Source organism: Ascaphus truei, unplaced genomic scaffold (assembly GCF_040206685.1).
Source record: "Ascaphus truei isolate aAscTru1 unplaced genomic scaffold, aAscTru1.hap1 HAP1_SCAFFOLD_477, whole genome shotgun sequence".
Classification (NCBI taxonomy): Eukaryota; Metazoa; Chordata; class Amphibia; order Anura; family Ascaphidae; genus Ascaphus; species Ascaphus truei.
In genome coordinates, this window is record NW_027456808.1 from 10,960 (window position 1) to 141,706 (window position 130,747).

Genomic DNA, 130,747 nt, shown 5'->3' on the forward strand with positions numbered 1-130,747 from the left:
TTCTGTGTGTGAGATCCCCCCCTCCCCCCACGTTCTGTGTGTGAGATCCCCCCCTCCCCCCGAGTTCTGTGTGTGAGATCCCCCCTCCCCCCGCGTTCTGTGTGTGAGATTCCCCCCTCCCCCCGTGTTCTGTGTGTGAGACCCCCCCTCCCCCCGCGTTCTGTGTGTGAGATCCCCCCCTCCCCCCGCGTTGTGTGTGTGAGATCACCCCTCCCCCCGCGTTGTGTGTGTGAGATCCCCCCTCCCCCCGCGTTCTGTGTGTGAGATCCCTCCCCCCGCGTTCTGTGTGTGAGATCCCCCCCTCCCTCGCGTTCTGTGTGTGAGATCCCCCCCGCGTTCTGTATGTGAGATCCCCCCCCGCGTTCTGTGTGTGACATCCCACCCCCTCCCCCCGCGTTCTGTGTGTGAGATCCCCCCCTCCCCCCGCGTTCTGTGTGTGAGATCCCCCCCTCCCCCGGGTTCTGTGTGTGAGATCCCCCTTCCCCCCGCGTTCTGTGTGTGAGATCCCCCCCTCCCCCGCGTTCTCTGTGAGATCCCCCTCCCCCCGCGTTCTGTGTGTGAGATCCCCCCCCTCCCCCCGTGTTCTGTGTGTGAGATCCCCTCCCTCCCCACCCGTTCTGTGTGTGAGATCCCCCCTCCCCCCGCGTTCTGTGTGTGAGATCCCCCTCTCCCCCCGCGTTCTGTGTGTGATCCCCCCCTCCCGATGCGTTCTGTTTGTGATCCCCCCTCCCCCCGCATTCTGTGTGTGAGATCCCACCCCTCCACCCGCGTTCTGTGTGTGAGAGCCCCCCCTCCCCCTGCGTTCTGTGTGTGTGATCCCCCCCTCCCCCGCGTTCTGTGTGAGATCCCCCCCTCTCCCCACGTTCTGTGTGTGAGATCCCCTCCCTCTCCCCACGTTCTGTGTGTGAGATCCCTCCCTCCCCCCGCGTTCTGTGTGTGAGATCCCCCCTCCCCCGCGTTCTGTGTGTGAGATCCCCTGCCTCCCCCCGCGTTCTGTGTGTGAGATCCTCCCTCCCCCGCGTTCTGTGTGTGAGATCCCCCCTCCCCCGCGTTCTGTGTGTGAGATCCCCCCTCTCCCGCGTTCTGTGTGTGAGATCCCCTGCCTCCCCCCGCGTTCTGTGTGTGAGATCCTCCCTCCCCCGCGTTCTGTGTGTGAGATCCCCCCTCCCCCGCGTTCTGTGTGTGAGATCCCCCCTCTCCCTCGTTCTGTGTGTGAGATCCCCCCCTCCCCCCGCGTTCTGTGTGTAAGATCCCCCCTCCCCCACGTTCTGTGTGTGAGATCCCCCCCTCCCCCGCGTTCTGTGTGTGAGATCCTCCCCCCGCGTTCTGTGTGTGAGATCCCCCCTCCCCCCGCATTCCCCCGCGTTCTGTGTGTGAGATCCCCACTCCCCCCGCGTTCTGTGTGTGAGATCCCCCCTCCCCTCACGTTCTGTGTGTGAGATCCCCCCCTCCCCCCGCGTTCTGTGTGTGAGATCCCCCCCTCCCCCCGCGTTCTGTGTGTGAGATCCCCCCTCCCCTCACGTTCTGTGTGTGAGATCCCCCCCTCCCCCCGCGTTCTGTGTGTGAGATCCCCCCCTCCCCCCGCGTTCTGTGTGTGAGATCCCCCCTCCCCCCGCGTTCTGTGTGTGAGATCCTCCCCCTCCCCCCACTTTCTGTGTGTGAGATCCCCCCTACCCTCGCGTTCTGTGTGAGATCCCCCCTCCCCCCGCGTTCTGTGTATGAGATCCCCCCCACCCCCCGCGTTCTGTGTGTGAGATCCCCCCCTCCCCCCACATTCTGTGTGTGAGATCCCCCCTAAACCGCGTTCTGTGTGTGAGATTCTCCCCTCCCCCTCGTTCTGTGTGTGAGATCCCCCCCCTCCCCCCGCGTTCTGTGTGTGAGATCCCCCCTCCCCCATGTTCTGTGTGTGAGATCCCCCCCTCCCCCCGTGTTCTGTGTGTGATATCCCCCCTCCCCCTGCGTTGTGTGTGTGAGATCCCCCCTCCCCCCGCGTTCTGTGTGTGAGATCACCCCTCCCCCCGCGTTCTGTGTGTGAGATCCCCCCTCCCCCCGCGTTCTGTGTGAGAGATCCCCACCCCCTCCCCCGCGTTTTCTGTGTGAGATCCCCCCCATGTTCTGTGTGTGAGATCCCCCCCTCCCATCGCGTTCTGTGTGTGAGATCCCCCCCTCCCCCCGCGTTCTGTGTGTGAGATCCCCCCCTCCCCGAGCGTTCTGTGTGTGAGATCCCCCCACCTCCCCCGCGTTCTGTGTGTGATATCCCCCCCTCCCCCCGCGTTCTGTGTGTGAGATCCCACCTCCCCCCGTGTTCTGTGTGTGAGATCCCCCCCTCCCCCCGCGGTCTGTGTGTGAGATCCCCCCTCCCCCCGCGTTCTGTGTGTGAGATCCTCCCTCCTCCCCCGCGTTCTGTGTGTGAGATCCCCCCCCCCGCGTTCTGTGTGTTAGATCCCCCCCTCCCCCGCGCTCTGTGTGTGAGATCCCCCCTCCCCCCGCAGTCTGTGTGTGAGATCCCCCCCTCCCCCCGCGTTCTGTGTGTGAGATCCCCCCCTCCCCCGCGTTCTGTGTGTGAGATCCCCCCCTCCCCCCACGTTCTGTGTGTGAGATCCCCCCCTCCCCCCGCGTTGTGTGTGAGATCCCCCCCTCCCCCCGCGTTCTGTGTGTGATATCCCCCCCTCCCCCCGCGTTCTGTGTGTGAGATCCCCCCCTCCCCCGCGTTCTGTGTGTGAGATCCCCCCTCCCCCGCGTTCTGTGTGTGAGATCCCCCCTCCCCGAGCGTTCTGTGTGTGAGATTCCCCCCTCCCCCCGTGCTCTCTGTGTGAGTTCCCCCCTCCCCCGCGTTCTGTGTGTGAGATCCCCCCTCCCCCCGCGTTCTGTGTGGGAGATCCCCCCTCCTCCCCCGCGTTCTGTGTGTGAGATCCCCCCTCGCCCCGCGTTCTGTGTGTGAGATCCCCCCCTCCCCCGCGCTCTGTGTGTGAGATCCCCCCCTCCCCCCGCGTTGTGTGTGTGAGATCCCCCCTCCCCCCGCGTTCTGTGTGTGAGATCCCCCTTCCCCCGCGTTCTGTGTGTGAGATCCCCCCTCCCCCCACGTTCTGTGTGTGAGATCCCCCCCCTCCCCCCGCGTTCTGTGTGTAATATACCCCCCCGCGTTCTGTGTGTGAGATCCCCCCCACCCGCATTCTGTGTGTGAGATCCCCCCCTTCCCCCGCGTTCTGTGTGTGAGATCCCCCCCTCCCCCCGCATTCTGTGTGTGAGATCCCCCGCGTTCTGTGTGTGAGATCCCCCCGCGTTCTGTGTGAGATCCCCCAGCGTTCTGTGTGTGAGATCTCCCAGCGTTCTGTGTGTGAGATCCCCCAGCGTTCTGTGTATGAGATCCCCCATTGTTCTGTGTGTGAGATCCCCCAACGTTCTGTGTGTGAGATCCCCCAGCGTTCTGTGTGTGAGATCCCCCAGCGTTCTGTGTGTGAGATCCCCCAGCGTTCTGTGTGTGAGATCCCCCCGCGTTCTGTGTGTGAGATCCCCCCGCGTTCTGTGTGTGAGATCCCCCAGCGTTCTGTGTGTGAGTTCCCCCCGCGTTCTTTGTGTGAGATCCCCAGCGTTCTGTGTGTGAGCTCCGCCCATGTTCTGTGTGTGAGATCCCCCAGCGTTCTGTGTGTGAGATCTCCCCCTCCCTCCACGTTCTGTGTGTGAGATCCCCCCTCCCCTAACGTTCTGTGTGTGAGATCCCCACCTCCCTCGCGTCCTGTATGTGAGGTCCCCCCCCTCCCCCCGCATTCTGTGTGTGAGATCCCCCACTCCCCCCGCGTTCTGTGTGTGAGATCCCCCCTCCCCCCGCGTTCTGTGTGTGAGATCCCCCCCTCCCCCCGCGTTCTGTGTGTGAGATCCTCCCCCTCCCCCCACGTTCTGTGTGTGAGAACCCCCCCTACCCTCGCGTTCTGTGTGAGATCCCCCCTCCCCCCGCGTTCTGTGTATGAGATCCCCCCACCCCCCGCGTTCTGTGTGTGAGATCCCCCCTCCCCGAGCGTTCTGTGTGTGAGATTCCCCCCTCCCCCCGTGCTCTCTGTGTGAGTTCCCCCCTCCCCCGCGTTCTGTGTGTGAGATCCCCCCTCCCCCCGCGTTCTGTGTGGGAGATCCCCCCTCCTCCCCCGCGTTCTGTGTGTGAGATCCCCCCTCGCCCCGCGTTCTGTGTGTGAGATCCCCCCCTCCCCCGCGCTCTGTGTGTGAGATCCCCCCCTCCCCCCGCGTTGTGTGTGTGAGATCCCCCCTCCCCCCGCGTTCTGTGTGTGAGATCCCCCTTCCCCCGCGTTCTGTGTGTGAGATCCCCCCTCCCCCCACGTTCTGTGTGTGAGATCCCCCCCCTCCCCCCGCGTTCTGTGTGTAATATACCCCCCCGCGTTCTGTGTGTGAGATCCCCCCCTTCCCCCGCGTTCTGTGTGTGAGATCCCCCCCTCCCCCCGCATTCTGTGTGTGAGATCCCCCGCGTTCTGTGTGTGAGATCCCCCCGCGTTCTGTGTGAGATCCCCCAGCGTTCTGTGTGTGAGATCTCCCAGCGTTCTGTGTGTGAGATCCCCCAGCGTTCTGTGTATGAGATCCCCCATTGTTCTGTGTGTGAGATCCCCCAACGTTCTGTGTGTGAGATCCCCCAGCGTTCTGTGTGTGAGATCCCCCAGCGTTCTGTGTGTGAGATCCCCCAGCGTTCTGTGTGTGAGATCCCCCCGCGTTCTGTGTGTGAGATCCCCCCGCGTTCTGTGTGTGAGATCCCCCAGCGTTCTGTGTGTGAGTTCCCCCCGCGTTCTTTGTGTGAGATCCCCAGCGTTCTGTGTGTGAGCTCCGCCCATGTTCTGTGTGTGAGATCCCCCAGCGTTCTGTGTGTGAGATCTCCCCCTCCCTCCACGTTCTGTGTGTGAGATCCCCCCTCCCCTAACGTTCTGTGTGTGAGATCCCCACCTCCCTCGCGTCCTGTATGTGAGGTCCCCCCCCTCCCCCCGCATTCTGTGTGTGAGATCCCCCACTCCCCCCGCGTTCTGTGTGTGAGATCCCCCCTCCCCCCGCGTTCTGTGTGTGAGATCCCCCCCTCCCCCCGCGTTCTGTGTGTGAGATCCTCCCCCTCCCCCCACGTTCTGTGTGTGAGAACCCCCCCTACCCTCGCGTTCTGTGTGAGATCCCCCCTCCCCCCGCGTTCTGTGTATGAGATCCCCCCACCCCCCGCGTTCTGTGTGTGAGATCCCCCCTCCCCCCACATTCTGTGTGTGAGATCCCCTCTAACCCGCGTTCTGTGTGTGAGATTCTCCCCTCCCCCTCGTTCTGTGTGTGAGATCCCCCCTCCCCCCGCGTTCTGTGTGTGAGATCCCCCCTCCCCCGTGTTCTGTGTGTGAGATCCCCCCCCCGCGTTCTGTGTGTGAGATCCCCCCTCCCCCCGCGTTCTGTGTGTGAGATCCCCCCTCCCCCCGCTTTCTGTGTGTGAGATCCCCCCCTCCCCCCACGTTCTGTGTGTGAGATCCCCCCCTCCCCCACGTTCTGTGTGTGAGATCCCCCCCTCCCCCCGCGTTCTGTGTGTGATATCCCCCCTCCCCCTGCGTTCTGTGTGTGAGATCCCCCCTCCCCCCGCGTTCTGTGTGTGAGATCCCCCCTCCCCCGCGTTCTGTGTGTGAGATCCCCCCACCTCCCCCGCGTTCTGTGTGTGATATCCCCCCCTCCCCCCGCGTTCTGTGTGTGAGATCCCACCTCCCCCCGCGTTCTGTGTGTGAGATCCCCCCTCCCCCCGCGTTCTGTGTGTGAGATCCCCCCTCCTCCCCCGCGTTCTGTGTGTGAGATCCCCCCTCCCCCCGCGTTCTGTGTGTTAGATCCCCCCCTCCCCCGCGCTCTGTGTGTGAGATCCCCCCCTCCCCCCGCAGTCTGTGTGTGAGATCCCCCCCTCCCCCCGCGTTCTGTGTGTGAGATCCCCCCCTCCCCTGCGTTCTGTGTGTGAGATCCCCCCTCCCCCCACGTTCTGTGTGTGAGATCCCCCCTCCCCACGCGTTGTGTGTGAGATCCCCCCCTCCCCACGCGTTCTGTGTGTGAGATCCCCCCCTCCCCCCGCGTTCTGTGTGTGAGATCCCCCCCTCCCCCGCGTTCTGTGTGTGAGATCCCCCCTCCCCCCGCGTTCTGTGTGTGAGATCCCCCCTCCCTGAGCATTCTGTGTGTGAGATTCCCCCCTCCCCCCGTGCTCTCTGTGTGAGTTCCCCCCTCCCCCGCGTTCTGTGTGTGAGATCCCCCCCTCCCCCCGCGTTCTGTGTGGGAGATCCCCCCCTCCTCCCCCGCGTTCTGTGTGTGAGATCCCCCCTCGCCCTGCGTTCTGTGTGTGAGATCCCCCCCTCCCCCGCGCTCTGTGTGTGAGATCCCCCCCTCCCCCCGCGTTCTGTGTGTGAGATCCCCCCCTCCCCCCGCGTTCTGTGTGTGAGATCCCCCCTCCCCCCACGTTCTGTGTGTTAGATCCCCCCCTCCCCCCACGTTCTGTGTGTGAGATCCCCCCCCACGTTCTGTGTGTGAGATCCCCCCCCCCGCGTTCTGTGTGTGAGATCCCCCCCTTCCCCCGCGTTCTGTGTGTGAGATCCCCCCCTCCCCCCGCATTCTGTGTGTGAGATCCCCCGCGTTCTGTGTGTGAGATCCCCCAGCGTTCTGTGTGTGAGATCTCCCATTGTTCTGTGTGTGAGATCCGCCCGCGTTCTGTGTGTGAGATCCCCCAGCGTTCTGTGTGTGAGATCCCCCATTGTTCTGTGTGTGAGATCCGCCCGCGTTCTGTGTGTGAGATCCCCCAGCGTTCTGTGTGTGAGATCCACCCGCGTTCTGTGTGTGAGATCCCCCAACGTTCTGTGTGTGAGATCCCCCAGCGTTCTGTGTGTGAGATCCGCCCGCGTTCTGTGTGTGAGATCCCCCAACGTTCTGTGTGTGAGATCCCCCAGCGTTCTGTGTGTGAGATCCGCCCGCGTTGTGTTTGAGATCCCCCAGCGTTCTGTGTGTGAGATCCGCCCGCGTTCTGTGTGTGAGATCCGCCCGCGTTCTGTGTGTGAGATCCGCCCGCGTTCTGTGTGTGAGATCCCCCAGCGTTCTGTGTGTGAGATCCCCCAGCGTTCTGTGTGTGAGATCCCCCAGCGTTCTGTGTGTGAGATCCCCCAGCGTTCTGTGTGTGAGATCCGCCCGCGTTCTGTGTGTGAGATCCCCCAGCGTTCTGTGTGTGAGATCCCCCAGCGTTCTGTGTGTGAGATCCCCCAGCGTTCTGTGTGTGAGATCCACCCGCGTTCTGTGTGTGAGATCCCCCAGCGTTCTGTGTGTGAGATCCCCCAGCGTTCTGTGTGTGAGATCCGCCCGCGTTCTGTGTGTGAGATCCGCCCGCGTTCTGTGTGTGAGATCCGCCCGCGTTCTGTGTGTGAGATCCCCCAGCGTTCTGTGTGTGAGATCCCCCCGCGTTCTGTGTGTGAGATCCGCCCGCGTTCTGTGTGTGAGATCCCCCAGCGTTCTGTGTGTGAGATCCACCCGCGTTCTGTGTGTGAGATCCCCCAGCGTTCTGTGTGTGAGATCCGCCCGCGTTCTGTGTGTGAGATCCCCCAGCGTTCTGTGTGTGAGATCCGCCCGCGTTCTGTGTGTGAGATCCCCCAGCGTTCTGTGTGTGAGATCCCCCAGCGTTCTGTGTGTGAGATCCCCCCTCCCCCCACGTTCTGTGTGTGAGATCCCCCCTCCCCACGCGTTGTGTGTGAGATCCCCCCCTCCCCCGCGTTCTGTGTGTGAGATCCCCCCTCCCCCCGCGTTCTGTGTGTGAGATCCCCCCTCCCTGAGCATTCTGTGTGTGAGATTCCCCCCTCCCCCCGTGCTCTCTGTGTGAGTTCCCCCCTCCCCCGCGTTCTGTGTGTGAGATCCCCCCCTCCCCCCGCGTTCTGTGTGGGAGATCCCCCCTCCTCCCCCGCGTTCTGTGTGTGAGATCCCCCCTCGCCCTGCGTTCTGTGTGTGAGATCCCCCCCTCCCCCGTGCTCTGTGTGTGAGATCCCCCCCTCCCCCCGCGTTCTGTGTGTGAGATCCCCCCTCCCCCCGCGTTCTGTGTGTGAGATCCCCCTTCCCCCGAGTTCTGTGTGTGAGATCCCCCCTCCCCCCACGTTCTGTGTGTTAGATCCCCCCCTCCCCCCACGTTCTGTGTGTGAGATCCCCCCCACGTTCTGTGTGTGAGATCCCCCCCCCGCGTTCTGTGTGTGAGATCCCCCCCTTCCCCCGCGTTCTGTGTGTGAGATCCCCCCCTCCTCCGCATTCTGTGTGTGAGATCCCCCGCGTTCTGTGTGTGAGATCCCCCAGCGTTCTGTGTGTGAGATCTCCCAGCGTTCTGTGTGTGAGATCCCCCAGCGTTCTGTGTGTGAGATCCCCCATTGTTCTGTGTGTGAGATCCGCCCGCGTTCTGTGTGTGAGATCCCCCAGCGTTCTGTGTGTGAGATCCCCCAACGTTCTGTGTGTGAGATCCGCCCGCGTTCTGTGTGTGAGATCCACCCACGTTCTGTGTGTGAGATCCCCCCGCGTTCTGTGTGTGAGATCCGCCCGCGTTCTGTGTGAGATCCCCCAGCGTTCTGTGTGTGAGATCCCCCAGCGTTCTGTGTGTGAGATCCCCCAGCGTTCTGTGTGTGAGATCCCCCAGCGTTCTGTGTGTGAGATCCCCCAGCGTTCTGTGTGTGAGATCCGCCCGCGTTCTGTGTGTGAGATCCGCCCGCGTTGTGTTTGAGATCCCCCAGCGTTCTGTGTGTGAGATCTCCCAGCGTTCTGTGTGAGATCCCCCAGCGTTCTGTGTGTGAGATCCGCCCACGTTCTGTGTGTGAGATCCGCCCGCGTTCTGTGTGTGAGATCCGCCCGCGTTCTGTGTGTGAGATCCCCCAGCGTTCTGTGTGTGAGATCCCCCAGCGTTCTGTGTGTGAGATCCCCCGCGTTCTGTGTGAGATCCCCCAGCGTTCTGTGTGTGAGATCCCCCAGCGTTCTGTGTGTGAGATCCCCCCGCGTTCTGTGTGTGAGATCCCCCAGCGTTCTGTGTGTGAGATCCGCCCGCGTTCTGTGTGTGAGATCCCCCAGCGTTCTGTGTGTGAGATCCCCCAGCGTTCTGTGTGTGAGATCCCCAGCGTTCTGTGTGTGAGATCCCCCAGCGTTCTGTGTGTGAGATCCGCCCGCGTTCTGTGTGTGAGATCCCCCAGCGTTCTGTGTGTGAGATCCCCCAGCGTTCTGTGTGTGAGATCCCCCAGCGTTCTGTGTGTGAGATCCCCCAGCGTTCTGTGTGTGAGATCCCCCAGCGTTCTGTGTGTGAGATCCGCCCGCGTTCTGTGTGTGAGATCCGCCCGCGTTCTGTGTGTGAGATCCGCCCGCGTTCTGTGTGTGAGATCCGCCCGCGTTCTGTGTGTGAGATCCCCCAGCGTTCTGTGTGTGAGATCCACCCGCGTTCTGTGTGTGAGATCCCCCAGCGTTCTGTGTGTGAGATCCCCCAGCGTTCTGTGTGTGAGATCCACCCGCGTTCTGTGTGTGAGATCCCCCAGCGTTCTGTGTGTGAGATCCCCCAGCGTTCTGTGTGTGAGATCCGCCCGCGTTCTGTGTGTGAGATCCCCCCGCGTTCTGTGTGTGAGATCCCCCAGCGTTCTGTGTGTGAGATCCGCCCGCGTTCTGTGTGTGAGATCCCCCCCTCCCCACGCGTTCTGTGTGTGAGATCCCCCCCTCCCCCCGCGTTCTGTGTGTGAGATCCCCCCCTCCCCCGCGTTCTGTGTGTGAGATCCCCCCTCCCCCCGCGTTCTGTGTGTGAGATCCCCCCTCCCTGAGCATTCTGTGTGTGAGATTCCCCCCTCCCCCCGTGCTCTCTGTGTGAGTTCCCCCCTCCCCCGCGTTCTGTGTGTGAGATCCCCCCCTCCCCCCGCGTTCTGTGTGGGAGATCCCCCCCTCCTCCCCCGCGTTCTGTGTGTGAGATCCCCCCTCGCCCTGCGTTCTGTGTGTGAGATCCCCCCCTCCCCCGCGCTCTGTGTGTGAGATCCCCCCCTCCCCCCGCGTTCTGTGTGTGAGATCCCCCCCTCCCCCCGCGTTCTGTGTGTGAGATCCCCCTTCCCCCGAGTTCTGTGTGTGAGATCCCCCCTCCCCCCACGTTCTGTGTGTTAGATCCCCCCCTCCCCCCACGTTCTGTGTGTGAGATCCCCCCCCACGTTCTGTGTGTGAGATCCCCCCCCCCGCGTTCTGTGTGTGAGATCCCCCCCTTCCCCCGCGTTCTGTGTGTGAGATCCCCCCTCCCCCCGCATTCTGTGTGTGAGATCCCCCGCGTTCTGTGTGTGAGATCCCCCAGCGTTCTGTGTGTGAGATCTCCCAGCGTTCTGTGTGTGAGATCCCCCAGCGTTCTGTGTGTGAGATCCCCCATTGTTCTGTGTGTGAGATCCGCCCGCGTTCTGTGTGTGAGATCCCCCAGCGTTCTGTGTGTGAGATCCACCCGCGTTCTGTGTGTGAGATCCCCCAACGTTCTGTGTGTGAGATCCCCCAGCGTTCTGTGTGTGAGATCCGCCCGCGTTCTGTGTGTGAGATCCCCCAACGTTCTGTGTGTGAGATCCCCCAGCGTTCTGTGTGTGAGATCCGCCCGCGTTGTGTTTGAGATCCGCCCACGTTCTGTGTGTGAGATCCCCCAGCGTTCTGTGTGTGAGATCCGCCCGCGTTCTGTGTGTGAGATCCCCCCTCCCCCCACGTTCTGTGTGTGAGATCCCCCAGCGTTCTGTGTGTGAGATCCGCCCGCGTTCTGTGTGTGAGATCCGCCCGCGTTCTGTGTGTGAGATCCCCCAGCGTTCTGTGTGTGAGATCCCCCAGCGTTCTGTGTGTGAGATCCGCCCGCGTTCTGTGTGTGAGATCCCCCAGCGTTCTGTGTGTGAGATCCCCCAGCGTTCTGTGTGTGAGATCCGCCCGCGTTCTGTGTGTGAGATCCCCCAGCGTTCTGTGTGTGAGATCCCCCAGCGTTCTGTGTGTGAGATCCGCCCGCGTTCTGTGTGTGAGATCCGCCCGCGTTCTGTGTGTGAGATCCCCCAGCGTTCTGTGTGTGAGATCCCCCAGCATTCTGTGTGTGAGATCCGCCCGCGTTCTGTGTGTGAGATCCCCCAGCGTTCTGTGTGTGAGATCCCCCAGCATTCTGTGTGTGAGATCCCCCAGCGTTCTGTGTGTGAGATCCGCCCGCGTTCTGTGTGTGAGATCCCCCAGCGTTCTGTGTGTGAGATCCACCCGCGTTCTGTGTGTGAGATCCCCCAGCGTTCTGTGTGTGAGATCCGCCCGCGTTCTGTGTGTGAGATCCCCCAGCGTTCTGTGTGTGAGATCCGCCCGCGTTCTGTGTGTGAGATCCCCCAGCGTTCTGTGTGTGAGATCCCCCAGCGTTCTGTGTGTGAGATCCCCCCTCCCCCCACGTTCTGTGTGTGAGATCCCCCCTCCCCACGCGTTGTGTGTGAGATCCCCCCCTCCCCACGCGTTCTGTGTGTGAGATCCCCCCCTCCCCCCGCGTTCTGTGTGTGAGATCCCCCCCTCCCCCGCGTTCTGTGTGTGAGATCCCCCCTCCCCCCGCGTTCTGTGTGTGAGATCCCCCCTCCCTGAGCATTCTGTGTGTGAGATTCCCCCCTCCCCCCGTGCTCTCTGTGTGAGTTCCCCCCTCCCCCGCGTTCTGTGTGTGAGATCCCCCCCTCCCCCCGCGTTCTGTGTGGGAGATCCCCCCTCCTCCCCCGCGTTCTGTGTGTGAGATCCCCCCTCGCCCTGCGTTCTGTGTGTGAGATCCCCCCCTCCCCCGTGCTCTGTGTGTGAGATCCCCCCCTCCCCCCGCGTTCTGTGTGTGAGATCCCCCCTCCCCCCGCGTTCTGTGTGTGAGATCCCCCTTCCCCCGAGTTCTGTGTGTGAGATCCCCCCTCCCCCCACGTTCTGTGTGTTAGATCCCCCCCTCCCCCCACGTTCTGTGTGTGAGATCCCCCCCCACGTTCTGTGTGTGAGATCCCCCCCCCGCGTTCTGTGTGTGAGATCCCCCCCTTCCCCCGCGTTCTGTGTGTGAGATCCCCCCCTCCCCCCGCATTCTGTGTGTGAGATCCCCCGCGTTCTGTGTGTGAGATCCCCCAGCGTTCTGTGTGTGAGATCTCCCAGCGTTCTGTGTGTGAGATCCCCCAGCGTTCTGTGTGTGAGATCCCCCATTGTTCTGTGTGTGAGATCCGCCCGCGTTCTGTGTGTGAGATCCCCCAGCGTTCTGTGTGTGAGATCCCCCAACGTTCTGTGTGTGAGATCCGCCCGCGTTCTGTGTGTGAGATCCACCCACGTTCTGTGTGTGAGATCCCCCCGCGTTCTGTGTGTGAGATCCGCCCGCGTTCTGTGTGAGATCCCCCAGCGTTCTGTGTGTGAGATCCCCCAGCGTTCTGTGTGTGAGATCCCCCAGCGTTCTGTGTGTGAGATCCCCCAGCGTTCTGTGTGTGAGATCCCCCAGCGTTCTGTGTGTGAGATCCCCCAGCGTTCTGTGTGTGAGATCCGCCCGCGTTCTGTGTGTGAGATCCGCCCGCGTTGTGTTTGAGATCCCCCAGCGTTCTGTGTGTGAGATCCCCCAGCGTTCTGTGTGAGATCCCCCAGCGTTCTGTGTGTGAGATCCGCCCACGTTCTGTGTGTGAGATCCGCCCGCGTTCTGTGTGTGAGATCCGCCCGCGTTCTGTGTGTGAGATCCCCCAGCGTTCTGTGTGTGAGATCCCCCAGCGTTCTGTGTGTGAGATCCCCCGCGTTCTGTGTGAGATCCCCCAGCGTTCTGTGTGTGAGATCCCCCAGCGTTCTGTGTGTGAGATCCCCCCGCGTTCTGTGTGTGAGATCCCCCAGCGTTCTGTGTGTGAGATCCGCCCGCGTTCTGTGTGTGAGATCCCCCAGCGTTCTGTGTGTGAGATCCCCCAGCGTTCTGTGTGTGAGATCCCCCCGCGTTCTGTGTGTGAGATCCCCCAGCGTTCTGTGTGTGAGATCCGCCCGCGTTCTGTGTGTGAGATCCCCCAGCGTTCTGTGTGTGAGATCCCCCAGCGTTCTGTGTGTGAGATCCCCCAGCGTTCTGTGTGTGAGATCCCCCAGCGTTCTGTGTGTGAGATCCCCCAGCGTTCTGTGTGTGAGATCCCCCAGCGTTCTGTGTGTGAGATCCGCCCGCGTTCTGTGTGTGAGATCCCCCAGCATTCTGTGTGTGAGATCCCCCCGCGTTCTGTGTGTGAGATCCCCCAGCGTTCTGTGTGTGAGATCCGCCCGCGTTCTGTGTGTGAGATCCGCCCGCGTTCTGTGTGTGAGATCCGCCCGCGTTCTGTGTGTGAGATCCCCCAGCGTTCTGTGTGTGAGATCCACCCGCGTTCTGTGTGTGAGATCCCCCAGCGTTCTGTGTGTGAGATCCCCCAGCGTTCTGTGTGTGAGATCCACCCGCGTTCTGTGTGTGAGATCCCCCAGCGTTCTGTGTGTGAGATCCCCCAGCGTTCTGTGTGTGAGATCCCCCAGCGTTCTGTGTGTGAGATCCCCCAGCGTTCTGTGTGTGAGATCCCCCAGCGTTCTGTGTGTGAGATCCACCCGCGTTCTGTGTGTGAGATCCCCCAGCGTTCTGTGTGTGAGATCCGCCCGCGTTCTGTGTGTGAGATCCCCCAGCGTTCTGTGTGTGAGATCCCCCAGCGTTCTGTGTGTGAGATCCGCCCGCGTTCTGTGTGTGAGATCCCCCCGCGTTCTGTGTGTGAGATCCCCCATTGTTCTGTGTGTGAGATCCCCCAGCGTTCTGTGTGTGAGATCCCCCAGCGTTCTGTGTGTGAGATCCGCCCGCGTTCTGTGTGTGAGATCCCCCAGCGTTCTGTGTGTGAGATCCCCCAGCGTTCTGTGTGTGAGATCCCCCAGCGTTCTGTGTGTGAGATCCCCCAGCGTTCTGTGTGTGAGATCCCCCAGCGTTCTGTGTGTGAGATCCCCCAGCGTTCTGTGTGTGAGATCCCCCAGCGTTCTGTGTGTGAGATCCCCCAGCGTTCTGTGTGTGAGATCCCCCAGCGTTCTGTGTGTGAGATCCCCCAGCGTTCTGTGTGTGAGATCCGCCCGCGTTCTGTGTGTGAGATCCCCCAGCGTTCTGTGTGTGAGATCCCCCAGCGTTCTGTGTGTGAGATCCGCCCGCGTTGTGTTTGAGATCCCCCAGCGTTCTGTGTGTGAGATCCGCCCGCGTTCTGTGTGTGAGATCCGCCCGCGTTCTGTGTGTGAGATCCCCCAGCGTTCTGTGTGTGAGATCCACCCGCGTTCTGTGTGTGAGATCCCCCAGCGTTCTGTGTGTGAGATCTCCCAGCGTTCTGTGTGTGAGATCCCCCGCGTTCTGTGTGTGAGATCTCCCAGCGTTCTGTGTGTGAGATCCCCAGCGTTCTGTGTGTGAGATCCCCCAGCGTTCTGTGTGTGAGATCCCCCAGCGTTCTGTGTGTGAGATCCCCCATTGTTCTGTGTGTGAGATCCCCCAACGTTCTGTGTGTGAGATCCGCCCGCGTTCTGTGTGTGAGATCCCCCAGCGTTCTGTGTGTGAGATCCCCCCGCGTTCTGTGTGTGAGATCCCCCAGCGTTCTGTGTGTGAGATCCGCCCGCGTTCTGTGTGTGAGATCCGCCCGCGTTCTGTGTGTGAGATCCCCCCGCGTTCTGTGTGTGAGATCCGCCCGCGTTCTGTGTGTGAGATCCGCCCGCGTTCTGTGTGTGAGATCCACCCGCGTTCTGTGTGTGAGATCCACCCGCGTTCTGTGTGTGAGATCCGCCCGCGTTCTGTGTGTGAGATCCGCCTCTCCTCCCGCGCTGATGCACAGACAGACACAGCCACTGACCTGCACAGACACACACAGACAGACCAGCACTGACACAGCCACTGACCTGCACAGACACACACTCACACAGGCAGACCAGCACTGACACAGCCACTGACCTGCACAGACACACACAGACAGACCAGCACAGACACAGCCACTGACCTGCACAGACACACACTCACACAGGCAGACCAGCACAGACACAGCCACTGACCTGCACAGACACACACTCACACAGGCAGACCAGCACAGACACAGACACTGACCTGCACAGACACACACTCACACAGGCAGACCAGCACAGACACAGACACTGACCTGCACAGACACACCCTCACACAGACAGACCAGCACAGACACAGCCACTGACCTGCACAGACACACACTCACACAGGCAGACCAGCACAGACACAGACACTGACCTGCACAGACACACACTCACACAGACAGACCAGCACAGACACAGCCACTGACCTGCACAGACACACACTCACACAGACAGACCAGCACAGACACAGCCACTGACCTGCACAGACACACACTCACACAGACAGACCAGCACAGACACAGACACTGACCTGCACAGACACACACTCACACAGACAGACCAGCACAGACACAGCCACTGACCTGCACAGACACACACTCACACAGACAGACCAGCACTGACACAGCCACTGACCTGCACAGACACACACTCACACAGACAGACCAGCACAGACACAGCCACTGACCTGCACAGACACACACTCACACAGACAGACCAGCACTGACACAGCCACTGACCTGCACAGACACACACAGACAGACCAGCACAGACACAGCCACTGACCTGCACAGACACACACTCACACAGACAGACCAGCACAGACACAGACACTGACCTGCACAGACACACACTCACACAGACAGACCAGCACAGACACAGCCACTGACCTGCACAGACACACACTCACACAGACAGACCAGCACTGACACAGCCACTGACCTGCACAGACACACACTCACACAGACAGACCAGCACAGACACAGCCACTGACCTGCACAGACACACACTCACACAGACAGACCAGCACTGACACAGCCACTGACCTGCACAGACACACACAGACAGACCAGCACAGACACAGCCACTGACCTGCACAGACACACACTCACACAGACAGACCAGCACAGACACAGACACTGACCTGCACAGACACACAGGCAGACCAGCACAGCCACAGCCACTGACCTGCACAGACACACACTCACACAGACAGACCAGCACTGACACAGCCACTGACCTGCACAGACACACAGGCAGACCAGCACAGCCACAGCCACTGACCTGCACAGACACACACTCACACAGGCACTGACCTGCACAGACACAGCCACTGACCAGCACAGACACAGACACTGACCTGCACAGACACACACTCACACAGGCAGACCAGCACAGACACAGCCACTGACCTGCACAGACACACAGGCAGACCAGCACAGCCACAGCCACTGACCTGCACAGACACACACTCACACAGACAGACCAGCACAGACACAGCCACTGACCTGCACAGACACACACTCACACAAGCAGACCAGCACAGACACAGCCACTGACCTGCACAGACACACACAGGCAGACCAGCACAGCCACAGCCACTGACCTGCACAGACACACAGACAGACCAGCACAGACACAGCCACTGACCTGCACAGACACACACTCACACAGGCAGACCAGCACAGACACAGCCACTGACCTGCACAGACACACAGGCAGACCAGCACAGCCACAGCCACTGACCTGCACAGACACACACTCACACAGGCACTGACCTGCACAGACACAGCCACTGACCAGCACAGACACAGCCACTGACCTGCACAGACACACACTCACACAGGCAGACCAGCACAGACACAGCCACTGACCTGCACAGACACACAGGCAGACCAGCACAGCCACAGCCACTGACCTGCACAGACACACACTCACACAGACAGACCAGCACAGACACAGACACTGACCTGCACAGACACACAGACAGACCAGCACAGACACAGCCACTGACCTGCACAGACACACACTCACACAGGCAGACCAGCACAGACACAGCCACTGACCTGCACAGACACACAGGCAGACCAGCACAGCCACAGCCACTGACCTGCACAGACACACACTCACACAGACAGACCAGCACAGACACAGCCACTGACCTGCACAGACACACAGACAGACCAGCACAGACACAGCCACTGACCTGCCCAGACACACACTCACACAGACAGACCAGCACAGACACAGCCACTGACCTGCACAGACACACACTCACACAAGCAGACCAGCACAGACACAGCCACTGACCTGCACAGACACACACAGGCAGACCAGCACAGCCACAGCCACTGACATACTGACCTGCACAGACACACACTCACACAGGCAGACCAGCACAGACACAGACACTGACCTGCACAGACACACACTCACACAGGCAGACCAGCACAGACACAGCCACTGACCTGCACAGACACACACTCACACAGGCAGACCAGCACAGACACAGACACTGACCTGCACAGACACACACTCACACAGGCAGACCAGCACAGACACAGACACTGACCTGAACAGACACACACTCACACAGACAGACCAGCACAGACACAGCCACTGACCTGCACAGACACACACTCACACAGGCAGACCAGCACAGACACAGACACTGACCTGCACAGACACACACTCACACAGGCAGACCAGCACAGACACAGACACTGACCTGCACAGACACACACTCACACAGGCAGACCAGCACAGACACAGCCACTGACCTGCACAGACACACACTCACACAGGCAGACCAGCACAGACACAGACACTGACCTGCACAGACACACACAGACAGACCAGCACAGACACAGCCACTGACCTGCACAGACACACACTCACACAGACAGACCAGCACAGACACAGACACTGACCTGCACAGACACACAGGCAGACCAGCACTGACACAGCCACTGACCTGCACAGACACACACTCACACAGACAGACCAGCACAGACACAGCCACTGACCTGCACAGACACACAGACAGACCAGCACAGACACAGCCACTGACCTGCACAGACACACACTCACACAGACAGACCAGCACAGACACAGCCACTGACCTGCACAGACACACACTCACAGAGACAGACCAGCACAGACACAGACACTGACCTGCACAGACACACACGCACACAGGCAGACCAGCACAGACACAGCCACTGACCTGCACAGACACACACTCACACAGACAGACCAGCACAGACACAGACACTGACCTGCACAGACACACACACACACAGACAGACCAGCACAGACACAGCCACTGACCAGCACAGACACACACAGACAGACCAGCACAGACACAGCCACTGACCTGCCCAGACACACACTCACACAAGCAGACCAGCACAGACACAGCCACTGACCTGCACAGACACACACAGACAGACCAGCACAGACACAGACACAGACCTGCCCAGACACACACTCACACAAGCAGACCAGCACAGACACAGACACTGACCTGCACAGACACACACACACAGACAGACCAGCACAGACACAGCCACTGACCTGCACAGACACACAGACAGACCAGCACAGACACAGCCACTGACCTGCCCAGACACACACTCACACAAGCAGACCAGCACAGACACAGACACTGACCTGCACAGACACACACTCACACAGACAGACCAGCACAGCCACAGCCACTGACCTGCACAGACACACACTCACACAGGCAGACCAGCACAGACACAGACACTGACCTGCACAGACACACACTCACACAGACAGACCAGCACAGACACAGACACTGACCTGCAGAGACACACACAGACAGACAGACCAGCACAGACACAGCCACTGACCTGCACAGACACACACAGACAGACACAGCCACTGACCTGCACAGACACACACTCACACAGGCAGACCAGCACAGACACAGCCACTGACCTGCACAGACACACACAGACAGACACAGCCACTGATCTGCACAGACACAAAGACTAACCAACACGCACACGCTCTGAGGAGGAGTGGGGGGGGGAGGGGGGTCTGTGTGAGTGCAGGGATTTCTGCACAGGGCCAATAGTCCTGTCTGCAGGGATTTCTTCAACACACACACACACACAGTAACGCTCTCCCTGCCTCCTGCAGTAACGCTCTCCCTGCCTGCCTCCTGCAGTAACCCTCTCCCTGCCTGCCTCCTGCAGTAACGCTCTCTCTGCCTGCCTCCTGCAGTAACGCTCTCCCTGCCTGCCTCCTGCAGTAACCCTCTCCCTGCCTGCCTCCTGCAGTAACGCTCTCCCTGCCTGCCTCCTGCAGTAACGCTCTCCCTGCCTGCCTCCTGCAGTAACCCTCTCCCTGCCTGCCTCCTGCAGTAACGCTCTCCCTGCCTGCCTCCTGCAGTAACGCTCTCCCTGCCTGCCTCCTGCAGTAACGCTCTCCCTGCCTGCCTCCTGCATTAACGCTCTCCCTGCCTGCCTCCTGCAGTAACCCTCTCCCTGCCTGCCTCCTGCAGTAACTCTCTCCCTGTCTGCCTCCTGCAGTAACGCTCTCCCTGCCTGCCTCCTGCAGTAACCCTCTCCCTGCCTGCCTCCTGCAGTAACTCTCTCCCTGCCTGCCTCCTGCAGTAACCCTCTGCCTGCCTGCCTCCTGCAGTAATGCTCTCCCTGCCTGCCTCCTGCAGTAACCCTCTCCCTGCCTGCCTCCTGCAGTAACTCTCTCCCTGCCTGCCTCCTGCAGTAACGCGCTCCCTGCCTGCCTCCTGCAGTAACGCTCTCCCTGCCTGCCTCCTGCAGTAACGCTCTCCCTGCCTGCCTCCTGCAGTAACGCTCTCCCTGCCTGCCTCCTGCAGTAACGCGCTCCCTGCCTGCCTCCTGCAGTAACGCTCTCCCTGCCTCCTGCAGTAACGCTCTCCCTGCCTGTCTCCTGCAGTAACGCTCTCCCTGCCTGTCTCCTGCTGTAACGCTCTCCCTGCCTACCTCCTGCAGTAACGCTCTCCCTGCCTACCTCCTGCAGTAATGCTCTCCCTGCCTGCCTCCTGCAGTAACGCTCTCCCTGCCTGCCTCCTGCAGTAACGCTCTCCCTGCCTGCCTCCTGCAGTAACGCTCTCCCTGCCTGCCTCCTGCAGTAACGCTCTCCCTGCCTGCCTCCTGCAGTAACGCGCTCCCTGCCTGTCTCCTGCAGTAACGCTCTCCCTGCCTGTCTCCTGCAGTAACACTCTCCCTGCCTCCTGCAGTAACACTCTCCCTGTCTGCCTCCTGCAGTAACGCTCTCCCTGCCTGTCTCCTGCAGTAACGCTCTCCCTGCCTGCCTCCTGCAGTAACGCGCTCCCTGCCTGCCTCCTGCAGTAACGCTCTCCCTGCCTGCCTCCTGCAGTAACGCTCTCCCTGCCTCCTGCAGTAACGCGCTCCCTGCCTGCCTCCTGCAGTAACGCTCTCCCTGCCTGCCTCCTGCAGTAACGCTCTCCCTGCCTCCTGCAGTAACGCTCTCCCTGCCTGCCTCCTGCAGTAACGCTCTCCCTGCCTGCCTCCTGCAGTAACGCTCTCCCTGTCTCTCCTCACAGCGGCGATCCTTGACGATCAGACGGTGTGCGGCCGCGGCGAGAGGTTGGCACTTGCGCTCGCTCGTGAACATATCAACAGCCACACGCAAGGTGCAGCGAGCGGGCGCGTGGAGGTGGAGATCTTCGAGCTGCAGAGAGACAGTCAGTACGAGACCACCGATACAAGTGAGTGCTCGAGAGACCCCCTGAGTCCAGACTGGGTCAGGCAGTCCTGGGTTTGTATAGATATACTGCTGCGCGATGCTCTGCGTGTTATAGATATACTGCTGCGCGATGCTCTGCGTGTTATATATATACTGCTGCGCGATGCTCTGCGTGTTATAGGTATACTGCTGCGCGATGCTCTGCGTGTTATAGATATACTGCTGCGCGATGCTCTGCGTGTTATAGATATACTGCTGTGCGATGCTCTGCGTGTTATAGATATACTGCTGTGCGATGCTCTGCGTGTTATAGATATACTGCTGCGCGATGCTCTGCGTGTTATAGATATACTGCTGTGTGATGCTCTGCGTGTTATAGATATACTGCTGTGCGATGCTCTGCGTGTTATAGATATACTGCTGTGCGATGCTCTGCGTGTTATAGATATACTGCTGTGCGATGCTCTGCGTGTTATAGATATACTGCTGTGTGATGCTCTGCGTGTTATAGATATACTGCTGCGCGATGCTCTGCGTGTTATAGATATACTGCTGCGCGATGCTCTGCGTGTTATAGATATACTGCTGCGCGATGCTCTGCGTGTTATAGATATACTGCTGTGCGATGCTCTGCGTGTTATAGATATACTGCTGTGCGATGCTCTGCGTGTTATAGATATACTGCTGCGCGATGCTCTGCGTGTTATAGATATACTGCTGCGCGATGCTCTGCGTGTTATAGGTATACTGCTGCGCGATGCTCTGCATGTTATAGGTATACTGCTGCGCGATGCTCTGCGTGTTATAGGTATACTGCTGCGCGATGCTCTGCGTGTTATAGATATACTGCTGCGCGATGCTCTGCGTGTTATAGGTATACTGCTGCGCGATGCTCTGCGTGTTATAGATATACTGCTGCGCGATGCTCTGCGTGTTATAGATATACTGCTGCGCGATGCTCTGCGTGTTATAGGTATACTGCTGCGCGATGCTCTGCGTGTTATAGATATACTGCTGCGCGATGCTCTGCGTGTTATAGGTATACTGCTGCGCGATGCTCTGCGTGTTATAGGTATACTGCTGCGCGATGCTCTGCGTGTTATAGATATACTGCTGCGCGATGCTCTGCGTGTTATAGATATACTGCTGCGCGATGCTCTGCGTGTTATAGATATACTGCTGTGCGATGCTCTGCGTGTTATAGATATACTGCTGCGCGATGCTCTGCGTGTTATAGATATACTGCTGCGTGATACTCTGCGTGTTATAGATATACTGCTGTGCGATGCTCTGCGTGTTATAGATATACTGCTGTGTGATACTCTGCGTGTTATAGATATACTGCTGTGCGATGCTCTGCGTGTTATAGATATACTGCTGCGCGATGTTCTGCGTGTTATAGATATACTGCTGTGCGATGCTCTGCGTGTTATAGTTATACTGCTGCGCGATGCTCTGCGTGTTATAGATATACTGCTGTGCGATGCTCTGCGTGTTATAGATATACTGCTGCGCGATGCTCTGCGTGTTATAGATATACTGCTGTGCGATGCACTGCGTGTTATAGATATACTGCTGCGCGATGCTCTGCGTGTTATAGATATACTGCTGTGCGATGCACTGCGTGTTATAGATATACTGCTGCGCGATGCTCTGCGTGTTATAGATATACTGCTGTGCGATGCTCTGCGTGTTATAGATATACTGCTGTGCGATGCTCTGCGTGTTATAGATATACTGCTGCGCGATGCTCTGCGTGTTATAGATATACTGCTGCGCGATGCTCTGCGTGTTATAGATATACTGCTGCGCGATGCTCTGCGTGTTATAGATATACTGCTGTGCGATGCTCTGCGTGTTATAGATATACTGCTGCGCGATGCTCTGCGTGTTATAGATATACTGCTGCGCGATGCTCTGCGTGTTATAGATATACTGCTGTGCTATATGTATCGGGACTCCCTTTCCTGATTGATTTAATGACAGTTGGTACTATATAGAGGTGCAGAGGGTATAGTGCTATATGAAGGTTACTCACCCCCCCCTTTCTTGCAGTGTGTCAGATATTACCTAAGGGGGTTGTCTCTATTCTCGGACCCTCAAACAGCCCGGCCTCGGCGTCTACGGTCAGCCACATCTGTGGGGAGAAGGAGGTAAGAGGCCTGTGTTTCCTCCGTCCTGTGTATAGTGTGTCCTCCGTCCTGTGTATATTGTGTTCTCCGTCCTGTATATAGTGTGTCCTCCGTCCTGTGTATAGTGTGTCCTCCATCCTGTGTATAGTGTGTCCTCCGTCCTGTATATAGTGTGTTCTCCGTCCTGTATATAGTGTGTTCTCCTTCCTGTATATAGTGTGTTCTCCGTCCTGTATATAGTGTGTTCTCCTTCCTGTATATAGTGTGTTCTCCGTCCTGTATATAGTGTGTTCTCCGTCCTGTATATAGTGTGTTCTCCTTTCTGTATATAGTGTGTTCTCCGTCCTGTATATAGTGTGTTCTCCTTTCTGTATATAGTGTGTCCTCCGTCCTGTATATAGTGTGTTCTCCGTCCTGTATGTAGTGTGTCCTCCGTCCTGTATATAGTGTGTCCTCCGTCCTGTGTATAGTGTGTCCTCCGTCCTGTATATAGTGTGTTCTCCGTCCTGTATATAGTGTGTTCTCCGTCCTGTATATAGTGTGTTCTCCTTCCTGTATATAGTGTATTCTCCGTCCTGTATATAGTGTGTTCTCCTTCCTGTATGTAGTGTGTTCTCCGTCCTGCATATAGTGTGTTCTCCGTCCTGTATATAGTGTGTTCTCCTTCCTGTATATAGTGTGTTCTCCGTCCTGTATATAGTGTGTTCTCCGTCCTGTATATAGTGTGTTCTCCTTCCTGTATATAGTGTGTTCTCTGTCCTGTATATAGTGTGTTCTCCATCCTGTATATAGTGTGTTCTCCGTCCTGTATATAGTGTGTTCTCCATCCTGTATATAGTGTGTTCTCCATCCTGTATATAGTGTGTTCTCCTTCCTGTATATAGTGTATTCTCCGTCCTGTATGTAGTGTGTCCTCCGTCCTGTATATAGTGTGTTCTCCATCCTGTGTATAGTGTGTTCTCCGTCCTGTATATAGTGTATTCTCCGTCCTGTATATAGTGTGTTCTCCGTCCTGTATATAGTGTGTTCTCCTTTCTGTATATAGTGTGTTCTCCGTCCTGTATATAGTGTGTTCTCCATCCTGTATATAGTGTGTTCTCCTTTCTGTATATAGTGTATTCTCCGTCCTGTATATAGTGTGTTCTCCGTCCTGTATATAGTGTGTTCTCCTTCCTGTATATAGTGTGTTCTCCGTCCTGTATATAGTGTGTTCTCCTTCCTGTATATAGTGTGTTCTCCGTCCTGTATATAGTGTGTTCTCCGTCCTGTAATATAGTGTGTTCTCCGTCCTGTATATAGTGTGTTCTCCGTCCTGTATATAGTGTGTTCTCCGTCCTGTATATAGTGTGTTCTCCGTCCTGTATATAGTGTGTTCTCCGTCCTGTATATAGTGTGTTCTCCTTCCTGTATATAGTGTGTTCTCTGTCCTGTATATAGTGTGTTCTCCATCCTGTATATAGTGTGTTCTCCGTCCTGTATATAGTGTGTTCTCCATCCTGTATATAGTGTGTTCTCCATCCTGTATATAGTGTGTTCTCCTTCCTGTATATAGTGTATTCTCCGTCCTGTATGTAGTGTGTCCTCCGTCCTGTATATAGTGTGTTCTCCGTCCTGTATATAGTGTGTTCTCCTTCCTGTATATAGTGTATTCTCCGTCCTGTATATAGTGTGTTCTCCGTCCTGTATATAGTGTGTTCTCCGTCCTGTATATAGTGTATTCTCCGTCCTGTATATAGTGTGTTCTCCGTCCTGTATATAGTGTGTTCTCCTTCCTGTATATAGTGTGTTCTCCGTCTTGTATATAGTGTGTTCTCCTTCCTTTATATAGTGTATTCTCCGTCCTGTATATAGTGTATTCTCCGTCCTGTATATAGTGACCGGAAGGTATTTACTAAGTGCACCAACACTGGTCAACAGGCGCTGATCCCGCCTTTGGGAACACACTTTGGGGACACTGGGTGGAGTGGCCAAAGGACTGAGCCTATATACATATCCTTAGTTATATGGACACGGTGTGGGGGCACGCGGTGACGGGACAGAGACATTTCTCCTTATGAGAGTGGCCGAGCCACAGGTGTTATATTGCAAGTAGTGGTTAGGATACCTCGTGTGTTATATGTGTGTTATTGCTTTGCCTACAAGAGAAGGTTCTATCAATGCTTAGCAGTAAACAGTTACAATCGGACGTGTGTCGCTATTGTTCTTGCCCAGGGGAATCTTACTCACTGGGGATCCTGGGTAAGTGGAGGCGCTGCCAGTACTATAACTATTACCCCAGGCTCCCAGCTAGTGGAGGCCCAGATCTCCCTGAGCCAGCAGGTGTGTGCAGTACCCGTAGTCACTCTAGATGAAAAAAAGGGGTTAACCGGCGCCAAAGAGGGTAAATACCAGTCCTGTTGTGACAGTCCAAATACAGTCCTTGGGATGATGAATGGTGATGATTCTCACCTCAGCAGTGCATATGTGAAAAAAGAGAAAGAGAAAGAAAAATAATAGTGCAGTAAATCAACACAGGGGGGGGGGGGTAATCACAGATACTGACAAAAAAACAACAAACAAGACATACAAACATATAACACTAGCACGGCCTAAATATTAATAAAAAGCATATTTATTGATGTGGAAATGTGCATAAACCGCATCCGGAGGGGAAAAATTGCAACCCTACTCACAAAATGCTGGAAAGGTACAGGCAGATCTGCTGTATGCAGCTGGGCTCTCAAGATGGCGACCGGAGCACTTGTGCTGGCGTCCACACGTGACTAGGAAGCCAGGCAGATGACTCAGATGACGAGGCCTCTGGGCGGACGTGATGTCACCCCCGTTGTGTATTCTCCACCGGCTCACAGGACTCCAGTCCTCCAGTCCTCATCAACAGCCGCAATGTCGCCGTACCTCGGTTCAAAACACTTGTTGGAGACTGCAGAGTTTCTCCTTTGGAACTGCAGACTTCACCACACTGAAACACTCTAAAAACTTGAAACTTCCCGACGCGTTTCGTACGCATGCGCGTACTTCTTCAAGGGATGTACTTGAAGAAGTACGCGCATGCGTACGAAACGCGTCGGGAAGTTTCAAGTTTTTAGAGTGTTTCAGTGTGGTGAAGTCTGCAGTTCCAAAGGAGAAACTCTGCAGTCTCCAACAAGTGTTTTGAACCGAGGTACGGCGATATTGCGGCTGTTGATGAGGACTGGAGGACTGGAGTCCTGTGAGCCGGTGGAGAATACACAACGGGGGTGACGTCACGTCCGCCCAGAGAGCTCGTCATCTGAGTCATCTGCCTGGCTTCCTAGTCACGTGTGGACGCCAGCACAAGTGCTCCGGTCGCCATCTTGAGAGCCCAGCTGCATACAGCAGATCTGCCTGTACCTTTCCAGCATTTTGTGAGTAGGGTTGCAATTTTACCCCTCCGGATGCGGTTTATGCACATTTCCACATCAATAAATATGCTTTTTATTAATATTTAGGCCGTGCTAGTGTTATATGTTTGTATGTCTTGTTTGTTGTTTTTTTGTCAGTATCTGTGATTACCCCCCCCTGTGTTGATTTACTGCACTATTATTTTTCTTTCTCTTTCTCTTTTTTCACATATGCACTGCTGAGGTGAGAATCATCACCATTCATCATCCCAAGGACTGTATTTGGACTGTCACAACAGGACTGGTATTTACCCTCTTTGGCGCCGGTTAACCCCTTTTTTTCATCTGTTTCCCTGACTGGTTGTACCACCAGTCTTTCACCTGGCTGCCTGAACATTTATTCATTAGTATTCCTAGCGCTGTTTTGCACCTATTCCTTTTTTCTGCGTAGTCACTCTAGAGCGTAGGAAAGAGGGCTACATTTGGAGGCGCTGCTGAGATCTCAGACCTGGGGTGCACTATATATTTTTTTTCTCAATTGCGTCTCTATTTTCACCATGTTTGTGCCCTCGCAGACCGAGGTGTGTAAGTGGGCCCGACGACACCAGGTCCCACTGGCCTGCGCCATTGCCATTGGAAATGTCCCTGCCGCCACCTCCCTGGTAACTGGCTGATCAAGTAAGGAAACTTCCGTTCCTGGCCACGGCCCGAGTGGTAGATCACAATTATGACAGGGAGCACACCGGGCGTAAAGTACTATTCGCTACAGAACGGGACATATGCCCAGAAGCCATTCCCTCTATACTAATCCTGCCTGAAGCGCCGGGCATCCATTGCTCGCTAGTACAGGCGGGTGTAGCCGAACCCTTCGCTGCGTCCACGCCACAGAAAGAGTACCCTGGTCCATCTAGAACCGCCACGGCCAACCCCTGTTGGAAGTCTGAACCCTCGGTGACCCGCCGCCATGGGCCTAGGCGTATCTTTCACCCCCTCCACCATTCGGCCCTCGCTAAGTAGAAGCAGTATGTCTAGACTGGATGCATATGCCCCTGCCGGGAATATCACGCCTAATAATGTGTCCCTCCCTGTGCTAGCAGAGGCCATACATCAATCCACCCAGTCGCATCAGTACCGGAAGCTAAAGGCGTTTTCTGGAGACAAGCCCGTCCCCCTGGGAGAAGAGTCGGCTTTGAAGAATGGTTGGATCATGCTGAACAGGTACTCCCTGAATGGTCCTGCACTGATGCCGTGCGGAGGCAGCACATAATCGAATGCCTACGACCGTCCGCTTCCCACATGGTGCATTGTTACCGGGATGACCACCCTGATGCAGACACGCATGGCATCATTCACGCCCTCACCAAAGCCTATGGGATTCCGGTGGATGCGTTTGCGCTGATGGCCAAGTTCCACGCCCTGACCCAGAAAGAGGGGGAAATGGTGTCTGAATTTCTTAGGCGTCTACATTTGGACCTCTGGACCCTGGTAAGAAGGAAAGTAGTACAAAAGGCGGATGCAGATGGACTGCGAACCACGCAACTGCTAAGGGGCCTCCTTCCGCTACATCCAGTGTCCGTAAGAGTCAGCGGGTGCCTGGTGCCGGGACAAGCCCTGTCGTTTGATGACCTGATGGACCGAGTACAGGCACGAGATTGTATTGCTGGGGCGAGACCTGACCGCGGCCAAAAAGACGGGGGTGTCCTCCAAGGAAGCCAAGAAATCAGAGGCAAAAGCTGGGAGCGGGATCCCAGATAAAGAAGAGTCTGAGGCTGCCCGTGGAAGTCCCACCTCGGAACGATCTTGCCCAGCCTTCCGGAGTGGTCCTTTCAGAAGTAACATCCAGTGCTACGGCTGCGGCAGGCTGGGTCATATCTCGTCGCAATGCCCTGGCAAATGCAGAACGGCAACCCGACCGGCCAAGTCCATGCTGTGTACTCCTCAAGCCAGTGAAGCACCTGGCCCATCTCCAGTGAGTAGCCGCATTGGGCCGGTGGCCATCGTCAAGGTTGTTATTGAAGATATCTACAGTATGCATCAGCCCTACTGGATACCGGGTCCCAAGTAACCATTGTGTATCGACCCTTCTACGATCAGCATCTGCATAGGCTGCCGCTACTGTCCGCAGACCCCCTGAAGTTGAGAGGGCTAAGCCATGAAGACTACCCTATCGATGGAGTGGTAAGAGTGCACCTGGACATCCCCCAGCTGAATACCGGAAAGCATCACCCCGTGGAGGTGGAAGCGCTAGTGTGCCTGGAACCCCAGGACCATCCCAGCTCCCCTATAATCATGGGGTCCAATACGGACATTGTACAAGCCGTGATCCGTATGTACTTGCAGGAAGCGGGTGAGCTACCGTTGCTGGCTCTAACGGCCTGCCCAGTGTTAGAAGAGGCCTGCGGCCGGATTGCGGCCAAAGAAGAGCACGGGGTGCTGTATAATATGGAGCATGGACTGACAGAGATTCCGCCAGGAGAAGGAAGAATGATGACTGCAGCGTGTCACTACCCTGCGAGATGTCCGTAGGATCGACTAGTCTCTTTGGAAAGTACCATACAGTACTTGATAACCAGCGGCTCGGCTACAAGGTGATGGCCTCTGTAAAGAAGTGGGCGGGTAAAATTCCGCACCGAACTCGGGTATACGTGAGAAACCTTTCCCTTTACCCCATGCCCATTGATCACAGGCAGCAGCTGGGCCGAATCTATCCGGTGACCCCTGAGGGAAAGGCAGAAGGTAGACGCCCGGCCGCCACTGTTCATGCGGCGGCCCCAAAGTTGGCGTTTGATTTCGGAGATTCGCCTCTGCCAGAGGATTGGAAGAAAAGACTGCAGACGAAGTTGGAAACCCGCCGGGAGGTGTTTTCTACAAGCGATATGGATGTGGGGTGCATTCGCAGTGCCCGGCATACCATCCGATTGAGCGACACGACGCCGTTCCGTGAGTGGTCTCGACGCATCGCACCCTGAGATGTGGAAGAGGTGAGGAGGCTGTTAAACGAAATGGAGGAGGCCGGTATCATCCAAGGATCACGCAGTCCATATGCCTCACCTATTGTAGTAGTGCGCAAGAAGAATGGGACCGTATGACTATGCGTGGACTATAGGACCTTGAACAATCGTACTGTACCCGATCAGTATACCCTTCCGCGAATTGAAGACCTCCTGAATGCGCTATCCGGGAATAAGTGGTTCAGCATGTTGGACCTGAGGTCTGGGTATTACCAGGTGCCCATGGATTCGGACAATCAAGAGAAAACAGCTTTCATCTGTCCTTTAGGGTTCAATGAGTTCACCCGTATGCCTCAAGGGATATGCGGGGCGCCAGCCACTTTCCAGCGTCTGATGGAAAAGACCATTGGGGATATGAATCCTCGGGAATGCCTGGTGTACCTGGACGACATCATAGTGTTCGGGAAGACGCTGGAGAAGCATGAAGAACGGCTGTTGAATGTGCTGGATCGACTCAGCAACGAGGGACTTAAGCTGTCCATGGACAAATGCCGGTTCTGCCGCATGTCCGTGACTTATGTGGGCCATATTGTATCGGCAGAAGGGATATCTACGGATCCTGGGAAGATAGAGGCTGTGGTGAATTGGCCGAGACCCGACAACGTCCAGGAATTGAAGTCATTTCTGGGGTTCTGCGGGTACTACCGAAGATTCGTGGAGGGCTACTCGAGTAAGGCCAAAATCCTTAACAATCTTCTAAAAATATACCCTGAAGACACCGGGAGGAAAGCCACCTCAGCTCAAGCACCATTTGTGGATAAGTGGACCCCTGCATGCGAACAGGCCTTTCTAGCCTTGAAGACCAATTTAACCCAAGCCCCGGTGTTGGCGTATGCGGACCCTGACCGAGAATACGTCCTGCATGTGGATGCAAGCTTTAACGGCTTGGGGGCAGTGTTGCATCAGAAACATGACACTGGACTCCGCCCGGTGGCGTATGCTAGTCGAAGTCTGACCCCAAGCGAACAGAACTACCCAGTTCACAAATTGGAGTTCCTAGCCCTCAAGTGGGCTATCGTGGATAAGTTACATGACTACCTGTATGGCGTGCAGTTTGAGGTTAGAACGGATAATAACCCGATGACATACGTCAATACGTCGGCTAAACTGCATGCGGCAGGCCACCGTTGGCTAGCGGCACTGGCAAACTATCGATTCAATCTCAAGTACAAACCAGGGCCTACCAACATAGGGGCAGACACTCTATCTAGAAGACCGGGGCCCCACCCTACTACCGACGAGGAAGTGTGGGAAGAAATCCCGGGGCCTGGTATACGGGCGCTGTGTTCTCTAGCTGCCGTGGTTGATGATCGAGTAGCATTCTCGGAGTTAAGAATAGCAGATTCACTAGGGTGTCAGTCCAGAGCAGTTCCTAGGATGTACCGACATCCAGCTGGGATGAATATCAGTGAAAATAAGATTATTGCCTGGAAGGAATTGGTGCAATATCAGATTCAAGATCCAGTGGTTGAATTAGCTCGCCAAGCCTTGCAGCAAGAGAACCCCTCCCTGCTTAGACGAGCTCCCAGAGAACTGGTGGCCCTATTAATGAAGGAGCTTGAAAAATTTGAACTAGACAACTGTCTATTGTATCGGGTCATACCGTATCACAACCATCACGACCGGCGGCAGTTATTCTTGCCCAAGATTCTACAAAACATGGTACTCCGGGCATTACACGACGATCATGGTCACCTGGGCATTGACAAAACGTTCCGGCTACTTCGTGATCGATTCTATTGGCCCAAAATGAAATAATCTGTAGAGATACATTGTAGGCAGTGCACTCGTTGTATACAGAGGAAGACACTCCCCACCCGGGCGGCCCCCATGGCCCATCTGAAAAGCTCAGGCCCCATGGATCTGGTGTGTATGGATTTCTTGTGCATCAAGCCCGACACACCGGGTATCGGGAATGTACTGGTGATTACGGACCACTATACAAGATATGCTCAAGCTTTTCCTACCAAGAACCAACGGGCGGTGACAGTGGCTAAAGTGCTGTGGGAGAAATACTTCATTCATTATGGACTCCCGAATCGATTGCATTATGATCAAGGCAGGGACTTCGAGAGTAACCTCATACGAGAACTGCTGAAGTTGCTGAATATCACCAAGTCCCGGACTACCCCGTATCATCCGGAAGGGGACGCTTTACCCGAACGTTTCAAACAAACTCTACTCGACATGTTGGACACCCTGAAGGGCTCTCAGAAGACGGAGTGGAGTAAGCACGTAGAGATGTTAGTGCATGCTTACAACTGTATTCGACACGAGTCCACAGGTTATACTCCGTACTTCCTAATGTTTGGACGAGAAGCTAGGCTGCCAGTGGATGTGCGACTACGGATATCTTCCGATGGGGTATCCAATATGACTCACTTTCGATATGTGCAGAGATTACAAGACAGCTTACAGCAGGCATACAAACTGGCCAAGAAGGCAGCGGCGCAACTAAATGCGAGTAATAAGAGGCGCTATGATCACAAAGTGCGCCATAAGGAAATCCGCCCGGGGGACGCGGTTCTCCTTCGCAATTTCTGTATTCCTGGGAAGCACAAAGTGGCTGACCGTTGGAGAGAGGGTGTGTATGAAGTGGAGTCGCAGATGCCTGGCCTCCCGGTATACCGCATCAAAGAATCCAATGGCCGGGTAAAGGTATGGCATAGAAACCACCTCCTCCCCATACCTCAAGTAGGGGACAACGAATTGGAAGAGCCCACTGTTTCACTCGATGGAGAAGCTGATAATACAGAGGATGGCCCAGAGACTGTAGTAAATGCCACCTCTGAGGATCCTATGGAAGGAACCTCTCAAAGGGGCCTTTCGACCGCGGGGGCATCTCCCGAAGGAGCTACGGGTAAAGGGCCCCTTGGTCCAACGACAGACACGCTGACTCCAATGAGCCAGCCGCTAGATCCACAGAGCCCATGCTTTGTGCCCCAAGAAGACTGTAAAGACACTTTGAGCCCCTCAAGGGCAGAGTTTGACTTGCCCAATGAGACCTGTTACTCTCCAGAGGGAGTAACCGAAGAGCACCTTCGCAGAAGCCAAAGAACTGGTCAACCTCCAATGAGGATGGCGTACGATCAATTTGGGGCACCCCATTATGAGGCTCAGCAGTGGGCTCGCCATAAAGTGAGATCTATGATTGGCATGTTCAGTGAAATGTATAACCTCATGTAGAGTATACTGGATAGGGTGTATTTCGCCGGTATACAGTTTTAATTGCACAATATGTATGGTTACGTTCCCAAGCGGGGACGTTGGATTCTGCGAGGGGGAGAATGTAGGGATGTCTCAGGTTGCTTCTACCTTTGCTGCAGCGTGTATCTGGAGGAGGTGTTTGGAAGGTTACGCCGCGGCCCGGTAGCACAGGGCGCCGCCATGTTGTTGCGCAATAGTCAGGAGTGACTGTCAGAGCGGAGAGAGTTCGCGCATGCGCAGTACAAAGCGCGCGAACAGGCGGCCAATGAGAAGAGGCTCAGCAAGTAAACTACAACCCCCACGAGCCTCAGCACCTGATGCCAGGGAGCAAATAGGAGGGCAGGATTTGCGAGAGGCAGGAAAGGGAAGCGTGGGGGAGAGACCGCGCTATCAGAGGGCACCGGAGGAGCAAGGGGAGAGGTAGTGTGTGTGCAGGGGGTCAGTGACCCACCTGCGTAGGCAGATTCCCCCTCAGGCCCCCGTGTATTCCCTGAGTCACCATAGCTTGTGGTGCTGCAGGGACGCCCTATAGTGGTAGCGACACCTAACCTTACTGCATAGACAGACAGGGACACAGTGTCGCGGAGCTGCGGTTGGTGACAAACTGCTGTGCATCATCCACAACTTGTGAGAGACTGCGCTGGATCGGCGGTCCTTTGTGAAGTTGTTGCCGGTCACCACAGTGACCAGAAGGTATTTACTAAGTGCACCAACACCGGTCAACAGGCGCTGATCCCGCCTTAGGGAACACTCTTTGGGGACACTAAGTGGAGTGGCCAAAGGACTGAGCCTATATACATATCTTTAGCTATATGGACACGGTGTGGGGGAACGCGGTGACGGGACAGAGACATTTCTCCTTATGAGAGTGGCCGAGCCACAGGTGTTATATTGCAAGTAGTGGTTAAGGATACATCGTGTGCTATATGTGTGTTATTGCTTTGCCTACAAGAGAAGGTTCTATCAATACTTAGCAGTAAACAGTTACAATCTGATGCGTGTCGCTATTGTTCTTGCCCAGGGGAATCTTACTCATTGGGGATCCTGGGTAAGTGGAGGCGCTGCCGATATTATTATTGTTACCCCAGGCTCCCAGTTAGCGGAGGCTCAGATCTCCTGGAGCCGCAGGTGTGTGCAGTACCCGTAGTCACTCTAGAGCGTAGGAAAGAGGGCTACAAGTGTTGAACCCTTGTTGCATACTGATAACCTTTTCACTCTCTCCCCTTTTCTCCCCTCTCTCTCGCTCTCCCCCCTCCCTCTCTCCCGCACCCCCCCTCTCTCTCTCCGCCCGCCCCTGCCAGATTCCTCACATTAAGGTGGGCCCAGAAGAATCCCCCAAGCTGCAGTACCTGCGATTTGCGTCCGTCAGTCTGTACCCCAGTAACGAGGACATCAGCCTGGCGGTGTCCCACATCCTGAAATCCTTCCATAACCCGTCTACCAGCCTCATCTGTGCCAAGGCCGAGTGTAAGAGGAACAGTGTACCCCAACATACCGCCGTGTACCCCAACATACCGCCGTGTACCCCAACATACCGCCGTGTACCCCAACATACCACTGTGTACCCCAACATACCGCTGTGTACCCGAACATACCGCCGTGTACCCCAACATACCGCCATATCCTTCCATAACCCGTCTACCAGCCTCATATATGCCAAGGCCGAGTGTAAGAGGAACAGTGTACCCCAACATACCGCCGTGTACCCCAACATACCGCCGTGTACCCCAACATACCGCCGTGTACCCCAACATACCACTGTGTACCCCAACATACCGCTGTGTACCCCAACATACCGCCGTGTACCCCAACATACCGCCGTGTACCCCAACATACCGCTGTGTACCCCAACATACCGCCGTGTACCCCAACATACCGCCGTGTACCCCAACATACCGCCGTGTACCCCAACATACCGCCGTGTACCCCAACATACCGCTGTGTACCCGAACATACCGCCGTGTACCCCAACATACCGCTGTGTACCCCAACATACCGCCATATCCTTCCATAACCCGTCTACCAGCCTCATCTGTGCCAAGGCCGAGTGTAAGAGGAACAGTGTACCCCAACATACCGCCGTGTACCCCAACATACCGCCGTGTACCCCAACATACCGCCGTGTACCCCAACATACCACTGTGTACCCCAACATACCGCCGTGTACCCCAACATACCGCCGTGTACCCCAACATACCGCCGTGTACCCCAACATACCGCTGTGTACCCCAACATACCGCCATATCCTTCCATAACCCGTCTACCAGCCTCATATATGCCAAGGCCAAGTGTAAGAGGAACAGTGTACCCCAACATACCGCCGTGTACCCCAACATACCGCCGTGTACCCCAACATACCGCCGTGTACCCCAACATACCACTGTGTACCCCAACATACCGCCGTGTACCCCAACATACCGCCGTGTACCCCAACATACCGCCGTGTACCCCAACATACCACTGTGTACCCCAACATACCGCCGTGTACCCCAACATACCGCCGTGTACCCCAACATACCGCCGTGTACCCCAACATACCGCTGTGTACCCCAACATACCGCCATATCCTTCCATAACCCGTCTACCAGCCTCATATATGCCAAGGCCAAGTGTAAGAGGAACAGTGTACCCCAACATACCGCTGTGTACCCCAACATACCGCCGTGTACCCCAACATACCGCCGTGTACCCCAACATACCACTGTGTACCCCAACATACCGCCGTGTACCCCAACATACCGCCGTGTACCCCAACATACCGTCGTGTACCCCAACATACAGCTGTGTACCCCAACATACCGCCGTGTACCCCAACATACCGCCATATCCTTCCATAACCCGTCTACCGGCCTCATCTGTGCCAAGGCCGAGTGTAAGAGTAACAGTGTCACCTATATCACCCGCCGCGTACCCCAACATACCACTGTGTACCCCAACATACCACTGTGTACCCCAACATACCACTGTGTACCCCAACATACCACTGTGTACCCCAACATACCGCCGTGTACCCCAACATACCACTGTGTACCCCAACATACCGCTGTGTACCCCAACATACCGCCGTGTACCCCAACATACCGCTGTGTACCCCAACACACCGCCGTGTACCCCAACACACCGCCATATCCTTCCATAACCCGTCTACCGGCCTCATCTGTGCCAAGGCCGAGTGTAAGAGGAACAGTGTACCCCAACATACCGCCGTGTACCCCAACATACCGCCGTGTACCCCAACATACCGCCGCGTACCCCAACATACCGCTGTGTACCCCAACACACCGCCATATCCTTCCATAACCCGTCTACCGGCCTCATCTGTGCCAAGGCCGAGTGTAAGAGGAACAGTGTACCCCAACATACCGCCGTGTACCCCAACATACCGCCGTGTACCCCAACATACCGCCGTGTACCCCAACATACCACTGTGTACCCCAACATACCGCCGTGTACCCCAACATACCGCCGCGTACCCCAACATACCGCCGTGTACCCCAACATACCGCCGTGTACCCCAACATACCGCCGTGTACCCCAACATACCGCCGTGTACCCCAACATACCACTGTGTACCCCAACATACCGCCGTGTACCCCAACATACCACTGTGTACCCCAACATACCGCTGTGTACCCCAACATACCGCCGTGTACCCCAACATACCGCTGTGTACCCCAACACACCGCCGTGTACCCCAACACACCGCCATATCCTTCCATAACCCGTCTACCGGCCTCATCTGTGCCAAGGCCGAGTGTAAGAGGAACAGTGTACCCCAACATACCGCCGCGTACCCCAACATACCGCCGTGTACCCCAACACACCGCCATATCCTTCCATAACCCGTCTACCGGCCTCATCTGTGCCAAGGCCGAGTGTAAGAGTAACAGTGTCACCTATATCACCTGCCGCGTACCCCAACATACCACTGTGTACCCCAACATACCACTGTGTACCCCAACATACCACTGTGTACCCCAACATACCACTGTGTACCCCAACATACCGCCGTGTACCCCAACATACCACTGTGTACCCCAACATACCGCTGTGTACCCCAACATACCGCCGTGTACCCCAACATACCGCTGTGTACCCCAACACACCGCCGTGTACCCCAACACACCGCCATATCCTTCCATAACCCGTCTACCGGCCTCATCTGTGCCAAGGCCGAGTGTAAGAGGAACAGTGTACCCCAACATACCGCCGCGTACCCCAACATACCGCTGTGTACCCCAACACACCGCCATATCCTTCCATAACCCGTCTACCGGCCTCATCTGTGCCAAGGCCGAGTGTAAGAGGAACAGTGTACCCCAACATACCGCCGTGTACCCCAACATACCGCCGTGTACCCCAACATACCGCCGTGTACCCCAACATACCACTGTGTACCCCAACATACCGCCGTGTACCCCAACATACCGCCGCGTACCCCAACATACCGCCGTGTACCCCAACATACCGCCGTGTACCCCAACATACCGCCGTGTACCCCAACATACCGCCGTGTACCCCAACATACCACTGTGTACCCCAACATACCGCCGTGTACCCCAACATACCGCCGTGTACCCCAACATACCGCCGTGTACCCCAACATACCGCTGTGTACCCCAACATACCGCCATATCCTTCCATAACCCGTCTACCAGCCTCATATATGCCAAGGCCAAGTGTAAGAGGAACAGTGTACCCCAACATACCGCTGTGTACCCCAACATACCGCCGTGTACCCCAACATACCGCCGTGTACCCCAACATACCACTGTGTACCCCAACATACCGCCGTGTACCCCAACATACCGCCGTGTACCCCAACATACCGCCGTGTACCCCAACATACAGCTGTGTACCCCAACATACCGCCGTGTACCCCAACATACCGCCATATCCTTCCATAACCCGTCTACCAGCCTCATCTGTGCCAAGGCCGAGTGTAAGAGGAACAGTGTACCCCAACATACCGCCGTGTACCCCAACATACCACTGTGTACCCCAACATACCACTGTGTACCCCAACACACCGCCATATCCTTCCATAACCCATCTACCAGCCTCATCTGTGCCAAGGCCGAGTGTAAGAGGAAAAGTGTACCCCAACATACCGCCGTGTACCCCAACACACCGCCGTGTACCCCAACACACCGCCATATCCTTCCATAACCCGTCTACCGGCCTCATCTGTGCCAAGGCCGAGTGTAAGAGGAACAGTGTCACCTATATCACCCGCCGCGTACCCCAACATACCGCCGTGTACCCCAACATACCACCGCGTACCCCAACATACCGCTGTGTACCCCGACATACCGCCATATCCTTCCATAACCCGTCTACCAGCCTCATCTGTGCCAAGGCCGAGTGTAAGAGGAACAGTGTACCCCAACATACCACTGTGTACCCCAACATACCGCCGTGTACCCCAACATACCGCCGTGTACCCCAACATACCGCCGTGTACCCCAACATACCGCCGTGTACCCCAACATACCGCTGTGTACCCCGACATACCGCCATATCCTTCCATAACCCGTCTACCGGCCTCATCTGTGCCAAGGCCGAGTGTAAGAGGAACAGTGTACCCCAGCATACCGCTGTGTACCCCAACATACCACTGTGTACCCCAACACACCGCCATATCCTTCCATAACCCATCTACCAGCCTCATCTGTGCCAAGGCCGAGTGTAAGAGGAAAAGTGTACCCCAACATACCGCCGTGTACCCCAACATACCGCTGTGTACCCCAACACACCGCCGTGTACCCCAACACACCGCCATATCCTTCCATAACCCGTCTACCGGCCTCATCTGTGCCAAGGCCGAGTGTAAGAGGAACAGTGTCATCTATCTATATCACCCGCCGCGTATCCCAATGCACCGCTGTGTACCCCAACATACTGCCGCGTACCCCAACACACCGCCGGTTACCCCAACACACTGCCTTGTACCCCAACACACCGCCGGTTACCCCAACACACTGCCTTGTACCCCAACACACCGCTGCGTACCCCAACACACTGCCCTGTACCCCAACATACTGCCGCATACCCCAACACACTGCCGCATACCCCAACACACCGCCACGTACCCCAACACACCGCCGCGTACCCCAACACACCGCCGCGTACCCCAACACACTGCCGCGTACCCCAACACACCGCCGCGTACCCCAACACACTGCCGCGTACCCCAACACACTGCCATGTACCCCAACACACTGCCATATACTGCACTACATGACAGGGTGGGAGACAGGAGATCCGGTGTGGGAGATAGGAGATCCGGTGTGGGAGACAGGAGATCCGGTGTGGGAGACAGGAGATCTGGTGTGGGAGACAGGAGATCCGGTGTGGGAGACAGGAGATCCGGTGTGGGAGACAGGAGATCCGGTGTGGGAGACAGGAGATCTGGTGTGGGAGACAGGAGATCCGGTGTGGGAGACAGGAGATCGGTGTGGGAGACAGGAGATCCGGTGTGGGAGACAGGAGATCCGGTGTGGGAGACAGGAGATCGGTGTGGGAGACAGGAGATCGGTGTGGGAGACAGGAGATCCGGTGTGGGAGACAGGAGATCCGGTGTGGGAGACAGGAGATCGGTGTGGGAGACAGGAGATCGGTGTGGGATGGAAGGGAAGATTCCAGCGTTGAGATTCCATTTAATGGAGACACGGGAGTTCTTTAGTTTTACAGAACTTGCGAAACCTCACAGGTCTCTTCTTCCCATGTACAGAGCTTCCCAACCTCACAGGTCTCTTCTTCACATGTACAGACCTTTCCAACTTCACAGGTCTCTTCTTCCCATGTACAGAGCTTCCCAACCCCACAGGTCTCTTCTTCCCATGTACAGAGCTTCCCAACCTCACAGGTCTCTTCTTCCCATGTACAGAGCTTCCCAACCTCACAGGTCTCTTCTTCCCATGTACAGAGCTTCCCAACCTCACAGGTCTCTTCTTCACATGTACAGAGTTTCCCAAATCTCACAGGTCTCTTCTTCACATGTACAGAGCTTCCCAAACCTCACAGGTCTCTTCTTCCCATGTACAGAGCTTCCCAACCTCACAGGTCTCTTCTTCACATGTACAGAGCTTCCCAAACCTCACAGGTCTCTTCTTCACATGTACAGAGCTCCCCAAACCTCACAGGTCTCTTCTTCCCATATACACAGCTTCCCAACCTCACAGGTCTCTTCTTCCCATGTACAGAGTTTCCCAAACCTCACAGGTCTCTTCTTCCCATGTACAGAGCTTCCCAACCTCACAGGTCTCTTCTTCCCATGTACAGAGCTTCCCAAACCTCACAGGTCTCTTCTTCCCATGTACAGAGCTTCCCAACCTCACAGGTCTCTTCTTCACATGTACAGAGCTTCCCAACCTCACAGGTCTCTTCTTCCCATGTACAGAGCTTTCCAAGTTCTAAATAGGAATGAGGCCCAGGCCGTGCAGTTAGTGCCACTCAGGAGGTTATTGTACAAAATAAAGGAAACTTTGTTAATTTGGCACCTGGATCGGTTGCATAATCTGCAGAAGTGAGTGATCGGTACTGGGCAGGTGGAGGTAGGAGTAGTGATAGTTACTGGCAGGTGGAGGTAGGAGTAGTGATTATTACTGGGCAGGTGGAGGTAGGAGTAGTGATTATTACTGGCAGGTGGAGGTAGGGAGTAGTGATCGGTACTGGGCAGGTGGAGGTAGGAGTAGTGATCGGTACTGGGCAGGTGGAGGTAGGAGTAGTGATTATTACTGGGCAGGTGGAGGTAGGAGAAGTGATCGGTACTGGGCAGGTGGAGGTAGGGAGTAGTGATTATTACTGGGCAGGTGGAGGTAGGAGTAGTGATTATTACTGGCAGGTGGAGGTAGGAGAAGTGATCGGTACTGGGCAGGTGGAGGTAGGGAGTAGTGATTATTACTGGGCAGGTGGAGGTAGGAGTAGTGATTATTACTGGCAGGTGGAGGTAGGAGTAGTGATTATTACTGGCAGGTGGAGGTAGGAGTAGTGATTATTACTGGCAGGTGGAGGTAGGAGTAGTGATTATTACTGGGCAGATGGAGATAGGAGTAGTGATCGGTACTGGACAGGTGGAGGTAGGAGTAGTGATTATTACTGGCAGGTGGAGGTAGGAGTAGTGATTATTACTGGCAGGTGGAGGTAGGAGTAGTGATTATTACTGGCAGGTGGAGGTAGGAGTAGTGATTATTACTGGCAGGTGGAGGTAGGAGTAGTGATTATTACTGGGCAGGTGGAGATAGGAGTAGTGATCGGTACTGGGCAGGTGGAGGTAGGAGTAGTGATTATTACTGGCAGGTGGAGGTAGGAGAAGTGATCGGTACTGGGCAGGTGGAGGTAGGGAGTAGTGATTATTACTGGGCAGGTGGAGGTAGGAGTAGTGATTATTACTGGCAGGTGGAGGTAGGAGTAGTGATTATTACTGGCAGGTGGAGGTAGGAGTAGTGATTATTACTGGCAGGTGGAGGTAGGAGTAGTGATTATTACTGGGCAGATGGAGATAGGAGTAGTGATCGGTACTGGGCAGGTGGAGGTAGGAGTAGTGATTATTACTGGCAGGTGGAGTTAGGAATAGTGATTATTACTGGCAGGTGGAGGTAGGAGTAGTGATTATTACTGGCAGGTGGAGGTAGGAGTAGTGATTATTACTGGCAGGTGGAGGTAGGAGTAGTGATTATTACTGGGCAGATGGAGATAGGAGTAGTGATCGGTACTGGGCAGGTGGAGGTAGGAGTAGTGATTATTACTGGCAGGTGGAGTTAGGAATAGTGATTATTACTGGCAGGTGGAGGTAGGAGTAGTGATTATTACTGGCAGGTGGAGGTAGGAGTAGTGATTATTACTGGCAGGTGGAGGTAGGAGTAGTGATTATTACTGGGCAGATGGAGATAGGAGTAGTGATCGGTACTGGGCAGGTGGAGGTAGGAGTAGTGATTATTACTGGCAGGTGGAGTTAGGAATAGTGATTATTACTGGCAGGTGGAGGTAGGAGTAGTGATTATTACTGGCAGGTGGAGGTAGGGAGTAGTGATCGTTACTGGCAGGTGGAGGTAGGAGTAGTGATTATTACTGGCAGGTGGAGGTAGGGAGTAGTTATTATTACTGGCAGGTGGAGGTAGGAGTAGTGATTATTACTGGCAGGTGGAGGTAGGAGTAGTGATTATTACTGGCGGGTGGAGGTAGGAGTAGTGATTATTACTGGCAGGTGGAGATAGGAGTAGTGATTATTACTGGCAGGTGGATGTAGGGAGTAGTGATTATTACTGGCAGGTGGATGTAGGAGTAGTGATCGTTACTGGCAGGTGGAGGTAGGAGTAGTGATTATTACTGGCAGGTGGAGGTAGGAGTAGTGATCGGTACTGGCAGGTGGAGGTAGGAGTAGTGATTATTACTGGCAGGTGGAGTTAGGAGTAGTGATCGTTACTGGCAGGTGGAGTTAGGAGTAGTGATTATTACTGGCAGGTGGAGGTAGGAGTAGTGATTATTACTGGCAGGTGGAGGTAGGAGTAGTGATTATTACTGGCAGGTGGAGGTAGGAGTAGTGATCATTACTAGCAGGTGGAGTTAGGAGTAGTGATCGGTACTGGCAGGTGGAGGTAGGAGTAGTGATTATTACTGGCAGGTGGAGGTAGGAGTAGTGATTATTACTGGGCAGGTGGAGGTAGGAGTAGTGATTATTACTGGCAGGTGGAGGTAGGAGTAGTGATTATTACTGGGCAGGTGGAGGTAGGAGTAGTGATTATTACTGACAGGTGGAGTTAGGAGTAGTGATTATTACTGGGCAGGTGGAGGTAGGAGTAGTGATTATTACTGGCAGGCGGAGGTAGGGAGTAGTGATTATTACTGGCAGGTGGAGGTAGGAGTAGTGATTATTACTGGCAGGTGGAGTTAGGAGTAGTGATTATTACTGACAGATGGAGGTAGGAGTAGTGATTATTACTGGCAGGTGGAGGTAGGAGTAGTGATTATTACTGGGCAGGTGGAGTTAGGAGTAGTGATTATACTGGCAGGTGGAGGTAGGGAGTAGTGATTATTACTGGCATGTGGAGGTAGGAGTAGTGATTATTACTGGCAGGTGGAGGTAGGAGTAGTGATTATTACTGGCAGGTGGAGGTAGGAGTAGTGATTATTACTGGCAGGTGGAGGTAGGAGTAGTGATCATTACTAGCAGGTGGAGTTAGGAGTAGTGATCGTTACTGGCAGGCGGAGTTAGGAGTAGTGATTATTACTGGCAGGTGGAGGTAGGAGTAGTGATTATTACTGGCAGGTGGAGGTAGGAGTAGTGATTATTACTGGCAGGTGGAGTTAGGAGTAGTGATTATTACTGGTAGGTGGAGTTAGAAGTAGTGATTATTACTGGCAGGTGGAGGTAGGAGTAGTAATTATTACTGGCAGGTGGAGGTAGTAGTAGTGATTATTACTGGCAGGTGGAGTTAGGAGTAATGATCATTACTGGCAGGTGGAGGTAGGAGTAGTGATTGTTACTGTCAGGTGGAGGTAGGAGTAGTGATTATGACTGGCAGGTGAAGTTAGGAGTAGTGATTATTACTGGCAGGTGGAGTTAGGAGTAGTGATTATTACTGGCAGGTGGAGGTAGGAGTAGTGATTATTACTGGCAGGTGGAGGTAGGGAGTAGTGATTATACTGGAAGGTGGTGGTAGGAGTAGTGATTATTACTGGCAGGTGGAGGTAGGCGTAGTGATTATTACTGGCAGTTGGAGGTAGGGAGTAGTGATTATTACTGGCAGGTGGAGGTAGGGAGTAGTGATTATTACTGGCAGGTGGAGGTAGGAGTAGTGATTATTACTGGCAGGTGAAGTTAGGAGTAGTGATTATTACTGGCAGGTGGAGTTAGGAGTAGTGATTATTACTGGCAGGTTGGGGTAGGGAGTAGTGATTATACTGGAAGGTGGTGGTAGGAGTAGTGATTATTACTGGCAGGTGGAGGTAGGCGTAGTGATTATTACTGGCAGTTGGAGGTAGGGAGTAGTGATTATTACTGGCAGGTGGAGGTAGGGAGTAGTGATTATTACTGGCAGTTGGAGGTAGGAGTAGTGATTATTACTGGCAGGTGGAGTTAGGAGTAGTGATCGGTACTGGCAGGTGGAGGTAGGAGTAGTGATTATTACTGGCAGGTGGAGGTAGGAGTAGTGATTATTACTGGGCAGGTGGAGGTAGGAGTAGTGATTATTACTGGCAGGTGGAGGTAGGAGTAGTGATTATTACTGGGCAGGTGGAGGTAGGAGTAGTGATTATTACTGACAGGTGGAGTTAGGAGTAGTGATTATTACTGGGCAGGTGGAGGTAGGAGTAGTGATTATTACTGGCAGGCGGAGGTAGGGAGTAGTGATTATTACTGGCAGGTGGAGGTAGGAGTAGTGATTATTACTGGCAGGTGGAGTTAGGAGTAGTGATTATTACTGACAGATGGAGGTAGGAGTAGTGATTATTACTGGCAGGTGGAGGTAGGAGTAGTGATTATTACTGGGCAGGTGGAGTTAGGAGTAGTGATTATACTGGCAGGTGGAGGTAGGAGTAGTGATTATTACTGGCAGGTGGAGGTAGGGAGTAGTGATTATTACAGGCAGGTGGAGGTAGGAGTAGTGATTATTACTGGCAGGTGGAGGTATGGAGTAGTGATTATTACTGGCAGGTGGAGGTATGAGTAGTGATTATTACTGGCAGGTGGAGGTAGGAGTAGTAATTATTACTGGTAGGTGGAGGTAGGGAGTAGTGATTATTACTGTCAGGTGGAGGTAGGAGTAGTGATTATTACTGGCAGGTGGAGGTAGGAGTAGTGATTATTACTGGCAGGTGGAGGTAGGGAGTAGTGATTATTACTGGCATGTGGAGGTAGGAGTAGTGATTATTACTGGCAGGTGGAGGTAGGAGTAGTGATTATTACTGGCAGGTGGAGGTAGGAGTAGTGATTATTACTGGCAGGTGGAGGTAGGAGTAGTGATCATTACTAGCAGGTGGAGTTAGGAGTAGTGATCGTTACTGGCAGGCGGAGTTAGGAGTAGTGATTATTACTGGCAGGTGGAGGTAGGAGTAGTGATTATTACTGGCAGGTGGAGGTAGGAGTAGTGATTATTACTGGCAGGTGGAGGTAGGGAGTAGTGATTATTACAGGCAGGTGGAGGTAGGAGTAGTGATTATTACTGGCAGGTGGAGGTATGGAGTAGTGATTATTACTGGCAGGTGGAGGTATGAGTAGTGATTATTACTGGCAGGTGGAGGTAGGAGTAGTAATTATTACTGGTAGGTGGAGGTAGGGAGTAGTGATTATTACTGTCAGGTGGAGGTAGGAGTAGTGATTATTACTGGCAGGTGGAGGTAGGAGTAGTGATTATTACTGGCAGGTGGAGGTAGGGAGTAGTGATTATTACTGGCATGTGGAGGTAGGAGTAGTGATTATTACTGGCAGGTGGAGGTAGGAGTAGTGATTATTACTGGCAGGTGGAGGTAGGAGTAGTGATTATTACTGGCAGGTGGAGGTAGGAGTAGTGATCATTACTAGCAGGTGGAGTTAGGAGTAGTGATCGTTACTGGCAGGCGGAGTTAGGAGTAGTGATTATTACTGGCAGGTGGAGGTAGGAGTAGTGATTATTACTGGCAGGTGGAGGTAGGAGTAGTGATTATTACTGGCAGGTGGAGTTAGGAGTAGTGATTATTACTGGTAGGTGGAGTTAGAAGTAGTGATTATTACTGGCAGGTGGAGGTAGGAGTAGTAATTATTACTGGCAGGTGGAGGTAGTAGTAGTGATTATTACTGGCAGGTGGAGTTAGGAGTAATGATCATTACTGGCAGGTGGAGGTAGGAGTAGTGATTGTTACTGTCAGGTGGAGGTAGGAGTAGTGATTATGACTGGCAGGTGAAGTTAGGAGTAGTGATTATTACTGGCAGGTGGAGTTAGGAGTAGTGATTATTACTGGCAGGTGGAGGTAGGAGTAGTGATTATTACTGGCAGGTGGAGGTAGGGAGTAGTGATTATACTGGAAGGTGGTGGTAGGAGTAGTGATTATTACTGGCAGGTGGAGGTAGGCGTAGTGATTATTACTGGCAGTTGGAGGTAGGGAGTAGTGATTATTACTGGCAGGTGGAGGTAGGGAGTAGTGATTATTACTGGCAGGTGGAGGTAGGAGTAGTGATTATTACTGGCAGGTGAAGTTAGGAGTAGTGATTATTACTGGCAGGTGGAGTTAGGAGTAGTGATTATTACTGGCAGGTGGAGGTAGGGAGTAGTGATTATACTGGAAGGTGGTGGTAGGAGTAGTGATTATTACTGGCAGGTGGAGGTAGGCGTAGTGATTATTACTGGCAGTTGGAGGTAGGGAGTAGTGATTATTACTGGCAGGTGGAGGTAGGGAGTAGTGATTATTACTGGCAGTTGGAGGTAGGAGTAGTGATTATTACTGGCAGGTGGAGGTAGGAGTAGTGATTATTACTGGCAGGTGAAGTTAGGAGTAGTGATTGTTACCGGCAGGTGGAGTTAGGAGTAGTGATTATTACTGGCAGGTGGAGGTAGGAGTAGTGATTATTACTGGCAGGTGGAGGTAGGGAGTAGTGATTATTACTGACAGGTGGATGTAGGGAGTAGTGATTATTACTGGCAGGTGGAGGTAGGAGTAGTGATTATTACTGGCAGGTGGAGTTAGGAGTAGTGATCGTTACTGGCAGGTGGAGTTAGGAGTAGTGATTATTACTGGCAGGTGGAGTTAGGAGTAGTGATTGTTACTGGCAGGTGGGGTTAGGAGTAGTGATTATTACTGGCAGGTGGAGTTAGGAGTAGTGATCGTTACTGGCAGGTGGAGTTAGGAGTAGTGATTATTACTGGCAGGTGGAGTTAGGAGTAGTGATTGTTACTGGGCAGGTGGAGGTAGGAGTAGTGATTATTACTGGCAGGTGGAGGTAGGAGTAGTGATTATTACGGGTAGGTGGAGGTAGGAGTAGTGATCATTACTGGCAGGTGGAGTTAGGAGTAGTGATTATTACTGGCAGGTGGAGTTAGGAGTAGTGATTATTACTGGCAGGTGGAGGTGGGAGTAGTGATCGTACTGGGCAGGTGGAGGTAGGAGTAGTGATTATTACTGGCAGGTGGAGGTAGGAGTAGTGATCGGTACTGGGCAGGTGGAGGTAGGAGTAGTGATTATTACTGGCAGGTGGAGTTAGGAGTAGTTATCGTTACTGGGCAGGTGGAGGTAGGAGTAGTGATTGTTACCGGCAGGTGGAGTTAGGAGTAGTGATTATTACTGGCAGGTGGAGGTGGGAGTAGTGATCGTACTGGGCAGGTGGAGGTAGGAGTAGTGATTATTACTGGCAGGTGGAGTTAGGAGTAGTGATCGGTACTGGGCAGGTGGAGGTAGGAGTAGTGATCGTTACTGGCAGGTGGAGGTAGGAGTAGTGATTATTACTGGCAGGTGGAGGTAGGGAGTAGTGATTATTGCTGACAGGTGGAGGTAGGGAGTAGTGATTATTACTGGCAGGTGGAGGTAGGAGTAGTGATTATTACTGGCAGGTGAAGTTAGGAGTAGTGATCGTTACTGGCAGGTGGAGTTAGGAGTAGTGATTATTACTGGCTGGTGGAGTTAGGAGTAGTGATTGTTACTGGGCAGGTGGAGGTAGGAGTAGTGATTATTACTGCCAGGTGGAGTTAGGAGTAGTGATCATTACTGGCAGGTGGAGTTAGGAGTAGTGATTATTACTGGCCGGTGGAGTTAGGAGTAGTGATTATTACTGGCAGGTGGAGGTTGGAGTAGTGATCGTACTGGGCAGGTGGAGGTAGGAGTAGTGATTATTACTGGCAGGTGGAGTTAGGAGTAGTGATCGGTACTGGGCAGGTGGAGGTAGGAGTAGTGATCGTTACTGGCAGGTGGAGGTAGGAGTAGTGATTATTACTGGCAGGTGGAGTTAGGAGTAGTGATTATTACTGGCACTTGGAGGTGGGAGTAGTGATCGGTACTGGGCAGGTGGAGGTAGGAGTAGTGATTATTACTGGCAGGTGGAGGTGGGAGTAGTGATCGGTACTGGACAGGTGGAGGTAGGAGTAGTGATCGGTACTGGGCAGGTGGAGGTAGGAGTAGTGATTATTACTGGCAGGGGGAGGTAGGAGTAGTGATCGTTACTGGCAGGTGGAGGTAGGAGTAGTGAATATTACTGGCAGGTTGAGTTAGGAGTATTGATTACTAGTGTTGTACCGGGTCCTATATTTTTCTAAAACCGGGTAACGGTACCCGGGCAAAATTAATCATTTTACCTGGACGGTACCTGGTATGGAAGGCACTTACCGGCAGGGTGAGGAAGACCACTGCGGAGGGAGAGGAGGGCCGCGGTGACATCTGGGAGCAGCAACAGACGTCCTGGTGGCGGTGTCAGCAGCCGAAGTCCTTGTTCAGCCGGCGGGAGCAGCAGGAACTGAGCACACAGCTGATGCCTGTGGGAGCCGGGGAACCATGTGACCGGAGCAGGAGCGTTCCTATTGGACAGCCGGGGAGCACCCGGCTCAACAATGACTTCGGCTGCTGCCACCGCCACCAGGATGCCTGCTTCTGGTCCCAGATGTCACCGCGGTCTTCCCCACCGGTCTTCCTCACCTGCCGTCGCCGGCTGCAGGTAAGTGTTGAACTATTTTCAGGTGCACTGAAATTACCCGGCGCCGGTTCTGACCCGGTGCCGGACCCCGGCTGCTGGGTCCAGGTAATTTCCGGGTACTCGGTACATCACTAGTTGGAAGTGTAAGTGGGGGTTGGGACAGTGGTCCCTACTCTTTGTCTTGTTTATTCAGGACTTCTTGGTGGCAAAGAGAGCAAAGTCTCCATCTTTAAATTGGGCGAGGCTATGAAATCAGAGCCGGGTTCGTTGGGTATTTGGGTGGCTGTAATAAGTGTGCTACTTACAAACCCTCTCTCCCCCCTCCCCCTTTCTACCTCTCCTTGCACCCCGAAGGTTTGCTGCGGCTGGAGGAGCTCATCCGCCAGTTCCTCATCTCCAAGGACACGCTCTCCGTGCGGATGTTGGACGAGTCCAATGACCCAACCCCCCTGCTGAAGGAGATCCGGGATGATAAGGTGTCGACCATCATCATCGATGCCAACGCCACCATGTCCCACCTCATCCTAAAGAAGGTCTGCACCAGAGGGACCAACGAGGCTCCGTGGGAGAGGGGGCACTCTGGGTGGGGGAGTTAGGGGAGAGGACGACGGGCAACCCTGGGGGGCAGAGGGGGGGAGAAGGGATAGATGGTGCACTGGGAGGGAGGAGAGGAGAGGATGGGCACCTCGGGTGGGGAAAGGTAGAAGATGCTCTGTGGGGAGGGAGAAAGGGGACACCACTGAGGGAGGGGATTGATGGGGCACTGCATGGGGGGTAGAGGAGGCACGGGGGAGGGAAAGGAGGGAGCACTGCATGGGGATGGGGCACTGCAGGGGGTAGATGAGGCACGGGGGAGGGAAAGGAGGGAGCACTGCATGGGGATGGGGCACTGCATGGGGGTAGAGGAGGCACAGGGGCAGGAAATGAGGGAGCACTGCATGGGGATGGGGCACTGCAGGGGGTAGAGGAGGCACGGGAGGGAAAGGAGGGAGCACTGCATGGGGATGGGGCACTGCAGGGGGTAGAGGAGGCACGGGAGGGAAAGGAGGGAGCACTGCATGGGGATGGGGCACTGCAGGGGGTAGAGGTGGTGTGTGGGAGGGAAAGGAGGGAGCACTGCATGGGGATGGGGCACTGCAGGGGGTAGAGGAGGCACGGGAGGGAAAGGAGGGAGCACTGCATGGGGATGGGGCACTGCAGGGGGTAGAGGAGGCACGGGAGGGAAAGGAGGGAGCACTGCATGGGGATGGGGCACTGCAGGGGGTAGAGGTGGTGTGTGGGAGGGAAAGGAGGGAGCACTGCATGGGGATGGGGCACTGCAGGGGGTAGAGGAGGTACAGGGGAGGGAAAGGAGGGAGCACTGCATGGGGATGGGGCACTGCAGGGGGTAGAGGAGGCACAGGGGAGGGAAAGGAGGGAGCACTGCATGGGGATGGGGCACTGCAGGGGGTAGAGGAGGCACAGGGAGGGAAAGGAGGGAGCACTGCATGGGGATGGGGCACTGCAGGGGGTAGAGGAGGCACAGGGGAGGGAAAGGAGGGAGCACTGCATGGGGATGGGGCACTGCAGGGGGTAGAGGAGGCACAGGGGAGGGAAAGGAGGGAGCACTGCATGGGGATGGGGCACTGTAGGGGGTAGAGGAGGCACAGGGGAGGGAAAGGAGGGAGCACTGCATGGGGATGGGGCACTGTGGGAATGGAGGGGTGAGGAGGAATCCCAGGGGTTGGGGAGCCTATACGTTCACTCTCTCCCCTCCCTCTCTCTCTTATATTTAATCTCTCCCCTTTTCTCCCCATCACTCTACCCTATCTCTGTCTCCCCTGTCTCTCTCCCCTGTCTCTCTCCCCTGTTTCCCTCCCCATCTCTCTGCCCTACCTCTCTGTCTCCTTCCCTTTCTCAATCCCCTACCCTCTGTTTCTCCCTCCCTCTCTATCTCCCCATACTCTATGCCCCTTTCTCTCCTCTGTCATCACTCCACCTCCCCCTTTTTTGTCTTGATTCCTCCCCGTTTGTCTCTTTGCCCGTCTCTCCCCCCCCCCCTTCTCTCCACCCCATCTCTCTGTTTCTCAGGCGTCAGAGCTCGGGATGACCTCTGCACATTACAAATATATACTGACTACAATGGTGAGACCCGGAGGGAGTAATGTTAGAGGATGAGAGGGGAGAGAGAGGATATAGATGAGTGGGAAGCAGAAGTTAGAGGAAAGGTGGAGGAAAGCAGAGAAAAGATAAAAAGAGGGGGAGTTAAGGACAAAAAGTGAGGATAGAGATGAGTGAAACGTACAAAGGACTCACGGCCATCCCTTAAGGTTGGAGGAAAGGAAATTTCACCAGCAACAAAGGAAAGGGTTCCTTACAGTAAGGGCAGTTAAAATGTGGAATTCATTACCCATGGAGACTGTGATGGCAGATACAATAGATTTGTTCAAAAAAAGGTTGGACATCTTTTTAGATGGGAAAGGTATACAGGGATATACCAAATAAGTATACATGGGGAGGATGTTGATCCAGGGATTAATCCGATTGCCAATTCTTAGAGTCAGGAAGGAATTAATTTTTCCCCTTAATGGGGTTTTTTGTTTGCCTTCCTCTGGATCAATAAGTAAGTATAGATATAGGATAAAGTATCTGTTGTCTAAATTTAGCATAGGTTGAACTTGATGGACGGAAGTCTTTTTTCAACCTCATCTACTATGTAACTATGAAACGCAAGCGGGTGTCAGGTATGAAGAGAGTGAGGATAGAAAGGAGTGAAACGCGAGTGGGTGAGACAGAGACATGAAGAGTGAGGATTGAAAGGAGTGAAACGCGAGTGGGTGAGACAGAGGCATGAAGAGTGAGGATTGAAAGGAGTGAAACGCAAGTGGGTGAGACAGAGACATGAAGAGTGAGGATTGAAAGGAGTGAAACGCGAGTGGGTGAGACAGAGACATGAAGAGTGAGGATTGAAAGGAGTGAAACGCGAGTGGGTGAGACAGACATGAAGAGTGAGGATTGAAAGGAAGGAAACGCGAGTGGGTCAGACAGATGTACAGGTATGAAGAGAGTGAAAATGTGTCAGGAATATGGAAATTTGGCATTCTCTGTGGGACCCAGCTGAACCTCCTCTGTATCTGCCCCAGGACTTCCCCCTGCTGCCCCTGGATGGGGTAGTTAGTGATCACTCCAACATCCTGGGATTTTCCATGTATAACAGCAGCCACCCCTTCTACCTCGAGTTCCTGCGGAGCCTGAACATGTCATGGAGAGAAAACTGTGAGGTCAACAGATACCCGGGTCCAGCGGTGAGTGTCACACGGGGGGGACATACCCAGGCCAGCGGTGAGTGTCACACGGGGGGGACATACCCAGGCCAGCAGTGAGTGTCACACGGGGGGGGACATACCAAGGGCCAGCGGTGAGTGTCACATGGGGGGGACATAGCCGGGCCAGCGGTGACTGTCACATGGGGGGGACATACCGGGGCCAGCGGTGAGTGTCACATGGGGGGGACACATACCAGGGGCCAGTGGTGTCACAAGGAGGGGACCCGACATGGGGCCAGCGGTAAGTGTCACACGGGGGCGAGAGGAGGATGTGGGGCCAGCGTGAGTGTCAGTGTGGGGGACGAGGGGATAACAGTGAGTGTTCCAGGGGTGGTCTCCTCCTCCCCCTCACCTTTCCTCACTCCTTTACCGTTTTGCCCTCTCCAACCATCCCCTTATCTCCCCTATCAATCATTACCTCTCCCCTGTCCTGTCCCCTACTACCACTTCCCCATTAACATCTTCTCACCACTTCCCTCTCTCACCCCCCACGTTCTCCTCAGCTCCCTCCCTCTGCCTCAAATCTCCTCTCCCCCTCGCCTTGCTCCTCCCCCCTCACATCTCCTCTCTCCCCCCTCACATCTCCTCCCTCACATCTCCTCTCCCCCCTCACATCTCCTCTCTCCCCCCTCACATCTCCTCTCTCCCCCCTCACATCTCCTCTCTCCCCCCTCACATCTCCTCTCTCCCCCTCAGATCTCCTGTCTCCCCACTCACATCTCATCTCTCTCCCCTCACATCTCCTCTCTCCCCCCTCACATCTCCTCTCTCCCCCCTCACATCTCCTCTCTCCCCCCTCACATCTCCTCTCTCCCCCCTCACATCTCCTCTCTCTCCGCCCCTCACATCTCCTCTCTCTCCCCCCCTCACATCTCCTCTCTCTCCCCCCTCACATCTCCTCTCTCTAGCCCCTCACATCTCCTCTCTCTCCCCCCCTCACATCTCCCCTCTCCCCCCTCACATCTCCTCTCTCTCCGCCCCTCACATCTCCTCTCTCTCCCCCCCTCACATCTCCTCTCTCTCCCCCCTCACATCTCCTCTCTCTCCCCCCTCACATCTCCTCTCTCTCCCCCCCTCACATCTCCTCTCTCTCCCCTCCTCACATCTCCTCTCTCTCCCCCCTCACATCTCCTCTCTCTCCCCCCTCACATCTCCTCTCTCCCCCCTCACATCTCCTCTCTCCCCCTCAGATCTCCTGTCTCCCCACTCACATCTCCTCTCTCCCCTCACATCTCCTCTCTCCCCCCTCACATCTCCTCTCTCCCCCCTCACATCTCATCTCTCCCCCATCACATCTCTCTCTCCCCCCTCACATCTCCTCTCTCTCCCCCCCCTCACATCTCCTCTCTCTCCCCCCTCACATCTCCTCTCTCTCCCCCTCACATCTCCTCTCTCTCCCCCCTCACATCTCCTCTCTCTCCCCCCTCACATCTCCTCTCTCCCCCCTCACATCTCCTCTCTCTCCCCCCCTCACATCTCCTCTCTCCTCCCTCACATCTCCTCTCTCTCCCCCTCCCCCAGCTGTCGGCTGCGCTGATGTTTGATGGCGTTCACGTTGTGGTTAGCGCTGTGCGGGAATTAAACCGCAGCCAGGAAATTGGGGTGAAGCAGTTGTCCTGCAGCACATCGCAAATCTGGCAACACGGCACCAGCCTCATGAACTACCTGCGCATGGTGAGGGGACCAACCTTGCACCCCCCAAAACACGGCGCCCCTAATACTTTGCAACCCAGTAATCCTGTCAGTGAAAGGGTTAGACAACTGTTTCCAGCCTCCATCAATTCATTTGTTTCCTCCCCCCCACTCTCCCACCCCTTTCCCTGAACCCTCCCACCCCTCCTGCCCCTTCCCTCCCTTTCTCCCCTGCCAGGTAGAGTATGACGGACTCACGGGGCGGGTGGAATTCAACAGCAAAGGGCAGAGAACCAACTACACGCTGCGGATCCTGGAGAAGGCGAGACAGGGTCACCGAGAGGTGAGAGCGGGTGGAAGGGACGAGGGTCAGAGAGGAACAGTGGGGACAGGGCTTCCGACAGGGGAGGGAGAGCAGGGACCAGTGTCCTGGGCCGGGCAGTGGGACCTGGCTGGTGGATACCAGAAGTTTCCTTTAATGGGGGGCGGGAGGGGTGAGGTTGTGTGGTTGGGGAGAGGTCACGTGGTTGGGTATAGTTGAGAAGAGGTCGGAGGGTTTGGGTATAGTGAATGAGATAATTCTGTGTGGTTGGGTTGTCCCGGGAGACCAGCACTTTTAACCTTAATACCCGGACCCTTTGAGCAAAGCGAAGAGGTAAAATAAATTGTGATTTATTTACAGAATTAACACACACACATTAGTTTACAATTACAACGAAAATACACGTGCTGGAACGGGGTAAAACGAAATATCTTGTTTCCAAAACGAGATGTTGCAAAACCAAAGTCTCTAGGAGCAATTTCCCAGGAGCGGGAGTTACTCGCGAAAAGAGCCTGAAACAGTCCTCGCTCAGCAGCGCAACTTGCCGCGGCTGTTTTACTCTGTCAGAGCTGCTTCTTTCGTTCTGTTCCCGTAGTACTGGATCTTGGAACCTCGGTTCTTACGAACTCTTGAAGCTTCGCTGAGTCTTAGGTGACTCTGTTACATGATGACTCTCAGGTGACTCTGTTACAGCATGATGACTCTCATTCCCGATGGGCTGCACGGGTTCTTATAGGGTTAACATTCCTATACCTAACTAGTGCCGCCTATCTCTCCGTGGGAATACTTCCGTCCCCCTATCACGGAGTTGCCCATACTTTGCAAACCTGGCAGAGGGGCTTCTCATTCTGCTATGGGCATGTGCAAACTTTGCACCTTTGCCGCTTAGCATATGAGACCCTGCCCCTCTTACCTGGTGCCGCTCAGTCTGGGCAGGGTGACATCTTGCCAGGATGCCTTATTGAAGTTTTTCTTCCTTGACCCCTCCTTGCTAACATGGTTTAACACCTCCATATCCTGGATGGCCTTTGAAACTTGCCAGGATGGCTTATTGACGTCTTCGTCCTATACCCCTCCTTGCAAACAAATGGTTTAACACCTCCATATCCTGGTTTGCCTTTGAAGCTCAGAGGGTGGAGTAGCCACTCCCATGTCTCCCATGCAAATGGATTTTTACCCACACTGAACATTACTGTAACTTAAAAACATATAACTCTCGCCATCTTATACCTGGTGAGAGATGTATTGGGGTTTGGGCATATACCGGGGACCTTTGAATGTAATTCAATTCCCTGCCCAGTCTTACTATTCTGGTCTATGCTGAAGCAGGGATTCGTCCGCTGGTTAACACTCCTGGAATAGTAAGATACACGCATACAGTTTTATTCTCAAAAACAGTGTTTCTGCCATGATTGGGTTGCAGAGCTGACAATTCACAATTCCCCAACCTGGCTCAGGGGCCCCCAACCAGGTTTAATACCTTTATTAGTGGCCTGAGTACCCACCCACCCCACATGGGTGTAGTGGGAAAGGTCTGTGTGGTTGGGTATAGTGGGTGAGAGGTTAATATGGTTGGGTATAATAGAGGTTGGTGTGGTTGGGTATAGTGGGTGAAAGAGATTGGTATGATTGGGTGCATTGGGTACATTGAGTGAGAGGTTGGTGTGGTTGGCTATAGTGGGTGAGTGAGGTTGGTGTGGTTGGGTATAGTGTTGGATAAAGTGAGTGAGTGAGGTTGGTGTGGTTGGGTATAGTGGGTGAGTGAGGTTGGTATGGTTGGGTATAATAGGAAGAGGCTGGTGTGTTTGGGTATAGTGAGTGAGAGAGGTCAGTGTGGTTGGATATAGTGAGTGAGGTCAGTCTGGTTAGTATAGTGGGTGAGTGAGGTCGGTGAGGTTGGGTATAGTGGATGAGTGAGGTCAGTGTGGTTGGGTATAGTGGGTGAGTGAGGTCGGTGTAGTTGGGTATAGTGGGTGAGTGAGGTCGGTGTGGTTGGGTATAGTGGGTGAGTGAGGTCGGTGTGGTTGGGTATAGTGGGTGAGTGAGGTTGGTGTGGTTGGGTATAGGGGGTGAGTGAGGTCAGTGTGGTTGGGTATAGTGGGTGAGTGAGGTCGGTGGAGTTGGGTATAGTGGGTGAGTGAGATCGGTGTGGTTGAGCATAGTGGGTGAGTGAGGTTGGTGTGGTTGAGTATAGTGGGTGAAAGTGGTCGGTGTGGTTGAGTATAGTGGGTGAGAGAGTTCAGTGTTGTTGGGTATAGTGAGTGAGAGAGGTCGGTGTGTTTGGGTATAGTGAGTGAGAGAGGTCGGTGTGTTTGGGTATAGTGAGTGAGAGAGGTCGGTGTGGTTGAGTATAGTGGGTGAGAGAGTTCAGTGTTGTTGGGTATAGTGAGTGAGAGAGGTCGGTGTGTTTGGGTATAGTGAGTGAGAGAGGTCGGTGTGTTTGGATATAATGAGTGAGAGAGGTCGGTGTTTGGGTATAGTGAGTGAGAGAGGTCGGTGTGTTTGGCTATAGTAAGTGAGAGAGGTCGGTGTGTTTGGGTATAGTGGGTGAGAGAGGTCGGAGTGTTTGGGTATAGTGGGTGAGAGAGGTCGGTGTGTTTGGGTATAGTGAGTGAGAGAGGTCGGTGTGTTTGGATATAGTAAGTGAGAGAGGTTGGTGTGTTTGGGTATAGTGGGTGAGGCTGGTGTGTTTACTTTAGTAAGAAAGAGGTGGGTGATATTGTTTTGGAACAAGGGAGGTGTGGGATATGACAGTATTAGAGAGGTGGTGGATATGACAGTATTGGGGAGGTGGTGATTATGACAGTATTGGGGAGGTGGTGATTATGACAGTATTGGGGAGGTGGCGGCTATGACAGTATTAGGGAGGTGGTGGCTATGACAGTATTGGGGAGGTGGTGGCTATGACAGTATTGGGGAGGTGGTGTGTATGACAGTATTGGGGAGGTGGTGGGTATGACAGTATTGGGGAGGTGGTGGATATGACAGTATTGGGGAAGTGATGGCTATGACAGTATTGGGGAGGTGGTGGCTATGACAGTATTGGGGAAGTGATGGCTATGACAGTATTGGGGAGGTGGTGGCTATGACAGTATTGGGGAGGTGGTGGATATGACAGTATTGGGGAGGTGGTAGGTATGACAGTATTGGGGAGGTGGTGGCTATGACAGTATTGGGGAGGTGGTGGGTATGACAGTATTGGGGAGGTGGTGTGTATGACAGTATTGGGGAGGTGGTGGGTATGACAGTATTGAGGAGGTGGTGGGTATGACAGTATTGGGGAGGTGGTGGGTATGACAGTATTGGGGAGGTGGTGGGTATGACAGTATTGGGGAGCTGGTGGGTATGACAGTATTGGGGAGGTGGTGGGTATGACAGTATTGGGGAGGTGGTGGGTATGACAGTATTGAGGAGGTGGTGGGTATGACAGTATTGGGGAGGTGGTGGGTATGACAGTATTGAGGCGGTGGTGGGTATGACAGTATTGGGGAGGTGGTGGGTATGACAGTATTGGGGAGGTGGTGGATATGACAGTATTGGGGAGGTGGTGGATATGACAGTATTGGGGAGGTGGTGGCTATGACAGTATTGGGGAGGTGGCGGCTATGACAGTATTGGGGAGGTGGTGTGTATGACAGTATTGGGGAGGTGGTGGGTATGACAGCATTGGGGAGGTGGTGGGTATGACAGTATTGGGGAGGTGGTGTGTATGACAGTATTGGGGAGGTGGTGGGTATGACAGCATTGGGGAGGTGGTGGGTATGACAGTATTGGGGAGGTGGTGGGTATGACAGCATTGGGGAGGTGGTGTGTATGACAGTATTGGGGAGGTGGTGGGTATGACAGCATTGGGGAGGTGGTGTGTATGACAGTATTGGGGAGGTGGTGGGTATGACAGTATTGGGGAGGTGGTGGATATGACAGTATTGGGGAGGTGGTGGATATGACAGTATTGGGGAGGTGGTGGCAATGACAGTATTGGGGAGGTGGTGGATATGACAGTATTGGGGATGTGGTTGCTATGACAGTATTGGGGAGGTGGTGGATATGACAGTATTGGGGAGGTGGTTGCTATGACAGTATTGGGGAGGTGGCGGCTATGACAGTATTGGGGAGGTGGTGGCTATGACAGTATTGGGGAGGTGGTGTGTATGACAGTATTGGGGAGGTGGTGGGTATGACAGCATTGGGGAGGTGGTGGGTATGACAGTATTGGGGAGGTGGTGGGTATGACAGTATTGAGGAGGTGGTGGGTATGACAGTATTGGGGAGGTGGTGGGTATGACAGTATTGAGGAGGTGGTGGCTATGACAGTATTGGGGAGGTGGTGGATATGACAGTATTGGGGAGGTGGTGATTATGACAGTATTGGGGAGGTGGTGGCTATGACAGTATTGGGGAGGTGGTGGATATGACAGTATTGGGGAGGTGGTGGCTATGACAGTATTGGGGAGGTGGTGGCTATGACAGTATTGGGGAGGTGGTGGATATGACAGTATTGGGGAGGTGGTAGGTATGACAGTATTGGGGAGGTGGTGGCTATGACAGTATTGGGGAGGTGGTGGGTATGACAGTATTGGGGAGGTGGTGTGTATGACAGTATTGGGGAGGTGGTGGGTATGACAGTATTGAGGAGGTGGTGGGTATGACAGTATTGGGGAGGTGGTGGGTATGACAGTATTGGGGAGGTGGTGGGTATGACAGTATTGGGGAGGTGGTGGGTATGACAGTAATGGGGAGCTGGTGGGTATGACAGTATTGGGGAGGTGGTGGGTATGACAGTATTGGGGAGGTGGTGGGTATGACAGTATTGAGGAGGTGGTGGGTATGACAGTATTGGGGAGGTGGTGGGTATGACAGTATTGAGGAGGTGGTGGCTATGACAGTATTGGGGAGGTGGTGGATATGACAGTATTGGGGAGGTGGTAGGTATGACAGTATTGGGGAGGTGGTGTGTATGACAGTATTGGGGAGGTGGTGGGTATGACAGTATTGGGGAGGTGGTGATTATGACAGTATTGGGGAGGTGGTGATTATGACAGTATTGGGGAGGTGGCGGCTATGACAGTATTAGGGAGGTGGTGGCTATGACAGTATTGGGGAGGTGGTGGCTATGACAGTATTGGGGAGGTGGTGTGTATGACAGTATTGGGGAGGTGGTGGGTATGACAGTATTGGGGAGGTGGTGGATATGACAGTATTGGGGAAGTGATGGCTATGACAGTATTGGGGAGGTGGTGGCTATGACAGTATTGGGGAAGTGATGGCTATGACAGTATTGGGGAGGTGGTGGCTATGACAGTATTGGGGAGGTGGTGGATATGACAGTATTGGGGAGGTGGTAGGTATGACAGTATTGGGGAGGTGGTGGCTATGACAGTATTGGGGAGGTGGTGGGTATGACAGTATTGGGGAGGTGGTGTGTATGACAGTATTGGGGAGGTGGTGGGTATGACAGTATTGAGGAGGTGGTGGGTATGACAGTATTGGGGAGGTGGTGGGTATGACAGTATTGGGGAGGTGGTTGGTATGACAGTATTGGGGAGCTGGTGGGTATGACAGTATTGGGGAGGTGGTGGGTATGACAGTATTGGGGAGGTGGTGGGTATGACAGTATTGAGGAGGTGGTGGGTATGACAGTATTGGGGAGGTGGTGGGTATGACAGTATTGAGGCGGTGGTGGGTATGACAGTATTGGGGAGGTGGTGGGTATGACAGTATTTGGGAGGTGGTGGATATGACAGTATTGGGGAGGTGGTGGATATGACAGTATTGGGGAGGTGGTGGCTATGACAGTATTGGGGAGGTGGTGGATATGACAGTATTGGGGAGGTGGTGGATATGACAGTATTGGGGAGGTGGTGGATATGACAGTATTGGGGAGGTGGTAGGTATGACAGTATTGGGGAGGTGGTGTGTATGACAGTATTGGGGAGGTGGTGGGTATGACAGCATTGGGGAGGTGGTGGGTATGACAGTATTGGGGAGGTGGTGGGTATGACAGCATTGGGGAGGTGGTGTGTATGACAGTATTGGGGAGGTGGTGGGTATGACAGCATTGGGGAGGTGGTGTGTATGACAGTATTGGGGAGGTGGTGGGTATGACAGTATTGGGGAGGTGGTGGATATGACAGTATTGGGGAGGTGGTGGATATGACAGTATTGGGGAGGTGGTGGCAATGACAGTATTGGGGAGGTGGTGGGTATGACAGTATTGGGGAGGTGGTGGGTATGACAGTATTGAGGAGGTGGTGGGTATGACAGTATTGGGGAGGTGGTGGGTATGACAGTATTGAGGAGGTGGTGGCTATGACAGTATTGGGGAGGTGGTGGATATGACAGTATTGGGGAGGTGGTGATTATGACAGTATTGGGGAGGTGGTGGCTATGACAGTATTGGGGAGGTGGTGGATATGACAGTATTGGAGAGGTGGTGGCTATGACAGTATTGGGGAGGTGGTGGCTATGACAGTATTGGGGAGGTGGTGGATATGACAGTATTGGGGAGGTGGTAGGTATGACAGTATTGGGGAGGTGGTGGCTATGACAGTATTGGGGAGGTGGTGGGTATGACAGTATTGGGGAGGTGGTGTGTATGACAGTATTGGGGAGGTGGTGGGTATGACAGTATTGAGGAGGTGGTGGGTATGACAGTATTGGGGAGGTGGTGGGTATGACAGTATTGGGGAGGTGGTGGGTATGACAGTAATGGGGAGCTGGTGGGTATGACAGTATTGGGGAGGTGGTGGGTATTACAGTATTGGGGAGGTGGTGGGTATGACAGTATTGAGGAGGTGGTGGGTATGACAGTATTGGGGAGGTGGTGGGTATGACAGTATTGAGGAGGTGGTGGCTATGACAGTATTGGGGAGGTGGTGGATATGACAGTATTGGGGAGGTGGTAGGTATGACAGTATTGGGGAGGTGGTAGGTATGACAGTATTGGGGAGGTGGTGGATATGACAGTATTGGGGAGGTGGCGGCTATGACAGTATTGGGGAGGTGGTGGCTATGACAGTATTGGGGAGGTGGTGTGTATGACAGTATTGGGGAGGTGGTGGATATGACAGTATTGGGGAGGTGGTGGGTATGACAGCATTGGGGAGGTGGTGGGTATGACAGTATTGAGGAGGTGGTGGCTATGACAGTATTGGGGAGGTGGTGGATATGACAGTATTGGGGAGGTGGTTGCTATGACAGTATTGGGGAGGTGGTTGCTATGACAGTATTTGGGAGGGGTGGGTATGACTGTATTGGGGAGGTGGTGGATATGACAGTATTGGGGAGGTGGTGACTATGACAGTATTGGTGAGGTGGTGTGTATGACAGTATTGGGGGGGTGGTGACTATGACAGTATTGGGGAGGTGGTGGCTATGACAGTATTGAGGAGGTGGTGGGTATGACAGTATTGGGGAGGTGGTGGGTATGACAGTATTGAGGAGGTGGTGGCTATGACAGTATTGGGGAGGTGGTGGATATGACAGTATTGGGGAGGTGGTGTGTATGACAGTATTGGGGAGGTGGTGGGTATGACAGCATTGAGGAGGTGGTGGCTATGACAGTATTGGGGAGGTGGTGGATATGACAGTATTGGGGAGGTGGTGTGTATGACAGTATTGGGGAGGTGGTGGGTATGACAGCATTGGGGAGGTGGTGGGTATGACAGTATTGGGGAGGTGGTGGGTATGACAGTATTGAGGAGGTGGTGGGTATAACAGTATTGGGGAGGTGGTGGGTATGACAGTATTGAGGAGGTGGTGGCTATGACAGTATTGGGGAGGTGGTGGATATGACAGTATTGGGGAGGTGGTGATTATGACAGTATTGGGGAGGTGGTGGCTATGACAGTATTGGGGAGGTGGTGGATATGACAGTATTGGGGAGGTGGTGGCTATGACAGTATTGGGGAGGTGGTGGCTATGACAGTATTGGGGAGGTGGTGGATATGACAGTATTGGGGAGGTGGTAGGTATGACAGTATTGGGGAGGTGGTGGCTATGACAGTATTGGGGAGGTGGTGGGTATGACAGTATTGGGGAGGTGGTGTGTATGACAGTATTGGGGAGGTGGTGGGTATGACAGTATTGAGGAGGTGGTGGGTATGACAGTATTGGGGAGGTGGTGGGTATGACAGTATTGGGGAGGTGGTGGGTATGACAGTATTGGGGAGGTGGTGGGTATGACAGTATTGAGGAGGTGGTGGGTATGACAGTATTGGGGAGGTGGTGGGTATGACAGTATTGAGGAGGTGGTGGCTATGACAGTATTGGGGAGGTGGTGGATATGACAGTATTGGGGAGGTGGTAGGTATGACAGTATTGGGGAGGTGGTAGGTATGACAGTATTGGGGAGGTGGTGGATATGACAGTATTGGGGAGGTGGCGGCTATGACAGTATTGGGGAGGTGGTGGCTATGACAGTATTGGGGAGGTGGTGTGTATGACAGTATTGGGGAGGTGGTGGATATGACAGTATTGGGGAGGTGGTGGGTATGACAGCATTGGGGAGGTGGTGGGTATGACAGTATTGGGGAGGTGGTGGGTATGACAGTATTGAGGAGGTGGTGGCTATGACAGTATTGGGGAGGTGGTGGATATGACAGTATTGGGGAGGTGGTTGCTATGACAGTATTGGGGAGGTGGTTGCTATGACAGTATTGGGGAGGTGGTGGATATGACAGTATTGGGGAGGTGGTGGCTATGACAGTATTGGGGAGGTGGTGGCTATGACAGTATTGGGGAGGTGGTGGCTATGACAGTATTGGGGAGGTGGTGGATATGACAGTATTGGGGAGGTGGGAGATATGACAGTATTGGGGAGGTGGTGGCTATGACAGTATTGGGTAGGTGGTGGATATGACAGTATTGGGGAGGTGGTGGGTATGACAGTATTGGGGAGGTGGTGGATTTGACAGTATTGGGGAGGTGGTGGCTATGACAGTATTGGGGAGGTGGTGGGTATGACAGTATTGGGGAGGTGGTGGATATGACAGTATTGGGGAGGTGGTGGCTATGACAGTATTTGGGAGGTGGTGACTATGACAGTTTTGGGAAGGTGGTTGATATGACAGTATTGGGGAGGTGGTGGGTATGACAGTATTGGGGAGGTGGTGGATTTGACAGTATTGGGGAGGTGGTGGCTATGACAGTATTGGGGAGGTGGTGGATATGACAGTATTGGGGAGGTGGTGGGTATGACAGTATTGGGGAGGTGGTGGATTTGACAGTATTGGGGAGGTGGTGGATATGACAGTATTGGGGAGGTGGTGGGTATGACAGTATTGGGGAGGTGGTGTGTATGACAGTATTGGGGAGGTGGTGGATTTGACAGTATTGGGGAGGTGGTGGCTATGACAGTATTGGGGAGGTGGTGGGTATGACAGTATTGGGGAGGTGGTAGGTATGACAGTATTGGGGAGGTGGTGGGTATGACAGTATTGGGGAGGTGGTGACTATGACAGTATTGGGGAGGTGGTGGGTATGACAGTATTGGGGAGGTGGTGGATTTGACAGTATTGGGGAGGTGGTGGCTATGACAGTATTGGGGAGGTGCTGGGTATGACAGTATTGGGGAGGTGGTGGATATGACAGTATTGGGGAGGTGGTGGCTATGACAGTATTGGGGAGGTGGTGACTATGACAGTATTGGGGAGGTGGTGGCTATGACAGTATTGGGGAGGTGGTGACTATGACAGTATTGGGGAGGTGGTGGCTATGACAGTATTGGGGAGGTGGTGGATATGACAGTATTGGGGAGGTGGTGTGTATGACAGTATTGGGGAGGTGGTGACTATGACAGTTTTGGGGAGGTGATGGCTACGGCAGTATTGGGGAGGTGGTGACTATGACAGTATTGGGGAGGTGGTGTGTATGAAAGTATTGGGGAGGTGGTGCGTATGACAGTATTGGGGAGGTGGTGGCTACGGCAGTATTGGGGAGGTGGTGGGTATGACAGTATTGAGGAGGTGATGACTATGACAGTATTGGGGAGGTGGTGGATATGACAGTATTGGGGAGGTGGTGTGTATGAAAGTATTGGGGAGGTGGTGCGTATGACAGTATTGGGGAGGTGGTGGCTATGACAGTATTGGGGAGGTGGTGGATATGACAGTATTCGGGAGGTGGTGGATATGACAGTATTGGGGAGGTGGTGGCTATGACAGTATTGGGGAGGTGGTGGATATGACAGTATTGAGGAGGTGGTGGATATGACATTATTGGGGAGGTGGTGACTATGACAGTATTGGGGAGGTGGTGTGTATGACAGTATTGGGGAGGTGGTGGCTATGACAGTATTGGGGATGTGGTGACTGACAGTATTGGGGAGGTGGTGGATTTGACAGTATTGGGGAGGTGGTGGCTATGACAGTATTGGGGAGGTGGTGGATATGACAGTATTGGGGAGGTGGTGGCTATGACAGTATTGGGGAGGTGGTGGATATGACAGTATTGGGGAGGTGGTGGATATGACAGTATTGGGGAGGTGGTGGCTATGACAGTATTGGGGAGGTGGTGGATATGACAGTATTGGGGAGGTGGTGGATATGACAGTATTGGGGAGGTGGTGGATATGACAGTATTGGGGAGGTGGTGGATATGACAGTATTGGGGAGGTGGTGGGTATGACAGTATTGGGGAGGTGGTGGATTTGACAGTATTGGGGAGGTGGTGGCTATGACAGTATTGGGGAGGTGGTGGGTATGACAGTATTGGGGAGGTGGTGGATATGACAGTATTGGGGAGGTGGTGGCTATGACAGTATTGGGGAGGTGGTGACTATGACAGTATTGGGAAGGTGGTGGCTATGACAGTATTGGGGAGGTGGTGACTATGACAGTATTGGGGAGGTGGTGGCTATGACAGTATTGGGGAGGTGGTGGATATGACAGTATTGGGGAGGTGGTGTGTATGACAGTATTGGGGAGGTGGTGACTATGACAGTTTTGGGGAGGTGATGGCTACGGCAGTATTGGGGAGGTGGTGACTATGACAGTATTGGGGAGGTGGTGTGTATGAAAGTATTGGGGAGGTGGTGCGTATGACAGTATTGGGGAGGTGGTGGCTACGGCAGTATTGGGGAGGTGGTGGGTATGACAGTATTGAGGAGGTGATGACTATGACAGTATTGGGGAGGTGGTGGATATGACAGTATTGGGGAGGTGGTGTGTATGAAAGTATTGGGGAGGTGGTGCGTATGACAGTATTGGGGAGGTGGTGGCTATGACAGTATTGGGGAGGTGGTGGATATGACAGTATTCGGGAGGTGGTGGATATGACAGTATTGGGGAGGTGGTGGCTATGACAGTATTGGGGAGGTGGTGGATATGACAGTATTGAGGAGGTGGTGGATATGACATTATTGGGGAGGTGGTGACTATGACAGTATTGGGGAGGTGGTGTGTATGACAGTATTGGGGAGGTGGTGGCTATGACAGTATTGGGGATGTGGTGACTGACAGTATTGGGGAGGTGGTGGCTATGACAGTATTGGGGAGGTGGTGGATATGACAGTATTGAGGAGGTGGTGGATATGACAGTATTGGTGAGATGGTGGCTATGACAGTATTGGGGAGGTGGTGGATATGACAGTATTGGGGAGGTGGTGGATATGACAGTATTGGGGAGGTGGTGGCTATGACAGTATTGGGGAGGTGGTGGATATGACAGTATTGGGGAGGTGGTGGATATGACAGTATTGGGGAGGTGGTGGGTATGACAGTATTGGGGAGGGGGTGGCTATGACAGTATTGGGGAGGTGGTGGATATGACAGTATTGGGGAGGTGGGAGATATGACAGTATTGGGGAGGTGGTGGCTATGACAGTATTGGGTAGGTGGTGGATATGACAGTATTGGGGAGGTGGTGGGTATGACAGTATTGGGGAGGTGGTGGATTTGACAGTATTGGGGAGGTGGTGGCTATGACAGTATTGGGGAGGTGGTGGGTATGACAGTATTGGGGAGGTGGTGGATATGACAGTATTGGGGAGGTGGTGGCTATGACAGTATTTGGGAGGTGGTGACTATGACAGTTTTGGGAAGGTGGTTGATATGACAGTATTGGGGAGGTGGTGGGTATGACAGTATTGGGGAGGTGGTGGATTTGACAGTATTGGGGAGGTGGTGGCTATGACAGTATTGGGGAGGTGGTGGATATGACAGTATTGGGGAGGTGGTGGGTATGACAGTATTGGGGAGGTGGTGGATTTGACAGTATTGGGGAGGTGGTGGATATGACAGTATTGGGGAGGTGGTGGGTATGACAGTATTGGGGAGGTGGTGTGTATGACAGTATTGGGGAGGTGGTGGATTTGACAGTATTGGGGAGGTGGTGGCTATGACAGTATTGGGGAGGTGGTGGGTATGACAGTATTGGGGAGGTGGTAGGTATGACAGTATTGGGGAGGTGGTGGGTATGACAGTATTGGGGAGGTGGTGACTATGACAGTATTGGGGAGGTGGTGGGTATGACAGTATTGGGGAGGTGGTGGATTTGACAGTATTGGGGAGGTGGTGGCTATGACAGTATTGGGGAGGTGCTGGGTATGACAGTATTGGGGAGGTGGTGGATATGACAGTATTGGGGAGGTGGTGGCTATGACAGTATTGGGGAGGTGGTGACTATGACAGTATTGGGGAGGTGGTGGCTATGACAGTATTGGGGAGGTGGTGACTATGACAGTATTGGGGAGGTGGTGGCTATGACAGTATTGGGGAGGTGGTGGATATGACAGTATTGGGGAGGTGGTGTGTATGACAGTATTGGGGAGGTGGTGACTATGACAGTTTTGGGGAGGTGATGGCTACGGCAGTATTGGGGAGGTGGTGACTATGACAGTATTGGGGAGGTGGTGTGTATGAAAGTATTGGGGAGGTGGTGCGTATGACAGTATTGGGGAGGTGGTGGCTACGGCAGTATTGGGGAGGTGGTGGGTATGACAGTATTGAGGAGGTGATGACTATGACAGTATTGGGGAGGTGGTGGATATGACAGTATTGGGGAGGTGGTGTGTATGAAAGTATTGGGGAGGTGGTGCGTATGACAGTATTGGGGAGGTGGTGGCTATGACAGTATTGGGGAGGTGGTGGATATGACAGTATTCGGGAGGTGGTGGATATGACAGTATTGGGGAGGTGGTGGCTATGACAGTATTGGGGAGGTGGTGGATATGACAGTATTGAGGAGGTGGTGGATATGACATTATTGGGGAGGTGGTGACTATGACAGTATTGGGGAGGTGGTGTGTATGACAGTATTGGGGAGGTGGTGGCTATGACAGTATTGGGGATGTGGTGACTGACAGTATTGGGGAGGTGGTGGATTTGACAGTATTGGGGAGGTGGTGGCTATGACAGTATTGGGGAGGTGGTGGATATGACAGTATTGGGGAGGTGGTGGCTATGACAGTATTGGGGAGGTGGTGGATATGACAGTATTGGGGAGGTGGTGGATATGACAGTATTGGGGAGGTGGTGGCTATGACAGTATTGGGGAGGTGGTGGATATGACAGTATTGGGGAGGTGGTGGATATGACAGTATTGGGGAGGTGGTGGATATGACAGTATTGGGGAGGTGGTGGATATGACAGTATTGGGGAGGTGGTGGGTATGACAGTATTGGGGAGGTGGTGGATTTGACAGTATTGGGGAGGTGGTGGCTATGACAGTATTGGGGAGGTGGTGGGTATGACAGTATTGGGGAGGTGGTGGATATGACAGTATTGGGGAGGTGGTGGCTATGACAGTATTGGGGAGGTGGTGACTATGACAGTATTGGGAAGGTGGTGGCTATGACAGTATTGGGGAGGTGGTGACTATGACAGTATTGGGGAGGTGGTGGCTATGACAGTATTGGGGAGGTGGTGGATATGACAGTATTGGGGAGGTGGTGTGTATGACAGTATTGGGGAGGTGGTGACTATGACAGTTTTGGGGAGGTGATGGCTACGGCAGTATTGGGGAGGTGGTGACTATGACAGTATTGGGGAGGTGGTGTGTATGAAAGTATTGGGGAGGTGGTGCGTATGACAGTATTGGGGAGGTGGTGGCTACGGCAGTATTGGGGAGGTGGTGGGTATGACAGTATTGAGGAGGTGATGACTATGACAGTATTGGGGAGGTGGTGGATATGACAGTATTGGGGAGGTGGTGTGTATGAAAGTATTGGGGAGGTGGTGCGTATGACAGTATTGGGGAGGTGGTGGCTATGACAGTATTGGGGAGGTGGTGGATATGACAGTATTCGGGAGGTGGTGGATATGACAGTATTGGGGAGGTGGTGGCTATGACAGTATTGGGGAGGTGGTGGATATGACAGTATTGAGGAGGTGGTGGATATGACATTATTGGGGAGGTGGTGACTATGACAGTATTGGGGAGGTGGTGTGTATGACAGTATTGGGGAGGTGGTGGCTATGACAGTATTGGGGATGTGGTGACTGACAGTATTGGGGAGGTGGTGGCTATGACAGTATTGGGGAGGTGGTGGATATGACAGTATTGAGGAGGTGGTGGATATGACAGTATTGGGGAGGTGGTGGATATGACAGTATTGAGGAGGTGGTGGATATGACATTATTGGGGAGGTGGTGACTATGACAGTATTGGGGAGGTGGTGTGTATGACAGTATTGGGGAGGTGGTGGCTATGACAGTATTGGGGATGTGGTGACTGACAGTATTGGGGAGGTGGTGGCTATGACAGTATTGGGGAGGTGGTGGATATGACAGTATTGAGGAGGTGGTGGATATGACAGTATTGGTGAGATGGTGGCTATGACAGTATTGGGGAGGTGGTGGATATGACAGTATTGGGGAGGTGGTGGATATGACAGTATTGGGGAGGTGGTGGCTATGACAGTATTGGGGAGGTGGTGGATATGACAGTATTGGGGAGGTGGTGGATATGACAGTATTGGGGAGGTGGTGGGTATGACAGTATTGGGGAGGGGGTGGCTATGACAGTATTGGGGAGGTGGTGGATATGACAGTATTGGGGAGGTGGGAGATATGACAGTATTGGGGAGGTGGTGGCTATGACAGTATTGGGTAGGTGGTGGATATGACAGTATTGGGGAGGTGGTGGGTATGACAGTATTGGGGAGGTGGTGGATTTGACAGTATTGGGGAGGTGGTGGCTATGACAGTATTGGGGAGGTGGTGGGTATGACAGTATTGGGGAGGTGGTGGATATGACAGTATTGGGGAGGTGGTGGCTATGACAGTATTTGGGAGGTGGTGACTATGACAGTTTTGGGAAGGTGGTTGATATGACAGTATTGGGGAGGTGGTGGGTATGACAGTATTGGGGAGGTGGTGGATTTGACAGTATTGGGGAGGTGGTGGCTATGACAGTATTGGGGAGGTGGTGGATATGACAGTATTGGGGAGGTGGTGGGTATGACAGTATTGGGGAGGTGGTGGATTTGACAGTATTGGGGAGGTGGTGGATATGACAGTATTGGGGAGGTGGTGGGTATGACAGTATTGGGGAGGTGGTGTGTATGACAGTATTGGGGAGGTGGTGGATTTGACAGTATTGGGGAGGTGGTGGCTATGACAGTATTGGGGAGGTGGTGGGTATGACAGTATTGGGGAGGTGGTAGGTATGACAGTATTGGGGAGGTGGTGGGTATGACAGTATTGGGGAGGTGGTGACTATGACAGTATTGGGGAGGTGGTGGGTATGACAGTATTGGGGAGGTGGTGGATTTGACAGTATTGGGGAGGTGGTGGCTATGACAGTATTGGGGAGGTGCTGGGTATGACAGTATTGGGGAGGTGGTGGATATGACAGTATTGGGGAGGTGGTGGCTATGACAGTATTGGGGAGGTGGTGACTATGACAGTATTGGGGAGGTGGTGGCTATGACAGTATTGGGGAGGTGGTGACTATGACAGTATTGGGGAGGTGGTGGCTATGACAGTATTGGGGAGGTGGTGGATATGACAGTATTGGGGAGGTGGTGTGTATGACAGTATTGGGGAGGTGGTGACTATGACAGTTTTGGGGAGGTGATGGCTACGGCAGTATTGGGGAGGTGGTGACTATGACAGTATTGGGGAGGTGGTGTGTATGAAAGTATTGGGGAGGTGGTGCGTATGACAGTATTGGGGAGGTGGTGGCTACGGCAGTATTGGGGAGGTGGTGGGTATGACAGTATTGAGGAGGTGATGACTATGACAGTATTGGGGAGGTGGTGGATATGACAGTATTGGGGAGGTGGTGTGTATGAAAGTATTGGGGAGGTGGTGCGTATGACAGTATTGGGGAGGTGGTGGCTATGACAGTATTGGGGAGGTGGTGGATATGACAGTATTCGGGAGGTGGTGGATATGACAGTATTGGGGAGGTGGTGGCTATGACAGTATTGGGGAGGTGGTGGATATGACAGTATTGAGGAGGTGGTGGATATGACATTATTGGGGAGGTGGTGACTATGACAGTATTGGGGAGGTGGTGTGTATGACAGTATTGGGGAGGTGGTGGCTATGACAGTATTGGGGATGTGGTGACTGACAGTATTGGGGAGGTGGTGGATTTGACAGTATTGGGGAGGTGGTGGCTATGACAGTATTGGGGAGGTGGTGGATATGACAGTATTGGGGAGGTGGTGGCTATGACAGTATTGGGGAGGTGGTGGATATGACAGTATTGGGGAGGTGGTGGATATGACAGTATTGGGGAGGTGGTGGCTATGACAGTATTGGGGAGGTGGTGGATATGACAGTATTGGGGAGGTGGTGGATATGACAGTATTGGGGAGGTGGTGGATATGACAGTATTGGGGAGGTGGTGGATATGACAGTATTGGGGAGGTGGTGGGTATGACAGTATTGGGGAGGTGGTGGATTTGACAGTATTGGGGAGGTGGTGGCTATGACAGTATTGGGGAGGTGGTGGGTATGACAGTATTGGGGAGGTGGTGGATATGACAGTATTGGGGAGGTGGTGGCTATGACAGTATTGGGGAGGTGGTGACTATGACAGTATTGGGAAGGTGGTGGCTATGACAGTATTGGGGAGGTGGTGACTATGACAGTATTGGGGAGGTGGTGGCTATGACAGTATTGGGGAGGTGGTGGATATGACAGTATTGGGGAGGTGGTGTGTATGACAGTATTGGGGAGGTGGTGACTATGACAGTTTTGGGGAGGTGATGGCTACGGCAGTATTGGGGAGGTGGTGACTATGACAGTATTGGGGAGGTGGTGTGTATGAAAGTATTGGGGAGGTGGTGCGTATGACAGTATTGGGGAGGTGGTGGCTACGGCAGTATTGGGGAGGTGGTGGGTATGACAGTATTGAGGAGGTGATGACTATGACAGTATTGGGGAGGTGGTGGATATGACAGTATTGGGGAGGTGGTGTGTATGAAAGTATTGGGGAGGTGGTGCGTATGACAGTATTGGGGAGGTGGTGGCTATGACAGTATTGGGGAGGTGGTGGATATGACAGTATTCGGGAGGTGGTGGATATGACAGTATTGGGGAGGTGGTGGCTATGACAGTATTGGGGAGGTGGTGGATATGACAGTATTGAGGAGGTGGTGGATATGACATTATTGGGGAGGTGGTGACTATGACAGTATTGGGGAGGTGGTGTGTATGACAGTATTGGGGAGGTGGTGGCTATGACAGTATTGGGGATGTGGTGACTGACAGTATTGGGGAGGTGGTGGCTATGACAGTATTGGGGAGGTGGTGGATATGACAGTATTGAGGAGGTGGTGGATATGACAGTATTGGTGAGATGGTGGCTATGACAGTATTTGGGAGGGGGTGGATATGACAGTATTGGGGAGGTGGTGTGTATGACAGTATTGGGGAGGTGGTGACTATGACAGTATTGGTGAGATGGTGGCTATGACAGTATTTGGGAGGGGGTGGATATGACAGTATTGGGGAGGTGGTGTGTATGACAGTATTGGGGAGGTGGTGGCTATGACAGTATTGGGGAGGTGATGACTATGACAGTATTGGGGAGGTGGTGGGTATGACAGTATTGGGGAGGTGGTGGATATGACAGTATTGGGGAGGTGGTGGATATGACAGTATTTGGGAGGGGGTGGATATGACAGTATTGGGGAGGTGGTGGGTATGACAGTATTGGGGAGGTGATGACTATGACAGTATTGGGGAGGTGGTGGATATGACAGTATTGGGGAGGTGGTGGCTATGACAGTATTGGGGAGGTGGTGGATATGACAGTATTTGGGAGGGGGTGGATATGACAGTATTGGGGAGGTGGTGGGTATGACAGTATTGGGGAGGTGATGACTATGACAGTATTGGGGAGGTGGTGGCTATGACAGTATTTGGGGTGTGGTGGATATGACAGTATTGGGGAGGTGGTGGATATGACAGTATTGGGGAGGTGGTAGGTATGACAGTATTGGGGAGGTGATGACTATGACAGTATTGGGGAGGTGGTGGGTATGACAGTATTGGGGAGGTGGTGGATATGACAGTATTGGGGAGGTGGTGGGTATGACAGTATTGGGGAGGTGGTGGATATGACAGTATTGGGGAGGTGGTGGCTATGACAATATTGGGGAGGTGGTGACTATGACAGTATTGGGGAGGTGGTGGCTATGACAGTATTGGGGAGGTGGTGACTATGACAGTGTTGGGGAGGTGGTGACTATGACAGTATTGGGGAGGTGGTGGCTATGACAGTATTGGGGAGGTGGTTGATATGACAGTATTGGGGAGGTGGTGGATATGACAGTATTGGGGAGGTGATGACTATGACAGTATTGGGGAGGTGGTGGATATGACAGTATTGGGGAGGTGGTGGATATGACAGTATTTGGGAGGGGTGGGTATGACTGTATTGGGGAGGTGGTGGATATGACAGTATTGGGGAGGTGGTGACTATGACAGTATTGGTGAGGTGGTGTGTATGACAGTATTGGGGAGGTGGTGACTATGACAGTATTGGGGAGGTGGTGGCTATGACAGTATTGGGGAGGTGGTGTGTATGACAGTATTGGGGAGGTGGTGGATATGACAGTATTGAGGAGGTGGTGGATATGACAGTATTGAGGAGGTGGTGACTATGACAGTATTGGGGAGGTGGTGGCTATGACAGTATTGGGGAGGTGGTGACTATGACAGTGTTGGGGAGGTGGTGACTATGACAGTATTGGGGAGGTGGTGGCTATGACAGTATTGGGGAGGTGGTTGATATGACAGTATTGGGGAGGTGGTGGATATGACAGTATTGGGGAGGTGGTGACAATGACAGTATTGGGGAGGTGGTGGCTATGACAGTATTGGGGAGGTGGTGGATATGACAGTATTGAGGAGGTGGTGGATATGACAGTATTGGGGAGGTGGTGGATATGACAGTATTGAGGAGGTGGTGGATATGACAGTATTGGGGAGGTGGTGGGTATGACAGTATTGAGGAGGTGGTGGATATGACAGTATTGGGGAGGTGGTGGGTATGACAGTATTGGGGAGGGGGTGGATTTGACAGTATTGGGGAGGGGGTGGGTATGACAGTATTGGGGAGGTGGTGACTATGACAGTATTGGGGAGGTGATGGGTATGACAGTATTGGGGAGGTGATGGGTATGACAGTATTGGGGAGGTGATGGGTATGACAGTATTGGGGAGGTGATGGGTATGACAGTATTGGGGAGGTGGTGGCTATGACAGTATTTGGGAGGTGGTGGATATGACAGTATTGGGGAGGTGGTTGCTATGACAGTATTAGGGAGGGGGTGGCTATGACAGTATTGGGGAGGTGGTGGTTATGACAGTATTGGGGAGATTTTGGATATGACAGTATTGGGGAGGTGGTGGCTATGACAGTATTAGGGTGGTGGTGGATATGACAGTATTGGGGAGGTGGTGACTATGACATTATTGGGGAGGTGGTGGCTATGACAGTATTGGGGAGATTTTGGATATGACAGTATTGGGGAGATTTTGGGTATGACAGTATTGGGGAGGTGGTGGGTATGACAGTATTGGGGAGGTGGTGGGTATGACAGTATTGGGGAGGTGGTGGGTATGACAGTATTGGGGAGGTGGTGACTGACAGTATTGGGGAGGTGGTGACTATGACATTATTGGGGAGGTGGTGACTATGACAGTATTGGGGAGATTTTGGATATGACAGTATTGGGGAGATTTTGGGTATGACAGTATTGGGGAGGTGGTGGGTATGACAGTATTGGGGAGGTGGTGGGTATGACAGTATTGAGGAGGTGGTGGGTATGACAGTATTGGGGAGGTGGTGGATATGACAGTATTGGGGAGGTGGTGGCTATGACAGTATTGGGGAGGTGGTGACTATGACAGTATTGGGGAGGTGGTGGATATGACAGTATTGGGGAGGTGGTGACCATGACAGTATTGGGGAGGTGGTGGGTATGACAGTATTGGGGAGGTGGTGACTATGACAGTATTGGGGAGGTGACTATGACAGTATTGGGGAGGGAGTGGATATGACAGTATTGGGGAGGTGGTGGATATGACAGTATTGGGGAGGTGGTGGGTATGACAGTATTGGGGAGGGGGTGGCTATGACAGTATTGGGGAGGTGGTGGATATGACAGTATTGGGGAGGTGGTGGATATGACAGTATTGGGGAGGTGGTGACTATGACAGTATTGAGGAGGTGGCGGATATGACAGTATTGGGGAGGTGGTGGATATGACAGTATTGGGGAGGTGGTGGATATGACAGTATTGGGGAGGTGGTGTGTATGACAGTATTGGTGAGGTGGTGGGTATGACAGTATTGAGGAGGTGGTGGGTATGACAGTATTGGGGAGGTGGTGGGTATGACAGTATTGGTGAGGTGGTGGGTATGACAGTATTGAGGAGGTGGTGGGTATGACAGTATTGGGGAGGTGGTGGGAATGACAGTATTGAGGAGGTGGTGGGTATGACAGTATTGGGGAGGTGATGGGTATGACAGTATTGGGGAGGTGGTGACTATGACAGTATTGGGGAGGTGGTGACTATGACAGTATTGGGGAGGTGGTTGCTATGACAGTATTGGGGAGGTAGTGGGTATGACAGTATTGGGGAGGTGGTGGGTATGACAGTATTGGGGAGGTGGTGGATATGACAGTATTGGGGAGGTGGTGGATATGACAGTATTGGGGAGGTGAAGACTATGACAGTATTGGGGAGGTGGTGGATATGACAGTATTGGGGAGGTGGTGGATATGACAGTATTGGGGAGGGGGTGGGTATGACAGTATTGGGGAGGTGGTGACTATGACAGTATTGGGGAGGTGGTGGGTTTGACAGTATTGGGGAGGTGGTGACTATGACAGTATTGGGGAGGTGACTATGACAGTATTGGGGAGATGGTGGATATGACAGTATTGGGGAGGTGATGGGTATGACAGTATTGGGGAGGTGGTGACTATGACAGTATTAGGGAGGTGGTGGCTATGACAGTATTGGGGAGGTGGTGGATATGACAGTATTGGGGAGGGGGTGGCTATGACAGTATTGGGGAGGTGGTGGCTATGACATTATTGGGGAGGTGGTGGCTATGACAGTATTGGGGAGGTGGTGGCTATGACAGTATTGGGGAGATTTTGGATATGACAGTATTGGGGAGGGGGTGACTATGACAGTATTGGGGAGGTGGTGGATATGACAGTATTGGGGAGGTAGTGGCTATGACAGTATTGGGGAGGTGGTGGGTATGACATTATTGGGGAGGGAGTGGATATGACAGTATTGGGGAGGTGGTGGGTATGACAGTATTGGGGAGGGGGTGGCTATGACAGTATTGGGGAGGTGGTGGATATGACAGTATTGGGGAGGTGGTGGATATGACAGTATTGAGGAGGTGGTGACTATGACAGTATTGGGGAGGTGGTGGCTATGACAGTATTGGGGAGGTGGTGACTATGACAGTATTGGGGAGGTGGTGTGTATGACAGTATTGGGGAGGTGGTGACTATGACAGTATTGGGGAGGTGGTGGATATGACAGTATTGGGGAGGTGGTGGCTATGACAGTATTGGGGAGGTGGTGGCTATGACAGTATTGGGGAGGTGGTGGGTATGACAGTATTGGGGAGGTGGTGGATATGACAGTATTGGGGAGGTGGTGGATATGACAGTATTGGGGAGGTGGTGGCTATGACAGTATTGGGGAGGTGGTGGGTATGACAGTATTGGGGAGGTGGTGGATATGACAGTATTGGGGAGGTGGTGACTATGACAGTATTGGGGAGGTGGTGGCTATGACAGTATTGGGGAGGTGGTGGATATGACAGTATTGGGGAGGTGGTGGATATGACAGTATTGGGGAGGTGGTGACTATGACAGTATTAGGGAGGTGGTGGGTATGACAGTATTGGGGAGGTGGTGGATATGACAGTATTGGGGAGGTGGTGGATATGACAGTATTGGGGAGGTGGTGACTATGACAGTATTGGGGAGGTGGTGGCTATGACAGTATTGGGGAGGTGGTGGATATGACAGTATTGGGGAGGTGGTGGATATGACAGTATTGGGGAGGTGGCGGATATGACAGTATTGGGGAGGTGGTGACTATGACAGTATTGGGGAGGTGGTGGCTATGACAGTATTGGGGAGGTGGTGGATATGACAGTATTGGGGAGGGGGTGGATATGACAGTATTGGGGAGGTGGTGGATATGACAGTATTGGGGAGGTGGTGGCTATGACAGTATTGGGGAGGGGGTGGCTATGACAGTATTGGTGAGGTGGTGGATATGACAGTATTGGGGAGGTGGTGGGTATGACAGTATTGGGGAGGTGGGAGATATGACAGTATTGGGGAGGTGGTGGCTATGACAGTATTGGGGAGGTGGTGGATATGACAGTATTGGGGAGGTGGTGGATATGACAGTATTGGGGAGGTGGTGGATATGACAGTATTGGGGAGGTGGTGACTATGACAGTATTGGGGAGGTGGTGGCTATGACAGTATTGGGGAGGTGGTGGATATGACAGTATTGGGGAGGTGGTGTGTATGACAGTATTGGTGAGGTGGTGGGTATGACAGTATTGAGGAGGTGGTGGGTATGACAGTATTGGGGAGGTGGTGGGTATGACAGTATTGGTGAGGTGGTGGGTATGACAGTATTGAGGAGGTGGTGGGTATGACAGTATTGGGTAGGTGGTGGGTATGACAGTATTGAGGAGGTGGTGGGTATGACAGTATTGGGGAGGTGATGGGTATGACAGTATTGGGGAGGTGGTGACTATGACAGTATTGGGGAGGTGGTGACTATGACAGTATTGGGGAGGTGGTTGCTATGACAGTATTGGGGAGGTAGTGGGTATGACAGTATTGGGGAGGTGGTGGGTATGACAGTATTGGGGAGGTAGTGGATATGACAGTATTGGGGAGGTGGTGGATATGACAGTATTGGGGAGGTGAAGACTATGACAGTATTGGGGAGGTGGTGGATATGACAGTATTGGGGAGGTGGTGGATATGACAGTATTGGGGAGGGGGTGGGTATGACAGTATTGGGGAGGTGGTGACTATGACAGTATTGGGGAGGTGGTGGGTTTGACAGTATTGGGGAGGTGGTGACTATGACAGTATTGGGGAGGTGACTATGACAGTATTGGGGAGATGGTGGATATGACAGTATTGGGGAGGTGATGGGTATGACAGTATTGGGGAGGTGGTGACTATGACAGTATTGGGGAGGTGGTGGCTATGACAGTATTGGGGAGGTGGTGGATATGACAGTATTGGGGAGGGGGTGGCTATGACAGTATTGGGGAGGTGGTGGCTATGACATTATTGGGGAGGTGGTGGCTATGACAGTATTGGGGAGGTGGTGGCTATGACAGTATTGGGGAGATTTTGGATATGACAGTATTGGGGAGGGGGTGACTATGACAGTATTGGGGAGGTGGTGGATATGACAGTATTGGGGAGGTAGTGGCTATGACAGTATTGGGGAGGTGGTGGGTATGACATTATTGGGGAGGGAGTGGATATGACAGTATTGGGGAGGTGGTGGGTATGACAGTATTGGGGAGGGGGTGGCTATGACAGTATTGGGGAGGTGGTGGATATGACAGTATTGGGGAGGTGGTGGATATGACAGTATTGGGGAGGTGGTGACTATGACAGTATTGGGGAGGTGGTGGCTATGACAGTATTGGGGAGGTGGTGACTATGACAGTATTGGGGAGGTGGTGTGTATGACAGTATTGGGGAGGTGGTGACTATGACAGTATTGGGGAGGTGGTGGATATGACAGTATTGGGGAGGTGGTGGCTATGACAGTATTGGGGAGGTGGTGGCTATGACAGTATTGGGGAGGTGGTGGGTATGACAGTATTGGGGAGGTGGTGGATATGACAGTATTGGGGAGGTGGTGGATATGACAGTATTGGGGAGGTGGTGGCTATGACAGTATTGGGGAGGTGGTGGATATGACAGTATTGGGGAGGTGGTGGATATGACAGTATTGGGGAGGTGGTGACTATGACAGTATTGGGGAGGTGGTGGCTATGACAGTATTGGGGAGGTGGTGGATATGACAGTATTGGGGAGGTGGTGGATATGACAGTATTGGGGAGGTGGTGACTATGACAGTATTAGGGAGGTGGTGGGTATGACAGTATTGGGGAGGTGGTGGATATGACAGTATTGGGGAGGTGGTGGATATGACAGTATTGGGGAGGTGGTGACTATGACAGTATTGGGGAGGTGGTGGCTATGACAGTATTGGGGAGGTGGTGGATATGACAGTATTGGGGAGGTGGTGGATATGACAGTATTGGGGAGGTGGCGGATATGACAGTATTGGGGAGGTGGTGACTATGACAGTATTGGGGAGGTGGTGGCTATGACAGTATTGGGGAGGTGGTGGATATGACAGTATTGGGGAGGGGGTGGATATGACAGTATTGGGGAGGTGGTGGATATGACAGTATTGGGGAGGTGGTGGCTATGACAGTATTGGGGAGGGGGTGGCTATGACAGTATTGGTGAGGTGGTGGATATGACAGTATTGGGGAGGTGGTGGGTATGACAGTATTGGGGAGGTGGTGGCTATGACAGTATTGGGGAGGTGGTGGCTATGACAGTATTGGGGAGGTGGTGGGTATGACAGTATTGGGGAGGTGGTGGATATGACAGTATTGGGGAGGTGGTGGATATGACAGTATTGGGGAGGTGGTGGCTATGACAGTATTGGGGAGGTGGTGGATATGACAGTATTGGGGAGGTGGTGGATATGACAGTATTGGGGAGGTGGTGACTATGACAGTATTGGGGAGGTGGTGGCTATGACAGTATTGGGGAGGTGGTGGATATGACAGTATTGGGGAGGTGGTGGATATGACAGTATTGGGGAGGTGGTGACTATGACAGTATTAGGGAGGTGGTGGGTATGACAGTATTGGGGAGGTGGTGGATATGACAGTATTGGGGAGGTGGTGGATATGACAGTATTGGGGAGGTGGTGACTATGACAGTATTGGGGAGGTGGTGGCTATGACAGTATTGGGGAGGTGGTGGATATGACAGTATTGGGGAGGTGGTGGATATGACAGTATTGGGGAGGTGGCGGATATGACAGTATTGGGGAGGTGGTGACTATGACAGTATTGGGGAGGTGGTGGCTATGACAGTATTGGGGAGGTGGTGGATATGACAGTATTGGGGAGGGGGTGGATATGACAGTATTGGGGAGGTGGTGGATATGACAGTATTGGGGAGGTGGTGGCTATGACAGTATTGGGGAGGGGGTGGCTATGACAGTATTGGTGAGGTGGTGGATATGACAGTATTGGGGAGGTGGTGGGTATGACAGTATTGGGGAGGTGGGAGATATGACAGTATTGGGGAGGTGGTGGCTATGACAGTATTGGGGAGGTGGTGGATATGACAGTATTGGGGAGGTGGTGGATATGACAGTATTGGGGAGGTGGTGGATATGACAGTATTGGGGAGGTGGTGACTATGACAGTATTGGGGAGGTGGTGGCTATGACAGTATTGGGGAGGTGGTGGATATGACAGTATTGGGGAGGTGGTGGCTATGACAGTATTGGGGAGGTGGTGGCTATGACAGTATTGGGGAGGTGGTGGGTATGACAGTATTGGGGAGGTGGTTGATATGACAGTATTGGGGAGGTGGTGGATATGACAGTATTGGGGAGGTTGTGACTATGACAGTATTGGGGAGGTGGTGGCTATGACAGTATTGGGGAGGTGGTGACTATGACAGTATTGGGGAGGTGGTGGCTATGACAGTATTGGGGAGGTGGTGACTATGACAGTATTGAGGAGGTGGTGACTATGACAGTATTGGGGAGGTGGTGGCTATGACAGTATTGGGGAGGTGGTGGCTATGACAGTATTGGGGAGGTTGTGACTATGACAGTATTGGGGAGGTGGTGACTATGACAGTATTGGGGAGGTGGTGGCTATGACAGTATTGGGGAGGTGGTGGCTATGACAGTATTGGGGAGGTTGTGACTATGACAGTATTGGGGAGGTGGTGGCTATGACAGTATTGGGGAGGTGGTGGGTATGACAGTATTGTGGAGGTGGTGACTATGACAGTATTGGGGAGGTGGTGGGTATGACAGTATTGGGGAGGTGGTGGGTATGACAGTATTGGGGAGGTGGTGACTATGACAGTATTGGGGAGGTGGTGGCTATGACAGTATTGGGGAGGTGGTGGCTATGACAGTATTGGGGAGGTTGTGACTATGACAGTATTGGGGAGGTGGTGGCTATGACAGTATTGGGGAGGTGGTGGCTATGACAGTATTGGGGAGGTGGTGACTATGACAGTATTGGGGAGGTGGTGGATATGACAGTATTGGGGAGGTGGTGGCTATGACAGTATTGGGGAGGTGGTGACTATGACAGTATTGGGGAGGTGGTGACTATGACTGTATGGAGGAGGTGTCAGGCATAAGTCCTTAATATAGGAAACACTTTCCTTGCAGATCGGAGTCTGGTATTCCAACCGCACGCTGGCCATGAATGCCACCACCCTGGACATTAACCTTTCAGAGACCCTGGAGAACAAGACTCTTGTGGTCACTACTATCCTGGTGAGTTCAGTGGGAGATTCAAACTGCCCCGTGTGTCCCCTCCGACTCCTCTCTCCACACTGAGTCATCCATTCTCGCCCTCACTAATTCTTCTCTCCCGCTCCTGCCCCCTCTACCTTCTCTCTCTCATACCCTCTCTAATAACTTCTCTCCCTGTCCTCCCCGTCTTCTCTCTTTCTCATCCTATTCCCTTTCTATTCATGTACTCACAGATCAACCATTTTCTCATTCTCTCTTTTGTCCACACCTTCCCCTCTACCTTCTCACCCCTCTCCAGTCCTACTCTACCTTCTCTCCTCTCTCAAGTCCTCTTTTGCATTCTCACCCCCTCCAGTTCTCTTCTCCCCTCTCCAGATCTCCTTTACCTTCTCTCCACTCTCCAGTCCTCCTATACCTTCTCTCCCTTATCCAGTTCTCCTCTACCTTCTCTCCCCTCTTCAGTTCTCCTCTACCTTCTCTCCAGCCCTCTACCTTCACTCTCCTCTCCACTCCTCCTCTACCTTCACTCCCCTCTCCAGTCCTCCTCTACCTTCACTCCCCTCTCCAGTCCTCCTCTACTTTCTATTCCCTCTCAAATCCTCCTTTCCCTTCTCTACCTTCTGTAGTCTTCTCTTCCACGTTCTCCTTCCTCTGTCTCTTCCTGTCCCTTCCCTTCCTCTTTAACTGGCATCTCTCCCTCCCCAGGAGAATCCATACATGATGCGCCGGGCGAATTTCCGCTCCCTGTCTGGGAATGACCAGTACGAGGGTTTTTGTGCAGAGATGTTACAGGAACTGGCCTCTCTCCTGCGTTTCCAGTACAGAATCAAACTGGTGGAGGACGGGCTCTATGGGGCCCCTGAACCCAACGGCTCCTGGACGGGGATGGTGGGGGAGCTCATCAACAGGGTGCGTGACTACAACATTCATACCACCTCCAACCTCCATTAAAATATCCCACTATGTAACCATCACACCACCTCCAACCCCCATTAAATCCTCTCACCCGTGTAACCATCACACCACCTCCAACCCCCATTAAATCATCTCACCCGTGTAACCATCACACCACCTCCAACCCCCATTAAATCATCTCACCCGTGTAACCATCACACCACCTCCAACCACCATTAAATCATCTGACCCGTGTAACCATCACATCACCTCCAACCCCCATTAAATCATCTCACCCGTGTAACCATTACACCACCTCCAACCCCTATTAAATCATCTCACCCGTTTAACCATTACACCACCTCCAGCCCCCATTAAATCATCTCACCTGTGTAACCATCACACCATCTCCAGCCCCCATTAAATCATCTCACCCGTGTAACCATCACACCACCTCCAACCCCCATTAAATCCTCTCACCCGTGTAACCATCATATCACCTCCAACCCCCATGAAATCATCTCACCCGTGTAATCAACACACCAACTCCAGCCCCATTAAATCATCTCACCCGTGTAACCAACACACCACCTCCAACCCCCATTAAATCATCTCACCCGTGTAGCCATCACACCACCTCAACACCCATTAAATCATCTCACACTTGTAACCATCATATCACCTCCAACCCCCATTAAATCATCTCACCCGTGTAACCATCACACCACCTCAACCCCCATTAAATCATCTCACCTGTGTAAGCATCACACCACCTCCAACCCCCATTAAATCATCTCACCCGTGTAACCAACACACCACCTCTAACCCCATTAAATCATCTCACCCGTGTAACCATCATATCACCTCCAACCCCCATTAAATCCTCTCACCCGTGTAACCATCACACCACCTCCAGCCCCCATTAAATCCTCTCACCCGTGTAACCAACACACCACCTCCAACCCCCATTAAATCATCTCACCCGTGTAACCATCACACTACCTCCAACCCCCATTAAATCATCTCGCCCATGTAACCATCACACCACCTCCAGCCCCCATTAAATCATCTCACCTGTGTAACCATCACACCACCTCCAACCCCCATTAAATCCTCTCACCCATGTAACCATCACACCACCTCCAACCCCAATTAATTAATCTCACCTGTGTAACCATCACACCATCTCCAACCCTCATTAAATCCTCTCACCCGTGTAACCATCACACCACCTCCAACCCCCATTAAATCATCTCACCCGTGTAACCATCACACCACCTCCAACCCCCATTAAATCATCTCACCCGTGTAACCAACACACCACCTCCAACCCCCATTAAATCATCTCACCCGTGTAACCATCACACCACCTCCAACCCCCATTAAATCCTCTCACCCGTGTAACCATCACACCACCTCCAACCCCCAGTAAATCATCTCACCCGTGTAACCATCACACCACCTCCAACCCCCATTAAATCATCTCACCCGTGTAACCATCACACCACCTCCAACCCCCATTAAATCCTCTCACCCGTGTAACCATCACACCACCTCCAACCCCCATTAAATCCTCTCACCCGTGTAACCATCACACCACCTCCAACCCCCATTAAATCCTCTTACCCGTGTAACCATCACACCACCTCCAGCCCCCATTAAATCATCTCACCCGTGTAACCAACACACCACCTCCAACCCCCATTAAATCATCTCACCCGTGTAACCATCACACCACCTCCAACCCCCATTAAATCCTCTCATCCGTGTAACCATCACACCACCTCCAGCCCCCATTAAATCATCTCACCCGTGTAACCATAACACCACCTCCAACCCCCATTAAATCCTCTCATCCGTGTAACCATCACACCACCTCCAACCCCCATTAAATCCTCTCATCCGTGTAACCATCACACCACCTCCAACCCCCATTAAATCCTCTCATCCGTGTAACCATCACACCACCTCGAGCCCCCATTAAATCATCTCACCCGTGTAACCTTTAACCACCTCCAACCCCCATTAAATCATCTCACCCGTGTAACCATCACACCACCTCCAACCCCCATTAAATCATCTCACCCGTGTAACCATCACACCACCTCCAACCCCCATTAAATCATCTCACCCGTGTAACCATCACATCACCTCCAACCCCCATTAAATCATCTCACCCGTGTAACCAGCACACCACCTCCAACCCCCATTAAATCATCTCACCCGTGTAACCATCACACCACCTGCAACCCCCATTAAATCCTCTCACCCGTGTAACCATCACACCACCTCCAACCCCCATTAAATCCTCTCACCCGTGTAACCATCACACCACCTCCAACCCCCATTAAATCATCTCACCCGTGTAACCAACACACCACCTCCAACCCCCATTAAATCATCTCACCCGTATAACAATCACACCACCTCCAACCCCCATTAAATCCTCTCACCCAGGTAACCATCACACCACCTCCAACCCCCATTAAATCCTCTCACACGTGTAACCATCACACCACCTCCAACCCCCATTAAATCATCTCACCCGTGTAACCATCACACCACCTCCAACCCCCATTAAATCATCTCACCCGTGTAACCAACCCACCACCTCCAACCCCCATTAAATCATCTCACCCGTGTAACCATCACATCACCTCCAACCCCCATTAAATCATCTCACCCGTGTAACCATCACACCACCTCCAGCCCCCATTAAATCATCTCACCCGTGTAACCAACACACCACCTCCAATCCCCATTAAATCATCTCACCCGTGTAACCATCACACCACCTCAACCCCCATTAAATCCTCACACACGTGTAACCATCACACCACCTCCAACCCCCATTAAATCCTCTCACCTGTGTAACCATCACACCACTTCCAACCCCTATTAAATCCTCTCACCCGTGTAACCATCACACCACCTCCAAACCCTATTAAATCATCTCACCCGTGTAACCATCACATCACCTCCAACCCCCATTAAATCATCTCACCCGTGTAACCATCACACCACCTCCAACCCCCATTAAATCATCTCACCCGTGTAACCATCACACCACCTCCAACCCCCATTAAATCCTCTCACCCGTGTAACCATCACACCACCTCCAACCCCCAGTAAATCATCTCACCCGTGTAACCATCACACCACCTCCAACCCCCATTAAATCATCTCACCCGTGTAACCATCACACCACCTCCAACCCCCATTAAATCCTCTCACCCGTGTAACCATCACACCACCTCCAACCCCCATTAAATCATCTCACCCGTGTAACCATCACACCACCTCCAACCCCCATTAAATCCTCTTACCCGTGTAACCATCACACCACCTCCAGCCCCCATTAAATCATCTCACCCGTGTAACCAACACACCACCTCCAACCCCCATTAAATCATCTCACCCGTGTAACCATCACACCACCTCCAACCCCCATTAAATCCTCTCATCCGTGTAACCATCACACCACCTCCAACCACCATTAAATCATCTCACCCGTGTAACCATAACACCAACTCCAACCCCCATTAAATCCTCTCATCAGTGTAACCATCACACCACCTCCAACCCCCATTAAATCCTCTCATCCGTGTAACCATCACACCACCTCGAGCCCCCATTAAATCATCTCACCCGTGTAACCTTTACCCACCTCCAACCCCCATTAAATCCTCTCACCCAGGTAACCATCACACCACCTCCAACCCCCATTAAATCCTCTCACCCGTGTAACCATCACACCACCTCCAACCCCCATTAAATCATCTCACCCGTGTAACCATCACACCACCTCCAACCCCCATTAAATCATCTCACCCGTGTAACCATCACACCACCTCCAACCCCCATTAAATCATCTCACCCGTGTAACCATCACATCACCTCCAACCCCCATTAAATCATCTCACCCGTGTAACCAGCACACCACCTCCAACCCCCATTAAATCATCTCACCCGTGTAACCATCACACCACCTGCAACCCCCATTAAATCCTCTCACCCGTGTAACCATCACACCACCTCCAACCCCCATTAAATCCTCTCACCCGTGTAACCATCACACCACCTCCAACCCCCATTAAATCATCTCACCCGTGTAACCATCACACCACCTCCAACCCCCATTAAATCCTCTTACCCGTGTAACCATCACACCACCTCCAGCCCCCATTAAATCATCTCACCCGTGTAACCAACACACCACCTCCAACCCCCATTAAATCATCTCACCTGTGTAACCATCACACCACCTCCAACCCCCATTAAATCCTCTCATCCATGTAACCATCACACCACCTCCAGCCCCCATTAAATCATCTCACCCGTGTAACCATCACACCACCTCCAACCCCCATTAATGACTCTCATCCGTGTAACCATCACACCACCTCCAACCCCCATTAAATCATCTCACCCGTGTAACCATCACACCACCTCCAACCCCCATTAAATCCTCTCATCCGTGTAACCATCACACCACCTCGAGCCCCCATTAAATCATCTCACCCGTGTAACCTTTACCCACCTCCAACCCCCATTAAATCATCTCACCCGTGTAACCATCACACCACCTCCAACTCCCATTAAATCCTCTCACCCGTGTAACCATCACACCACCTCGATCCCCCATTAAATCATCTCACCCGTGTAACCATCACACCACCTCCAACCTCCATTAAATCATCTCACCCGTGTAACCATCACACCACCTCTAACCCCCATTAATTAATCTCACCCGTGTAACCATCACATCACCTCCAACCCCCATTAAATCCTCTCACACGTGTAACCATCACACCACCTCCAACCCCCATTAATTAATCTCACTCGTGTAACCATCACACCACCTCCAACCCCCATTAAATCCTCTCACCCGTGTAACCATCACACCACCTCCAACCCCCATTAATTAATCTCACCCGTGTAACCATCACACCACCTCCAACCCCCATTAAGTCCTCTCACCCGTGTAACCATCAAACCACCTCCAACCCCCATTAAATCATCTCACCCGTGTAACCATCACACCACCTCCAGCCCCCATTAAATCATCTCACCCGTGTAACCATCACACCACCTCCAACCCACATTAAATCATCTCACCCGTGTAACCATCACACCACCTCAACCCCCATTAAATCATCTCACCCGTGTAACCATCACACCACCTCCAGCCCCCATTAAATCCTCTCACCCATGTAACCATCACAACACCTCCAACCCCCATTAAATCCTCTCACCCGTGTAACCATCACACCACCTCGAGCCCCCATTAAATCATCTCCCCCGTGTAACCTTTACCCACCTCCAACCCCCATTAAATCCTCTCACCCAGGTAACCATCACACCACCTCCAACCCCCAATTAAATCCTCTCACCCGTGTAACTATCACACCACCTCCAGCCCCCATTAAATCCACTCACCCAGGTAACCATCACACCACCTCCAACCCCCAATAAATCATCTCACCCGTATAACTATCACACCACCTCCAGCCCCCATTAAATCCACTCATCCGTGTAACCATCACACCACCTCCAACCCCCATTAAATCATCTCACCCGTGTAACCATCACACCACCTCCAACCCCCATTAAATCATCTCACCCGTGTAATCATCACACCACCTCAACCCCCATTAAATCATCTCACCCATGTAACCATCACACCACCTCCAACCCCCATTAAATCATCTCACCCGTGTAACCATCACACCACCTCCAACCCCCATTAAATCATCTCACCCGTGTAATCATCACACCACCTCCAACCCCCATTAAATCATCTCACCCGTGTAACCATCACACCACCTCCAACCCCCATTAAATCATCTCACCCGTGTAACCATCACACCACCTCCAACCCCCATTAAATCATTTCACCCGTGTAACCATCACATCACCTTCAGCCCCCATTAAATCCTCTCACCCGTGTAACCATCAGTACATCTCACCCTATCTCAGTCATTCTCTTCTCATTTACATGTAAGGTTTTTGTTACCCCTGTGCAGACCCCTCTGACAGTGAAAGGGATACGCTTGTTTTGGGTTATTCTGCTTCAGTTTGTGTAATTGTTATTCTCTCCTCGCCTTTTCACGGCGTTTTTTTCCGTGAATCTTTTTCTGTGATTCCTCACTTTTTTTCCTGTCCGATTTCGGGGGGCGCGTGTTCCCGAGAAGAGAATTGAATTCCCCTTTGCGTCTGATGTGAGTGGTGTCACATTTCCATGTGTTGTGTCACATTTCCCTGCGTTGTCCCATTTCCGTGCATTGTGTCACATTTCCCTGTGTTGTGTCACATTTCTGTGCATTGTGTCACATTTCCGTGCATTGTATCACATTTCCGTGCGTTGTGTCACATTTCCGTGCGTTGTGTCACATTTCCGTGCATTGTATCACATTTCCATGCGTTGTATCACATTTCCCTGCATTGTGTCACATTTCCATGTGTTGTCACATTTCCGTGCTTTGTATCACATTTCCGTGCATTGTGGCAAATTTCCATGTGTTGTCACATTTCCCTGCGTTGTCACATTTCCGTGCATTGTGTCACATTTCCATGTGTTGTCACATTTCCCTGCGTTGTCACATTTCCGTGCGTTGTGTTACATTTCCGTGCGTTGTGTCACATTTTCCTGCGTTGTCACATTTCCGTGCATTGTGTCACATTTTCCTGCGTTGTCACATTTCCGTGCATTGTGTCACATTTCCATGTGTTGTCACATTTCCGTGCGTTGTGTCACATTTCCGTGCGTTGTGTCACATTTTCCTGTGTTGTCACATTTCCAAGCGTTGTATCACATTTCCATGTGTTGTCACATTTCCCTGCGTTGTCACATTTCCCTGCGTTGTCACATTTCCGTGCATTGTGTCACATTTCCGTGCATTGTGTCACATTTCCATGTGTTGTCACATTTCCGTGCGTTGTGTCACATTTCCGTGCATTGTGTCACATTTTCCTGCGTTGTCACATTTCCGTGCATTGTGTCACATTTCCATGTGTTGTCACATTTCCGTGCATTGTGTCACATTTCCGTGCGTTGTGTCACATTTTCCTGCGTTGTCACATTTCCAAGCGTTGTATCACATTTACCAGTGTTGTCACATTTCCGTGCGTTGTATCACATCTCTGTGCATTGTATCACATCTCTGTGCATTGTGTCACATTTCCCTGTGTTGTATCATATTTCCGTGCGTTGTGTCAAATTTCCCTGCATTGTATTACATTTCCGTGCGTTGTCAGATTTCCGTGCGTTGTATCACATTTCCGTGCATTGTGTCACATTTCCATGCGTTGTCACATTTCCGTGCGTTGTATCACATTTCCGTGCATTGTGTCACATTTCCATGCGTTGTCACATTTCCCTGCGTTGCGTTACATTTCCGTGCGTTGTGTCACATTTCCGTGCGTTGTATCACATTTCCGTGCGTTGTATCACATTTCCCTGCGTTGTCACATTTCCGTGCGTTGTGTCACATTTCCATGCGTTGTATCACATTTCCGTGCGTTGTATCACATTTTCCTGCGTTGTCACATTTCCGTGCGTTGTGTCACATTTCCCTGTGTTGTGTCACATTTCCGTGCGTTGTGTCACATTTCCCTGTGTTGTGTCACATTTCCGTGTGTTGTGTCACATTTCCCTGCATTGTGTCACATTTCCCTGCATTGTGTCACATTTCCCTGCATTGTCACATTTCCCTACATTGTCACATTTCCCTGCGTTGTCACATTTCCCTGCGTTGTCACATTTCCCTGCATTGTGACACATTTCCGTGCATTGTGTCACATTTCCGTGCATTGTGTCACATTTCCGTGCTTTGTATCACATTTCCGTGCATTGTGTCACAGTTCCGTGCATTGTGTCACATTTCCGTGCATTGTGTCACATTTCCCTGCGTTGTTACATTTCCCTGCATTGTGTCACATTTCCGTGCATTGTGTCACATTTCCGTGCATTGTGTCACATTTCCGTGCTTTGTATCACATTTCCGTGCATTGTGTCACATTTCCGTGCTTTGTATCACATTTCCCTGCATTGTGTCACATTTCCGTGCATTGTGTCACATTTCCGTGCTTTGTATCACATTTCCCTGCATTGTGTCACATTTCCGTGCTTTGTATCACATTTCCGTGCTTTGTATCACATTTCCGTGCGCTGTATCACATATCCGTGCATTGTGTCACATTTCCGTGCATTGTGTCACATTTCCGTGCACTGTATCACATTTCCGTGCTTTGTATCACATTTCCGTGCATTGTGTCACATTTCCGTGCTTTGTATCACATTTCCCTGCATTGTGTCACATTTCCGTGCTTTGTATCACATTTCCCTGCATTGTGTCACATTTCCGTGCATTGTCACATTTCTCTGCGTTGTCACATTTCCGTGCGTTGTCACATTCCCTGCATTGTGTTACATTTCCGTGCATTATGTCACATTTCCGTGCATTGTGTCACATTTCCGTGCTTTGTATCACATTTCCGTGCATTGTGTCACATTTCCGTGCTTTGTATCACATTTCCGGGCATTGTGTGACATTTCCGTGCTTTGTATCACATTTCCGTGCTTTGTATCACATTTCCCTGCATTGTGTCACATTTCCGTGCTTTGTATCACATTTCCGTGCTTTGTGTCACATTTCCGTGCTTTGTATCACATTTCCCTGCATTGTGTCACATTTCCGTGCTTTGTATCACATTTCCCTGCATTGTGTCACATTTCCGTGCTTTGTATCACATTTCCCTGCATTGTCACATTTCCGTGCGCTGTGTCACATTTCCCTGCATTGTCACATTTCCGTGCTTTGTATCACATTTCCGTGCATTGTGTCACATTTCCGTGCTTTGTATCACATTTCCCTGCATTGTGTCACATTTCCGTGCTTTGTATCACATTTCCCTGCATTGTGTCACATTTCCGTGCTTTGTATCACATTTCCGTGCATTGTGTCACATTTCCGTGCTTTGTATCACATTTCCGTGCATTGTGTCACATTTCCGTGCTTTGTATCACATTTCCCTGCATTGTGTCACATTTCCGTGCTTTGTATCACATTTCCCTGCATTGTGTCACATTTCCGTGCGCTGTCACATTTCCGTGCATTGTGTCACATTTCCGTGCGCTGTGTCACATTTCCGTGCTTTGTATCACATTTCCCTGCATTGTGTCACATTTCCCTGCATTGTGTCACATTTGCGTGCATTGTGTCACATTTGCGTGCTTTGTATCACATTTCCCTGTATTGTGTCACATTTCCGTGCTTTGTATCACATTTCCCTGCATTGTCACATTTCCGTGCGCTGTGTCACATTTCCCTGCATTGTGTCACATTTCCGTGCGCTGTGTCACATTTCCCTGATTGTCACATTTCCGTGCGCTGTGTCACATTTCCGTGCTTTGTATCACATTTCCGTGCGCTGTGTCACATTTCCCTGCATTGTGTCACATTTCCGTGCGCTGTGTCACATTTCCCTGCATTGTGTCACATTTCCCTGCATTGTCACATTTCCGTGCGCTGTGTTACATTTCCGTGCATTGTGTCACATTTCCCTGCGTTGTCACATTTCCGTGCTTTGTGTCACATTTCCGTGCTTTGTATCACATTTCCCTGCATTGTGTCACATTTCCGTGCGCTGTGTCACATTTCCGTGCTTTGTATCACATTTCCCTGCATTGTGTCACATTTCCGTGCGCTGTGTCACATTTCCCTGCATTGTGTCAAATTTCCGTGCGCTGTGTCACATTTCCGTGCGCTGTGTCACATTTCCCTGCATTGTGTCACATTTCCGTGCGCTGTGTCACATTTGCCTGCATTGTGTCACATTTCCGTGCTTTGTGTCACATTTCCCTGCATTGTGTCACATTTCCGTGCGCTGTGTCACATTTCCCTGATTGTCACATTTCCGTGCGCTGTGTCACATTTCCGTGCTTTGTATCACATTTCCGTGCGCTGTGTTACATTTCCCTGCATTGTGTCACATTTCCGTGCATTGTGTCACATTTCCCTGCATTGTCACATTTCCGTGCGCTGTGTCACATTTCCCTGCATTGTGTCACATTTCCCTGCATTGTCACATTTCCGTGCGCTGTGTCACATTTCCCTGCTTTGTGTCACATTTCCCTGCATTGTGTCACATTTCCGTGCGCTGTGTCACATTTCCCTGCATTGTGTCACATTTCCGTGCGCTGTGTCACATTTCCCTGCATTGTGTCACATTTCCCTGCATTGTCACATTTCCGTGCGCTGTGTTACATTTCCGTGCATTGTGTCACATTTCCCTGCGTTGTCACATTTCCGTGCTTTGTGTCACATTTCCGTGCTTTGTATCACATTTCCCTGCATTGTGTCACATTTCCGTGCGCTGTGTCACATTTCCGTGCTTTGTATCACATTTCCCTGCATTGTGTCACATTTCCGTGCGCTGTGTCACATTTCCCTGCATTGTGTCAAATTTCCGTGCGCTGTGTCACATTTCCGTGCGCTGTGTCACATTTCCCTGCATTGTGTCACATTTCCGTGCGCTGTGTCACATTTGCCTGCATTGTGTCACATTTCCGTGCTTTGTGTCACATTTCCCTGCATTGTGTCACATTTCCGTGCGCTGTGTCACATTTCCCTGATTGTCACATTTCCGTGCGCTGTGTCACATTTCCGTGCTTTGTATCACATTTCCGTGCGCTGTGTCACATTTCCCTGCATTGTGTCACATTTCCGTGCATTGTGTCACATTTCCCTGCATTGTCACATTTCCGTGCGCTGTGTCACATTTCCCTGCATTGTGTCACATTTCCCTGCATTGTCACATTTCCGTGCGCTGTGTCACATTTCCCTGCTTTGTGTCACATTTCCCTGCATTGTGTCACATTTAAGTGCGCTGTGTCACATTTCCCTGCATTGTGTCACATTTCCGTGCGCTGTGTCACATTTCCCTGCATTGTGTCACATTTCCGTGCGCTGTGTCACATTTCCCTGCTTTGTGTCACATTTCCCTGCATTGTGTCACATTTCCGTGCTTTGTGTCACATTTCCCTGCATTGTGTCACATTTCCCTGCATTGTGTCACATTTCCCTGCATTGTGTCACATTTCCGTGCGCTGTGTCACATTTCCCTGCATTGTGTCACATTTCCCTGCATTGTGTCACATTTCCCTGCATTGTGTCACATTTCCGTGCGCTGTGTCACATTTCCCTGCATTGTGTCACATTTCCCTGCATTGTGTCACATTTCCGTGCGCTGTGTCACATTTCCCTGCTTTGTGTCACATTTCCCTGCATTGTGTCACATTTCCCTGCATTGTGTCACATTTCCGTGCGCTGTGTCACATTTCCCTGCATTGTATCACATTTCCCTGCATTGTGTCACATTTCCCTGCATTGTGTCACATTTCCCTGCATTGTGTCACATTTCCCTGCATTGTGTCACATTTCCCTGCATTGTGTCACATTTCCCTGCATTGTGTCACATTTCCCTGCATTGTGTCACATTTCCCTGCATTGTGTCACATTTCCGTGCTTTGTATCACATTTCCCTGCATTGTGTCACATTTCCCTGCATTGTGTCACATTTCCCTGCATTGTATCACATTTCCCTGCATTGTGTCACATTTCCCTGCATTGTGTCACATTTCCCTGCATTGTGTCACATTTCCGTGCGCTGTGTCACATTTCCCTGCATTGTATCACATTTCCGTGCGTTGTATCACATTTCCCTGCATTGTGTCACATTTCCGTGCTTTGTATCACATTTCCCTGCATTGTGTCACATTTCCCTGCATTGTGTCACATTTCCCTGCATTGTGTCACATTTCCGTGCGCTGTGTCATCTCTTCGGCATAGATATCTATCTACTCAAGGGGTTAATTATTTCAGTTTATTCTTATTATGAATTCCTCCTGTTTAACGCTGTTTTTCCTACTATAGAGCACCATACAGCATTTTTCTCTCTCTGTTTGCGCAGTGGAGCGTGGATACTCATTCCCTGATCCCACATATCGCTGACAGTGACAGTAGCGCAGGTGGGGCAGTGTAACGGTGTCCTCTTCTCTCCTGCAGAAGGCAGACCTCGCGGTCGCCGCTTTCACGATCACAGCCGAGCGGGAGAAAGTGATCGACTTCTCCAAGCCCTTCATGACCCTGGGGATCAGCATTTTGTACCGCGTGCACATGGTATGTCCCGCCCCCCGTATCCGCGTGCACATGGTATGTCCCGCCCCCCGTATCCGCGTGCACATGGTATGTCCCGCCCCCCGTATCCGCGTGCACATGGTATGTCCCGCCCCCCGTATCCGCGTGCACATGGTATGTCCCGCCCCCCGTATCCGCGTGCACATGGTATGTCCCGACCCCCGTATCCACGTGCACATGGTATGTCCCGCCCCCCGTATCCACGTGCACATGGTATGTCCCGCCCCCCGTATCCGCGTGCACATGGTATGTCCCGCCCCCCGTATCCGCGTGCACATGGTATGTCCCGCCCCCCGTATCCGCGTGCACATGGTATGTCCCGCCCCCCGTATCCGCGTGCACATGGTATCTCCCGCCCCCCATATCCACGTGCACATGGTATGTCCCGCCCCCCGTATCCACCTGCACATGGTATGTCCCGCCCCCTGTATCCGCGTGCACATGGTATGTCCCGCCCCCCGTATCCGTGTGCACATGGTATGTCCCGCCCCCCGTATCCGCGTGCACATGGTATGTCCCGCCCCCCGTATCCGCGTGCACATGGTATGTCCCGCCCCCCATATCCGCGTGCACATGGTATGTCCCGCCCCCCGTATCCGCGTGCTCATGGTATGTCCCGCCCACGTATCCGCGTGCACATGGTATGTCCCGTCCCCCTGTATCCGCGTGCACATGGTATGTCCCGCCCCCTGTATCCGCGTGCACATGGTATGTCCCGCCCCCCCGTATCCGCGTGCACATGTTATGTCCCGCCCCCCGTATACGCGTGCACATGGTATGTCCCGCACCCTGTATCCGCGTGCACATGGTATGTCCCGCCCCCGTATCCGCGTGCACATGGTATATCCCGCCCTGTATCCGTGTGCACATGGTATATCCCGTCCCGTAGTTGTGTGCACATGGTATATCCCGCCCCGTATCCGTGTGCACATGGTATGTGCCGCCCCCTATATCAACGTGCACATGGTATGTCCCCCCCCCCATATTCACGTGCACATGGTATGTCCCCCCCCATATTCACGTGCACATGGTATGTCCCGCCCCCTGTATCCGTGTGCACATCGTATGTCCCGCCCCCGGTATCCGCGTGCACATTGTATGTCCCGCCCCCTATATCCGCGTGCACATTGTATGTCCCGCCCCCTATATCCGCGTGCACATGGTATGTCCTGCCCCCTGTATCCGCGTGCACATGTTATGTCCCGCCCCCTGTATCCGCGTGCACATGGTATGTCCCGCCCCCTGTATCCGCGTGCACATTGTATGTCCCGCCCCCTATATCCGCGTGCACATGGTAAGTCCAGCCTCCTGTATCCGCGTTCAAATGGTATGTCCCGCCCCCTGTATCCGCGTGCACATAGTATGTCCCGCCCCTATATCTGCGTGCACATGGTACATACCGCCCCCTGTATCCGCGTGCACATGGTATATCCCGCCCCCTGTATCCGCGTGCACATGGTAAGTCCCGCCCCCGGTATCCGCGTGCACATTGTATGTCCCGCCCCTATATCCGCGTGCACATGGTATGTCCCGCCCCCTGTATCCGCGTGCACATGGTATGTCCCGTCCCCTATATCCGCGTGCACATGGTATGTCCTGCCCCCTGTATCCGCGTGCACATGGTGTCCCCCGCCCACTGTATCCGCTTGCACATGGTATGTCCCGCCCCCTGTATCCGCGTGCACATGGTATGTCCCGTCTCCTGTATCCGCGTGCACATGGTATGTCCCGCCTCCTGTATCCGCGTGCAAATGGTATGTCCCGCCCCCTGTATCCGCATGCACATAGTATGTCCCGCCCCCTCTGTCCTGTGTGCATACGCACCCCTCTCTCCTGTGTGTATACGCACCCCTCTCTCCTGTATGTATACGCCCCCCTCTCCTGTGTATACCCCCCACTCACGCTGCGCCCTCTCTCCTGTATGTATACGCCCTCCTCTCCTGTATGTATACGCCCCCTCTCTCCTGTATATATACGCCCCCTCTCTCCTGTATGTATACGCCCCCTCTCTCCTTTATGTATACGCCCCACTCACGCTTTGCCCTCTCCTGTATATATATGCCCCTCTCTCCTGTATGTATACGCCTCTCTCCTGTATGTATACGACCCCCCTTACGCTGCACCCTATCTCCTGTATGTATATGACCCTCTCCTGTATGTATACCCCCCTTTCTCCTGTATGTATACGCCCCTCTCTCCTGTATGTATAGGCCCCCCTCTCCTGTATATGTATGCTGAGCCCTCTCTCCTGTATGTATACACCCTCTCTCCTGTATATATATGCTGCGCCCTCTCTCCTGTATGTATACACCATTCTCTCCTGTATATATATATGCTGCGCCCTCTCTCCTGTATATATACACCCCTCTCTTTTGTATATATATATGCTGCGCCCTCTCTCCTGTATGTATAGGCCCCCCTCTCCTTTATATATATGCTGCGCCCTCCTGTATGTATATGCCCCTCTCTCCTGTATGTATACGCCCCCCTCACATTGCACCCTCTCTCCTGTATGTATACGCCCCCCTCTCATGCTGCGCCATCTCTCCTGTATGTATACGCTGCACCCTCTCTCCTATATGTATATGCCCCTCTCTCCTATATGTTTAGCACATTTTCCCCCACCCCCGGGGAGATTTGATGGCTACGGTGTATGTGGCACTTTACCTGCGGCTCGCAGGAGGCCTGGGCCTCCGCTGCTGGGAGCCTGGGGTGTGCACGATCCGTTGGGTGCCAGCGCCTCCACCTGTACGGGATCCTTCTATGTGGAATAACCCCGTTACAGGACCCCATGCAATAATAAACACACCGGTATGAGTAACAGTTTTACTGCATGCATAGAGTAACAACGGTAACAGTCCCACCAACTAGGCCACGCACGGACGTGCCCTCACACTGTCCTCCAACACAAGGTCCACTCTAAATGGGATATTCCCCAAAGTACTGGGCACCCAACCACCCCAGTGTCCACAAGTAGCAACCCACCCAAGTGTGTGAGACAGCGCTGCCCACAAATAACGTGTGTACAGTTGGTGCACTTGTTGGTACCTGCCGGGTATTCCAGAATCTGCATTTATCGAAGGACAGCTTCAGCCCTTCCTGACCCAGCCGATCTAGCACCTTCAGCAGGTGTTCCTCATGCTCCTCCAGAGTTTTACCGAAGACGATGACGTCCAGGTAGACCAAGTATTCCCGTGGATTCATGTCGCGGATGTTTTTTTTCCATCAGACGCTGGAATGTTGCTGGAGCTCCACAAATGTCTTCTCTTCGTCTTCTGCACTCATCGGTACCTGGTAGAACCCAGATCTCAGGTCCAGTACACTGAACCATTGGCTCCCCACCAGCACGTTCAGAAGTTCTTCAATCCTCAGGAGAGTACAGTATATTGGTCAGGTACGATGCGATTATTCAGTGTTCGATAATCGACACACAGGCGGGCCGACCCATTCTTTTTCCTCACCACCACGATGGGTGACGCGTATAGGCTACAGGACTCTGTCATGATCCCCTACATCTCCTGTAGAACGTCTCTCACGTCCTCCACATCTCGGGGAGTGATGTGACGGGACTGTTCCCGGAAGGGAGTGGTATCACTTAGCCGGATGGTGTGTTGGGCGTTTCGGCTGTAGCCTACATCCATCTCGCTAGTGGAGAATACTTCTCTTTGTGCTTCTAAGTTGGCCGTCAGCTGCTCCCTCCACTCGGCGGACAGGGTCAGGTCCTTGAAGTCAAAGGCCAGCCCCGCTGGCGTATCTTGTACCACGGCGGTGGTCGCTTGCGCGGCCATCGTCTCGACGGGAGTAACGGGAGATATTAGCCCCAATTTTTGACAGTGATCGAAGGACATAGGGTACGGGGAGATGTTCTGGACGAACACCTTGATTCTTCCTGGCAGTTTGGAGGTCCATTCCCGCACTTCGGGCACCAGCTTGTAGCCTCTGTGGGCGTCCCCCTCAGGCGTGCTCTCTAGAGAGAAGAGATGATCAGCCTGGCCTCGGCCCGGGTAGCAGCACACGGCGGCCATGCGCTTCACTCCCCGTGGTGGAATCTCGGTTACCCCCGCGCCGAGGTTGTAGATGATCCCATGCCCATCTTGTGCCGACACCTTACAGCACTCCTCCCGTTGTACGGGGTGGATCTGTAGGGCAGACCGGTAGTTCGCCGGCATCTTGCACGTAGGCTCTGATCACCGCCCGCACTATGTCGGTGTTGGTTCTCAATATGATCGGGGAACTTGGGCATTCCCGAGGCTCAGGGCTTACTCGCGCCTCCACATCCATGTTGTGGGACTTGCCAGTGTTCAACTGGGGCATTTCCAGCCGAACCTGCACTACGCCGTCAATGGGGTAGTCCTCATTGCTGAGGCCCCACAGCTTCATCTTGTCGGCCGACTGCAAGGGCAGATGTTTATCATAGAACGGCCGGTACACAATGGTTACCTGGGACCCAGTGTCCAGCAAAGCCGATGCGTATATGCCGTCTACGAGGACACGGACGATGGCAGCCGGTCCTAAGCGACGGTAAGCATCCGATAATGAGGATCGGTCAGGTTTTGGCGCGAGTGCGCCCTCTGAGGGCAGGGAAGTTGTTTCTGTGGTCTGAACGTTGCAAATCAAGGGGATGGAACGTTCTAGTGGGAGTTGTTTCTCTTTCCGGGCAGTCCCACGAAAAGTGACCCTTCTGGCCACAGCTGAAGCAGATGGTGCCACTTGGGTCCATGCAGGCCCTGTAGGTGGGGGATTCTCTCCCGGACGCCATGGTTTTGGGTGTAGGCAACTTGGGAGGAGGATCCTTCTCAGTACTATACATGTCTTTGGCCTTCGGAGATGACGCTCCCTTGGATTCACCCTTGAGGGGCTCTTTGTCCTTCTTTGAAGCATGTAGGCGCGTATACGACTCGTGTCCTTTTACTATCCCTAGTCCTCGAAGGTAGGGGGGGGCGGTCATTGCAGTAGAGAGCACCTAATCATGATCACTATGTGATGGGTGGGGATGGCCCCTCTGAGGAATTGTTTGCGACGGTCCTCATCCACCATGGATGCGGGGATCATGTTGTGAGTCCGTTGCTTCCAGAGGACCAGCTGGATCCGCTGAATGTAGAGGGACAGGTCTTCCCGTCCTTTTGTCTGAGGCCGTAATATTTGGATCACAGTACGCTTTCATCTTCATCTTTTCCGTAGATCCACGATCCTGTGGGCCGAGATGTCGGCGTCCTGACCACGTTGCATACTATTCATGGTGGATGCTGGAGGTAGGAGGCTCTGCATTATCCGCTGCCGTTCCACAGCCTCGGAGCAGGGCCATTCAACAAGCACCTTGAGAATGTGTTCCCTCCAGGAATCAATCCCTTCTTCACCCACAGGGTGGGTGTCATCCCGGAGAAGGCCTTGAGCTTCCTATAATTTTGCGTTTGCGAAGACATGGTCAGAGCCTCCACTAATCCCGGTAATGTCACTCCTATTACTGAGCCACCACTTGATTAGCGACTGTCATTTCCGGGGCTAGGGGCCAGCATGGAGCTTCTCGCTTGTTGGCGGGGGGGGGGGGCAGGGTGACTGTGGGGGACTCCCGGCCCAGCTGATGGCTCCTTGCGGGGCGCTTGGGGTGAAGGTTACCCGGGGTAGCAGTACGTCTGGCCTCGCTGGAGTAATGGTTGCCATATTTATGGTCCTCCAGTCCCCGGGGATGTAGGAGGAGGTGGAGGCCGCGCTCAGCTGGGGGACCCTTGTGGAGGGCCTAGGAGGGGAGGTAGCCTTGGGGGATGCTTGCCCAGGGTATATGAGTGGGCACCCTGCGGGCAGAGTCTCTGGCAGATATATAACCTGTGGGGCATCTTCTGGGCATATCTCTTGCCCGGTGGCCAATACCACAGCGCTCCCCTAGTAAACTGTGTCATATTTCCTACTAATGATCCTGAAGTCACTCAAACCAGGAGATCTTTTCACTCATTGAGGAGATATGGCGGCTACGGTGTATGTGGCACTTTACCTGCGGCTCGCAGGAGGCCTGGGCCTCCGCTGCTGGGAGCCTGGGGTGTGCACGATCCGTTGGGTACCAGTGCCTCCACCTGTACGGGATCCTAATATGTGGAATAACCCCGTTACAGGGCCCCATGCAATAATAAACACACCGGTATGAGTAACAGTTTTACTGCATGCATAGAATAACAGCGGTAACAGTCCCACCAACTAGGCCACGCACGGACATACACTCACACTGTCCTCCAACACAAGGTCCACCCTGAATGGGATATTCCCCAAAGTACTGGGCACCCAACCACCCCAGTGTCCACAAGTAGCAACCCACCCAAGTGTGTGAGACAGCGCTGCCCACAAATAACGTGTGTACAGTTGGTGCACTTGTTGGTACCTGCCGGGTACTCCAGCACCCGGTAACTCCACAACAGAAGGATATGATCCACTGATCCAGCGCCCGGTAACTCCACAACAGAACGAAAGGATCCACTGATCCAGCGACGGTTGTTGTCAACGACGACGTCCGCCTCCACGTGAGGTGACCTCCCCTGTGGATAGTATAACCGTTGAATATAGTCTCTCAATATGGTGGTCTGGTCCCAGACCACCGGAGCACCAGTTCGCCGTCACGTTCTGGCTGTGTCCCTCTCTCTAGTACTACAGGGCAGTGTCCCTAACTGATGGGCCGGTCCCTGCAGCAACCACAAGCTGAGGTGAGTCGGGGCCTAGCTAGGGCCGAAGGGGGTCTCTGGCCTAGTGTAGGGGTAACAGACGCCCTGCACCTACACACCCTACCCCTTCCGCGTCCCAGCTCTGACTGGCGTGCTCCCAGCGCGCAAAATGTATCCATCTGGGGCAGGGGGATCCTCACAGCCCTATTGGCTTATCTGTGGCACCCGATCCCCTGTGCATTATGGGGTTTGCAGTCCCCGTGGAGCCCTCACTAGGTAATGGCCGCCTCGCGCGCGTACACTGCGCATGTGTGGCATCTCGTGCATGTGCGACCTCATCCAAGATGGCGACGCCCTGCAAAGGGAACCTCCGGCAATCGAGTCGCCTGCCGCAACCACACCACAGTCTCCCCCAACCTCCCTAACAGGCGCAGCTGCAGCCAGAGGTAGGGGCAGACGGGGGACCAGGGGGGACCCGGGCTATATATGTATACGCCCCCCTCATACTGATCCCTCTCTCCTGTATGTATACACCCCTCCTGTATGTATTCGCCCCCCTCTCCTGTGTGTATACGCCCCCTCTTCTGTTTGTATATGCCTCCCTCTCCTGTATGTATATGCCCCCTCTCTCCTGTATGTATACGCCCCCTCTCCTGTGTGTATACGCCCCCTCTCCTGTTTGTATATGCCTCCCTCTCCTGTATGTATACGCCCCCTCTCTCCTGTGTGTATACGCCCCCTCTCCTGTTTGTATATGCCTCCCTCTCCTGTATGTATACGCCCCCTCTCTCCTGTATGTATACTCCCCCTCTCCTGTATGTATACGCCCCCTCTCCTGTATGTATACGCCCCCTCACGTTTCACCCTCTCTCCTCAGCGCAGGGAATATGTACCACGTAACTCCTCGTGTTAGGCCGCGATTGTAGTTGCGCGCGCATGAAACATGCAGGAGGCGATCGAGAGGCAACATGGAGGCGTGGCAATGACGTCACGTGATCGGTTTGCCCTCATTGGTTGAATAGCTCATGTGACGCGAAAAAAACTAAATTGTATCGTATTTTCAAAAATGGCGGCCGCACGCGGTATGTCCTGCCTCATAGAGATACGCATTTTGTTCGGGCGCGTGCGGCCACTATAATCGCAGCCTTAGCGGGATGGTAATGTGTGTGAGCCGCTGTATAACCCCGCTTGTGTATACTCTCCCCGCAGGGTCAGAAGCCGGGGTACTTCTCCTTCCTGGACCCTTTCTCGCCGGCGGTCTGGCTGTTCATGTTATTGGCGTATTTGGCAGTTAGCTGTGTGCTCTTCCTGGCCGCCAGGTAATGACCCCCCCGTAAACTCAGCCGTGCACCCCGAAATATACCGAGCCGTGCGCCCCCCCCCCCGTAACCTCAGCCGTGCACCCCGAAATATACAGAGCTGGGCGCCCCCCAAATTTACCGAGCCGTGTGCCCGCCAAATATACCGAGCTGTGCTCCCCAAAATATACAGAGCCGTGCGCCCCCCAAATATACCGAGCCGGTCACCCCCCCAAATATACCGAGCCGTGCCCCCCAAATATACCGAGCCGGTCACCCCCCCAAATATACCGAGCCAGTCACCCCCCAAATCTCCGAGCCGTGCACCCCCTAAATATACCGAGCCGTGCACCCCCCCATGTATACCAAGCCATGCGCCCCCCAAATATACCGAGCCGTGCGCCCCCCGAATATACCGAGCCGTGCGCCCCCCAAATATACCGAGCCGTATGCCCCCCAAATATACCGAGCCGTGCGCCCCCCAAATATACTGAGCCGTGCACCCCCCCAAATATACCGAGCTGTGCGCCCCCAAATATACCGAGCCAGTCACCCCCCCAAATATACCGAGCCGTGCGCCCCCCAAATATACCGAGCCGTGCACCCCCCAAATATACCGAGCCGTGCACCCCCCAAATATACCGAGCCGTGCGCCCCCCAAATATACCGAGCCATGCGCCCCCCAAATATACCGAGCCGTGCGCCCCCCAAATATACCGAGCCGTGCGCCCCCCAAATATACCGAGCCGTGCACCCCCCAAATATACCGAGCCATGCGCCCCCCAAATATACCAAGCCGTGCACCCCCCAAATATACCGAGATGTGCACCCCCAAATATACCGAGCCGTGCACCCCCCAAATATACCGAGCCGTGCACCCCCCAAATATACCGAGCCGTGCACCCCCAAAATATACCGAGCCGTGCGCCCCCAAATATACCGAGCCGTGCACCCTCTCAAATATACCGAGCCATGCGCCCCCCAAATATACCGAGCCGTGCACCCCCCCAAATATATCGAGCCGTGCGCCCCCAAATATACCGAGCCGTGCGCCCCCAAATATACCGAGCCGTGCACCCCCCAAATATACCGAGCCATGCACCCTCCCAAATATACCGAGCCGTGCACCCCCCAAATATACCGAGCCGTGCGCCCCCAAATATACCGAGCTGTGCACCCCCAAATATACCGAGCTTGGCGTCCCCAAATATACCGAGCCGTGCGCCCCCCAAATATACCGAGCCATGCGCCCCCAAATATACCGAGCTGTGCGCCCCCAAATATACCGAGCCGGTCACCCCCCCAAATATACCGAGCCGTGCGCCCCCCAAATATACCGAGCCGTGCACCTCCCAAATATACCGAGCCGTGCACCCCCCAAATATACCGAGCCGTGCACCCTCCCAAATATACCGAGCCATGCGCCCCCCAAATATACCGAGCTGTGCACCCCCCAAATATACCGAGCCGTGCGCCCCCAAATATACCGAGCCGTGCGCCCCCAAATATACCGAGCCGTGCACCCCCAAATATACCGAGCCGTGCGCCCCCAAATATACCGAGCCGTGCGCCCCCCAAATATACCGAGCCGTGCGCCCGCCAAATATACCGAGCCGTGCGCCCCCCAAATATACCGAGCCATGCGCCCCCCAAATATACCGAGCCGTGCGCCCCCCAAATATACCGAGCAGTGCACCCCCCAAATATACTGAGCCGTGCACCCCCCAAATATACCGAGCCGTGCGCCCCCCAAATATACCGAGCCGTGCGCCCCCCAAATATACCGAGCCGTGCGCCCCCCCCCATGTATACCGAGCCGGTCACCCCCCCAAATATACCGAGCCGGTCACCCCCCCAAATATACCGAGCCGGTCACCCCCCCAAATATACCGAGCCGTGCACCCCTCAAATATACAGAGCCGTGCGCCCCCCAAATATACCAAGCCGTGCGCCCGCCAAATATACCGAGCTCTGCGCCCCCAAATATACCGAGCCGTGCGCCCCACAAATATACCGAGCCGTGCACCCCTCAAATATACCGAGCCGTGCGCCCCCAAATATACCGAGCCGTGCGCCCCCCAAATATACCGAGCCGTGCACCCCCCAAATATACCGAGCCGTGCACCCCCCAAATATACCGAGCCGTGCACACCCCAAATATACTGAGCCGTGCGCCCCCAAATATACCGAGCTGTGCGCCCCCAAATATACCGAGCCGTGCACCCCCAAATATACCGAGCCGTGCGCCCCCAAATATACCGAGCTGTGCGCCCCCCAAATATACCGAGCCGTGCGCCCCCCAAATATACCGAGCCGTGCGCCCCCCAAATATACCGAGCCCTGTGGCCACCGTTATAAGCTTTACGCACCCCAAATATACACAGTTTTAACCCTAAACATTGTGCTGTTTTCCACCCCTCAGCCCCCCAAAAAACATCAGCCATTGCTCACCCCAAAATATTTGGAATAAGTACAGGGACAGCATTGTCTGGCCAGGCCTGGGATAATTACAGGGACAGTATAACCTATATATCTATAATCTGTCTCTCTGTCTCCCCCAAGGCTGAACCCCTATGAATGGTATAACCAGCTCCCCTTCTCTCCCCCCGCCCACCCCCAAAAGACTGAGTCCCATTAATATATAACAAATAACTCAGGTGCCTGAAACAATACGCGATTATGACCCATGTGGGTTCTGACCATATATCGATGTCCAGTCTCGATGACCTTCAGATAAACCACACGACCCGGCTCACAACATGTGAAGAAAGGACACAAGAAATACCATAGTGTGTAACTGTTACACACTGCGGCAGAGACAATACTCACAGTAACAGCCTGACACACTAACACAACACCCAGGCAACACCCAATGCGACGCTGGAAAACGGTTTGTTAAAATAATAAAAAGACGTGTGAAGATCACGGGGAAAATGGACAAATGGCTGATCCTCCAACTGGAAAAACTGAAATCCTACTGACGACAAGCAGGATTTCCAAAAGCATTAGGGACAGTCTCTATCCAAAGTGGCGGCTGCAGGCGCCAGTAAGAGGTCCTCCACCGGGACTCTGACCAGAGGGTTGTGCGCATGTGCCAGTTACCTGGGGGCAGGGACCAAAGTGCTTCCCACGTTAGCTGGCACAAGATAATTGGGTGCAGATAATTGAGAACCAATGTCTGAGACCCAATGTTAGGGATAGAGCCAGAATCCTATATAACTGATTGTCAGCTCTATGCCCAGGGTCTTCGTTACTACACCTGAATGACACCTGATGCCGGATGAATTGCTAATCCGAATCCCGATTACTTCATTGACCCCTTCCCAAGTAAGAGTCCATATTCTGTGTGTTATTTGTACAATCCTGTGTGTTCACCTTATGTCTAAGGAATAAACTTTATTTACAGTGTCATATCGTGGTCGCATTCGATTGAACGCATTGATTTTTGGTGTTATATTATAACCCTGCACAAGCTCCCGTGACAGGCTAATACTTTGGTTATTTTCACCTCTGGGAATATATGCTCCCTCTCTCCACTCTAATAAAGAGAAGGCTGGTTTAAGGCCTTGGGAAGTTAGTGATTGATACAGTACCACCTCCTCCTCTGGCTCTCTCTCTGAGAGTATCTAGTAGTGATTGCTAGTGCTGATTGGCTCCTGCACGGGTTTATAGTATTCTTACTGTCGTTGGCTTTACGCTGTGTAATAAATTGTTGTTTGCTGTGTTGGGGTAATTTGGACTAGGGTTCGGGGTGTTTTGATTAGACGTGAGGCCTACTGGATCTATGAGTTAAAAACTTTGTCCCCTAATGGGCTCATCATCGATTTCGACCTAGGAGTCTTTTTAGAAAACTAGGGACTTCATATAGGTCCATCCATCTATACACCTTCTCCACTCTTTCTCTTTTCTAAACCTTTAGCTTTTTTAGCCTATTTGACCATTGTAGATTTAGCTTATATTTAAGAGTATATTTAAGGGCCTGCTAGAGAGAGTTGACTGATATACAGTGTATACAATAGAAGGTTCTGATTCCACTTGTCATGGTTATGCTGTATCATGTTCCAGGTGTAGCATATGACAAATGGAGAAATCTCAGCCCCGCATAACAGATTTGTGCATCATTCCTTTTGACCTTTTATAATGATCTTTTAATTATCTGCAGAGATATTCCGTTTGGGAGCTTGGTGACAGATTTTGTGTTATGTCTGTTTGTACAGTGTCTTTGATGGAACTTTCTATGGGATTATTTTATTACAGCTAGCATGGGGTCTTGGTATATGCTATATACATGCATTCTGTATGGTGTACTTAGAACGGCCTTGGGCCACTCATTGAATAATTGTTCATTGTTCATCCATGATTTATTGTACTGTATATATTGTTAACTGTTGGGCATTATGTGCATATGTTTTGTTATTTGTTTATTTATTGTATGCTTCATGGTCAGCCGTTAACTATATCTCGTTTTAATTGATAAGGCTTTAATTTACTCACAAGTTAATTTCTGTGGGTATACATTGGGAGACACGCTAATTCCAACCACGAACCCTTGAGGAAGTGACGTTTCACGAAACGCGTGGGGTTAGAGGTGAAGGTTGTCACCACAGCTGATCCTGGGACTTGCGATCATACGCAGCGGATTTGGAGCTGAGTTTGTGAGTTTAACAGCAGCAGTAACCACTTCCGCGTTGTGCGCGGGTGCGCGCATGCGCATGGCCGCCACGTACTGTGAGGAGAGTGCGGGAACATCAGACCTGCCGTACGGTCAGTGACGGCGTGAGTACTCTGGAGGGACACCTCCTACCACCTCTACGGACCACGAGGCTAACGCAGGAGGCATCTGATCCTCCACACGGGCGGCGCTGATAGAAGTGCCCCGTTGGGGGACCTCTTACTGGCGCCTGCAGCCAGCCACTTTGGATAGAGACTGTCCCTAATGCTTTGGAAATCCTGCTTGTCGTCAGTAGGATTTCAGTTTTTCCAGTTGGAGGATCAGCCATTTGTCCATTTTCCCCGTGATCTTCACACGTCTTTTTATTATTTTAACAAACCGTTTTCCAGCGTCGCATTGGGTGTGGCCTGGGTGTAGTGTTAGTGTGTCAGGCTGTTACTGTGAGTATTGTCTCTGCCCGCAGTGTGTAACAGTTACACACTATGGTATTTCTTGTGTTCTTTCTTCACATGTTGTGAGCCGGTTCGTGTGGTTTATCTGAAGATCATCGAGACTGGACATCGATATATGGTCGGAACCCACATGGGTCATAATCGCGTATTGTTTCAGGCACCGGAGTTATTTGTTATGTTATTGTACCTTTCTTGTACTAGTCAGTTTTTTCTCGCCAGCCAGGCTGAGCCCCTATGAATGGTATATCCCGCACCCCTCCTATCTCCCCCCCAGGCTGAGCCCCTATGAATGGTATAACCCGCATCCCTCCTCTCCCCCCCCCCCAGGCTGAGCCCCTATGAATGGTATAACCCGCACCCCTCCTCTCTCCCCCCCAGGCTGAGCCCCTATGAATGGTATAACCCGCATCCCTCCTCTCTCCCCCGCCCAGGCTGAGCCCCTATGAATGGTAAAACCCGCACCCCTCCTCTCCCCCCCCCCCCAGGCTGAGCCCCTATGAATGGTATAACCCGCATCCCTCCTCTCCCCCGCCCAGGCTGAGCCCCTATTAATGGTATATCCCGCACCCCTCCTCTCTCCCCCCCAGGCTGAGCCCCTATGAATGGTATAACCCGCACCCCTCCTCTCTCCCCCCCCCAGGCTGAGCCCCTATGAATGGTATAACCCGCACCCCTCCTCTCTCCCCCCCCCAGGCTGAGCCCCTATGAATGGTATAACCCGCACCCCTCCTCTCCCCCCCCCCAGGCTGAGCCCCTATGAATGGTATAACCCGCACCCCTCCTCTCTCCCTCCCAGGCTGAGCCCCTATGAATGGTATAACCCGCACCCCTCCTCTCTCCCTCCCAGGCTGAGCCCCTATGAATGGTATAACCCGCACCCCTCCTCTCTCCCCCCCAGGCTGAGCCCCTATGAATGGTATAACCCGCACCCCTCCTCTTCCCCCCCCCAGGCTGAGCCCCTATGAATGGTATAACCCGCACCCCTCCTATCTCCCGCCCAGGCTGAGCCCCTATGAATGGTATAACCCGCACCCCTCCTCTCTCCCCCCCAGGCTGAGCCCCTATGAATGGTATAACCCGCACCCCTCCTATCTCCCGCCCAGGTTGAGCCCCTATGAATGGTATAACCCGCACCCCTCCTCTCTCCCCCCCAGGCTGAGCCCCTATGAATGGTATAACCCGCACCCCTCCTCTCTCCTCCCCAGGCTGAGCCCCTATGAATGGTATAACCCGCACCCCTCCTCTCTCCCCCCCCAGGCTGAGCCCCTATGAATGGTATAACCCGCACCCCTCCTCTCTCCCCCCCAGGCTGAGCCCCTATGAATGGTATAACCCGCACCCCTCCTCTCCCCCCCCCAGGCTGAGCCCCTATGAATGGTATAACCCGCACCCCTCCTCTCTCCCCCCAGGCTGAGCCCCTATGAATGGTATAACCCGCACCCCTCCTCTCCCCCCCCCAGGCTGAGCCCCTATGAATGGTATAACCCGCACCCTCCTCTCTCCCCCCCAGGCTGAGCCCCTATGAATGGTATAACCCGCACCCCTCCTCTCTCCCCCCCAGGCTGAGCCCCTATGAATGGTATAACCCGCACCCCTCCTCTCTCCCCCCCAGGCTGAGCCCCTATGAATGGTATAACCCGCACCCCTCCTCTCCCCCCCCCAGGCTGAGCCCCTATGAATGGTATAACCCGCACCCCTCCTCTCCCCCCCCCAGGCTGAGCCCCTATGAATGGTATAACCCGCACCCCTCCTCTCTCCCCCCCAGGCTGAGCCCCTATGAACGGTATAACCCGCACCCCTCCTCTCCCCCCCCCAGGCTGAGCCCCTATGAATGGTATAACCCGCACCCCTCCTCTCTCCCCCCCCAGGCTGAGCCCCTATGAATGGTATAACCTGCACCCCTCCTCTCTCCCCCCCCCCAGGCTGAGCCCCTATGAATGGTATAACCCGCACCCCTCCTCTCTCCCCCCAGGCTGAGCCCCTATGAATGGTATAACCCGCACCCCTCCTCTCTCCACCCCAGGCTGAGCCCCTATGAATGGTATAACCCGCACCCCTCCTCTCTCCCCCCCCAGGCTGAGCCCCTATGAATGGTATAACCCTCACCCCTCCTCTCTCCCCCCAGGCTGAGCCCCTATGAATGGTATAACCCGCACCCCTCCTCTCTCCACCCCAGGCTGAGCCCCTATGAATGGTATAACCCGCACACCTCTTCTCTCCCCCCCAGGCTGAGCACCTATGAATGGTATGACCCGCACCCCTCCTCTATCCCCCCCCCAAGGCTGAGCCCCTATGAATGGTATAACCCGCACCCCTCCTCTCTTCTCCCCCAGGCTGAGCCCCTATGAATGGTATAACCCGCACCCCTCCTCTCTCCCCCCCAGGCTGAGCCCCTATGAATGGTATAACCCGCACCCCTCCTCTCTCCTCCCCAGGCTGAGCCCCTATGAATGGTATAACCCGCACCCCTCCTCTCTCCCCCCAGGCTGAGCCCCTATGAATGATATAACCTGCACCCCTCCTCTCTCCCCCACCAGGCTGAGCCCCTATGAATGGTATAACCCGCACCCCTCCTCTCTCCCCCCAGGCTGAGCCCCTATGAATGGTATAACCCGCACCTCTCCTCTCTCCCCCCCAGGCTGAGCCCCTATGAATGGTATAACCCGCACCCCTCCTCTCTCCCACCCAGGCTGAGCCCCTATGAATGGTATAACCCGCACCCCTCCTATCTCCCCCCCAGGCTGAGCCCCTATGAATGGTATAACCCGCACCCCTCCTCTCTCCCCCCCAGGCTGAGCCCCTATGAATGGTATAACCCGCACCCCTCCTCTCTCCCCCCCAGGCTGAGCCCCTATGAATGGTATAACCCGCACCCCTCCTCTCTCCCCCCCAGGCTGAGCCCCTATGAATGGTATAACCCGCACCCCTCCTCTCTCCCCCCCAGGCTGAGCCCCTATGAATGGTATAACCCGCACCCTTCCTCTCTCCCCCCCCCAGGCTGAGCCCCTATGAATGGTATAACCCGCACCCCCTCCTCTCTCCCTCCCCAGGCTGAGCCCCTATGAATGGTATAACCCGCACCCCTCCTCTCTCCCCCCCCAGGCTGAGCCCCTATGAATGGTATAACCCACACCCCTCCTCTCTCCCTCCCCAGGCTGAGCCCCTATGAATGGTATAACCCGCACTCCTCCTCTCTCCCCCCCCAGGCTGAGCCCCTATGAACGGTATAACCCACACCCCTCCTCTCTCCCCCCCCAGGCTGAGCTCCTATGAATGGTATAACCCGCACCCCTCCTCTCTCCCCCCCCCAGGCTGAGCCCCTATGAATGGTATAACCCGCACCCCTCCTCTCTCCTCCCCAGGCTGAGCCCCTATGAATGGTATAACCCGCACCCCTCCTCTTCCCCCCCCCAGGCTGAGCCCCTATGAATGGTACAACCCGTACCCCTCCTCTCTCCCCCCCAGGCTGAGCCCCTATGAATTGTATAACCCGCACCCCTCCTCCCCCCCCCCCCAGGCTGAGCCCCTATGAATGGTATAACCCGTACCCCTCCTCTCTCCCCCCCAGGCTGAGCCCCTATGAATGGTATAACCCGCACCCCTCCTCTCTCCTCCCCAGGCTGAGCCCCTATGAATGGTATAACCCGTACCCCTCCTCTCTCCCCCCCAGGCTGAGCCCCTATGAATTGTATAACCCGCACCCCTCCTCTCTCCCCCCCCCCAGGCTGAGCCCCTATGAATGGTATAACCCGTACCCCTCCTCTCTCCCCCCCAGGCTGAGCCCCTATGAATGGTATAACCCGCACCCCTCCTCTCTCCTCCCCAGGCTGAGCCCCTATGAATGGTATAACCCGCACCCCTCCTCTCTCCCCCCCAGGCTGAGCCCCTATGAATGGTATAACCCGCACCCCTCCTCTCTCCCCCCCAGGCTGAGCCCCTATGAATGGTATATCCCGCACCCCTCCTCTCTCCCCCCCAGGCTGAGCCCCTATGAATGGTATAACCCGCACCCCTCCTCTTCCCCTCCCCCTCAGGCTGAGTCCCTATGAATGGTATAACCCGCACCCCTCCTCTCTCCCCCCCCAGGCTGAGCCCCTATGAATGGTATAACCCGCACCCCTCCTCTCTCCCCCCCAGGCTGAGCCCCTATGAATGGTATAACCCGCACCCCTTTTCTCTCCCCCCCAGGCTGAGCCCCTATGAATGGTATAACCCGCACCCCTCCTCTCTCCCCCCCAGGCTGAGCCCCTATGAATGGTATAATCCGCACCCCTCCTCCCCCCCCCCCCAGGCTGAGCCCCTATGAATGGTATAACCCGCACCCCTCCTCTCTCCCCCCAGGCTGAGCCCCTATGAATGGTATAACCCGCACCCCTCCTCTCTCCCCCCAGGCTGAGCCCCTATGAATGGTATAACCCGCACCCCTCCTCTCTCCCCCCAGGCTGAGCCCCTATGAATGGTATAACCCGCACCCCTCCTCTCTCCCCCCCCAGGCTGAGCCCCTATGAATGGTATAACCCGCACCCCTCCTCTCTCCCCCCCAGGCTGAGCCCCTATGAATGGTATAACCCGCACCCCTCCTCTCTCCCCCCCAGGCTGAGCCCCTATGAATGGTATAACCCGCACCCCTCCTCTTCCCCCCCCCAGGCTGAGCCCCTATGAATGGTATAACCCGCACCCCTCCTCTCTCCCCCCCAGGCTGAGCCCCTATGAATGGTATAACCCGCACCCCTCCTCTTCCCCCCCCCAGGCTGAGCCCCTATGAATGGTATAACCCGCACCCCTCCTCTCTCCCCCCCAGGCTGAGCCCCTATGAATGGTATAACCCGCACCCCTCCTCTTCCCCCCCCCAGGCTGAGCCCCTATGAATGGTATAACCCGCACCCCTCCTCTCTCCCCCCCAGGCTGAGCCCTTATGAATGGTATAACCCGCACCCCTCCTCTCTCCCCCCAGGCTGAGCCCCTATGAATGGTATATCCCGCACCCCTCCTCTCTCCCCCCCAGGCTGAGCCCCTATGAATGGTATAACCCGCACCCCTCCTCTTCCCCCCCCCCCCTCAGACTGAGTCCCTATGAATGGTATAACCCGCACCTCTCCTCTCTCTCCCCCCAGGCTGAGCTCCTATGAATGGTATAACCCGCACCCCTCCTCTCTCCCCCCCAGGCTGAGCCCCTATGAATGGTATAACCCGCACCCCTCCTCTTCCCCCCCCCCAGGCTGAGCCCCTATGAATGGTATAACCCGCTCCCCTCCTCTCTCCCCCCCAGGCTGAGCCCCTATGAATGGTATAACCCGCACCCCTCCTCTCTCCCCCCCAGGCTGAGCCCCTATGAATGGTATAACCCGCACCCCTCCTCTCTCCTCCCCAGGCTGAGCCCCTATGAATGGTATAACCCGCACCCCTCCTCTCTCCCCCCCAGGCTGAGCCCCTATGAATGGTATAACCCGCACCCCTCCTCTCTCCCCCCCAGGCTGAGCCCCTATGAATGGTATAACCCGCACCCCTCCTCTCCCCCGCCCCAGGCTGAGCCCCTATGAATGGTATAACCCGCACCCCTCCTCTCCCCCGCCCCAGGCTGAGCCCCTATGAATGGTATAACCCGCACCCCTCCTCTCTCCCCCCCAGGCTGAGCCCCTATGAATGGTATAACCCGCACCCCTCCTCTCTCCCCCCCAGGCTGAGCCCCTATGAATGGTATAACCCACACCCCTCCTCTCTGCCCCCCAGGCTGAGCCCCTATGAATGGTATAACCCGCACCCCTCCTCTCTCCCCCCAGGCTGAGCCCCTATGAATGGTATAACCCGCACCCCTCCTCTCTCCCCCCCAGGCTGAGCCCCTATGAATGGTATAACCCGCACCCCTCCTCTCTCCCCCCCAGGCTGAGCCCCTATGAATGGTATAACCCGCACCCCTCCTCTCTCCCCCCCCAGGCTGAGCCCCTATGAATGGTATAACCCGCTCCCCTCCTCTCTCCCCCCCCAGGCTGAGCCCCTATGAATGGTATAACCCGCTCCCCTCCTCTCTCTCCCCCCCAGGCTGAGCCCCTATGAATGGTATAACCCGCACCTCTCCTCTCTCCCCCCCAGGCTGAGCCCCTATGAATGGTATAACCCGCACCCCTCCTCTCTCCCCCCCAGGCTGAGCCCCTATGAATGGTATAACCCGCACCCCTCCTCTCTCCCCCCCAGGCTGAGCCCCTATGAATGGTATAACCCGCACCCCTCCTCTCTCCACCCCAGGCTGAGCCCCTATGAACGGTATAACCTGCACCCCTCCTCTCTCCCCCCCAGGCTGAGCCCCTATGAATGGTATAACCCGCACCCCTCCTCTCTCCTCCCCAGGCTGAGCCCCTATGAATGGTATAACCCGCACCCCTCCTCTCTCCCCCCCAGGCTGAGCCCCTATGAATGGTATAACCCGCACCCCTCCTATCTCCCCCCCTGGCTGAGCCCCTATGAATGGTATAACCCGCACCCCTCCTCTCTCCCCCCCAGGCTGAGCCCCTATGAATGGTATAACCCGCACCCCTCCTCACTCCCCCCCAGGCTGAACTCCTATGAATGGTATAACCCGCACCCCTCCTCTCTCCCCCCCAGGCTGAGCCCCTATGAATGGTATAACCCGCACCCTCCTCTCTCCCCCCCAGGCTGAGCCCCTATGAATGGTATAACCCGCACCCCTCCTCTCTTCCCCCCAGGCTGAGCCCCTATGAATGGTATAACCCGCACCCCTCCTCTCTCCCCCCCAGGCTGAGCCCCTACGAATGGTATAACCCGCACACCTCCTCTTTCCCCCCCCAGGCTGAGCCCCTATGAATGGTATAACCCGCACCCCTCCTCTCTCCCCCCCAGGCTGAGCCCCTATGAATGGTATAACCCGCACCCCTCCTCCCCCCCCCCCCCAGGCTGAGCCCCTATGAATGGTATAACCCGCACCCCTCCTCTCTCCCCCCCAGGCTGAGCCCCTATGAATGGTATAACCCGCATCCCTCCTCTCTCCCCCCCAGGCTGAGCCCCTATGAATGGTATAACCCGCACCCCTTTTCTCTCCCCCCCAGGCTGAGCCCCTATGAATGGTATAACCCGCACCCCTCCTCTCTCCCCCCCAGGCTGAGCCCCTATGAATGGTATAACCCGCACCCCTCCTCTCTCCCCCCAGGCTGAGCCCCTATGAATGGTATATCCCGCACCCCTCCTCTCTCCCCCCCCAGGCTGAGCCCCTATGAATGGTATAACCCGCACCCCTCCTCTCTCCCCCCAGGCTGAGCCCCTATGAATGGTATAACCCGCACCCCTCCTCTCTCCCCCCCCAGGCTGAGCCCCTATGAATGGTATAACCCGCACCCCTCCTCTCTCCCCCCAGGCTGAGCCCCTATGAATGGTATATCCCGCACCCCTCCTATCTCCCCCCCAGGCTGAGCCCCTATGAATGGTATAACCCGCACCCCTCCTATCTCCCCCCCAGGCTGAGCCCCTATGAATGGTATAACCCGCACCCCTCCTCTCTCCCCCCCAGGCTGAGCCCCTATGAATGGTATAACCCGCACCCCTCCTATCTCCCCCCCAGGCTGAGCCCCTATGAATGGTATAACCCGCACCCCTCCTCTCTCCCCCCCAGGCTGAGCCCCTATGAATGGTATAACCCGCACCCCTCCTCTCTCCCCCCCAGGCTGAGCCCCTATGAATGGTATAACCCGCACCTCTCCTCTCTCCCCCCCAGGCTGAGCCCCTATGAATGGTATAACCCGCACCCCTCCTCTCTCCCCCCCAGGCTGAGCCCCTATGAATGGTATAACCCGCACCCCTCCTCTCTCCCCCCCAGGCTGAGCCCCTATGAATGGTATAACCCGCACCCTTGCCTGCGCGAGCGGCATCACGTTTTGGAGAACCAGTACACGCTGGGGAACAGCCTGTGGTTCCCTGTGGGAGGGTTCATGCAGCAGGGGTCAGAGGTCATGCCCCGGGCGCTGTCCACGCGATGCGTGAGTGGAGTCTGGTATGTACCACCCAACAGGGGGGAAAGGGTTAACCCACTGAGACAGGGGGGGAGAGGGTAATAACCAACTGAGAGGGGGGGAAGGGTAACCCACTGAGAGGGGGAGGGGTGGAGGGGGAAGGGTAACACACAGAGGGGAGGGGGATGCGTAACCCACTGAGACAGGGGGGCAGAGGGTGATGATAACCCACCGAGGGTTTAGGGGCGTGGGAAGGGTGAGCCCCTATGAATGGTATAACCCGCACTCCTCGTCTCTTCCCCTCCCCTCCCCCCCGAGGCTGAGCCCCTATGCATGGTATAATCTGCTCCACTGAGAAGGGGGGGGGGGGAAGGGTAACCCACTGTGACATGTCCCCCTCGCAGAGTGACATAGTGACAGGTCCCCCTCGCAGAGTGACACAGTGACAGGTTCTCGCAGAGTGACACAGTGACAGGCCCTTGCAGAGTGACAGAGTGACAGGTCCCCCTCGCAGAGTGACACAGTGACAGGTCCCCCTCGCAGAGTGACACAGTGACAGGTCCCCCTCGCAGAGTGACACAGTGAGAGGTCCCCCTCGCAGAGTGACACAGTGACAGGTTCCCCTCGCAGAGTGACACAGTGAGAGGTCCCCCTCGCAGAGTGACACAGTGACAGGATACCCTCGCAGAGTGACACAGTGACAGGTCCCTCTCGCAGAGTGACACAGTGACAGGTCCCCCTCGTAGAGTGACACACTGACAGGTCCCCCTCGCAGAGTGACACAGTGACAGGTTCCCCTCGCAGAGTGACACAGTGACAGGTCCCCCTCGCAGAGTGACACAGTGACAGGTTCCCCTCGCAGAGTGACAGTGACAGGTCCCCCTCGCAGAGTGACACAGTGACAGGTCCCCCTCGCAGAGTGACACAGTGACAGGTCCCCCTCGCAGAGTGACACAGTGACAGATCCCCCTCGCAGAGTGACACAGTGACCGGTCCCCCTCGCAGAGTGACACAGTGACAGGTCCCCCTCGCAGAGTGACACAGTGACAGGTCCCCCTCGCAGAGTGACACAGTGACAGGTCCCCCTCGCAGAGTGACACAGTGACAGGTTCCCCTCGCAGAGTGACACAGTGACAGGTCCCCCTCGCAGAGTGACACAGTGACAGGTCCCCCTCGCAGAATGACACAGTGACAGGTCCCCCTCGCAGAGTGACACAGTGACAGGTCCCCCTCGCAGAGTGACACAGTGACAGGTCCCCCTCGCAGAGTGACACAGTGACAGATCCCCCTCGCAGAGTGACACAGTGACCGGTCCCCCTCGCAGAGTGACACAGTGACAGGTCCCCCTCGCAGAGTAACACAGTGACAGGTCCCCCTCGCAGAGTGACACAGTGACAGGTCCCCCTCGCAGAGTGACACAGTGACAGGTTCCCCTCGCAGAGTGACACAGTGACAGGTCCCCCTCGCAGAGTGACACAGTGACAGGTCCCCCTCGCAGAATGACACAGTGACAGGTCCCCCTCGCAGAGTGACACAGTGACAGGTCCCCCTCACAGAGTGACACAGTAACAGGTCCCCCTCGCAGAGTGACACAGTGACAGGTCCCCCTCGCAGAGTGACACAGTGACAGGTTCCCCTCGCAGAGTGACACAGTGACCGGTCCCCCTCGCAGAGTGACACAGTGACAGGTCCCCCTCGCAGAGTGACACAGTGACAGGTCCCCCTCGCAGAGTGACACAGTGACAGGTCCCCCTCGCAGAGTGACACAGTGACAGGTACCCCTCGCAGAGTGACACAGTGACAGGTCCCCCTCGCAGAATGACACAGTGACAGGTCTACCTCGCAGAGTGACACAGTGACAGGTCCCCCTCGCAGAGTGACACAGTGACAGGTCCCCCTCGCAGAGTGACACAGTGACAGGTCCCCCTGGCAGAGTGACACAGTGACAGGTTCCCCTCGCAGAGTGACACAGTGACAGGTCCCCCTCGCAGTGACACAGTGACAGGTCCCCCTCGCAGAGTGACACAGTGACATGTCCCCCTCGCAGAGTGACACAGTGACAGGTCCCCCTCGCAGAGTGACACAGTGACAGGTTCCCCTCGCAGTGTGACACAGTGACAGGTCCCCCTCACAGAGAGACACAGTGACAGGTCCCCATCGCAGAGTGACACAGTGACAGGCCCTTGCAGAGTGACACAGTGACAGGTCTCCCTCGCAGAGTGACACAGTGACAGGCCCTCCTCGCAGAGTGACACAGTGACAGGTTCCCCTCGCAGAGTGACACAGTGACAGGTCCCCCTCGCAGAGTGACACAGTGACAGGTTTCCCTCGCAGAGTGACACAGTGACATGTCCCCCTCGCAGAGTGACACAGTGACAGGCCCCCCTCGCAGAATGACACAGTGACAGGTTCCCCTCGCAGAGTGACACAGTGACAGGTCCCCTTCACAGAGTGACACAGTGACAGGTCCCCCTTGCAGAGTCACACAGTGACAGGTCCTCGCAGAGTGACACAGTGACAGGTCCCCCTCGCAGAGTGACACAGTGACAGGTCCCCCTCGCAGCGTGACACAGTGACAGGTTCCCCTCGCAGAGTGACACAGTGACAGGTCCCCCTCACAGAGTGACACAGTGACAGGTCCTCCTCGCAGAGTGACACAGTGACAGGTCCCCCTCGCAGAGTGACACAGTGACAGGTCCCCCTCGCAGAGTGACACAGTGACAGGTACCCTTCGCAGAGTGACACAGTGACAGGTCCTCGCAGAGTGACACAGTGACAGATCCTCGCAGAGTGACACAGTGACAGGTCCCCTATGCAGAGTGACACAGTGACAGGTCCTCGCAGAGTGACACAGTGACATGTCCTCGCAGAGTGACACAGTGACAGGTCCCCCCCTCCGAGTGACACAGTGACATGTCCCCCTCGCAGAGTGACACAGTGACAGGTCCTCGCAGAGTGACACAGTGACAGGTCCCCCTCGCAGAGTGACACAATGACAGGTTCCCCTCGCAGAGTGACACAGTGACAGGTTCCCCTCGCAGAGTGACACAGTGACAGGTCCTCGCAGAGTGACACAGTGATAGGTCCTCGCAGAGTGACACAGTGACAGGTCCCCCTCGCAGAGTGACACAGTGACAGGTTCCCCTCGCAGAGTTTTACAGTGACAGGTCCCCCTCGCAGAGTGACACAGTGACAGGTCCTCGCAGAGTGACACAGTGACATGTCCCCCTCGCAGTGTGACACAGTGACAGGTCCTCGCAGAGTGACACAGTGACAGGTCCCCCTCGCAGAGTGACACAGTGACAGGTCCCCCTCGCAAAGTGACACAGTGACAGGTCCCCCTCGCAGAGTGACACAGTGACAGGTCCCCCTCGCAGAGTGACACAGTGACAGGTCCCCCTCGCAGAGTGACGCAGTGACTGGTCCTCCTCGCAGAGTGACACAGTGACAGGTCCCCCTCGCAGAGTGACACAGTGACAGGTACCCCTCGCAGAGTGACGCAGTGACAGGTTCCCCTCGCAGAGTGACACAGTGACAGGTCCCCCTCGCAGAGTGACACAGTGACAGGTCCCCCTCGCAGAGTGACACAGTGACAGGTCCCCCTCGCAGAATGACACAGTGACAGGTTCCCCTCGCAGAGTGACACAGTGACAGGTCCTCCTCGCAGAGTGACACAGTGACAGGTCCCCCTCGCAGAGTGACACAGTGACAGGTCCCCCTCACAGAGTGACACAGTGACAGGTCCCCCTTGCAGAGTCACACAGTGACAGGTCCTCGCAGAGTGACACAGTGACAGGTCCCCCTCGCAGAGTGACACAGTGACAGGTCCCCCTCGCAGCGTGACACAGTGACAGGTTCCCCTCGCAGAGTGACACAGTGACAGGTCCCCCTCACAGAGTGACACAGTGACAGGTCCTCCTCGCAGAGTGACACAGTGACAGGTCCCCCTCGCAGAGTGACACAGTGACAGGTCCCCCTCGCAGAGTGACACAGTGACAGGTACCCTTTGCAGAGTGACACAGTGACAGGTCCTCGCAGAGTGACACAGTGACAGATCCTCGCAGAGTGACACAGTGACAGGTCCCCCATGCAGAGTGACACAGTGACAGGTCCTCGCAGAGTGACACAGTGACATGTCCTCGCAGAGTGACACAGTGACAGGTCCCCCCCTCAGAGTGACACAGTGACATGTCCCCCTCGCAGAGTGACACAGTGACAGGTCCTCGCAGAGTGACACAGTGACAGGTCCCCCTCGCAGAGTGACACAATGACAGGTCCTCCTCGCAGAGTGACACAGTGACAGGTCCCCCTCGCAGAGTGACACAGTGACAGGTCCTCGCAGAGTGACACAGTGACATGTCCCCCTCGCAGTGTGACACAGTGACAGGTCCTCGCAGAGTGACACAGTGACAGGTCCCCCTCGCAGAGTGACACAGTGACAGGTCCCCCTCGCAAAGTGACACAGTGACAGGTCCCCCTCGCAGAGTGACACAGTGACAGGTCCCCCTCGCAGAGTGACACAGTGACAGGTCCCCCTCGCAGAGTGACGCAGTGACTGGTCCTCCTCGCAGAGTGACACAGTGACAGGTCCCCCTCGCAGAGTGACACAGTGACAGGTCCCCCTCGCAGAGTGACGCAGTGACAGGTTCCCCTCGCAGAGTGACACAGTGACAGGTCCCCCTCGCAGAGTGACACAGTGACAGGTCCCCCTCGCAGAGTGACACAGTGACAGGTCCCCCTCGCAGAGTGACACAGTGACAGGTCCTCCTCGCAGAGTGACGCAGTGACAGTTCCCCCTCGCAGAGTGACACAGTGACAGATCCCCCTCGCAGAGTGACACAGTGACAGGCCCTCGCAGAAAGACACAGTGACAGGATACCCTCGCAGAGTGACACAGTGACATGTCCCCCTCGCAGAGTGACACAGTGACAGATCCCCCACGCAGAGTGACACAGTGACATGTCCTCGCAGAGTGACACAGTGACAGGTCCCCCCCTCAGAGTGACACAGTGACATGTCCCCCTCGCAGAGTGACACAGTGACAGGTCCTCGCAGAGTGACACAGTGACAGGTCCCCCTCGCAGAGTGACACAATGACAGGTCCTCCTCGCAGAGTTTTACAGTGACAGGTCCCCCTCGCAGAGTGACACAGTGACAGGTCCTCGCAGAGTGACACAGTGACATGTCCCCCTCGCAGTGTGACACAGTGACAGGTCCTCGCAAAGTGACACAGTGACAGGTCTCCCTCGCAGAGTGACACAGTGACAGGTCCCCCTCGCAGAGTGACACAGTGACAGGTCCCCCTCGCAGAGTGACGCAGTGACTGGTCCTCCTCGCAGAGTGACACAGTGACAGGTCCCCCTCGCAGAGTGACACAGTGACAGGTTCCCCTCGCAGAGTGACGCAGTGACAGGTTCCCCTCGCAGAGTGACACAGTGACAGGTCCCCCTCGCAGAGTGACGCAGTGACAGGTCCCCCTCGCAGAGTGACACAGTGACAGGTCCCCCTCGCAGAGTGACACAGTGATAGGTCCTCCTCGCAGAGTGACGCAGTGACAGATCCCCCTCGCAGAGTGACACAGTGACAGGTCCCCCTCGCAGAGTGACACAGTGACAGATCCCCCTCGCAGAGTGACACAGTGACAGGCCCTCGCAGAATGACACAGTGACAGGATACCCTCGCAGAGTGACACAGTGACATGTCCCCCTCGCAGAGTGACACAGTGACAGATCCCCCACGCAGAGTGACACAGTGACCGGTCCCCCTCGCAGAGTGACACAGTGACCGGTCCCCCTCGCAGAGTGACATAGTGACAGGTCCCCCTCGCAGAGTGACACACTGATAGGTCCCCCTCGCAGAGCGACACAGTGACAGGTCCCCCTTGCAGAGTGATACAGTGACATGTCCCCCTCGCAGAGTGACACAGTGACAGATCCCCCTCGCAGAGTGACACAGTGACAGGCCCTCGCAGAGAGACACAGTGACAGGATACCCTCGCAGAGTGACACAGTGACAGGTCCCCCTCGCAGAGTGACACAGTGACAGATCCCCCTCGCAGAGTGGCAGAGTGACACAGTGACAGGTCCCTCGCAGAGTGACACAGTGACCGGTTCCCCTCGCACAGTGATACAGTGACAGGTCCCCCTCGCAGAGTGACACAGTGACAGGTCCCCCTCGCAGAGTGACGCAGTGACAGGTTCCCCTCGCAGAGTGATGCAGTGACAGGTCCCCCTCGCAGAGTGACACAGTGACAGATCCCCGTCGCAGAGTGACACAGTGACATGTCCCCCTCGCAGAGTGACACAGTGACAGATCCCCCTCGCAGAGTGACACAGTGACAGGCCCTCGCAGAGTGACACAGTGACAGGATACCCTCGCAGAGTGACACAGTGACATGTCCCCCTCGCAGAGTGACACAGTGACAGATCCCCCTCGCAGAGTGACACAGTGACAGGCCCTCGCAGAGTGACACAGTGATAGGTCCCCCTCGCAAAGTGACACAGTGACAGGTCCCCCTCGTAGAGTGACACAGTGACATGTCCCCCTCGCAGAGTGACACAGTGACAGATCCCCCTCGCAGAGTGACACAGTGACAGGCCCTTGCAGAGTGACACAGTGACAGGTCCCCCTCGCAGAGTGACGCAGTGACAGGTCCCCCTCGCAGAATGACACAGTGACAGGTCCTCGCAGGATGACACAGTGACAGGTCCCCCTTGCAGAGTGACGCAGTGACTGGTCCCCCTCGCAAAGTGACACAGTGACAGGTACCCCTCGCAGAATGACACAGTGATAGGTTCCCCTCGCAGAGTGACGCAGTGACCGGTTCCCCTCGCACAGTGATACAGTGACAGGTCCCCCTCGCAGAGTGACACAGTGACAGGTCCCCCTCGCAGAGTGACACAGTGACAGTCGGGCCCCATCCCCCTGTGTCGCCCGTGTCAGCCCACATTTCTCTCTCTCAGGTGGGCCTTCACCCTAATTATTATCTCCTCGTACACGGCCAATCTCGCTGCGTTCCTGACCGTTCAGCGCATGGAGGTTCCCATCGAATCCGCGGACGACCTCGCCGATCAAACCAACATCGAGTACGGGACCATCCATGGAGGTTCCACCATGACCTTCTTCCAGGTCAGAGGTCACTCCTCTCTGAAATACTGGGAGCTGTAATCATCTACTATCCTCCACCCTGACCTGTACTGATCACAGACCTCCACCCTGACCCTACACACACTCACACCTCCACCCTGACCTGTACTGACCCTGCACACACACCTCCACCCTGACCTGTACTGACCCTGCACACACACCTCCACCCTGAACTGTACTGACCCTACACACACTCACACCTCCACCCTGACCTGTACTGACCCTGCACACACACCTCCACCCTGACCTGTACTGACCCTACACACACTCACACCTCCACCCTGACCTGTACTGACCCAACACACACACACACACCTCCACCCAGATCTGTACTGACCCTACACACACACACCTCCACCCTGACCTGTACTGACCCTACACACACTCACACCTCCACCCTGACCTGTACTGATCCTACACACACCTCCACCCTGACCTGTACTGACCCTACACACACACACCTCCACCCTGACCTGTACATACCCTACACACACACCTCCACCCTGACCTGTACTGACCACACACGCACACACACCTCCACCCTGACCTGTACTGACCCTACACACACACACCTCCAACCTGACCTGTACTGACCCTACACACACCCCTCCACCCTGACCTATACTGATCCCACACACCTCCACCGTGACCTGTACTGACCCCCCCCACCCCCACACACACACCTCTCCATCGGACACTGCCCTGTGCTGACCCTACACACACACACACACACACACACACACCTCTCCTTCTGACACTGACTCGTACTAACCCTATTCACTCTCTCTCTCTACATCTCTCTCTCTCTCTACATCTCTCTCTCCACATCTCTCTCTCTCTCTCTCTCTACAGCTCTCTCTCTCTCTCTCTACACATCACCGTGGAGGGGATCACGGTGGGGGTGGCGGGGGGGGGGGGATTACTGTGGAGGGGAGCGGGGACACACACCGTGCTTTTACCCCCTTGTTCATTTCTAAATAGACAGCGTTTGTTTTCATTGGATTTAAACGATTACCCCAAAGCACTTGAAATTAAATATTGCTCACCGGTAACATTATTCTATCCATTGGTGAGAAAACGACACCGCCCTACGCGAAAAGTGTTACAAACAAGGTCTTTAAGGCTCGTACTGTTTTCTAAGTTCAATTTCCACCTTTTCCACCTCTGGACGTTTGTATTACAGACGTCCAGCTTTGGCTGCCAATCTCACCGGACGTTCGTATTACAGACGTCCAGCTTTGACTGCCAGTCTCGCCGGACGTTCGTATTACAGACGTCCAGCTTTGGCTGCCAGTCTCACTGGACGTTCGTATTACAGACGTCCAGCTTTGGCTGCCAGTCTCACCGGACGTTCGTATTCCAGATGTCCAGCTTGGCTGTCAGTTTCTCTGTACGTTCGTATTCCAGATGTCCAGCTTAGGCTGCCAGTCTCACTGGACGTACAGATTACAGACGTCCATCTTTGGCTGCAAGTTTTACTCATCATGTTCTCTTTTCCAAAAGTTATAAACAACATTTTAATGTCATCTTGTGATTTCGGAAATCTACCAACTAAGTGAAAATCAGGGTCAGGAGACCCTACCCAACAGGAGACCCTACCCAACAGGAGACCCTACCCAACAGGAGACCCTACCCAACAGGAGACCCTACCCAACAGGAGACCCGTCTCATGGTTTATTACCCTGCAGTTTCACGCTGCTCCGTATTAATCATTTAAAGTTCTCACTTCATTCACTTCCTCAGAGTTTGTAACATCGTCTGCGTAAAGAAGATATTTTATTCTTGGTTGAGAAAGGATTGGCAATAAAAAGCCTGTTCTATTTATATTCCCCTCCAAAGTCTTAGGAAAGGATCTATGGCAAATACATTAAGCGGGGACTTAAAGGACATCCTTGTCTGACGCCTGGTTTTATATTAAACCTCTCTCTCTGACACCCATTCACTACTGGGATTTATGATAATCCCTTACACAAAATCTTAATCCTCTATATACATTTGTTGGTAATCCTGTAATGTCAGAACATAGAAATGTAAGATTGACTCTAACAAAGGATTTGCTCTGATCAATACTTAGTACATCACTGTTCATAGATCGGCGGCACGTTCCAGGAAGCCTGTCCTCTGATCAGCGAGTCTCACACACAACTTCATTTATTCAACCAATTCTCAGCTAACGTTTTGCAATCAATGTTTAAAAAATGCTGTGGTTCCCTAATTCTTTCAGTCCTGCCCACTCCCCTTTTATTTACCAATACTAATAGCGATTCTTGTTGGGAGTTTCCTAGTTCCCGAGAAATTAAAATCGAAGTGAAAAGCTGAGTGAGGTGCGTCATTAAAATACCCTTCCACCATTTATAGAGCTCTGCCGTCGGCCGCCTGGTCTGGGGGTCTCTTTAGCGGTAGCGAGTATCATCTGTCTCGGGTTTACTGATGGGTCTGATCAGTGCATCTAAATCTTCCTTATCAAGGATGACTAATGTTACGTGTTTTTTGAAGACGCTGTCACTCGGTGCTGTGTCCTCCCATGTATATCCGGTAGATTTCTCCCTACTCGTTTCACGGCCCTGGAATCTGTTCCTCCCCGTGTCCCTTCCTCCTGCAGGGATTTGCACCGCGCGTACAGGACCTGTTTCTTCTTGGTTTCAGCTATTTCCTCTCCCACGCCTTCCCTCCTGGATACAGCGCTTATTTCCCTGCGGGGTCTCCTTCTCTTGTGTGTTGGATATAGTAAATACAAATACCACTTTGAGCACATTCACGTCTTCAGTCCTGCCATTCCCCATTATCTCTTAGCAAACAATGCTTCCACTGCTGCCAGGGATTCTGGGTAATGACATGCAAATGAGCACATTGCGTCACTCTTTACTTGTTATCTATTTTAACATGGAAGTCTATGAGCATCTGCCTGCCGTGTTACACAGCTTTTCAGCACAGCCTGGGTTACAGAAGGGCAGAGCCGGTAACCTACTCACAGACAGCTCTTTTCTGTTTTTAGTATCACTAGATTGCCGCCTTTGACTGCTGATTTAATTGTAATTTCGTTCATGTTTTTAATCTCTTTTAATGCTATTTGTTCCGATGGACTAAGATTGTTTTTGTCTTTTTTCACTTTGAGTTCCTTTAGATCTTTTGTTACTAGGTTGAGGAAGGTGGATACTAAAAACAGAGGATTATCTTGCAGAAAATCTGCGACTGCTAAGAGACAAACAATGTTACAGGGTTCTTGACAGAGATCCTACTGAGATATTCCAAAAAGTGCTGGACAATATCTTAGATAAAGGCATAACAAACAAAGTCATAACAAAAAAAAGAACGAGAATTCATGACTAATAAACAACCGATCATAGCCACATTCTACAGTATCCCCAAATCCACAAAAACAAACACAAGCCACGAGGCAGACCGATAGTATCAGGTATCGGCTCCCTTACAGAAAACTCTAGTGTATACATCGACCAAGTACTCAGGAAATTGGTAACGGCATTACCGTCCTTTGTACAAGACACTAAAGATGTTTTAAATAGGATAGAGGGGATACAGACTCAGAAAGAAACGTTATTAGTCAGTTTTGACGTTGAATCCCTCTATACAAGTATGAAACATGAAATAGGTCTTCTGGCAATCAGACATTTTCTACCATCACGTAGCCACCTCTTCTCTGAACATAATGCCTTCAAACTAGAACTCGTAGAGTTCGTGCTACAACACAACTACTTTCTCTTTGCCTCAAAATACTACCTCCAAATACAAGGTACAGCCATGGGGACTACGTGTGCCCCCACATACGCCAACCTTTACCTGGGATGGCGGGAGGAGGTTAGTGTATTCTCAGAAGGCATGTGTCTATATACTGACCACGTTGACCTGTGGATCAGATATATAGATGATATCATGCTGCTCTGGAACGGTACCAGGAAAGAATTGGAAACCTTCCTAAATCTGTTGAATTCCAATGAGCATAACCTCAGAGATAAATGCCACCAGCATCACGTTTCTCGACCTACGAATCACCAAAACTGAAGAAGGATATCTCTCCACCAGTAACTATAAGAAAAAGACTGCCACAAATAGCTACCTTAGAGCCGACAGCTTTCATCCCAAACCACTTATCAGGGGGATACCCACAGGACTACCCACAGGGGAATACCCACAGGACAGTATCAGGGGAATACCCACAGGACAGTATCAGGAGAATACCCACAGGACAGTATCAGGGGAATACCCACAGGACAGTATCAGGAGAATACCCACAGGGGAATACCCACAGGACAGTATCAGGGGAATACCCACAGCACAGTATCAGGGGAATACCCACAGGGGAATACCCACAGGACAGTATCAGGGGAATACCCACAGGACAGTATCAGGGGAATACCCACAGGACAGTATCAGGAGAATACCCACAGGGGAATACCCACAGGACAGTATCAGGAGAATACCCACAGGGGAATACCCACAGGACAGTATCAGGAGAATACCCACAGGGGAATACCCACAGGACAGTATCAGGGGAATACCCACAGGGGAATACCCACAGGACCGTATCAGGAGAATACCCACAGGACAGTATCAGGAGAATACCCACAGGACAGTATCAGGGGAATACCCACAGGACAGTATCAGGGGAATACCCACAGGACAGTATCAGGAGAATACCCACAGGACAGTATCAGGAGAATACCCACAGGACAGTATCAGGAGAATACCCACAGGGCAGTATCAGGGGAATGCCCACAGGACAGTATCAGGAGAATACCCACAGGATTACCCACAGGACTACCCACAGGGGTATAACCAGAGGACAGTACTTACGTATAAGATGAAATTGTTCCGATATACAAACCTTCAAAACTCAAAGCAAAGAGATGAGGGACAATTTCTTAAGCAGAGGTTATTCCAAAAGACAACTTAAACCAGCGTACCACCGAGCCGTAAACACACCTCGGGATGATCTCCTCAAAAACAAAACAAAAGAAGAAACAAATAAGGAAATAAGATGTATCACTACATATCACAATCAGTGGAAAGACATAAATAAAATACTCACCAAACACTGGCACATACTGATATGTGATGATGACCTCAAACTGGTCCTTAAAGATCGACCTTCTGTTGCTTGGAGACGAGCAGATAACATCAGAGACCATCTGGTACATAGTCATTTTCCCACTAAAAACAAAAAAAGTAAAACATGGTTAAGTATTAAAGGATTTTATAAATGCCACAGCTGCAAAGCGTGTGAATTTATGAAAGAAAGTAAAACTTTCACTAACACAGGAGATAACAAAACCTTCACTATCAAACAATTCATCAATTGCAAAAGCAAGGGTATAATCTATCTTATCACATGTTCATGTGGAATGAAATACGTTGGCAAAACCAAAAGGGAACTCAGAAGACGAGTTCTAGAACACCTAGGATCAGTTAGGAACTCTCTAGACAGGAAAAACATGCAGGAAACATGAACACATTGACATTCCAAGGCATTGACCACATACCCCCCAGTATCCGCAAAGGAAACTGGGATAAAAAGCTTTTGCAGTGTGAAGCCAGATGGATATATATGTTACACACTCAATATCCATCTGGCATCAATGAAGGGTTTGTGTTTACCTCCTTCCTATAAACTCTATTGACATTAATAGTGTCTGATTAACTTTGTTCTTCTTCTCTACCTTCCACACTTAGTGAGAACTGTATATACCTTATACAGCACACAATAGGGTCAGACCATACAAAAAAACAATCAAGTTAAACTAGGTGCAGTACCTATGCAGCACCACCATTTTTCTCGGCATAATTGGCGTCCTCCGGTTGCCATGGCACCCACTGGGTATAAAGGGGCCGACAGGGACGCAGACACGCCCACCCCGGAAGAAGTCGCAGTTAGCGACGAAACATGCCGCATGTCAGGTCATAGCCGACAATTATTTGTTAAAGTCTAATAGTTCACTCAGTTTCAGGAGCTTTTCTCAGTTCGTTGTGACATTAACCGGCTGATACTCTATCTGGTGAAATTGTATGTTCTCCGCTGGGAATTTTAGAGACTTCAAGAGACACCACTGGGTGTGTAGCAGGCAGCAAACCGGCTTTATCCAAGGCAGAGGGCAAAATACCCCTAAGTAGGCTATAGCCACTGTGCTTTGAGCAACAGGTTAACTATGTACCTACCACGGAGCATGCGCTGCTAATATATTCTCACAAAGTTTACTCACTATAACGTAGGGACAATATCCCTAAGCAGTTTTCACATACTGAAGTTTTATACTTGCTCTGAGATTGACATTACATTCTCAGAGGAAAACAACACGTGAACTCCATTAGCGTGTGGAACAGGCAGCAGACCTGCATCCTCCCAGGCTGAGGGTAAAATACCCTCAAACAGTTTCTACCCACTGAATGGTTATACTTACTCGGAGATCAACAACATCTCGAGAGTAATTATACATAAACCTTATCAGCTTGTCATGTTTGTTTGAGCCTACACGTTACATCGGGAAGATATCTAGCGCCAGTACCAATTGTGCTACGTTGTATATTATAATTTACCTACACTGACCTCAACTTTCACAAAGTTCTGTGTATTGATTAATAGGTTCACTATGTATCCATCACGACGCATGCGTAGTTAAAAGCTTCCCACGAAGTCTACCTACCAGAAGCTTAAGGAAAATAGCCCTAAGCAGTTTTTTACATTCTGATGGCATCTACTAGCTCTGATTTAGATACCACATTCTCAGAGTATTACACCACGTAAACGCCACTAACGGGTGAGGGTTTACTCAGCATACCACGCTATACTGGGGAGACTCCTTCAACTGTAGCAAGATCCCGCGTATATCCTTATAGACAACACACTATATGTTCACATTATAAGTATACCAACCTTGACGCCTACCTTCATCATAGCATTGGTTAACAACTACACAGTGCACTAACCACGGAGTATGTGCAGTCAGACAACTTTGTACGAAGTATACCCCTTTAAGGACTCACAATATAGTCCGGCAGTGTATCGGTATAAGACACTCGTTTTCCTGATACTTATACAGGAGTCTTGCATTTCTACCAGACAGCAGGCGCAGTAAGACTGACTCAACAGAGTACACTACACGGGTCAAAATGTACCCACTGCCAACTGAGAATGTTACAGCAATAAGAGTAACATTTAGGGACGATTAAGCGTATATGAATTTACCGCATCTCTTACCCATTACAACTGGCAATTGTGCCTAAGCTCTCATAGACCATTGATACTGAGTGACTTTAGCATCCAGATATATACCCAAATAGTGGGTTTATATCATTTTTTTAAGCACACCTACATGATTAATAAAACTGTTTTTATTCATATATATTTTCTCACCTCTGACCACATTATTTTATAAAGGTCTGCAGTGCGCCTACAAAAGGGATCGTTCTGTACCCTCTTTAGGTACACCTCTATATTCACACTGCCATTCTCCCAGGCAGCACGCATTTACCACCACAGGGGGTTTTGAGCAAGGTCTCTCTGTATAATACGAAGCTGGACTTAGAAAGAATTTTACTCTCGCAACCTTATACAGTACATCGTTGGAGATACCCCGAACCCCTATACCGTGTCCGGGGGTTTGGGTATATACCGTGGGGGACTCCCCCTAAACCAGGGACCACAGACTATACCTGAGATACACAAATCCCTTTGCCCCTTTTTACTTCTCTGTGCTGAAGCAGGGACTCCTGGCGGTGAGCTGCAAGAACGTTTTCAGGGTAGGAGTTTGACCGGAGCATTGTGCTTCAATGTATCGCTACACAGCCACGATGTGTAAAGACTTTCTCTGTCACCCCCCCCCCCCCCCAAACCTCACAGCCCAGCTTTTCCTGCTCGCTGGCACCCCGGGAAAGGCAGAAACACAACAGTTCTTTGTGGCATATCCTCATACAATGCAGAGCAGAACCTATAAGTTAAAAGCACAGGGAACAGGCACTGCGGAGAAAGTGAGGCTGGCAGCAGACATGCAAGGGAAACAATGAGTTTACTTTATTAGGCATGGTAACCAGTATTACAAATGCAGAGATCCCCGACGCGTTTCCCGCCTCCTGGGCGCTTTATCAGAGTGATACTTTGTGATACCACAACGATGTGAGAGACTGATAAAGTCACACAGAAAACGATTACTCCAAGTTATTGCTGCTAAAGGTGGTTCTACAAGCTATTGTAGCATAAGGTGTACTTAGTTTTTCACACATAGCTTCTCCATTTTGGCTTTATTTATGTTAAATAAATCAGGACACGGTGTAATATGTCATGTACACACACACACACACACACACACACACACACACACACACACACACACACACACACACACACACACACACACACACACACACACACACACACACACACACACACACACACACACACACACACTGTAATATGTCATGTGTACACACACACACACACACACACACACACACGGTGTAATATGTCATGTGTTGTTGTTCATCTGAGGTTGTATTTAGCTAATTTTTAGACTTGCTAAGGAACAGATGATTGTTATTATGTCCTGAATATGTAACACCATAGAATTCAAAGAGGCTGTACTTTCTTTTTCACACCACTGTACACACACACACACAAACACACACTCTATATACATACACGCTAACACACACACACACACACACACACACACACACACACACACACACACACACACACACACACACACACACACACACACACACACACACACACACACACACACTATATACATACTCGCACACACATACTCGCACACACATACACACTATATACATACACACTATAACACACACACACTACATACATACTCGCACATACATACACACTATATACATACACACACGCACCACACACACAATATACATAACCTCCGCCCTGCAGCCTCTCTGCTATTCCTGTGCTGACCCCACTCCTGTCCCTAACCTCCGCCCTGCAGCCTCTCTGCTATTCCTGCGCTGACCCCACGCCTGTCCCTACCCTCCGCCCTGCAGCCCTTTGCTATTCCTGCGCTGACCCCATGCCTGTCCCTACCCTCCGCCCTGCAGCCTCTCTGCTATTCCTGCGCTGACCCCACGCATGTCCCTAACCTCCGCCCTGCAGCCTCTCTGCTATTCCTGCGCTGACCCCACTCCTGTCCCTACCCTCCGCCCTGCAGCCTCTCTGCTATTCCTGCGCTGACCCCACTCCTGTCCCTACCCTCCGCCCTGCGGCCTCTCTGCTATTCCTGTGCTGACCCCACGCCTGTCACTACCCTCCGCCCTGCGGCCTCTCTGCTATTCCTGCGCTGACCCCACTCC

General features: G+C 53.6%; 1 protein-coding gene across 1 annotated transcript; it reads left to right on the forward strand.

Annotated features, from left to right (window-relative positions):
- Positions 1–20,474: 20,474 nt before the first annotated feature.
- Positions 20,475–121,456, forward strand: LOC142484948 (glutamate receptor ionotropic, kainate 5). Its single transcript, XM_075584202.1, has 14 exons — positions 20,475–20,590; positions 22,624–22,721; positions 33,579–33,744; positions 48,227–48,405; positions 49,943–49,996; positions 50,995–51,156; positions 52,699–52,851; positions 53,048–53,152; positions 80,067–80,174; positions 80,859–81,062; positions 93,116–93,229; positions 101,104–101,213; positions 114,142–114,315; positions 121,237–121,456. Coding segments are annotated over exons 1-14 (1,833 nt in total). The 5' UTR covers positions 20,475–20,589; the 3' UTR covers positions 121,442–121,456.
- The last annotated feature ends 9,291 nt before the right edge of the window (positions 121,457–130,747 follow it).

Excerpts from the sequence above, each read along its gene's own strand:
- LOC142484948 (XM_075584202.1), top strand. Across the intron at positions 33,745-48,226 it reads CATCTGTGCCAAGGCCGAGT|GTTTGCTGCGGCTGGAGGAG; the intron begins GTAAGAGGAACA and ends TGCACCCCGAAG. Across the intron at positions 53,153-80,066 it reads CGAGACAGGGTCACCGAGAG|ATCGGAGTCTGGTATTCCAA; the intron begins GTGAGAGCGGGT and ends CTTTCCTTGCAG.